General features: G+C 39.4%; 7 protein-coding genes, 1 long non-coding RNA gene and 6 other non-coding genes across 17 annotated transcripts; 5 read left to right on the plus strand and 9 right to left on the minus strand.

Moving 5' to 3' along the window:
* Nucleotides 1–10,067: 10,067 nt before the first annotated feature.
* hscb (HscB mitochondrial iron-sulfur cluster cochaperone) lies at nt 10,068–14,925 on the minus strand. Its single transcript, XM_088422005.1, has 6 exons — nt 14,322–14,925; nt 13,403–13,499; nt 11,660–11,749; nt 11,419–11,563; nt 10,450–10,497; nt 10,068–10,295 (listed from the first exon to the last, which is right to left on the minus strand). The coding sequence occupies exons 1-6, from the start codon at nt 14,687–14,689 to the stop codon at nt 10,201–10,203; spliced, it is 843 nt and encodes a 280-aa protein (XP_088278131.1). The 5' UTR covers nt 14,690–14,925; the 3' UTR covers nt 10,068–10,200.
* On the plus strand, nt 14,818–27,084 carry ppil3 (peptidylprolyl isomerase (cyclophilin)-like 3). Of its 2 annotated transcripts, XM_088422033.1 has the most exons (7): nt 14,818–14,963; nt 15,515–15,640; nt 24,608–24,682; nt 25,631–25,724; nt 25,816–25,883; nt 26,543–26,661; nt 26,819–27,084. In XM_088422033.1, the coding sequence occupies exons 2-7, from the start codon at nt 15,557–15,559 to the stop codon at nt 26,943–26,945; spliced, it is 567 nt and encodes a 188-aa protein (XP_088278159.1). In that variant the 5' UTR covers nt 14,818–14,963; nt 15,515–15,556; the 3' UTR covers nt 26,946–27,084. The 2 variants fall into 2 exon arrangements, with proteins under 2 accessions (XP_088278159.1, XP_088278167.1); XM_088422041.1 differs by lacking the exons at nt 14,818–14,963; nt 15,515–15,640 and adding an exon at nt 24,359–24,431.
* On the plus strand, nt 15,519–24,011 carry LOC148429372 (volume-regulated anion channel subunit LRRC8A). Of its 3 annotated transcripts, XM_088421988.1 has the most exons (4): nt 15,610–15,640; nt 19,294–19,358; nt 19,483–21,601; nt 22,174–24,011. In XM_088421988.1, the coding sequence occupies exons 3-4, from the start codon at nt 19,490–19,492 to the stop codon at nt 22,447–22,449; spliced, it is 2,388 nt and encodes a 795-aa protein (XP_088278114.1). In that variant the 5' UTR covers nt 15,610–15,640; nt 19,294–19,358; nt 19,483–19,489; the 3' UTR covers nt 22,450–24,011. The 3 variants fall into 3 exon arrangements, with proteins under 3 accessions (XP_088278105.1, XP_088278114.1, XP_088278121.1); XM_088421979.1 differs by lacking the exon at nt 19,294–19,358 and having other exon boundaries at nt 15,519–15,640; XM_088421995.1 differs by lacking the exons at nt 15,610–15,640; nt 19,294–19,358 and adding an exon at nt 16,207–16,235.
* Nucleotides 27,085–28,270: 1,186 nt separating the features above from the next.
* Nucleotides 28,271–31,991, plus strand: LOC148429373 (uncharacterized). The gene is made up of 8 exons (XM_088422015.1): nt 28,271–28,382; nt 29,018–29,191; nt 30,144–30,322; nt 30,399–30,492; nt 30,872–30,941; nt 31,015–31,051; nt 31,138–31,201; nt 31,627–31,991. The coding sequence occupies exons 1-8, from the start codon at nt 28,350–28,352 to the stop codon at nt 31,801–31,803; spliced, it is 828 nt and encodes a 275-aa protein (XP_088278141.1). The 5' UTR covers nt 28,271–28,349; the 3' UTR covers nt 31,804–31,991.
* Nucleotides 31,992–32,400: 409 nt separating this feature from the next.
* LOC148429374 (uncharacterized) lies at nt 32,401–37,830 on the plus strand. Its single transcript, XM_088422024.1, has 8 exons — nt 32,401–32,544; nt 34,359–34,523; nt 34,592–34,770; nt 34,836–34,929; nt 35,964–36,033; nt 36,108–36,144; nt 36,221–36,284; nt 37,524–37,830. The coding sequence occupies exons 1-8, from the start codon at nt 32,521–32,523 to the stop codon at nt 37,680–37,682; spliced, it is 792 nt and encodes a 263-aa protein (XP_088278150.1). The 5' UTR covers nt 32,401–32,520; the 3' UTR covers nt 37,683–37,830.
* On the minus strand, nt 37,813–91,689 carry LOC148429375 (uncharacterized). The gene is made up of 61 exons (XM_088424724.1): nt 91,239–91,689; nt 88,097–88,155; nt 84,190–85,454; nt 81,572–81,625; nt 78,162–78,215; nt 76,091–76,144; nt 74,787–74,840; nt 69,990–70,034; nt 68,333–68,386; nt 65,779–65,823; nt 65,295–65,348; nt 63,620–63,664; nt 62,188–62,241; nt 60,344–60,388; nt 60,212–60,265; nt 60,075–60,119; nt 58,843–58,896; nt 58,678–58,731; nt 57,585–57,638; nt 57,421–57,474; nt 57,292–57,345; nt 57,168–57,212; nt 56,374–56,427; nt 56,187–56,231; nt 56,021–56,074; nt 55,694–55,747; nt 55,419–55,472; nt 54,679–54,732; nt 53,736–53,789; nt 53,319–53,363; nt 53,041–53,085; nt 52,920–52,973; nt 52,151–52,204; nt 52,021–52,074; nt 51,633–51,686; nt 51,506–51,559; nt 49,389–49,496; nt 49,255–49,308; nt 48,964–49,071; nt 48,808–48,861; nt 47,510–47,563; nt 46,709–46,765; nt 46,010–46,063; nt 45,853–45,906; nt 45,722–45,775; nt 45,552–45,605; nt 44,171–44,278; nt 43,992–44,099; nt 43,771–43,878; nt 43,625–43,678; nt 43,389–43,451; nt 43,245–43,298; nt 43,134–43,169; nt 42,723–42,740; nt 42,595–42,630; nt 42,479–42,505; nt 42,332–42,397; nt 40,545–40,716; nt 40,355–40,464; nt 40,017–40,235; nt 37,813–38,847 (listed from the first exon to the last, which is right to left on the minus strand). Exons 1-61 carry the CDS (start codon nt 91,283–91,285, stop codon nt 38,701–38,703), a joined length of 5,049 nt encoding a protein of 1,682 aa, XP_088280850.1. The 5' UTR covers nt 91,286–91,689; the 3' UTR covers nt 37,813–38,700.
* Nucleotides 91,690–92,523: 834 nt separating this feature from the next.
* On the plus strand, nt 92,524–104,234 carry LOC148429376 (uncharacterized). Its single transcript, XR_015866457.1, has 4 exons — nt 92,524–94,176; nt 95,432–95,514; nt 96,727–96,861; nt 103,284–104,234. It is a non-coding gene; the product is annotated as an uncharacterized LOC148429376 (long non-coding RNA).
* Nucleotides 98,988–99,059, minus strand: trnag-ucc (transfer RNA glycine (anticodon UCC)). The gene has a single exon. It is a non-coding gene; the product is annotated as a tRNA-Gly (tRNA).
* On the minus strand, nt 99,321–99,392 carry trnag-ucc (transfer RNA glycine (anticodon UCC)). The gene has a single exon. It is a non-coding gene; the product is annotated as a tRNA-Gly (tRNA).
* On the minus strand, nt 99,987–100,058 carry trnag-ucc (transfer RNA glycine (anticodon UCC)). The gene has a single exon. It is a non-coding gene; the product is annotated as a tRNA-Gly (tRNA).
* Nucleotides 100,321–100,392, minus strand: trnag-ucc (transfer RNA glycine (anticodon UCC)). The gene has a single exon. It is a non-coding gene; the product is annotated as a tRNA-Gly (tRNA).
* trnag-ucc (transfer RNA glycine (anticodon UCC)) lies at nt 101,216–101,287 on the minus strand. The gene has a single exon. It is a non-coding gene; the product is annotated as a tRNA-Gly (tRNA).
* Nucleotides 101,871–101,942, minus strand: trnag-ucc (transfer RNA glycine (anticodon UCC)). The gene has a single exon. It is a non-coding gene; the product is annotated as a tRNA-Gly (tRNA).
* A 4,312-nt stretch (nt 104,235–108,546) lies between the features above and the next one.
* Nucleotides 108,547–112,576, minus strand: LOC148429383 (NACHT, LRR and PYD domains-containing protein 12). Its single transcript, XM_088429087.1, has 4 exons — nt 112,432–112,576; nt 111,953–112,146; nt 110,920–111,143; nt 108,547–109,279 (listed from the first exon to the last, which is right to left on the minus strand). Exons 1-4 carry the CDS (start codon nt 112,484–112,486, stop codon nt 108,685–108,687), a joined length of 1,068 nt encoding a protein of 355 aa, XP_088285213.1. The 5' UTR covers nt 112,487–112,576; the 3' UTR covers nt 108,547–108,684.
* Nucleotides 112,577–121,896: the final 9,320 nt, after the last annotated feature.

The following is a 121,896-nucleotide window of genomic DNA, read 5'->3' on the forward strand; positions in this document are numbered from 1 at the left end:
TTACGTCCCAAACATGGCACAACTGCAGGACATGATCTGTATGGAGGCGTCAAGCCCCCTACAGGCGGAACCACAGCACCAAAACGTGTATGCCAAAGGTGATTCTGTCAGGTAGGTTATATGGACAGTATTTGAGTACAGTATGATTTATTTTTCTTCGCAATCATGTTTTAAAAATATTTTACTTGTGTGACTGTTAGAAAATTGCTGATTTATTCATTTCTTTTAGCTTACCCTATCGTATTTTTTCAATTTGATCCCTGAGAAAATATACTGATGGTGCCTTGAATAATATCGTGTCGCTCATTTAATGTGCATGTTATGGGAATTTTTACATAAATAAAGTTGCCTGTTGAAACTTAAAAAATACAGCTTCTTAATACTGCTTTATCCATCTGATCTAATCATATAGTAATATATTTGTTAGGTTTTCAGTAGGTGCAATTAGGTCCTCTAGAGTACCTCTTTCATTTTTTTTAAATGAACAGTAGATCAGCCCATTTTTTTTCATTTGGCCCCCCTGTTGTGTGGTAACAGTTATATCCGATATCCGTGACACATTTTTAGGTCCACCGAAAATTTGATTTAAGAAGAGCAATAATCATAAAAGACGGGACACGGTGACATTGTAGTATACGTCATGTTGTGTTGCCAGTGTTGTGACCATGTCACAGCCGGATTTTATGGTGATTTCACATAGACCAATAAGAGACCAATTTTCTTGTAGTCTGATCCAGGAATTACTCAGTGTGAAATCTGCATAACAGAAAGCCATGACTAACTGTGCAGTATGAATGATAACAGGTGAACATTTGAACATAGGTTAACATAGGTTAAGGTAAGATAATATATTTGTTCTGCCTGTCACTAGCAGGTAGGCTATAGATAAAAAGATTTTCAGATGCCATTTCTACATCTAATAAAGCTCTGTGTTGCTCACTCATTACATTAAAAAAAATGGTATAAGCTCTAGAAATATACTTAAAACCACATACCAAAGGACATTTGTGATATTTAGGAGGATTCCCAAATTGTGTTTCCCCAAATCAATCAACCTTTACCTTAAAACATATCGTGATATACTTTGCAATCTTGTCATCTTAAAGAGCCAAGGTTCAAACCTGATATCAGCACCTTGGAGAGAAGCCAGATCAATCACATCCATTATCTGGATTCTGTGTTTATCTCGCTCTGAAAGTTGCAGCGGGAGCCTGGCCTGTGTTGTCATAGAAACAGCTGCGGCAGGAGCAAAAAAGAAAAAAAAAAAGGTTAGATTGTCGCTGAACTTGGGTGGGATGCACAGAGTAATGAGAGTGGTCGTGATGTGAGATATGGGCAGTGCGAGAGCGAGACAACCGTTTTTGTTTGTGAGGCAGACTCATTAGTGGAGCTTGCAGACTGCTGCAGGAAAAACACAGTGAAGGAAAAATCACAGGTAAGCGAAGTGGAAGTAATATCCGTCTATCTTTGTTGTATTTGTGTATGGTAATAAAACTCAACAAAAGGATGTTGCTTTTAGAGCAGGTTGTTAGCGGTCCTGCGATGCAACAACCTTCCATCCTGTCAGGCTCTCCTGCTGCTTCACATTAATATTCACACCGGGGCTTATTGAACATTGACAATGAGGCTTACGCGGTTTGATTGTAAGCTGAAATCCCAAGAAGCTATCAATGTAGGATCATTCCAAGTCTTGCAGTCATGCATAAAATTATATTTTGACTAACCGCAACCATTCCCTGACCTCAACCCAATAAATTTGTAAACACAATCTCAAGAGAAAGCTCTGTGAAGGTGGAGGTCAGTATGCAGTGGATATAAAAAGTATTCACCCCACGATTCCGATGGCAAGTTTTTGATAGCCTCTAAAAATGATACAAATATTAATCAATTTTGCTACCATTAAAGGCGACCTTTAAGATAATTTTAAACAATATTTGAGTAGAAAAGTAAAAGAAAAAAGTAAAAGTAAATAGGTTTCAAATCAGCTTTTGACAAATGGGAAGAAAGCCTAAGACTACATTTTGATCAAGCTTAAAAAAAAATGCATCAACAGTATGACTAATGATATTTTTTTGGATAAATTATACTTTTTAAAAAGTGTGATTGTGACAGGCCTTGGTGTGTGACCTGTTTTGTTGAAACGTGATTCAGACAAACACATTATTTATGACCAGACTGTTAATCATTTTCCAGTCCATTGACTAAAAAGACAGGCAGCAAACTTGTTAAAAAACCTCAAAAAAAATATCTGGATAGCGATGCAGTCTGAAAATTGGAGTACCAAAAAAAACAAAAAAAAAAAAAACTGAGAAAAGGGGTATTCTATTACAGCCCTGCTAAAGTCTCAGCTCCAGCAAAAAAAAAAAAAGAGCCCCCCAAAATAATACTGTACTGCCATTACCATGTTTCTTTATAGGTATGGTATTATTTTGGTGGTAAGCAGTGTGTTTGTCACAATTTTTTTTTTTGCTTTTAGAATTCTGACCAAAAAAAAGTTGGTTTTATTGGACAAGAAAAAAAAATCGCCCTAGAGCATGAGATCTTTGTGGATAAGGAGTAAGGAAATTCTCAGGCAAAAGCCATCAGTGGAACCTCAAGTGCGAGTTGTCAAAAATAAAATTTAGCCATACATGAATTTGTGCTGTAAAACTGTGATACAAATAGTGGTGTTTTGAGCTGACTGCAATGAAGGTGTTGGCGACTTCAGCATCGTAGCAACTGGCGGTGGAGGTTTTTGTTTTCCATGTCAACTGCGTCAAAGAGTTATAATGATAAAATTTCTACCAGCACCTCTTATCGTCACAACATCTGATATTGATTTGCGAGATAAGAGCATCTGCAAAAATTCAATAAATACCACATTTCAAAACACTAAAAGGCCCAAGAGTGTTGTTGTGCACTCACAGCATTGGGAACACTTGCAGAGCTACATACTGTATGTATGGTACAAATATAATAATGATCAACACAATCTCAAATATATTGTACTGTATAAATTGTAGTTTTCAGTGATGTAAAATTATAGTAATATGCAGAAAGAATACCATTTTCACACCTCTTCCAAAAAGAGTCGTAAAGTGAGTATGTGTAATTTTTTGCATGCGCCCGTGAGAGCTTTAGGGGCATTACCATAAATGCAGCAATACACACTCCTCCTCCGGCTGTCCGCAGCTAAAACAGACATGGCGACCTCTGGAAATGCCTCCCCTCATGTAATATCAATTCATGATAAGTAGGCCTACGTTTATATTTAAAACATACTGTTGGTTGTTAAGAACAGTTATTTGCATTTTTTTTAAATTAATTAGAAAAATATTTGTAATAATTTAATGTATTCATTTTTAATTAAAAAAAAACATTTAAATCTTACATATTGTCACTTTAAATGTTTCTTGACCGCCTCTCCCATGTGAAATTAACTAAAGCAACCACATATCTAATGTAAAACTAAGTCAATTTAGCTTATTTCTAAAACAAAAATGAAGACATTAATAATATTCAGCTATATATTCTTTATCATCTGCAAAGAATGACATTGTCCCTGTACAATACCGCTAAAAAGTTAGGAAAAAAAACACTGTTTTCATTCTTTTTTTTTTTTTTTATTGGAAGTGGTGAAAAAATATTATGCCCCTATCAAACTATTTTTTTCTAAATTTAGATTCTTCCAAGATAATTTCTTCTTTTGACCTGGATAGAGCTTTGGTTCACAGTCGTGCATTATCAAGAGTTAAATTTCTGGACCGTAATATTATTAAAGCTTTTTGAAATTTTTCTTTTTTGAATTTAAAAGTGTCTTATGAGTTTTGACTGGCTGTTTATATCCATATTACTGCTCGCAGGAAGCCAAGACATGTCTATCCGAAGACATCAACTGAAGCAAGAATTGTGACAGTTGAATCTTTTAATCGTGTCACTATCGAATGTTTCTATATAACAGTGCTTTCACAAGATAGGAGCCAAATCATTTCCACAACAATCCCAGGAAATCACAGTGTCCCGCCACTGGTGAGCTACTTCTGCAAGCACTATAATGGTGAGCCCTGTATTTGCCATAGTGTGCTGATTTTAACATTTTGCTAATATGTTTCTTTCATTCCTCTTGCTCTCACATTTTGGTTGGCGCTTCTCAACTCTACTAATTATATACCTCATTGATTTATTTTTTCTTTTTTTCCACTCATTACCAAAGCACTCAGTGGCCTCGCTTGCTCCAACTGACATCCATGACTCTAACCTCTCTTGTGCCAAAATGGTCACAGAGGTCTTCAGCCGGAACTGGTTATTTGTGTGTCTCAGCATGTGGGGCCTTTCTATTAAAACCCACAAACAACAGAACTGCTGGTCTTAAAAGATCTACTTTTATGTTTTATTTTTTTGTCTGTTAATGTAAGCAGGGTAGCAATCAATCCAGATCGATGTTTTGAGAGCAAGGAAAGATGGTTTCTTGTCATTATATGATGGCACTGAGTCAAGTAAAAAAAAAAAAAAAAAACAGCACAAAACTAAAGGTTTCTGAGACAACATTACAAAAATGTTTTATTTACACTGACACCTGGTGCGTGCCATCTATCTCAGCTGCTAGCCTGATAGGATTCGCTGCATAGTAAGAAATGGATAGTTTTTTTTTCCTCCAATTTCTACAGACCCAAGAAGATAGCATCCTTTTATACTCATCCTTTATAGCGCTTTTTCATCATTTTCAGTAACAAAACGGGAATTTGAATTTCAGCTTTGGCTTGTCTTTTGGTGCTGAATGTATGCTAAATAAATAATTAAAGAGTTATTGTGGGCTAATTTAGCAAAGCAAGCATTCCCATAAATGATGAATTGTCACCCTCGGAATTACATCAATTTGACAATTTCATCTGATACATTATTTAGTTTCATGGGAGGGCCGCATAATGCACACTAATCAAAAGATTTAAACTAATACCTCTCTGGCAATGTCAATAAAGACTGAGCATTATCTTTGTAAAGGCGGATTTTTATGAGAAAGCTCTTAGAATTGGATTAGATTGTGCAAGTGGTCTTAATGTTACTGCCGCGTGGCATAATAGAAAGTGATTTTAGTCAACACAATGTTACACCAGTCAAAGAAAATCGCTTTACCGACAACAAATGGCACGTTAAAATCATATCAGACACACACAAACAAAATCCAATCTCTAATTTTATCAAGAGAGGATGGATCCATCTGGATGACGTTAAATGTGCGAGAAGTACATCCGCAAGACGGCGCGATTTTGTGCCCAGAAAACCTTTGTCCGACGCTAACAATTGTGTAGTTGTCTGTTACAGTCAGACCATGCTAAGACATCTCACCAATTCTGACAGTAGATCCAGCTTTTTAAAATGAACATTAAAATATTATCCGCAACAAAAAGCACTGCGTGTTTCACAGGGATATTTCCCCGTGCTAAATATGACCTAAATACTCAACAAAGCACGAAAAATTCAAATAAAAGAACCCCAGGCTTCATCAAAGTGCATGTGCTCAGAGTAATAAATATGATAATGGATGCTTTTCAGCACTGGCTGGCAGACAGCGGATTAGTCACCCACGCAGCCTCCTCACTTCCTCGCCTTGCTTTGCACACACGAGGCCTCCAAGTCTGCCACTTGGACACGTTAGCCACTCCATTGGAGACTTGAGCACGGACCTGCTTTCGAAATCCCATATTTAAGATTCATGAAGAATATGATGTTATATTTAATGCACATTTGCATTCAGGTAAAGTTGGACACGCTAAATGTCATTCCAAGCCAAGGTGCTTGAAGTTCTCAAATAATGTATATAGGGACGCAAGCATATTATTTTCCTGACCACATCACGTTCCACTTGACATCTGTTCCAGGCAAGAATTAGAAAATATCAATTTAAACATGTTATTTACTACTCAGAACAAAATGCAAAGAGGAAGATTTGAATTTGAAATATTTGTTAAAATTGTCTTAAAGTGTCCCCTTAATGTATTAAAACTAATGCACCGTACACTTCGAACATAATGAACAATGGCATTCCCTGTTTTGTGCCACACTTTCGCACAACAAACATTAAGCACTCAATGGGTACTTGCTATCGAGAAAATAAGGATAATTTGCCTGGCCTTGAGATCTCTTGTTTGGATTTTAATGTTGAGACTTTATTTTTTCAAATTATTTTTTTCAAATTATAAAACAAGTCATAGCAGGGTAGAATGTGAATATGAAGTCAAGAGATTTTCCTTTACAATTTCGAAATGAAGACATTTTTCAACTTTGGGAAAGAGTTCCCAATACAAATTAAAGTAGAATATTTTATATGGCCCGATTGATTAATCAAATGACAGATGTCGATGACAGAACTCAGTCTTTCAAATTGTCAAAAACTGACCAACACCCCCCCCCCCCCCCCACACACACACACACACACACAAATACATTATTACATTACAAGGCAAAGATAATGACATTTATTTCACACACTGAAAAATTGGCGGAATTTGAACGTTTTCTCTCGTGTGCGCAGTTAAACACTAAAGGCCAAAATATTCCAAAACAGTCACATGATCTGCCTGTAATTAATATTTTGTTATTGTATGCATGTGTGGATACAAAATGCATAAATATAGTCATTATGCATTTTGAAAATGTAATCATCTGGCTTTTCGTTGATTGGAATTCTGCCAAATATAGAATCAGTTGGAGAAAAAAAAATAGTCCATATTGATCAGTCCATAATCTTGACTAATCTGATTGGACCCGGTGCCTTCTGCCTTTAGTACAGTCACCACTGGCTCACATTAAAAGTAAAAAAAAAAAAAAAAAAGATCATGACAAATACCCCTAAAGTGTTCATTCTCTTTTAGGAACTAGTATACTCAGCCTGATCACTCATCAAGTGGATGCTGAGTATGAGGACACACTTCTGCAAAGCCTTTCACTTTTTGGCATTTGACAGCCCATGAAGCAGATCCAATATCAAACTGTATCACAAGACCAAAAGGAGTTAAAACATTCATCGCCGTTGAGCCCCGGCTTTGAGCTGGTGCTACGGCTCCGTCGAGAGGCAAAGGCCGGGCTTTTAGGGATGAGAGGAACACAAAAAACATGGATTACGACTTGGAGGGAAACCCGATAATGGCGGATTGTACTGGCTTGAATACCTGGTGGGACATCACTGCACATAAACAGCATGCAGGCGACGTGTGTGCGTGTGTGTGTGGGGGGGCAAGGATCTTAATGACCTAATGATGTGTCGCCGAGTGCGTTGTGTCCATTGCTGAAAGTCCAGATGGAATTCTAAGCATGGGCCCATATAAAGTGGAATAACTATCATTTGCTGTCAGAAGCATTGCTGCCGTCTACGAGTGCTTCACTGCCAGGCTTAATGTTATTATATCCACATTATGGTCAGCCTGTTTGACAAAAGAACACATTAGTCTCAATATGTTAAGTCCATAATGTTCACACTACTGCTGCTGCATGCACCATTAGTAAAACTACTGGAGGCCAATCTAAGCACCTCAAAGAATGTGAACATTGTTGCAACACGATTATCAAATGCTTTGCCCCATTTAACACAAATAAGTTCATTTCCTCACTCCACTATGCATGTCCTGACTTAGTATTCATTGTAAGTTATTGCTGTTTCTTTTTTTTTTATAGCAGGCTGTAGCTTTTCAATCAATTCAATTCAAGATAATACAAGCGCGGCCCCAGTCGCCCTCGAAAATGATCAAACCAATCAGCATCCTTTCAGGAACAAATAGCCAGCAGCTACAGGATGAATGAATGTGCGCAAAACAAAATGACTGCATGCTTGTAAATATTTGCAGACCACAAATATGATTTCTTGGTGGCCTTTGTCCGATAAAGAAGCACACGAAAGATGGTTATAATTGAGTGATTATTGATCACGGAAAAGTCTGCTGATTGAATGGAACTGATTGTTGATTGTGTCTATGCATTTGAGGCAAAATGGACAATGTTACTTTGATACAACCAGAGGAGGTGCTGTTGATTCAGTCTTGACTAGCTGCTGTAAAGAAACCCAAAATGAATTCAGATAGTGGAAATTGAACTACACTAAACACAAACATGAAGCGACACGTTTGGATTTATTCTCATTGTTATTATATATTTTTTTAAATATAATATATGTGACTGTATAGCCACAGTTCTCTCGAACTCGCAAATTTTGCTAAGTTAAGCATGTATTTTTTGGTCATGTCCTTATCTATGCATTATAATAGTAATGGAGGCCACAAAAAAGGTACTTCACTTTAACTGACATTTGGCCCTGACGGCCTAATGAGTCAGTTAAATCAATGTTCTACCCATTAGAATCTACTGTAACATGCAAATAGCTTTATACATATTGAGAAAAATCAATATTTCAAGTCACCTAAGCCTTTGATTCCAAATAAACAGACCAAAAGACGAAGTAAATAGTGATTCTGAGCTGCGAATCTGCATGCTAAATACGTGTATCCGCAAGTCATTTTTTGCCAAGCTTCCCATCCAAGTCAATTTTCCATGCTGTCTATAGAGCGACTTTTCCACTTAGGTGCCTTTCAAACTCAGTTCCAAGAGTTCTTGGGAGATGGCAGCGGCCTCCGTGTTGGTCAGTCATATTTTCTCAATCATTTAAAGACGCAGGGGATGACTTTTGATTACTACATGAATAATAACGGCTCATGGTGGATGAGTATCCCTTTTAAATTCATTGTCCTTTTGTGTGTGTGTGTGTGTGTGTGTGCGCTATGGGCCAGTGGGAAGGGCTTCAAATACGTGAAATTGTTGTTGTTGCAGACTAAATCATCTAGTCGAGATGCACGATGGAATACTTGCAAAAATGAATCCAATGACAAATGCATCTAAAATGTTGTATTGTTCATGCCAGTGTATCACTAACACCACCTGATATCACGGTTCGAGTTCCTTCATCTAATTTGGCGGCACCCCAAAGATCAGCCACTTTGATGCAATTTGAGCTCCAATTTGCAAAGTAATTACGGGTTATGAACATTCTGCTGCAAAAGCATATCCGTTTTCATTATGATGCACAATTTATATGGTGGAAATCACACAGATCACAGATCTTTGGCTCATCCAGTAATCGTCATTCAGCGACTCTTCCTGATTATCATAGCGTTGATGCCACATACGAGGCCCCCATGAAATATTCAAGAGGTTGTCTGCCGCAATAAAGGACTTCCTACCGGTCTCACATCAAGCCTGCACAGTGTACAACATGTACTGATAACTGTGGCTGCACAGGTGTAATGTCTCCACCTACAGGAAACCTGAGGAACTGAATATACTCTCCTGCTGCTGAAAACCATTATGAAGATTCCAAGCAGTATTACAATAAGATTTAACACAAATGCCTTTGATATTAAATGAACTAAAGTCCATCCATTCTTTTTTTAACCGCTTTTCTCACGAGGGTCGCAGGCCTAATGCAGCTTATCCCAACTGCTCAGGCAACAGGCGGCATACACCCTGAATGGGTTGCCAGCCAATTGCAGGACATGGAATCAAGTCTTGTTAAATGCGTACTGTAAATTTAGTGACTTTTCTTAAAGGTGCTGTAGATGCCTAAATATGTTTGAAATAAATTAATACTAACAAATCTTATTCTAATAAAGTGAGTTGTATTATTTATGGGTTAAAATATTAATGTTTATCTTAGGTAATAAGTTAACTATATATTGCACTTCAAATGTGTGCATGCATAAAAAGGCAGTCCATTTCATAGAGTATATCATATTAGGGAATATGTTCTGCCTTTCTTATATTTTTCTGTTCATTTGTCTTTAAACCACTTTTTTTTTTACCTCTTTTTACTGCTCTGCTTCATTCATGTAATTCTTCATTTTTGTTTTCTTGGAGTAATGTTTGCAGCAATGATTTAATTTCAAGGTGAATTGAAATTAAACTAAGAGAAGCATCCAGAGTTTTTGTATTTGTAACAAAGTTGTGGCCGCCGAGGGACCTATCAAACTAAGGCTTCATTGATTATGAACCAAGAAGAGCAATAAAAGTGAAAACACTGATTAAACAAATTAAGCAAAGCTAAATTGAAAAGCAGCACAGTTTAATAGTGTTCCGTATTTATGAATGGTGCATGCGCAGCAATGCAAAGTCATCATGATGCCTCAGTACACAACTTTTTAAAGAATCCCAATAATACGTGTGTCAGGGGAAGTGAAATTACATGAATCCAGAAAGTTTTTCCTTGACTTTCTCTTCAATATTTGAGAAGTATTTCATATGGGCAAGCAGTACCTTGGCAGCTTGGAAGTCTCCTGCCAAGAAAAAATAAAATAAAGACAGAGCACAAAAGGAGGTTCAACCAATGACTCATTCGCGACGTAAAGCTTCAGCATAGATTACAAAACTAGCACGCAATGAGTAGGAGGAATGTGGAAGACGTTTCAAAGGGACTTCTTGATGTCGTACCTGCACGCAGGGCGCCGTCTATCTTCGCTGTCAAGCCTTTCAGTTTCCCTGCAAGCGAGGAGGATGCGACAAGTTCAACGACTGCACATGTTCATAAAAAGGACCAGCTCTTTCATTGAGAACCTAACATTGCATCAGTGGGTGTCTGTGAATGCAGAAAGTATAACAAAGTGAATTTTGAAGAAATAAGAATAAAAAAAAACTACGAGCTTCAAAAGTAAATGCAATTTGCCATGAAGCTCTGCAACCTTGTAACTCAAATTTCAACACCCGCGTAGGTCAGCGCATCACCAAATACCTATGAGGCTGTACAAAGAATTTGATTGTTCTATCGCGAAATGTGGCTGGCATTGATAGAGGAGAACGATCAAATTAGTTTAAAAAATTGTAATGATGGCCCAAAATTAAACTGGCAGATTATGGCAATTAAACATGAGCCAAAATATTCAACCAAATGGGCGATGTGTACTCGAACCTTTTCCTGCAGTTGTAACACGCGTTTTATTATACACTAAACATATATCTTTACGATAAGCTAGTCTCTTTAAATATATATAATGAAATGTGTTATTTATTAGATCTATGGACCTGTTATTCAAAACGAAGCAAATCTTAAAATTTACAGGCAATGCTAAAGTTAGCAATGCAAATTAACCTTGATGTCACTATTTTCCACAAAAGCTTAAGTCAGTGTGAAAAATAGAGTGCAATTTAAACCAAACAAGTTTTTTTGTTTAACAGTATATTTAATTGATTAATTGATGTTCTTTGAATTGCATTTGGAGGGAAAACATATTTGATGTATTATGCATATTGAATTAATCGTGCAATTGTTATGCTTTCCGCAAAAAAAAAAAAAAGAAGAATTGGTTGGGTCCTCGTTGTATTAGACCAATCCAATATTAGCAAGGCAATACAAACTGTGGATCAAAGATTACATCTGTGAGCAGACATGAAGTCATTGTTTACATTTTGTGTCTCGGCTGATCTTATCAGCTTCGTCTGGAGTCCGTGCCTGTTCCAGGGCTTCATTGATCTCCATCAGCTCCAACAGAAACTCAGCATCAGCCCCAGAATCAGTGTCGTCGTCGATGCGAATCCCCTTTAGCTCCAGCTGCAAGGCAAGACAACAAGGGCTCACCGTCATGCATGACACAGCAACATGCCGCAACTCTCCGTCAGACGTTAGAAAGAGGCAGTTTGAACTTACAATATAAAGGCCGCGACTCAAAGGCTTCAGCAGAGTCTGGTAGGCTTTGTTGACAAGCGCTGACTGATGTTCAGAATACTCTTGTTCTTCCTGAAAAAGAACATTTTCCGTAACATGTTCCTCTTTTTGTAGTCTATAGACCTCTAAATTCACAGCAGAACCTCCTATGTTGAACTTGTGGATTAACTTTGGGTTTTGTGCGGGTGTTTGTGTGTTTTTTGACCAAGTTTCTTCTGCAAAGTGCGATGATAACCATAAACGGAACCTAAGAGCATTATATAACAACACTTAGCTAAAAACCAGCTAGGGTTAGGGTTAAATATGCAGTCAAAATGAATAAATGGCAGTTGTCGAGTAGTCTAGACATAAAAAAAGTTTCCCTGAGGTATGGGCATGAGAAAAGAGTGACAAAGTCACCGTGTAGTTCTACGCCTGTTCTAATAATTCAACATTACTGACGTTACTTGTTTTTCACCTTGTTTTTAACCGCCTCTGGCTTTTAGGGTCTCTTTTTAGATGCACTGCAGCTAAGCTATGCATGTGTATTTCTGGAGATAAAATGGTAAATAGTAAAAATGTTCTTGACAGGTGTGAGTATTTTGAAGGTACTGTATATGCAGCCTGTCAGCTTTTTGTGAAAATCAATAGTCTCACCATTGAGTCAAACACTGAGCTGTGTCCGTAATAACAACCCAAGCGGAAGGTGGCTGTCTTGTTTAAGTCATGGCTTTTATATATGTGATGGAGACCCCCGAGGCTGGAAGATGTCTAATTAAAAAATAAAGGGCGGGAGGGGGTTTGAATAAAATAGCCGAAACACAGGCTCTGCTTCAAGAAATCATAACAGCCTCCTCGTCTTTACAGATTGCGACTTCAGGGTGCAAGTGTGCTATACACAAGAAAAGCAACACACCCTTCAAACACAAAGCCTATTCTGCTACAGTCAAGCAATTTCATTTTAATGTTCGACATGGGCACATTAGGTTGTCTGTTTACCATCCATCCATCCATCCATCCATCCATTTTCTTTACCGCTTATCCCCACAAGGGTTGTGGGTTGGATAGCTTGAGCCTATGCATGACCATTTTTGTCATATTGAAGTGTCGTGGATAAGCTTAGCACAGTGTCACAAGTGCAATGATCACTTCCACTAACTTACAGTAAATCTCAAAATTCGAATGCTCCGGAAAAAACAAAAAACATCTGAACTCAACCTTAAGACATCTGGAAAATATGAAGCTTTGAAACAGCCATCATGTCGCACAACTTCAGTATGTGGATTTTGCGAGCTTACCTTGACCATGAATGCATACATTACAAAGCAAAGAATGTGGTTACTTTATTACCATCTCTAAAGGGTATCATAAAAAACTACATTTCAGTACCATGAGTGTAATTTATTAAGAACAGGCTAATGTAGTATAGATTAATTTAAAAATTGTAAGGCAATGTTTTAATAATCACACTTATTTGTCTTTACTTACACATTACCTAATTTCTTTTGGCTTTGTTTCCTTTCAGGAGAAATGTTTGTTTTCTTTTTGTTTTTTTTAAAGCAAAAGGAAAAACAAAATCTTATTTAAATAATCATCATAATATTTTAGAAGAAAACGATTGTGTTCAAATGGATAAAATGATGTTTCAAAAGATGTTTACTCATATATACCGAGGTCCAAAAGTACTTTCGAAACATAAAAAGAAGAAAAGACTCACAAACCATACACTTACAAACCCCTGCCTACCGCAGATTTCTGGCTGAAGTTGTCTGGATGTAGGGAGCGTTGAAGCTGCAAGTATCTTTTCTGCAGTTTGTGCGTGTCCAGTGCAAATGTGTTTTCACTGTGGGGGAAAAGTTAATGCACATTAGCATTTAATTATATACTTAAGAGATTATTTTTAACCTGCCCTAATGAGCTGTTTAGTCATGCAGTAGGGTGGAACTGTATGCCATGTTACAGTATGAGTTGGCTATTAATGTGCATATGTTAAAAGTCAGGGAGCAAAGATTTGTTAAGGTCTGCTAAAATTCATTCAAAGATTTTTTGAAACACAGTGGTCCCAACCACTGGTACCCTGCCGCTACCCGTTTGCCGCAGGAAAACTTTTTTTTTTTTTTTAACAGAGTAATTATGTCTGCCCCGCACTCCAACCCAAGTACATTTATAGGCTTAAAAAATGACAGTCTGTGATAATAAAATGTTCTACTAATGTTAAAATGTAGTTGTGCCAATGTTTTGAAAACTGCCAATTTAAAAGGAATAATGTTAAGTCCGGGTGACAGGGTAGAAGACAGGTTAGCATGTCCGCCTCACATGCAGAGGTCTTGGGTTCAACTCCAGTCTTTCTGTATTTAGTTTGCATGCTCGGTGTGGATTTTCTCCGGGTACTCCAGCTTCCCAGACACAGTGTGAATGCTTGTTTGTCTCTGTGTGCCCTTTGATCGGCTGACAACAAGTTCAGGGTGTACCCCGCCCACTGCCCAAAAACAACTGGAATAAATACAGGGATTGAAAGTCAGAGGAAGTTTCCATCCACAAGCAATTCTGTTATGGATTCCAATTGCCGGTGGTTGACTAGTGAGAGTAGACCAGCAACAGTAACAGAAAGGCTGTAACAAAAGCTGATTGCTAATGTATGCCATGACGGTTTCAAGATGCTCACCAGTCCATAATGTTGAAGAAGGTTACTCCATCATGAGGAGGCTGAACTACTTTACAGGACGGACAGAAGAATGTAGGGCTGTTGTCAAAGGGTTCTTTACACTTCCAGCAGTTCATTTGGACATCACATGTGCAATAACTCCTGATTGACGTAACGCTCCTGAAGTAACAAGTGAACTCCTTTTCCATCCCAAAGGTTCCGAAAATCTTATTGCTCCTGCGCCATGTGTCTTTAGCTAAGTTCGCAACCATAAAGTGTGTTGGACATGTTTCAGCTTTCAAAACGGTTGATCGACTCGTCACGAGCCGGCGTGTGAACGGCAGCGTTCGTAATAAGCCTGCCGTCCGCAAAATATTCAATGACACCATTTAGGAGTTTAAAAAACTACCCAAATTGAAGCTCTTTGGCAACTCAAAACAAACACATAAGCATCTCCTGGAAGCGACGACTTCTTCTGCGTTTAGTAAAAAAGTAGCATACTGCCACCTATCTGTAGGCGGTGAAGGACGCTAGCTTGAAGCGCTACGATTGTGCTCGGGGAACAGCGGCTATTGCTCTTTAGCTTTAGCTGCCCTAGCCAAAAAAGGAAAATATACGCTTTTTTCCAGTAGTCCTGGATTTAAACACACGCCTTCAAACACAGTAAGTCAATGCTTCAGGCTGTTTACACCCAAGTTGTCGTCAAAGCGCTAACGTTTTCGGGGGCGTTTATTCCCCAATGAAGTGCAATCTCAGATGACACAAAGAGCCGGGTGGTAAACATGTAGCTAGTTAGCTAGCTGGCTAACAGCGGTTAGTGCGCTGTAGATGTTCGCGATAAGTAGAGCGCAGACGATGTGCACGTGTGCAGTTAATAAAAAAAATCAATAACCCTGTTTATTTTTTGTTCAATCTAAATTGATTATTTGTTTTCATTTATTATCCTTTAGTTTCGTATGACAGTTTTTACTGAGCCCTTCCGTGCTAATGTTACCAATGTTGGATGGCTTTTGAGTGCAACTTCTTATTAAGGTTAATCAGAAGCTGCCACTGAAACCATGTGAATTTTACTTTTTCAACATTTTCTTTACCACGTGCGCACCTATGTCACTCAAGCCAGAGCCAATGAATCACCCTGTGTGTCTCACTATTTATTTATTTATTTGTTTGTTTGTTTGTTTGTTTGTTTGTTTGTTTGTTTTAATTTAATACAGGTTTCATACATAAGCTCATGGCAATGAGAGTGGCGATGGTCCATGAACGCTCATGGACTCACAGAAAGCGGCTCATCCATCAACAACAGCAACAAGCACTGGAGCCCAGATAACACAGTGAAACTGGTAAGTTATACCATTGTAACACAGGCATGTGATGTGAGTAGACAAAAAAAAAAGAGCTCTGAAGTTGAGCCAGCATAAATTTGTTTCTTGGCCCATGATGCAGACTTGGTGTCCCCGACTTTATCGTTTCCGAACAAAGTAGACGCCTGCGATGACTGCCAGCGCCTGCCTCTTATTGTCTAAGTGTAGGTGTGTTAGGGAGGTGAGGGAAAAGGTGACAGTAGAGTATCCCGGAGAGGCAACTGGTCGGAGACAGAACTTTCTATAAGGTAAACAGGATCTCTCCTACTGAAGGTCGAGGGAGGTGCTTCTCAAGGCCCCCACAGACAATACTCTGGGTATTATTAACGGAAATGGCTAAGAATAGAGAGCTAGCGAGAGAGGTGGCTCCTCTGGCTGTCGCGTTGTTTGGGTTAAACATGCCAAAACGGAACATCATCTTTAGAGGAGTCCCTCCTTGAGCTTACAAGCTGGGCGTGCCGCACACACGCCAAGTCTGGCTGATTGAAAATACTGATGGACAACATTGGCAAAAAAACCTGACGCAGAATGTTGTTCGGTACAAACGGGTGGACTTATTGCTCTTTGCAGATGTGTAAGTAAAATACATATCTTGCTGTAGTTGTATGTTGATTTTATAACTGTTTAGATTGAATTTTGTGTTACATTTTGTGATATTTCGCACATCACACTTTAAACAAAATTGCATGCCGTGCATGACTTTGAGTGTAGCATTGAACTTTTCATATATGTTACATGATGCTGGACCACATTGAAGTTGTTTCAGACTAATGAAACTGTTAAAACCAATTTAATGTGCTCTAGAGTCTAACATCTCCAAGATAAAATCTTTGTTAACTCTGCTGTATGCAGGCAATGTTAGTACCATTTGAGCATTTTTCCACTGCCAAAGTAATAAAACACTTGTGGTCGTTTAGCCCTTAACTTTAGTGACAAAGGGCAGGTATGTACTAAAAGTCACACTATGTATCTAGATCAACTACTGTAAATTGTATAAAACTGCTTTTTTTTCAATTTATGATATGGACAGAAGTCAATAACTAGCTAAATAGCAGCTAACATTAGCAATTGACGCTGAAGTCGTTTTGTATAAGAAATGTTTGATTATTTATAAATATTAGGTTTGATCCTCAAATCGGCTGTTGTGATATCTTAAATATTTTCAACACCACAATTAACAAAGATAACATATTTTTCTGTCTAATTGATGAACACGAATGATGCATATCAGACGAATCTGAAAAAGTAGGGAAGCAGTACGATTTGACCATGAGTGAAAGATTCAAAAGATTTATTGTCAAATGTATAGTTGTACCATACAATGAAATTCTTATTCTGTTCACTTCCCCGAGCAGCAGACTACATTCCATAATTGAGCAATAAATAAAAAGCAATAAACAGAATATCATGTAGTGCAAAAAAAAAAAGTCATGCTGTAAGTTTTATGAAACAGAATAGCTTATTCTGCTGCTGTCTAAAGTACATATTTAATGGCATCTTGGGCTGTCAAGCTTGTGGTGAATAACAGCAACAATTGACTTGAACTGCATCACTACACTATAGTGTACTGTATATACACACACACACACACACATACACACACACACACACACACACACACACACACATATATATATATATATATATATATATATATATATATATATATATATATATATATATATATATATTCAATAACCCCTTTACAACCACAATATTGGCAAGTTTTAGGTTTTTAAAATGCATGTAAATGTGTGAGTAACTCAAATAAACCCCTAATTGGGTTTTTACTAAGCCAAATATGTTACCAACTTGCCTCCTTGGAACATGTCATTGATTTGTGCTTCATGCATGCTCTATCCGTGAGGAATCTGTGTCTTTTCACTAGCATCCACTGATAAGACAATTTAAACCTTGACATAGTAAGCAAACCGGAGGGAAAAAAACACATTCACCTTTGGAAGTGGTAAACGTCATCCGCGTTTCGTTTGCAAGGCTAAATCAAATATGTTGATTTCTCTGAGGAGTAAGCATGCGGGGGGAAACTCAAACGCAGCATAAAGCCACACTTTTGGAGCTTGGAGTAAAACATTTACTTTATTACTGTGGGAACTGACGTAATATAATAACTAACCTGAATATAATGTATAGACACAGGAAATTAAGAAGCAGAAATTATGTCCATTCATGTCGTGACGTTATCCATATGTCACGATTTCATTTGGGGTTAACACAATTGACATAACCCCGTTCGCTAAAGCATGCACCGTGAGATATTCTGAATGTTTCAGAATCCCAAATGTTGACCTTAGCCTGACCTTGATTTAGATACAACTGCATGTAAACATAATTAGCTTTAAATGGCTACACGACATTATACTGTAATCACGACTGTGACTAACATAATTTTGAGTAATTACCCTTCATGCATTTACTATAGCCACGTATCATCACAAGGGTCGCAGGCTTGCTTGTGCCATCCCAGCTGACTTCGGGAAGTCGGCGGGGGACAAATTGTATTTTGCTTGCAGTGGACTTGGATGATTCGTGAATGAATGTGTGTGTGTGAATGGGTGAATGTGAGCTTTTGTAAAGCACCTTGAGCACCATATGCTGTGGAAATCGCTACTGTATGTATGTCCATTTCAATTACCATTTAATATAATAATTTGGCAGATGATTTTATTTTGAAAAATGTTGAAGAAAATGCACGAATTAAAAAAAAGGCTTCCTAATCCCTCAGACTGAGAATAGTGACAACATACATATGTCTTATAATATTTGACATGTATTGCTTCAACATTACTACCTTTACTCTAATTACTACTTCCATAGTAACCGGGTACATAGCGCTGCCTTGTGGCGTCTTAAAATGTCACAGAAAGCACCAAAATGAATGGACTGTACTTTTTTTCCCAGCAAATAGCTGAGGATCGGTTCCACAAGAAATAAAAACGCACAAAGGGCTATCTGTGATGAGCAAAAGACAAATGGGTGTTCCCTTTTATGTATTTATGGACATAATATTTGCACATTTGGCTATTGAAATACAATTGGATGTAACGAATGAATGAACCATCTGACAAAGAAAAATATACATTTAAGCTTTCTTGTCTTTATCTAGCTTGATTATTACTTTGCAAATATTGTGATATTGATTCGTGTTCATAAATAGTGATTTATGCTTATAATAATGTAACCCCTTAATTGATAGTCAGTAGTCTATCAAGTTAATTTATGTAATAAATATAAGAAATTATCTTCCACTACCACAAGAGTTCTAAAATCGTCTCTCCTAATATCACAGTTCATATCAGTTGTATTTGGGTCTGTGCCATCAACCGCTCCTGTGGAACTTGGATAATTTTCTTTTGATTTATGCACATCTAAATGATGGAAAGACTATATGCAGACACGTTAAATTGCTCTTCATATTTCATTGACTGATGAGTTTTGGCTCGTCCGGTATGGCACCCCATTTCAGAGATTAATTGGACCTGCTAAAACAAAACATCATATCCATTTCAGTTAAATCCCTGAATGACCACTTTATCAAAAATGCTGGAATCTCATTTTCACAGTGGTTTGCAATTGATCACAGTTTGTGACTCATTTTTATCAAACTTTTACAGGAAAATGAACTATAGACTACAAATGCTGTTAACAAATGCACAGATCATTTCAGAAAACAGAACTTGTAAGTAACAAGTTTGATCTATTGATTCATACTTGCTGAGATCAGTACCTCGCTCTTCTTCCAAATGAGCCACATCATATTGTCATTTCTACTTGTTTGGTAAAACGTACGCTTTTTCTCACAGATAAGCCATGATCCCCATCACTGAACTGCGGTACTTTGTGGACACGCAACCGGCGTACCGCATCCTGAAACCATGGTGGGACGTTTTCACGGACTACATTTCCATCGTTATGCTCATGATCTCTGTGTTCGGTGGGACTCTGCAGGTCACCCAGGACAAGATGATCTGCTTACCCTGCAAATGGGTGGTCGATCAGACCTGCAAGAAGAACTTAAATTCCTCGTTCACAACACCTTTTGCATGGGAGCCCAAAGGAATCCAGTATGATTTGGACCGCCACCAGTATAACTATGTAGACGCTGTGTGCTATGAGACTAGATTACACTGGTTTGCCAAGTATTTTCCTTACCTGGTGTTACTCCATACGCTTATTTTCTTGGCCTGTAGCAACTTTTGGTTTAAATTTCCCCGCACCAGTTCCAAACTCGAGCACTTTGTGTCCATCTTACTGAAGTGCTTCGACTCGCCGTGGACCACCAGGGCCCTGTCTGAGACAGTGGTGGAAGAGAGCGATCCGAAACCCATGAAAATGAACGGTTCGATGGAGCACAAGGAGTCGGTCATCAGCGAAGACGTTGAAGCCAGCGTTCCCATGCTCCAGCGGACAAAGACGCGCCTCGAACAAGGCATCGTAGACCGAACCGAGACCGGGGTTTTGGATAAGAAGGAAGGCGAGCAGGCGAAAGCGCTCTTTGAAAAAGTCAAGAAGTTCCGGATCCATGTTGAAGAAGGAGACATTGTGTATCGACTGTACATCCGTCAGACTATTATCAAGGTCATCAAATTCATTTTGATTATCTGCTACACAGGGTATTACGTCAACGATATCAAGTTCAGCGTGGACTGTAACGTCGATATAGAGAGTCTTACCGGTTATAGCGTGTATCGCTGCGCTCACCCGTTGGCTACACTTTTTAAGATCTTGGCATGTTTCTACATTAGCTTAGTCGTGGTGTACGGCTTCATCTGCATGTATACTCTGTGCTGGATGTTGCGGCGCTCCCTCAAAAAGTATTCCTTCGAGTCAATCCGGGAAGAAAGTAGTTACAGCGACATACCCGACGTGAAGAACGACTTTGCGTTCATGTTGCATATGATCGATCAGTATGACCCGCTATATTCCAAGCGCTTTGCCGTGTTCCTCTCAGAAGTGAGCGAAAACAAACTTAGGCAGCTCAACCTCAACAATGAGTGGACACTCGACAAGCTTAGGCAGAGGATAACCAAGAACTCTCAAGACAAGCTGGAGCTGCACCTTTTCATGCTAAGTGGCATTCCGGACACAGTGTTTGACCTGATGGAGCTGGAGGTTCTCAAACTGGAGCTTATTCCGGATGTGACCATCCCACCGATCATCGCTCAGCTGGTCAATCTGCGAGAGATGTGGCTTTACCACACCCCGGCCAAAATTGAAGCTCCGGCCTTGGCGTTTTTGCGAGAGAATTTGAAGTCGCTTCACATCAAATTCACAGATATCAAAGAGATTCCTTTATGGATTTATAGTTTGAAGAATCTCAGTGAGCTTCACCTAACCGGCAATCTCAGCGCCGAGAACAACCGCTACATCGTCATCGACGGGCTGAGGGAGCTCAAAAGGCTCAAGGTGCTTCGTCTAAAGAGCAACCTCACCAAGCTGCCTCAGGTGGTGACCGACGTGGGCATGCACCTCCAAAAGCTGTCCGTCAACAACGAAGGCACCAAGCTGATGGTGCTCAACAGCTTGAAGAAAATGGTCAACCTGACTGAGCTGGAGCTGATCCGCTGTGATCTCGAGCGCATACCACACTCCATCTTCAGCTTGCACAATTTACAGGAGATCGATTTGAAGGACAACAACCTGAAAACCATCGAGGAGATCATCAGTTTCCAGCACCTGCATAGGCTTGTCTGCCTTAAACTTTGGTATAATCAGATTGCCTACATTCCCATTCAGATCGGCACACTGATCAATTTGGAGAAACTCTACCTGAACAGAAACAAGATTGAGAAGATCCCTGGCCAGTTGTTTTATTGTCGCAAGCTTCGCTTTCTGGACCTGAGCCATAACAATTTAACCAATATTCCAGCTGAAATCGGATGCCTGCAGAACCTTCAGTACCTTGCAGTGACTGCCAACAGAGTGAGTATATGACCTGCTTACTTCCGCTATACTGTTACCTAGGGCTGGACAATACGGCTTAACAATAAGAGCTTGATATTTTTTTTATTTAATTTCTATTTTTTTCCACCTTGTTGTTATGCACAATTACAATTTGAATTGATTAATAAACCTAGAGTCTATTTAGAAGTATGAATCTGTGCAAAATGTTTTTAAATAGGCTTTAATGATAACTTAATCCTGTGCAATAAGTTTTTAAAGAAGTTTTAACGTGTACTTAATATTCAGAGCTTGTGCAAAAAAAAAATCTATTAACTTTTGCAAACACATCTTGTAAACCACCCATCCAGCTTTCTGCCACTTCTGCAAAACTACTGACTTACGCAGCCAATCTATCAAAACAAAAACTAATTTTAAAAGAGTTTTTAAAAGCGATAATAAACTGCGAATTTCTGTAAACACATTGTCAAAGTAACATGATTTGCTCCGTCTTTCTTTTCTTACAAGCAATTAATCATACCTTTCTGGTGTTGTTATCAAATCGTAACGTTTTTCCTTTTCATCCACCCCTTGTCAACCACCTTGACATATAGATCGAGAGCTTGCCCAATGAGCTGTTCCAGTGCAAGAAACTGCGCACTTTGAACCTGGGCAACAACTGCCTGCAGTCTCTTCCGTCACGTTTCGGTGAGCTGACTGGACTGACGCAACTGGAGCTGAGAGGCAACCGTCTGGAGTGTCTGCCCGTGGAGCTGGCGGAGTGTCGTCAGCTAAAGAGAACTGGTCTCATTGTGGAGGAGGACCTCTTCAACACGCTGCCCACCGAAGTCAAAGAACAGTTGTGGAGGACGGACAAAGAGCAGATCTGAACGTAGCCACGAGTTCGTCCATACTCGCTAACTGGGAGGCCAGTAACAGAAAGCAACCGCCCCGGCCCCGGCCCCGGCCCCGGCCCCGGCCCCCGGATGATGGGATGCCCGGCATCATGTACAGCCAATAAGGAAGGGGTTGTTGTTCATCAGTTTGGCACAAGTTTTGTTCCTTTAGTGCTTAGCTTCCCGACTGATTTTTGGACATACGCTCATCAGGCCGTTTAGCAATAACACGAGAACACTTTATTGATCCCAAAGGGAATTTTGGACAAGCAGTGCCATTGTGATGTTTGTTTACATTTTATGCATCTCAATGATGGTGGAAGTTTTAAGGAAGTATGCAAAATGATAGGCCAACTATACTGAGCTTTTTTTTTTTCTTTTAAATGATCCACAAGCACTAAAGTCATGTACGTTATGTATTGTTGAACGTTGTGTCATGTCAGCAAGCCATTGAAATGCCAAGGTTGCCCCTGCATGGTCTGTTTTGTATTCCTGCACTTCATAGTATCCGAACCGGCAGACTTGCTGTCAGTGTTAGAATCAACTATTGCATTCTTTCAAAGGACTTGAAGCAGAGCAAAAATATTTGTACGTTGAGCTCATTATATCATGTTGTACGTTGCTTTTAGTGACAACCGTACAAGGTACAACAAAGTCAAGTTGACAATCATTTAAGTTTGTATCAAAAATGTGTGCCAGCTCCACGTCTCACAGATTTGTCCCTTTTTCTCCCCATACTAGTATTGAATTTCAGGCCTGTAAGCATATACCGTAAAGATATTTAGAAACTTTGTACGTGAAAGTTGTGATCCAAATTGAATTAGAAGGTTTGAGGGGAAATTGTCTAACGTCAGTGTTACAAAGTAACAGAGAAGCTTTCTTACCACAAGGTCAACCCTTATTCAACCCAGTGAGCACATTCTAGGAACTTATAGTACATGTGATGAATTATGTCATTTTTTATGTATATCTGATTGCAGGTGTCCCAGACCTTGCATCTGTTCACCTGATACGCACAATTACTTTGATAAAGTAGAGCAAATGTACTTTTTGTCAATTAAAAACTTTACCATCGATCATCTACCCGTGACACAAAGAAAAGGAAAAATGAGGTATGTTAAATCTAACAGCTGTGTGTCCAGGCCACTTGCCTTAACTCCAGTTCACTCGCTTTTCTTTTTAATTTGTTGTTGCGTTTTATTTTTTTTAAATTGCGAGTCTAATGCTTTGTACACGACCCGCTATTAAAGCTGATGTGGAAGACTACTTGGCTCCAAATAATCATGGCTGAAACAGAACATTTCTCCGTACTTTCTTGTAAATGTTTTGTAATGCATTGATCATTAATCAGGAGGGAGCTAACTGGAAAGAAATAATTGATGAATGAGAACCATTGTGATGTAGGCTATGCTCCTTATTTATGATTCAATAGCGTGAAACTGTTATCACTTTGCAAACTTATGTTTAGATATTACCTAATATAATTGTTTTGGTAATGAGTGTGTGTCATGGGTGTGTGAAATGAAAAATCAAATACAAGCTTTTTCAAATAAAAACCAACGTGACTTGTAATGATTATTTTTCAAACAATGCCAACACACAACAACAATACATTGACAGGGTTGCGTCACATTTACAAGAAAGCTAGTTAGGTTTTTTTTTTTTCCAATCTGGCCTGCAGTCAAATGAAAAACCCTGCACTAGTGACACCGAGTAATGCTAGACCACAAATAGTCGATAACATTTTTATAATGTAATTGACAATAATATGTCATTTTAGTTTATGTTAAAACCAGGGGCAAAATCAAGAATGACTATGTCCTTTTACGCTCCTTGAAATGTCCTTTGTCGGGACGAAAACCGAGGACCACATGTACACGCAGGGCTGGAGTCGTCACGGAACTTATTTTGTCTAGGTAGATGCATCCACACGGCCTTATTTCGCACACACACTGACAGTCGTAACGTTCAAAATGGTAAATTTTCCCAATTTTTCTCTTTATGTAATATAGAAGCATATAGTATGTTTTTCTGTTTTATGTGTTATACACCCACTGTTAACATTCGTTTGTTTTTAACTCACTGATCACTGACTAATTTTAAGTCTAATATTTTCGTTCTTCGGTTTTGTGCATGTGTGTGCCTTACGCAGGCTGTTACCCTTCACACTGACTTGGGAGACATCAAAATTGAAATATTTTGTGAACGCGCACCGAAAACCTGTGAGGTAAGTCAAAGAAGCAAAAGTTTTAAATCATATGTGCCGTAGCTATCTTTCTTCATCAGATAGTTATTAATTGCGCATTGTAAGTAAACCAAATGGTCTGATTCAAGATTGTCATATGCATAGTAACACTACCCAGTGAATCACTAATTACTACAAAAAACTGAAAAGCTAGCCAAGTCGATGTTCTTTCATCAATATTGCAAGTTAATGTGCGTTTTTTAAATTCATTTTTAAAGTATTACGTTAATGTGCGTTTTTTAATTACTTTTTAAAGTCTTCCGCATATTTTTAAACAAACACAAAAAAAACAATCTGTTTTACGATGATGAATGTAGGATTCATTGTGCTCTCATAAGTCAGACGTAGGCCTATGCTAAAATGAATTAATGAACCAGTCATTAAAGATGACGCTGCGTAAGACTGACCGTTTTTCATTAAAAATGTACAAATTAAATTATTATAAATTTCAAAAACTTCAATGTATTCTAAATTACCAACATTATGTTTTAAATATAGCTCTGGGTCTAGTTATTAAATTCTATTACATGGGGGTGGTACTCCTCCGGAAGTCGCAGTATCTGTTATAGCTACGGACAGCAGGAGGAGGAGTGTTTATTGCTGCATTTACTGTAATAGCCCAAAAGCTTCCACAGCTGCATGCAACAAAAGTACAGATACTCCCTTTCAGCAGTCAATGAGAACTTTACAAAAACAAATATGAGGCAAAAACGTAAAATGAATAAATCTTATTACAATAACACACCAAATCTAGGGATTCATCACTTCAATTTTTCTTTTTTAAATAAACAATGTGAACATGCAGATTGCCTTTCAAAAGCACTAGATACCAAATACAATAGTCGTTCTACTACACTGTAATGTTGGACTTTGATTCTGTGTTCAACCTGTCCAATAACCAAACTAAAACCAATGAAACTTTTAATTTAGAACTTCCTCGCCCTATGCGCCAGTGGCTTCTACAAAGGATGCATCTTCCACCGAAACATAAAAGGCTTCATGGTGCAAACCGGAGACCCGACAGGTAGCGAACCACAATAATGTGATTCTTTTTACCGGTATTGTCATGGCCTTTTTGTGATTTGTTCCTCTGTTCCGAATGCAAAATTGCCCAGGCACTGGTAAAGGAGGAACAAGCATATGGGGACGCAAGTTTGAAGATGAGTTCAGTGAACATTTAAAAGTAAGGGGCCACCGCCTTTTCAAGTTTTCTCCCGGGTCGTACATGAACTGTCAGATGCCTTGAAGCTGATGTAAAATGAAGTCCGACCCAAATGTTCACACTAACTTTCCTTGTAGCCTAGTAGACCTAATTTCAGCCCACATTAAAGGACTCACTCTGCAATTGTATTTTTGCTTTACCTTTTGACTTTGGAGTTGATTTGTCATTCTTTTGCTTGGATTTTAATCTTATGTGAATGCAATTTTGATTGAATGGAGCTGTAGACCGTTATGTTAGCGTCTTGTGATGGCTACCGCCGTTTTTAGTCCGCACATTGGTAAGCTTAAAATTACTTGGGAACTTGTGCTATAAGGCTAACGATATGTCACTTGTAAATAAAACGTAGAATGTTATCCAGTGTATTTAAGTCTACGCACCCCAAAATGTCAAGGTTAAAAAAAAAAAAAGACCAGATTTTATGTTACTTTTAGCAAAAGCTTGAATATTATGTACTAACACTGATTGTTATCGACAATTTTTCATAATTCCCTCCTCCTTGATTGAGGTTCCAATTGCACCGGAAGAAAAACAGCCTCAAAGCCTGATGCTGCCCACCACTGATTTTTACTGAATGTTTGCTGTTCTTTTGGTTGAGTAAAATCCTGTTTTGTTTGTTTCAGCATAATGTTAGAGGAGTGGTCTCCATGGCAAACAATGGCCCGAATACAAATGGCTCACAGTTTTTCTTCACCTATGCCAAGCAGCCTCATTTGGACATGAAGTATACAGTGTTTGGAAAGTGCGTACAATACATCATGGCAAAACCCCAGCTTATAAATATGTACAAATGCTGATTTTTCTGTGAAATATAGCTTGATGCAAAATGCACCATTAACAGTGTCAGTGTGTGCGTGTGTGTGTGTGTTTTGTTTTTTCTTTTTTTTCCCCCCAACTAGGATTATTGATGGCTTGGAAGCACTAGATGAGCTGGAGAAACTCCCCGTTCATGAAAAGACATTCCGACCGTTGACTGAAACTCGCATTAAAGATGTCACCATTCATGCCAACCCTTTTGCTGGTTAATAAGAATCAGGTTTTGCCCAAAAGTTTTTTTTTGTTTGTTTGTTTTTGTGAAGATTAACAGTATTGTCCCCAATTTTTAATCCATAAACTGTACATGTTTTTTTACTCAATAAAATGTAATCAAGTGATTGCTAAAACATGCTGTTGTTGTTCAATGGTAAATGAACAAACTGCAAACACTTTTGGTAACCGTTCAGGTATTTGTACTCGATAGTTTATTTACTTTTCTCTATTTACTTTTCAAAACAAACATGTATCTGCACTTTTTTAGTAATTCTCTTTGAAAATCAGTTGGACTTTTCTGACCTTCCAGTAAGGAGAAGTAAAGTAAACAGCAGTTAGGATGTTGATTGAAATTTTTAAATCTTATTAGGTGCTGGGAAAAAGTACTTTGTTATTTTTTTTATTTAAATGTAGCAAACTTGTGTTCTGTGTCAAACTAAAAACAACCAGCATTTGACATTCAAATAGTATGAATGTAGATGTGGTTAATTTTTTTTTTACAATTTTTAGTTCTTTAATTATTTACTTATTTTATTTTACTTAGTTCACATCAATAAAGACTATATAGAAAATGTTTTGATGGCATAAAAACACTTAGTTTTTATCCATTTGCCATTTAACTTTATTTGTTCCATTTCCCTCAGTTCAAACACTATGTAAAGGTGTGAGGGTGGACAATGGCCACCCCTGGTCACCACGTAGCTCTGCCCCTGCTACTTGTGCAGAAACAGACCAACAAAACATTCAAGCCATTCCGGATGTAAGACATCCATCCGTTTTAATTCGAATCACTGGTGAGCTGGAGCCAAACAATACAGAGGACACACCCGATGATGTGCTACAGTCTTAACAACTTCACTGGAAAGTCGATGTATCATTTTAGTTTTAAAGTTGGGCAGTTTTGAGTTTTATTATCGGTTTGTTTATGGATCACACAATGCCAAAGGTGTCTTTTACGAAGATATACTGTATAAATAAAAGGTGTCATCATCAAAGGTGAAGACTGCGCTCCAGACGGAGGCTCTGCAAGGTCTACCTCAGGTTTCACAATTCCTTCGACTGTTCACCGTCACTTTTTACACAATTTATGAAGCCTGGTTTAAAAGATGCTTACAAATATCGTTGATATAAATATTGTACATACGTTTTTTATATATACAGTACGTGGATGTAAGTTTCCTAAATTTCCTGCTCAATTTGAATTGTCATTAGTTGAAATTTGATGATCTTTGTGACATACAGCAAGAATGAGTGTTAAACCTTCCCGTTTAATTATGTTTTCCATGAAAAAAAAGAAAGGAACTAAAGCTCCACCCAATCTGTGCTAGGTGTGTTTATCGCTCTACCTCTGACCATTTGTCAAGGCTGACTGCGTGACAGGCAGACACGTGGTGCAAGTTTATGGAAATGTTAGCCTCACGTGACGCTTTAAAAGTAAGTTTCTTCAATTAATTCAATTTTAAATTTATTTTTCTGATATTCACTCCACTTTGACCGTTTTTTTTCTCCGCCTGAAAATAGCATGATAGCGGGCACCCGCAGAATGGAGGCTGAAAGCGGCAGTACGTGTTTTGCATTGAACATAGTATGTGTATATGTTAATTATCGAGCTGCAACGTGAACTTTGTTCAAAGCACGATGTGGCATTCTATTAATATTCTTGTATATGCGTTAATCTTCACAGGAATTTCCTTAGATTTATAGACTCTGCATACTCATCTGTAATTAAACATGACATACAACATGTACAGTATTTACAAATTAAACACGGGCTTATCTGAAATAATTATTTATTATGAATGCAGCTCGGGATTGCCCCGCAGGGGATGTGTGTTCAGTTTTGATGTTGTATTATAAACAAACATCTTTCAAAATTACACACATTGGACTTACATTTTCTTTTAAATCTCAAAATTATCACAAAGCATTCCACAGTCTAAAAAACTGTGGACCATATTGATGACCACCGGATGAGAAGTTCCGTTTTGTCCGGGTGTCGCTTTGATGGGTGAAAAGGTCATTTCATAGTTTGAAAGTGACCTATTTCTTGGACGATTCGTCTTTTTCAGGTGACTTCCCTGAAGGGAAAAGTGACCCTGATCACAGGTGCCAGCTCAGGTATCGGTGCAGGTACAGCTGTCCTGTTTGCTAAACTGGGAGCAGTTCTAGCTCTTAATGGCAGAAATGTGGATAATCTGAAGAAAGTGGCCAAGGAGTGTGCTGAGTGTGATGGAGGAAGTGAGGTATGGATGTTTACCTCTCTGATTTTAATTTTAATGAAACTTTGTGAACTTATTAATAGTTATGGTTCAACACATGTCAAATTTGAAATCAATCAAAGCAGAGGTTTGGTAGGCGCGGCCTGCCAAATTTGAACATTTTTGGCAAAAAGTGTTGCGGCCACCTTCTTTGAACCCTTATATATCAGGAACTACTTGGCCAATGTTCACAAACATGTTGTGTCAGAAAGAATACAACAAATTGGTAATCATTTATATATATTAGGACTTAGGTGGGAAACTCAACGCCATTTCACACTGGTAAAAATTATATTAGGCTGGGAAAGCATTGGCTTTTGTCATGCAAACATGTGCGAAACAATGTAGTTGGATGATAAGTAGTTGGATGACAAAGTGCTTGATTTGACATACAGGTACAAACGGTAGCTGGCTTTTTAGCCACACTTTGTTCCAATTGCACACGCTTGGCATTCTCTAGTCTCCTAAAAAGGTTTTCACTTGCTTAGTGTGCCTTATCATGATTTATTAGTGGAACTTCTTGCTTTATCAATGCGCTTGGAGCCATCAGTTGTGCTTTGCTAAAGTCAGCGTGATACACAGGCCATTGGACAACTGTTAACATTCATTTTATGGACAACAGTTAAAGTTCATTTTATGGCAAGAGCAAAGAGAATCGAAGGAGTGGCCATCATCATCAATCGAAAGAGAAGATGTCTCCAACAATCTGCACTGTATGTACCAGTCTTTTAAACAATTATAGATTTGTAATCTTCATTGCATTCTCTTTCCAACAATAGTGGTTTTGTGAGGGTTGGCCCAATGGTTCCTGAGATGTAACTGTTAAAATAAAGATGGTCATATCTCTTCTAAACCCCTGCTCCAAATGACCTAAAACTTGAGATGGAATGACCAATTTATTAAAGCCTTTAAGTTTAGCTACTGACGTTTTGCGCAGCCCTTGCTCATACCCGGCGACCTGACAGAGGAGGACACAGTGAAAAGGACGGTGGAGGAAATCATCTTGCGTTTCGGTCGACTGGACGTCCTGGTGAACAACGCCGGCATTCTAGAATTGGGCGGCATTGAGACATCAGACCAAGCAGCGTACGACAGAGTCATGAACGTTAATGTCAGGTGGGCGTTGTTATGGAGACCTATTCGTACTGGTGACAGTGCTGGAGGTAGTTATAGGTTAATATTTTCTTTCTAGAGCTGTGTACCAACTGACCCAACTCTGTGTGCCTCACTTGATCAAGACCAAAGGCTGCATTGTCAACGTATCAAGCATCGCTGGACAGCGACCGGTATGGATATTATCGGTGGTGGGAATCTCAATCCACATCATGATTGGACATTGGATGATAAAAAAAAAAAAAAAAAAGTTATTAATTATTTAATAATTATCAACTGAATGCACTTTTTTTACCGCTGGGAAATGTCTTAATACGTTTAGTGTCACTCAACAAAGATTTTCTTTTTGCATCCAACACTGTCAAGAAATTGCTTGCACCCCAAAATGACTGCAAAAAACAACTAAATAACTACATATTAGCCTTAGCATATACTGGCTACATATGCACAAGGTATTATGATTTCATGACCAGCTGAAGGCCACAAATAATCCCCAAATTGCTCTGCAGATACATCTACTTGAGAACTTGTTTTGGTCTGTTGTCATTACAGTCTTCCACTGCCCTATCATATTGTATGTCTAAGGCTGCCATTGACCATTTCACACGATGTGTTGCTCTGGGTGAGTCAGTAGCTTTATCTAAACATACCTAAAAAAAAAAGACATGTTTTAATATATATGCTTTTGATTTCAGAGCTGGCACCAAAGCAAGTTAGAGTCAACTCTGTGTGGTATGTTTAATGTTTAAGCTTGTGTCCACTGGAATTTCTGCAAAGGACACTTTTAGATCCCTTGGCTGTATGTGTTGATTCCACAGTCCTGGCATTATTCCCACCGAGGTTTTCAAGAGAGCAGGAATGGACGAGAAGCGGAATGCTGAGGTAAAGACAGTGGCACTTGTTGCTTTTTAAACTGCAATTGAACTAATCACGTTATAATGAGGATAACAATTTGTTTTGAGTGACCCGAGGAACCTCCATGGTCCAACAATTTGGATTGGAACCAAAATTTGCGAAAAGTGTGCTTAAGAAATATACCAATATAAGCAATATATAATTGTACAGGTATTGGTGAATATACTTGTACAAATGCTCCGATACTACACATGAATACCGCTTCACCAACCGGACAGACTCTGTACTTTACTTACATCTTGTACCACTATATTAATTATGTTATGTTATTAGATGCATTGATCAGTCTATAACAGTTGTTTTGATATTATCACAGGTTGTAAGTCACCCAGCTTGTCATATATTGTTGAATAAATAGTTTTTTTCAATTGTCTCTTCTTTTCTGCCTTCAGTTACTTGAAGAGTCCAAGCAGATTCACGCACTCGGCCGACCGGGTGAAGTGGACGAAGTGGCCCACGGCATTGCCTTCCTGGCATCGGACGCCGCCAGTTTCATTACTGGAGTCAACCTTCCCATCGATGGGGGCCTCCATGCAATGGGCCCAAGGAAAACTTCAACACTAAAATAATATCTTAACAGTGTGTGTTCATAACTTTTCAGCGCAACCAATTTAATAACAAAGTACAAGCAGCATGGCTTCGGTAAAATGTCAGACACTTCTCTGACAATGTCATGGAATATCTTTGAATTTTTTAAATGAATATGTTCTATTGGAATCCATGCCAATAAAATAAACTCTGCAGGTACCTACCTATACTTTCTGTTTTGGCCAATGAATGTGGGGGCAGGCAAATTGGTTAAAGGGACTCTTTTAATTGGCTGAATATCTGTGCTTGTGTTATAATTTTGTACTTAAAATTAATGTCAGCAGTATAAATAACCCACAAAATGACTAATGGCTAATTTCACAGGGTTGTTTTAGACAGCTATTGAGCCGTCATAGAAACAGCCAGTATGGTTCAAGCTTGCGTAATAGTTAGCTAACACTTATTTGTACATTTTAATTTATTTTAAAAATGTTAATAAAAATGTTCTGTGGATATATTTTTATAATGTTTTAATAACTATTTTTTAAGATGGAACATTTTCATTATTTTTATTAGCACAAAATTATCCGCAATATTTGCTCTATGAAGTACAAGTTGGCCCTTTGGTGACATAATCCTGTTAAACCAATCGTAGCTCGAGTCTGAGCTCTACCCGGAAGTCGCTGCGCGTGGCTCTGCTCGTGAGATTCACGTCAGTAAATTGTCCAAGTTGATTTTTCCACTGCCTCGGAAGCCAAATGGCCTCAAGCGACGAATATAAGGTAAGTTACTCTGCATCTACGCCTTGTATCCACGGGACATGGAGTTACTGTTATCTTATGATGTATAACAGAATGAATACGGTCAGCGATGCATAAAAAAAAAATGCAACTGTTAATTCACGTATAAAGCGAGTGAAAGTTTAACTGAATATGACTAGAAAATAAATATATAGAATATATAGAGAACTTTTTCACATCATGTATTAAAGCCATCTATCTTACTGTTCTTAGTTGGTGTACAAATAAGTTCGATCACTATTACTGAAATGGGTTTTTGGTGTTGCCTTTAAGGTCACCCAAAACTTTAGAATTCTCAACTGTAAGTTAGATTAATAGTGTATTTTCTATGTATTGTTTTTCATTATTTTATGACTAAAAGGTTAATTTAATAAAAAAAAACATCCATGACAATAATGACAAAATAATTGTCATCGAAATAAATGTTTATTTGTTTTGGTTGTATTTTGAGTTCATTTTATTCCAAATTAACTTTTTTTTTTTTTTTTTTTTTTTACAGTACAACTCTAAATTGTGCTTAGGTGTGATTGGGTGCATGAAAGCTTATTTGTCGCTGTGTGCCCTGCAAATGCTTGGCAACCAGTTCAGGGTGTCTCCTGCTTACTGCCCGTAGACCATAGATGTCAAACTCTAGTCCTCGAGGGCTGGTATCCTCCCATGTTTTCTGGTTTTCTCTCCCCAACACACCTGATGTAAACAATTAGCTTATTAGCAAGCTCCACGGGAACTTGGAATTGATCCGAATCATTTGAATCATGCATGTTTGAGAGAGCAGGTTCGAAAACATGCAGGATAACAGCCCTCGAGGACTGGAGTATGACACCTTGACAGTGGATGGAATACAGCAATGGCCATTTTTCATAGACAGTACAGAATATAAATGTGTCTAAATGTGTTGCAGCACTTTTTTCTTCAATGATTTGCTTGAAAGTATCAAAGCACCGCAACGTAGATTTTACCACTTAAGTTAGCGGATGATGTGGCTCTATACAGCTCTTTTAAGGGACACTGAAGTAAATAAAATCACACGTTCATTGCTTCAATTGTATTTATGTCTGTTTCAGAATGTTTTCCCTGAAAAGAGAAAAAGTAATATCATAGTTCTTGAGAGAAATTGTAATTAGTGATGCTTCCCATAGCCGTTGAAACCCCAAATATATTGTGCAACCATGGTTATATAAGCTGTTTTTCACTAACTTGTTTTTGGTCAGGGCGATTTGACTGTTTTGCTATCTTGTTTCCATAACAAAGAAGAACATTGTTGTGGGAAGTTGACAGGTATTATTGTAAAAGATGTTTTCATGAAAGGAGAACACTATTGAGCAAGATGTTTCTCAGAGCCTGAAGGACACACTTAAGTGTCAATATCAAATCGGGAAACAGGTGCTGCGGCGCCAGGGCGGACGGGTAGGCCACCTGCCCTTCCTCGTGCACGCAACTAAAAAATACAAAAGAGATATGCAGAGTACAAACAAGTAGAGTCTGCTGCGGGTTGCGTACGGACGCCCAGCCGGTTGACAAGCGGAGCTCTGCTTGGGTGTTGGCTCTCCACCTTCTCTGCATAGGTAAGAGGCTCATATGATGATTTCACGCAATGTCAACTGTATTTGAGAACTTGCATTTGGTCAAAATAAATATGCCAGTTATTTGGGCTAAATAGCATTTGGGAACGTTGGTCTTTTGTTGAGTGTTGTCTTTGTCTCCTGAGCGCCGACCGGCACCGATCCTTTCAACAAAACAGTTCTGAAGCTATCCATTGAATGTTATGTATTGCTTGAAAGTTCTGTCTTTTTCAGGTGACTTCCCTGAAAGGAAAAGTGACCCTGATCACAGGTGCCAGCTCAGGTATTGGTGCAGGTACGGCTGTCCTGTTTGCTAAACTGGGAGCTGTTTTAGCTCTCAATGGCAGAGATGTAGAGAGTCTAAAGAAAGTGGCCAAGGAGTGTGGGGGTGGATCTGAGGTATAGATGCACACATTTACGATGCCTGTTCTAAAATCTTTAAGCATAGCTACTCATGTTTTGTGCAGCCCTTGCTTGTGCCCGGAGACCTGACGGACGAGGACACGGTGAAGAGGACGGTGGAGGAAGTTATCGCGCGCTTCGGCCGACTGGACGTCCTGATAAACAGCGCCGGCATCTTGGCCATGGGCGGTATCGAGACGTCAGACCTAGCAACCTACGATAGGGTCATGAACATCAACGTCAGGTGGGTGTCGTTGTGGAAACGTACTCATGCCTTTCATTTAGTTCTTATTGATACTTGCTTTCTAGATCTCTGTACCACCTGACCCAACTCTGTGTTCCTCACCTGATCAAGTCCAAAGGATCCATCGTCAATGTATCCAGCGTCAATGGACAAAGATCGGTAGATATAGGCTTAAAACCGCCGTCTTTATGAACTCACTGGCCACTTCATTAGTTCTAGAAACCCTTGCACTTGTGGTGGCAGCACTTCAACGTACACCACGTGTCATGAACTGCGCGAATCTGTGCACGTGGCACATATAGCATCCATGCTAAATGAAGAAATCAACAAACGCAACCCCCATCCCCACCACCTTTGACGGTCATAGATGTCCAAGGCCCATTTTACCTGTGATTGAGATATATATATATATATATATATATAGATAGATAGATAGATAGATAGATAGATACTTTATTCATCCCCGTAGGGAAATTCACATTTCCAGCAGTATCCTCAAGTCGAGATATAAAATATGAGAAATAAAATACACAAGATACACATAAGTCCAGTACAGAAGTATACTTAAGGTGCTTGTTAACAGTGTAAACAGAATAGTGTGAATCGTTGGAGTCTAGTGCAAGTATAATTAAGGTGCTTGTATAAAGTGAATAGTGCAGTGCAGAGTATGAGGTTTTGAGTTTAATGTGAGCTTTTACTGCCCCGGGTGGAGTTGAAGAGCCTCATGGCATGGGGGAGGAATGATCTCCTCAGCCTGTCCGTGGAGCAGGACAGTGACAGCAATCTGTCACTGAAGCAGCTCCTCTGTCTGTGGATGATGCTGTGTAGTGGATGCGTTGGATTGTCCATGATTGATAGCAGCTTGTTTAGCGCTCGTCGCTCAGCCACAGTTGTCAGACTGTCCAGCTCTGTGCCCACAACCGAGCCCGCCTTCCTCACCAGTTTATCCAGACGCGAGGCGTATATATATATATATATATATATATATATATATATATATATATATATATATATATACACACACACACACGCACATATTTGTGTGTGTATGTATGAATGTATGCGCGTGTCAGTGTGTATTGTAAGTACAGAATTGTTTGATACAAGCTTGTAGTGTTCAGTAAGAAGTGTCCAGTGAGCATGAAAATAACTATCTATACAATGGTTGCAGTCCATTGTTATTGTCATTGTAGTTCCCCGGCGTCCTGGCCTATTGTATGTCCAAGTCGGCCGTGGACCAATTCACTCGATGTGTCGCTCTGGGTGAGTCAGCAGTTTTATCTAACAATGCTCTATGAAAGAAAGTAGAGGAATCAGAGAAGTGCTTTTCATTTCAGAACTGGCGTCCAAGCAAGTTCGAGTAAACTCCGTGTGGTATGTTAATGACCTTGTGGTCTCCCAAATTGCTGAATGGGACATTTTTTGATCCGTTTGTGTTTTAATTCCACAGTCCTGGTGTGATTGTTACAGAAGTGCACAAGAGGGCAGGACTGGATGAGGAGCAGTATGTAAAGGTAAAGACGGGCATGTGTATGTTACATTTAAAAGCACTCATGATCTACAGTCGCACTGTGTCAAATACACATGTAGACCAAATACAGTAAAGTATTAGAGCCTTTGCCTTTAAATATGCTTCTCACTCTCCCAACTTTCTCCTCACGTTCTCGGGTCCATGTTTAGCGTGTCACCAAACAGCACAGTGGCTTCTTGTCACCCGTTAAATGGCGTTTGAACACAACTTGGTTCAGCATGTTCCAACGGTCAAATTATTTTCAATCTCTTCTGTTCATTTTTCGGGGGTTCTAGACTGTTTTATGAGTGTTTTTCAAAAAATAATTTGGCTTAAGCAAATCGCATGTTATCGTTACATGTTTACTTTGTCTATAACTGACTTTTTTGCCTGTTGTTTAATAGAGAAAAATTGCACTGTATGTAATCTATAGCGTTTGCCCACCAGTCAACATGAACTCTTATGCGCCCTCTAGTGGTACATGAAAGAGTCATTATACAGTTCAGTTACATTTAACTTGGTAAGTTTAAAACAGTAGCATATCATTTTATCATAAAGGATGTTTGTTAAATAAAATAATTAATTGTAATTAAATACCAAAAATTGTAATTGAATAATAAAAGAATCAGTTTTTGTCATTGTCCTATTTAGTCACTGTGGCTTGTAATTATATCAAACAAATTTTTTACATTGTTTATAAACACTTAGATTACCTGCAGTTGTCGGTCATCTAATATTTGTTTTCATGGTGTTACATGGAGAGAGCAGGTTTTTTTTTCCTTTTTTTTTAGTTGATAACATGGTATAAAACGAGAAACAACAGTTTATATTCAACAAGCAACCCATTGTGAAACTTTTTTTTTTCAACCAGGTACCACCTAACCAGCGCAAAGCACATTTTACAGTATATCCCTAGGCATATTTTATTCAGCAGTGTGACAATGTGTAACATTAGCATCACATCCATATACAATAAAATTTAACGTAATTAAGGCTTTCAAAGTTTTGCAAAGTAGTCACTTTAACACGAGCTATAAGTTGCTTCATGTTTCTATTAATTTGCTCTTATTTTGAAAAAAGTCTAGTGAATTCTATTTGCTTAGCCTGATACTTGTAGAAACCCTGTTAGAATCTCGCAGTGCTTTTTGTGCTCCCCAAGATACCCGTATCCCAATTCGAGCACCAGTGTGATATCGTACGGTTGAAGTAAACAATAGCTTTTCAGACTTTTTCTTTCTTTCAGTTCCTAGAAAAGTGCAAGCAGACTCACGCACTTGGGCGGGCAGGCGAAGTGGACGAGGTGGCCCACAGCATCGCCTTCCTGGCATCCGATGCCGCTACCTTCATTACCGGAGTCAACCTCCCCATTGACGGAGGCCGCCATGCTATGTGTCCACGTTAAAATTTCACAGAATCGTTAAAACTAAGTTTAAGATTTGTTTTTCCGAGTTCAAATCTTTGTCTTGGTCCAAATGTAAATGAACAGTTAAATGGTGCTAAAAATAAAATTGAAAACGGTAGCTTTAAAAAATACAATTTATTGAAACGAATGTGGCCAGCGTGCATATTTTATGTCGTATTCCCATGGAGTACAGAACTCTTACTGCACCAGGTTAGGTACACTTGCACAATGTCATGTAAAAGAAGTCATTCTCGTTTTTTGTTGCATTATTTCAAACATGTATTTGATTGTAATTCAATTAAAGACAATTATTTAATGAGCGAAATGAATGAAGATTGATCACAATTAGCATTACCATCTTGTCAACGTTACAAATTATACAGGACCCTAAACATGACCTTACAAAGATACTCTATCGTTCAGTTAGGTTTAGATTCACAACAATTGGCTTTGTAAATTGCGGTTGTATTTTTGCAGTGTCGTATAAGTCCACAGAATTGAGTGAGAGCAGTTTTTATAGGCAGAATTTTCATCATCTTTAACTGTGCAAGTGTCCCTAATTTTGTGGCCAGTGTGAGTACCCTAATGAGGACCTCTCAGAGGCACCGTACGAGGTAGTATCTTCACACCTGATTGTGAGAAGACATCTGAATGAGTGATGCACACAATAACAACTATTGCACTTTATATTACAACATACAGTACATACACAGTTATAAATAATACATTATCACATTTATAAATGCACCTTCATTATTTCTGTACAACCAGAGATTGGTCGAGCCAAAACGATGAAATGTTCTGTTCGTTTCCTTCCGTCCAGGTAATTCGAAGCTTGTGGCAAGTCAATGGAGAGGAAGCATAGTCACTTTATTCCAAAGGCGGATCAGTGCCAGAAGTCTTAAATGTTCCCGCCTCTGTTCCTGCAGTCCAAGCATATTTTCTGGAGAGTGATTGGTGTTCCTTGCAGTCCACAAGCGACCTCGCTCAGAAGGTCAGGGCTCCCCTTTACCGAGTTTCATAGGAAGCAAACAGGTCCAACCTCGAGGTAATAACGTGATCCAGGTTCTGTGGCGGGAAGATTGGATACGTCCACTATGGGGAGTAAATTAGGCTCCTGAGTCTGAAACACAAAGTGGGTCTGACGCCAGCGCCCGTCCTTGATCTGGGAACATTGTGGCAAAAAATAGATACTGTCACAGTACAGTAAAAGGCATCCTCAGTTTGATCTAAAAACATTGTTTTCCACCCTCATTGGAAGTTGTGCATCGAAACATAGGGGGCAAGTTTGACTTGAGCTAATGTCTGGAATAAGAGCTGGCCAATATGTATTCATTAATTCTCCGTTTTAAAAATCTACATTTTGAAAATAGCTCATTCTTGAAATCCTGATTTCACAAAAGGAGGAAAATGTTGGGTGGGTGGTTTACAAAACGTGTTTACAATGGGCACTAATTATTCAATTGTGGGATTTATAGGAATAACCCACTTATGTAGCCTTTTTTTTAGCATTAAAAAGTTAATATTTTGTCTAGGACAAACTGTCTTAGCATCAGCCATTTTAGATACTCCTTTAACCTAACACTTGATAACATTTGAAAAAATATATATAAATAAGTACATGGAATTGAATGTCTGGACTCTTAAAAACATAAAAGAAAAATTTTGGAATGAAATGAGTTCACTTAATAGCCAAAATATTTTTCCACGAACATCAAATCTTTTCATTTCTTTCTTTTTTTACACTTGCTATCGACCGAAAATCACATCACATCGCATCGCATCACATGCTACTGAGGTCTGTGGTTACAACCAATCAATCGTGGTTCAGCATATGAACGTCACATAACCAGCAGGTGAGCCATGATTGGTCATTACCTGAGCCTTGAGCACAGGTGATGTCAGTTTCTGTAGACATCAAGTACAAAAATGTGTTTTTTAAAAGTATTAATTGTACATGGATCATTTTAAGGTATGGATAATCTTTATGGAAAAAATGATCTTTTTACCGCTAAAATGTAAAAATAAATGGATTATCCCATTTAGCAAGTTAAGTGTTAAATTAGTTCTTTTTTGTGTGTGTGCATGATTTAGTATAAAACTAAATTAAACGTTTAAAGAAATGTTTTCGGAGTAGATTTTCTTCCATTAAAATTGTTATAGTTCCGAATGATTGATGAAATTTGATTTTTTTTGTTGGGAGTGACGGCAATATTGCCCAACCCAATTTGGATTGATGGTATACTCCCCTCCAGTCACAAAATGTATCATCATTTTTACTTTATATTTGAATTAAAGTGGTGCCATTAGGACAGCGACCCTGTGTGCGCATACCCAGCAGTCGTCTCTGGGAACGAGTGGTTCCAGAAGATCGCCTGCTCGGATCCTTTCCCCTGTCCAGGTCCTGAAGCTCACAGCTTGGCTGTGGTACTGCAAGGAGGGCCCCGCTGCCCAAATAGGCGTATTAAGGCAGTGGACCGTGATGTGCTGCACGGCCTCAGTGCTCAAAAGGTGTATGAAGTTCATCTGGATGCGACTGACCCCAATCTCCACCTGGAAGGTAAATCAGCATTCTCCTGATTGTATTCCCATATTCTGCATCCGTGTCAGTTTGAGCCAGGAAAAAACCTGCTATGCATTGACTTGCAGGTGCACATTGTTGTCCATCCAACCTTGGAGACGGTGACTGGTTTCAAGCATGTCTGTCCCCCAGCTGTGAAGTTGCACGTGACCTCGACGGTATCAGCATCACAGCCCAGATTTGGGTCGATCCAGTAAGTGCCTGGAAAAGCAAGCAACGGGAGATTATTAATCTGAAAATGATGCATCGATGTTACACTGTTTCGGTGGCTGTGACCCTACCGTCATACATCTTTCGGTCACAGTTGTAGAGGTCTCGACAGATGCGGGCTGGATTGTTGCGCTTCCCCAGTGGGTTTTTTAGACTGTGGATTAGCGAGCTAAGGTGCTCCAAAGTCCGGAAGATTTCCGTTCCCTGATCCAGCATGGGAAGTTCCACATTGTGGTGATTTAGCTTTGAACAGACGGCAACATTAGTATTTGAGTTAATGTTTTTAGAAACTGAAGAATTTGCAATTTCAGTTCAAACCCAGAACCCAGATTTGATTTGTGAACAAAATATGGTGGCTCGAACCATAGCCCAGTGGTTCACCTAACCACATTTATTCACATAATAGAACAGTAAACAAGAGCATCAAACTGAAATGAATGATTGCACTCATGTGAAACTATGATTTCTATTTTATATTCTTTATTCTTTATTCATATATTGTTTCTATTTATTGTTCATATTGCACCAAGTAGAGCAGCGCTCACCATTTCAAGACTCAAGAGTTTTATTGTCATTTGCATAGTAATACCACACAATGAAATTCTTATTCTGTTCACTTCCTCGAGCAGACTATGATACATTCCATAATCGAGCAAATAATAAGATAGACAATTAAAAAAAAAACTGTAATAGAGAAATAAGAGCAGTAATAATGAACCACTAATAAATGAATAGTTGTCTACAATGATTATGATGATATTCTATTCTATTCAATATCACATCCTTGATTCGAGATTTTAGTGCTGGCTAAACCAAGTGTTTCCAGATTGTCACAGATTTGTGTTTCATTATGGAGCTAGGAATACATTATATTTGGCCATTTAGTTGAAGGTAACCTTGAAGTTAGCTGACAAAATCAAATCTGAGCCATGATGCACATTTGTTAATCACCTTGGAAAAATAATTACCAGACAAAATTTTACAATTGTAACATAAAATTAAAAATTGATAGATTATGAGTTTAGTTAACGTTTACAACTGTATAGTGCTAATATGCTAAATTGACACGCTCTGCAAAAGTGGCGGTTTGCAGAAGTGAGTGTGCCCGAGTCCCATCTTTCATAACTTCACACTGAAGAGCCGTTCAGAAGACTCATTTTATACTCGATCGTCACATTACTAATTAAAACTGTTGAGTCAAGGCTACAACATGCTGGCAGTCGTCATTACTTCAATTAAACAACATGACAGTGTAGCTACAGTGAACAAACAAAAATTGTACAAAACCTTTCTTAACTGTTTGCCGCTAATTAGTTATTTCAGTGCCGAGACTTTCGTAATAAACGTAATGTGTGGTTGTTACAGTTGCAGTTGTTAAATAAAAATGTAAAAGAGAAAGTAATAAGAGTTGCGCTTGTAGGAGCCTACACAGTATGTACACGAAGAAGGGACTGTGCCGTTTCATTTTTTGAGCAAACATGGCACTGGCGATTCCGAATTCAATTTTCTGCGTAATACAGCTATATGCTTTCAGCAAGCCTGCCTGCTTACATTATTTCTCTCATTACATTTGCTGCAGATTGTGACCATGTACACTTTTTTGAGTAGCTGTAGAACTACTCCTGCATTTGGGGTAAACACAATACGATATAATGTTGTTGAAACATGTAATTAATATCAGGCAGTCAGTGAAGAAAAGTAATGATTATATTAAAAGCTTTTAAACATTTTATGTAGAGTGTATTATTAATTAATGCATTAATGCATTGTAATTAATGCATTGTACACTACATTTTCAACTTAAATGTCAAATTCTCATTTATGTCACTTGCCCTTTAAAAAGTTGCTCATAACTCACCTCTGGTCTGAGCGACGCTTGTGAATCAATGATGATTTGAAAAGTAGCACCAAGTGCCTCATTTTTCTACAAATATAAAAGAGAGACCTCAGCAACACACACATTTGGAGCGTGACTTGAATTCATTACGACAATGAATATACATACAAGAGAAAGGGTAGAGCTGGTGCCACCCTAATGAAAACAAAAAAGGATTTTTAACCACTCAATTGAATAACATCCGGTAATTTATGTACGTGAACCATGGAAAGTCAAGAACTTACTGGAGGTCCCGGTGGGCCACGTGGACCGGGAGAGCCCTGAAAAATCCCATTTCACATGAGGTTTTCAAATATTATTTTTTATTCAAGACTTGCTTAGACTAACACTTAGAAGATTTATTACTACTTACCCTTGGTCCTGGCAAGCCCTGTTAAAAACGAAATCGATCAATACTGTACTTGAAAGGCAGACAAGTTCAGAATAATCAAATAAGGATGAAGGTTGAACCTTTTTGTGTGCTGCCTGTTTAAAAAAATATCTGCTCTAACTTTTTGCTAACCGGTTCAGCGATATTACTCACTTCTCATCTTAATCTAACGTTCATGTATAAACAGCATAACTAGTATGTCAAGAAAGCTCCTAAATGGAGTGGAATGAGCACAAGAATTTCATTGGCATCAAGTGTCACTGTGGATATTGCAACGATAGGAAAGTGCCAAAGGGCATCGGAGACTTGTGTGTGTGGAGGCTCCACACTAAGCATGCTATCCAGCACTGACAGTTCAGACAGAAAGGGATTTGTCAAAAGTTTGTCACGCACCACGTCCCCCCGACTTCCTTTGTCACCTTGAAGTCCCTGACGAGAGAGAAATCAGGGGTCACTCCAAGCACCATAAAACTGTTAGAAAATACATGTTATACAGGTACGTACAGGATGGCCCTTGGGTCCGATGACGCCGACGGGGCCCAGAACGCCGTCCGTACCCTGGAAAGTAAGGACATGCTTAAGTGATTTAGAGCAGTGGCCCCCTACCACTGCTGGCCAGTGCAAAAAAAATGATCCTGGTTTACTTACCATCAGTCCCCTTGGTCCTTTTGGTCCCTGTATCCCCACTGGGCCCATGTCACCTTGGGGTCCCTGCAGAGAGACCATTTCTTTTACGTCCATGTAGTAATTATTAATAAATACAAGCAAAAGGCCAACATGACTTGCTGGTAACACAGCAAAACATCTCAGGACTAATACAAGCTTATCAGAGGCAAAGTTTAAAAACATTTAAAATCACTGCACGCATCTTAGTGGAATCCTACCTTGGGTCCAAACAGACCTAGTACCCCTGCCAATCCGCGCTCGCCAATGTCACCCTGAAATATTACAGGGTGAATTGTACAATTATTCAAACTGTATTCCAAAATGTGTTATATTGTGAAATGACAAATAAAGTATTTTTGTTTACTGGTTGCCCCTGGGAGCCTTTCACGCCTTGGGTTCCCATCAATCCCGCTGCACCGAGGGTCCCTCTCATTCCTGCGGGTCCAGTTTGGCCCGGGAGACCCCTTTCGCCCTGAAGGAAAAACAACATACTGTAAATATATGCAGTAAATGTGCCCTAAAAGCCATCAAATAAGACACAAAAACACACTGGTACCAGATCCTAGCCAACAAAACCAATCTTACTTTTAATCCAAAAGAACCTTGGGATCCAGGGAGACCAATCTCACCACTTTGACCCTGAGGTCCAGGTTTCCCTATGGGGCCCAATTCTCCATCTGCTCCCTGCTCTCCCTAAATATAAATATATAATTGGTGGCATATTGTCAAAGTCAACAGGTGATTGAGCCAAAAACATGCCTTACCTTGGTGCCTTTGCTTCCATCTTTACCAGGCAGTCCATCCATTCCAAGAGGCCCCTCGAGACCCTCCCTTCCTGTCACACCTCGTTGGCCAGGGGGGCCCTCTGGACCCTTGGCAAAAGTAAATACTCAAGTAAGTTACAAGGAATTAAGCAAGTGCACTTTTTAAGTCCAAACGTTTTTATATATATCAAGTACCGTATTTCTCTGAGTACAAGTCAACCTTGCTTATAAGTCGACCCCCCCTTTTTACTTTCATTTGGATGAATTAAAAATGTGTACTCCTAACTTTACTGCTTGCATAGATCATGGCTGTCCAATTATCCACGTCCAATTGTCCATGGCGTGTGTTATTAAAATGACAAAATTATGGTACTTTTAGACACATTTCTTCATCCTATTTTGAATAACATACTGTTGCGATTATGGTGGGGCAAGACTGTGAGGTAATGTACGCATGTGCGTAGATGCAAATGCTGAAACTAAAGTCGCAACAATAAAATTATTAGAATTTTCAATGCTTTATTTTTTTTGAGACAGCTGAATATTAATTTGATGAAAAGCCCTAAAAGTCATCACTATCTGAGACGCCAAATAGCTCCTCCCATTTAACTCCTGGACGTTCTCTCCTCGTCAATTGTTCAAACATCTGTGTTACTCTTCCATGGGTAGTCATCTTTAGACCCATTCAGTTTGTTTGAAAAGGATGTCTTTGAAGATGATTTGCTGATCATCTTACTTGGGATGTTCTTTACCCAAGTGACGATTCTTGTGAGATCAGAGCATGGAAGGTTGCCCTTCGCTGCCCCCCCGCGTTAGGCGGCGCTTGACAAAAGTGCATTTTTGCGATGTTATGTGCAACACTCTAAAATGGATACATAAAAAACTCAACTTGTACTCAGAGAAGTACAGTAGTTTAGTTTCATGACATAAATACTGTCTCCTGTCTTCCTACGCCTTTTTAGCCCACATTCCTTTTGACTTGCCTGAAACATTATCTGAGTGATGCTTTTTGAGTACCGGTCTGTTTTTTTCAGTTTTTTGTTTTTTTTTGCTTGACAAGAGAATTGAGTAAAGTTCTAGAATGCTACATTAGCTTATCACGCTAGCCACTGGCCCATATACTTATTATTATTATTGTTATACTTATTTTATTTACTTACTTATTATTATTTATTTCCTATCCTCTTGTGAAGTTTCTCTAAAGATTGTAAGGGTCTTATAATGTTGCCAGTTTTAGCCGTAGAACAAATTACTGTAAATATAACAGCTAGCAAAAAGACGTTTTGAAATGACCAAATCACAGTTCGACGAACATCATGGGATACATTGTGGTGGATGTTGACAATACCACTGTAAATTGATGCGCATCCTTTTAACTCACTGGAGGTCCTGTGATCCCAGAAGGTCCTCTCAGCCCAGACTTTCCTTTCTGACCCTGTAGTAGAGAGTTAATGGTGTATAACTCAAAAGTGAGTGCATGTTAAACTTGTCAAATAGAGGACCGCACTGCCTGCAGTTTTCTTCCAACATTAGATTGAGTTAAGTCCTTACTTGTTCACCTTTGGATCCTTTCGGTCCTTGTTGTCCTCTGGGCCCTGGATGTCCCTGAAATGACCATTACGGTTTGAGACGGTAATGTCAAAGCTCGGTGTGGCTTTAAATCAACCCAATGGGGTACTTACCGGTAGTCCTTGGGCGCCGGCTTTACCTCTCTCGCCATCAACACCTACTGGACCCTGCAAAATGTCGTTCCCTACATTACACTATGCGGAATTTTGCTCAAAATCAGTGGCTCTGTAACTGCAAAAGAACACAGGTAGGAAATGTGAGTTCACTTACAACGTTTCCGGGGTCACCTGCTTCTCCTCTCTCACCTCTGTTACCAGGAGGCCCCTGCCATGGAGCGCATAGAGATAAAACTACATAAAATGTGGTGTAGAGATCTCCCCCTCAAAGAACATAAAACAGATGTGGCCTCCACTATACTCCCCAAACAAACCACCAACATATCACAGCGGGTCTGACACTAAAATATTCATCGCTGCACACGGTCTCGAAATTGCATCATTTCATATAAGCCCACTTTAACAACGCAATTGTCTGAAATGTTCTGCTCGCCTTCACTCACCGTGAGTGCTGAAAATGTATATTTAATTTGACATGTGGACAATGACCCTAGTTGCAAGTTCATTCTATACATCCATCCATTTTTGATACATCTTAACCTCACTTGAATGGCTTTTAGCCAACGGCGGATCAACCCTGCAATGGTTGCCAGGCAATCACAGGGCACACATGGAAAAATATGAGTTCAAAACCCTACCTATGCACAATTTGGAGTCTTCTAACAATGTAACTTGGATATTTTTGGGAATGTGAGATGCAGCCAAAATACCGAAAGAAAAACTACACTGGAAAGCTGGAACCAAGATTCAACCCCCCAACAACATAACTGAGACAGACGTTTATATAAACAGAACACCGTATGAATTCACCCTCAAATCACTGAGCAGCAATAACCAAAGAATAAAAACTCACTCTGTCACCTTGGCGACCTGGGGGGCCTTCAATCTTGCTGTCCTCCCCTTGTTCACCCTAAAAGCAACATCAAAACAATTGAGAAAAAGATGTCAAGAATGACCCCTTAATCTTACGTTGCAAAAAATGTACTGTTTTTCAAAATTCTGCCATATTGATCGTCTATTTCATGGGGCAGGTGGTTTGATCCTTACAAGCGCATTTTAGCATGTTGATGAGCCAATGTCTCTTTTTCTGGGACACTAATTGAATAACAGATGCATGAACAAATTTATCAGGCATGTGTTCCACATGTGGCTAATGAAAGGATTCAAAAATGACTAGGACATGTCCAGAAAATCGAGAAAATAATTAGCAATTGTGAAAGGCCATGGAAGTGACAAATGCAAAGATTAAATGTGACAAATAATATCATCAGTATGTTGGTATCAGATCAGTTGCACGTTTTTGTATGGAGGGTCAATCGGTTCACATATGCACCAGAATGATTTTGAAGAGTAAACAAGCATCGCTATTATTTTCTAACAACAATACAACTATGCAAATCCAGATGACTCAAACCCAGGATAAAAAGATTCTTTTTATTTGCCATATTGTCTTGTGCGGCATTCTGTCCAATAAACAGCAATGTTTGTATTTGCTCAGTCGTGACTAAGAGAGTTCAGTTCCTCGGCTGATTGCACAGTTAAACAGTACAAAGTGAATTAGATGTGCCCTAGTTCCTACCAACCGTCTCGATTATCCTTAATGGACAACAGTTGGAAACTGTAATGACTGCAGAGCGAATGGTTCCCATTTTACCTTTTCACCTTTTGGTCCTGGTGGTCCTTGTGAGCCTTGTAGTCCTTTGTGACCCTATGACAAGAGTAGCACCTCATTACTCAGACAACGCTAACCCCTGCCTTCTTGTTGTCATGAAATCAATTAACGATAGCTATTCTGTGTCCTGGCAAAGGACAATTGCTCACGAATAATTTTAAATGAATTTCTGAAAAATATCAAAGGTAAATAGGGTTTTTATCTTTGAGTTTAGTTCGGGAAAAATGGGAGCAAAAAGTGTTTCATTTACGGTATGTTTTTTGTTCATCACAGTAATCCAGATGGTAAATTTCCAGTCAAATTCAAATTGTGCAAAGCAAAGTTCAACCTAACCAGAACATTGGAAAAATAGCCCAGTGAATTATATTACACTGTCCATTATATAAACCATTTCAATGTAATTGCTGACACCTAACTCAAAAAGTCAGTCCAATAATGTGATATCTTCCACACAAGCAGCAAAAATACATTAAGAAAATAAAATTACATTCAGTTGGTGAATTCTGATAACACAAAAAGAGAGTTTTGGGGCATTCTAATTGGGCACTCTATAAAACGTTAATACTGTTTTTTTTCTAGTTCTATTTTAAACAGTCTAGATGAGATTAAATTGAATTTAATTTTTATTATAAACAGACTTATTTGATCTGCAGGGTCTAAATAGTTTTTAAAATGATTGAATCAGAGTTCCCAAAAGACATGAGGTCGTATATTCTTAAAAAAAAGACGCATAGTCTGTAAACATGTCATTCAAGCATCTTAAAAATGTCAATGACATAATAACATTACAATATAATGATGCATTTCTTTTAAATACAGTAATTAGTGATATTACTTGAAAACATCACTGTAACACAAATATGATCCAAGTGATCATATTTCTAAATGATACCTTTAAATTGGATATTTGAGTCCGTAGATACTCTGTATAAATTTCAACCATTGTAAACAACGTGAAATATTGTTAAGATTTTCCTGACTTTTTTTTTTTTTTTTACAACCATTAGAATAACTGCCGAAAAGCTCCTTGAGGGTATGATGATAACGATTTCATGGGCAAACGGATCAGGTAAATCTGTACGATCACAAAGTGAAAGCCTGGAACGATTCATCCAGCCATAGTGTTGCAACCGTGACATCCACGAAGCAGAACAAAGTTTTCTCAATAGCTACCAGCAATAATAGAAATCTAACGAAATCCCAGTCTCCAGTGATTGTTTTATCGTCATACTCGAGGGGATTTCCTTAAAAAAAAAAAAAAAAAAGTGATTATTCCACACCTCATAGCCTGGTATTCCTGGGTTTCCCAGCTGGCCCATTCTTCCAGGAGCACCCTGGGGAAATAAATCCACACTGGGGAAATAAGGCCACGTTTACCAAAATCCAATTAAGTCTGTCAGTCCAAAAGAGGCTTTAAAAGCAAACAGATGTTTTACCAGTGGGCCTATCGTTCCTCTTGCTCCCTTCAGGCCAACAAATCCTGGCGCTCCCTGCTCGCCCGTTGGCCCGCTCTCACCCAGGTGACCTTGGAGTCCTTTGGTCCCCTGGCGAGAGGCAGTCAATAAGCAGGTATGTAGCGGGGCTGCAAACTGTAATGACTTCAGGGGCAATTTCCAATTCAGTGTTGGCCAGAATCTCCGGCAAGCAACCTCTTTATTTAGAAGTGTTCAATCACTCGCACGGGGACAGCAAATTGACTTTAATGGAAAAGTGACGGGTGGACAAACCTTGGCTCCTGCTTTTCCTCTTTCGCCAAATTTGCCGGGCTTACCCTCTTGACCCTTTTTAAAGTAGAATGATTTTAAGTGGACGAAAACAAGACATCTTATTTTATCAAGAAAAAAGCCCAAAAGACACTTACCCTCATCCCTGACAGTCCAGGAGGCCCACAGGGTCCATCTTCTCCTTTCTGTCCAATTTCACCCTTGTCTCCCGTGGCACCCTCTGAGCCAGCATCACCCTTCTCACCCTGTAAAAAAAGAATCATTTGTGTGGATTTATATGAGGAATGAGGATAATAATACTTGATCAAATCAGAACAAACAGAGTCGATGAAAATGCACATAAATACTCCAAGAGAAATGTCAATAAACAGCAAATAGCCTTAACAACTAAGCTTTATTAAAAACTGGACAGTACATTCTCCTGGGTATAATTGTTTACCTTCTTTTAACTTACCTATATGTTTAGTTAGTTAGTTAGTTAGTTAGTTAGTAGTAAAAAGAAATTAACTATGAAGACTAATATCCCTCGAAGGTAGTTAGCATGGTAGTTTGTAAGTTAATTATATACAGTAATTTCCCACTAATTTTAGTTTGCTGAACTTTTTGTTTCCTATTTACTGAGGTAGTGCTCACTTTTTCAGTACAGACTAAAGGAGTGAAAAAACTAAACCTAGTAACAAAACTAGTTAATTTGTTGGTTTACTATTTTACCTATTTGGTAATTATCTAGAGAGCTATCAAGCTTGGTATTTAGTCTAAAGCAAGGGGCCCCAACCTTTTTATAACCACAGACTGGTCAACGCTTGAGATTATTTATCTATTTATTTTTTGGGTGGTGGTGGGAGGTAATAATGCAATTTGAAAGTCGACAACAGGGGGGCTGAATATGAAGTGCACATGAAATATAAGCCCACCATTAATGACAAACTTACTCGAAGAATTACCACTGTAAGTCATTCTTTAAAGTAGGCCTCCTGGTAGGACTCCTGATATTGCCTGTTAAAAGCTTTCTTTTTCTTCGAAGTTGTAGACTCGTCACCTGTCTCTTGACTGGGCCGTTTACCCTTCCCAAAGACGTCTGTTTCTTACTCATTTAACTTCATTGTGAGTGACATTTTGGTGCACAATTGACCGAAACGAATCCATTACAATCCGGACGGTTTTCAAAACAAAAGTTTTCAAAATAAAATAATTTTCAGACTCCAATAATACATGAAATGGAAATAGATCATTTTTTCGGGTGCAGCCCATGCGGTCCAGCACCAGTTGATCCATGGACCTGTATTGGGCCTTGAACCTGCGGTTGGGGACCTTTGGTCTAAGGTTCTTGCTACATTTGTCTCTAAATACTCGCAATACTGTGGTAAGTGGTTAAACAACTAATTCATTATTTTCTTAATTTACTTGTTCAGTTAGTAGGCTACCGAGTTCCTTAGTTGGTTGTGAGTTTGTTGAATTTGGTTCTACTCCCTTTTTTGTTTTTTAATCAATGAGGGGGGCAGCAGAAAAATCACTAAATATTACTACAATTGGTTACCTTCAGAAATTCACAGAACATTTTTCATGAAAATCCTTTAATACATTTTGAAGGCATTGATAGAGCTTCTCACGGCTGTGAAAGGACATTCAAAACTTGCTGATTTTCTTTTTGTCTTTCACCCAGATGGAACAATGAAGTGATACAATATGCTGATTTTATTTCTCTCAATGGTGAACAGCTAATACTGCAAAGCCCTTGGTTAGCTGCTGTTTTCTTTCCAAAAGCAACACAGTGGATTTAATGTACACTGTTTAACATGCTTGGTTGACAAAAATATCTTGTTTGTACCATGGAGCCAAAATGAATCTCCTCATACTGTCAGTTTGCCTTGGTTTCATTTGGCAACCATGTATTCTTATTTTCTTTAGTTTTTCCATCATCTTTCTTTTTATTATTTTTTTTTTTTTTTGCTGCAGTGTTTTCCAGCCACGATAACTTTAAAACAGCATTTTGTTCAGTTTTGCCAGTGAATTTCCAAGAGCTCCCATTTATTGTAAGTCTCTCTCTCTCTCTCTCTCTCTCTCTCTCTCTCTCTCTCTCTCTCTCTCTCTCTCTCTCTCACTCTCTTTCTCTGAACCTGCAAGATTCAACTGGATTTGTGTTCATCTTTGAAATTGTTGTTCTCTGAAATTGTTTAGTTAGCTTTAGGGATTAATATAAACATCTAGAGGAAACTTTTTTATGCTGTCATTCATTATTCCTTTTAAGCTTTACCTTAACTCCATCAGGTCCATTTGGTCCAGCCTCACCATCGATGCCTTGCTCACCCTTATGGGTAGAATATTTATGATTGAAACAAGTTATATTTATATTTTTACTTAGCTGTATAGACTTTACTCACTCTCTGTCCAATCAAGCCTTGCTCCCCTATGTTGCCAGGTGAGCCAATGTCGCCCTGCAAATGAATGGAAAACATCTTATGAACACATTTGAGTGAGGTTTGGAAATAGTTTGTGATACCTTACTCCAATATTAATATGTCGATGACACAAATTAGTATTGAACTGTTTCACCAGCAAAACCAATGAAGATGGAAACATAATTGGTGCTGTACAGAGTACTCGAGTAGTTGAATTCGGTATTCCACAACGACGTAGCCAAAGTGATGTCAACTAGTAGCTAATCGCGTTTTTTTTTTTTGCTTTATTATTGTCATGTTCATAACTCCTGAAAACATTTGTACTATAATGTGAAGGCGGACATAATGAAGCGGCCTATACAGTATGTACCTTGCATCCAGGCTCACCAGGCAATCCTCCATCACCGGCTTTTCCCTTTGGACCCTATACAGAAACACAGACCCACTCATCAGTCATCAGTACTCTGTCGGTGTGAAACCAGTTGTTGGATCAGACTCACTAAGGGTCCCATCTCTCCCGTCGGTCCAACCGTTCCTGAAGGCCCCGTTGTTCCCTATAGACACAAAGGTAGGCCATTAATATGAGCTCATAACAAAGTGGGAAATAAATGTGAAAATAAACAAGATGACGTGTGTGGGCAAGAGGAGCCAAATTAATCTGCAATGGAAAAGGCTTTCAAAATCATGCACCAGAGCCTTTGTAGGTGATGGTAATGAGACTGTCGCTATGGCAACACAGTCAGGCTTAGAGTAAAGTTTCCTCTCCAGGTATAAGATGATGTGAATCATCATCTCGCAACTCGTCAAATTGTGTCTGTGAGACTCAGGAGGAAGAAAAGGATATTTTTGCTCTGTGTTTTTCAAAATACTTCACTGTTCGGTTCCAAAGCAGAGGAATAGGAATCATTTCGAGATTTTAAGTCAAAAACAAGTAGTCAAACGTTTGGAAAAACTAGTTTTGTCGATAAGACAAACAATTCCGTATTCCAGAAACGTACTTGAGGAGAATTACGTGTTTTATTGTTAAGTGGTATTATTATCGGTAAGTATTTCTACAATTGTGTGCTGTTTAGATGTCAGTACTGTTAAGTACTGTACTAACCAACTACAATAAATCAGATGGTGCAGTAGGATATAATTAGAAAGCAATACAATTAAGGAGTGTAGAAAAAAAAAAAAACCCTGGAGAACCCACGGGGTCGGTTGCTAATGCTATTTTGTTAGGAGAAAAGAGTTCTTAGGTTCTCCAGGGTTTTAAATAAGACTCACAGTATCTCCGGCAAGTCCTTTGTCCCCTGGAGGGCCAGAGTGGCCTTGTACCCCCTAAAACAAGGCACCATATTATGAACCAATTAAAAAAAAAAAATCGACACGAAGAAATGTTACCTACCGGAAATCCATTTGGCCCAGCTTCACCAGGATCACCAAGCTTTCCCTGCAACATCATGTCGAAAATAAGTGCGCTTAGTACTGATCTTTTAAATCATGATATATGATTTCTTGCACTGTATGCACTGTATTTAAACAACAATTGTTAAGTTGGAAAATTGTTGAAATTCATGTATCATATCTCAGGCTGAAAATAGCCATGCCATTTGTGTCAATTCCTCCTCTTTGAATAGGAACACAAAAAAGTATGAACAGATACTTTATCTTTTTATGATATACCTCATCACCAGGGAGGCCTGTCTTTCCTGGCGGACCATCAGGGCCCTGTAAATAATATATTCAAGTGAGTTTCCCAAAATCCAAACCCTTGCCAACAGCCAAGCGCTAACTTGCATTTCATTTCTCCGACAAAGAGCGTCCCTGAATAAAGTTCTTCAGATGGTAAAAATAATCACTGACAGAAAAAGAAAAACTTATGAAAGGAGCTATTCATTACTACTTTTTCAGGATTGCCTTTATCGGCAAGATGTTTATCCAAGCTTTCCACAGCAGGGCAGATCTGATGTGTCCAATTAGAGCTGCACTCTCCAAATGGGAGTTTGAAATGCAAACTGCACGGCATCAGCAAAGGACCAAACACTTGAATGGCCATAGGAGAGCATTTTAAGAACATCTGACCATTTCTAAGGTGATCACCTTTAGTCCAGCAGAACCATCTTCCCCAACCGTCCCATCTGGACCCCTCGGACCCTCAAGAAAAATGAAAAACAACATAAATCAAGCTTCCTCTGACAAATACTGATGAAAACGAGGGATTTTACGTTCCCTGAATGATGTGGTTTCAAGCATTAAGTCATCGAGTGAGAGCAATTTATCTTCATTTTACACATTAAGTCGAGCCTGGAAGACAGTCCCTAGTTTTATTTATTACAATTTATTCCACATTGAAGACACTCAAATGAAGAATGTGGTTATTTCGGAATAATATACAGCATGCTATATAACGCCATCTTTCCGTGTTGGCGATGGTTGCACGTTGGAACCTCCGAAGTTCATCTCATTTCATTCCAGGAAATTGCTGAAATGACAATGTCGCTACACATAGTATAAGTGCTTAAGAACAACAGCTCAGCTTTTTATAGGCTTTTTATATCACCGAAAAATTCTTAGGGTGTTTAAACCGTTAATGAGGATTTTCATCAGGCAGCGTGTTAAAGATATGGGTGTTTTAATTCTATTTTCCAAGGACGGGATGTAATTTTCAGCTGTTATGGTTATCAGTTATTACATTTGCGATATCATGGGAGGATTGTTAAACTCATTTCCAAAATGAAATGTCTTCATTATTCGCGCTTGTACTCAATTGTTCATTCAGTCCGTCTTTGTGCAGCATCTCATTAGATCAGTTGAATTATGGCAAAGTCAATAAACTCTGCTCTCAACTGGCTCTCCTTTCCACACCACATGTTTCTGGCAGTATTTCACTGACACGGTTCATTAAGGGATGTTCATTATTGTTTTTGCAGGGACACAATTTCCATGGAAATGCATAGATTTCAAAATGTATTGGGCATTTACATTTTAATCTGTAAAAACAACAGAATTGTTTGTTTTTTTCAAACCAATTTAAGTAACTTACCTCCACACCTTTGGGTCCTCTGGTGCCACCCAATCCACTTAAGCCAGCGAGTCCCTGAAAACACCACACACAAGTATTGTATTTTATGAACTTTTCGGCATAGTGGATTATAAGGCACGGTCTCAATGGACAATATCTATATTTTGGAAACATTCCTTAAATAGGACACATTGGTTATAAGGTGCACTACTGCACATTAAGTGAAGCAACCCAGAGGAGCAAATGTCATTTAATTTTTCAAATTCATTTTATATATATACATAAGTAGCACCGAATTACAAGGTGCTCTGTCAACTTTTGAGAAAATTTGAGGATTTTAACCATTGTGCAGTATTTTGATCATTTTTTGGGTCATTTCCTTCCACATTATTCAGCATTTGATGCACACTCCAGGTAGTGTGATAACTAAGTGGTCGTGCCAAGTTAAACTTTTGATATATCGGCATCGTCTGTGTGATATTTCTGCCCCTTAGTGTCTTTCACTGCTTTCCCTTTAATATGAAATGTCTTTGAGGAAAGATCAATGTATAGGACAAAAATGTCACACAAGGGTTTTAATGTGCTGTCCAAGCTTAAAAATAAAGTGGATATATATACTGTAAATGTGGAAATTGACTGGGAACCAGGCCAGGGTATACCCTAAATGGGACAAGTTCCAACTCTTAATTTAAGCATCGCATCACATGCACGCCACAAGATGTGCTATCAGTGAGTTTGTGGATTAAGCTACATCAACTTACTCGGATTCCTTCTGGCCCAGGCGGACCCGACTCGCCAGGTATCCCAATGTGACCCTGAAAGAACAAACGAAACTGCAGTGACGCCCTAACAACATGTACGTGGAAATCAGTATGAAAGTGGCTCTGTTCGCCTTTTTGAATGAACATCATTGAATTCTCTTGAACGCATTCATTGCCAGATCATTAAACGAGATCTTTGACGTCAATAGCAGTCAATGAGTTGATTTGCACTCGTGCTCTCAAGACAAGAGGCGGGCTCCAGACCTACTACTTACCATTGGCCCCGATTCCCCTGGAGGTCCAGGTGTGCCCGTTTTCCCACGATCACCCTGTGAAACGGTATGTCATAAATACAACATATTACTTGATATAATTAAAATAAGAAATTACAATAATGTCACTGATTCAATAATTTCAGCTAATTTTTTTTTAGCAATAACTGAGCTCTTCATATTAATTAATCAGAAGTAAGACTTTCTTTTATTTAAACAATCCACAATAATCACAGATTTTTTTTAGGTCCCAAATCCTGGACAGCAAAGTGATCAAATTCAACACTAGGCCAAAATGCCTCATTAAAAAACAAAAGCAAACAAACAAACCGTTTCTCCTGCAAGTCCCATCGCCCCAGTAGTCCCGATGAAGCCAGGCAAACCCTGACAGAATTAAAGAAAAACGCTCTATATTACTTTTTCGTTCCTCAGAAGAACATCATTGCAAACTAAACAAAAGACGTGCTGAGATTCACAAGGAGAAAAGCATTTTTACCCTCTCGCCAAGATTTCCGACCTCTCCGGTTATTCCAGTCTCACCCTACAGAGAATGAAATATGTCTCATTTGCGAGTTTGATAGAAGACAATTACCTTCTAATTTATACATAAGCTGATCTTGAGACATTCTAGTAAAAGATCACAGGTTATAATGTCAGGGTTGCGTGCGCTCTGCTCCTCTGACCTTGAGTCCATCCAGGCCTGTAAGTCCAGGGAATCCTTGCCTCCCCAGCCTGCCCTGAACACAAAGTCAAAGTGACACAGAGAATGTGCTGCGGAATGAGAAACATTATGTTCTAGTTCAAAGTGGCGTTGTAGGTCAACCTGATTAGCATTGAGTGGTCAAATAAATCCGAATCGTGAATTGAAAACAGAACCTCAGAGCCTTAGGCATTTGTTGTATTTGCGAAGCCCGTGTTTGTACGGTAAGTTATTTTATCCCTGCGACGCTTAACACTTTATAGTCCTTGTCTTGCATGCCTTGTTGAAACTATAAAGGCAGCACAGCTAGTTTGCATTGCAAGTCTGTGTTGAGATGTTCAGATCTCATATTTTAGCGTCAGCTTGTCAACAAATGTTGTTTTGTGGTGTCAAGTACGTCACAGTTCACGATATAATAAACAATGGCTTGGCAAGGTTCTTTTCAAATAAACAATAAAATAAAAAAAGACACCAGCCCAACAAGGATCTGCCCTTTATGTTAGGTGGCCAGTTCAGCCCTGATTGAGAAAGAATAGCCTGTGGTATACGACAACGGAATGGAGAGTAAAATGTGAAGAAACCAGAAAGAGCCTTTTACAATATATAATAATAACTTCTGAAGAATTTACACAGTTCTGTATCACTTTTTTCAAGATGTCATTACTACTACCCCTTTGTGCCAACGTAAGCCTGAATAGGGTTTACAAGATCCTTAAAAGGATCAGTGTTATAACAAGTGGGTCAGTGAATTGTTGTTTTCTTCCAGTGAACACTCACCTCAATTCCCGCTGGCCCAGCTGGGCCAATTGGCCCCTCGTCACCCTGTTGAGAATAAAGAATCAATACTAAGTGTGACTCGTCCAATCATCCATTCTTGATCAACAGAAATGATGTTTCTCACATCGAGTCCAAGTGATCCTTGTGGACCCGGAAGACCTCGTTTGCCATGCCGCCCCTACGAACGACAACACTGAAAATAAACTTCAGCCACATTTTAACATCATTTCTTTACAATTGACGCTCTACTAACCTTTGGACCCTCAGGACCGTTTTGACCTGGTATACCAATGTCACCTGGGAAACCCTATAATGGTCCAGTGAAGCAAAAGCTGCACCATTATACTGCCATTCATGATTTTATTACATAATACATTCATGTTACTTTGTTGAAAACATAATGGGAACATGTCCTACCTCTAAGCCAGGAGGGCCGGTCAAACCATCAGGGCCTTTGTCGCCAGGTTGACCCTAAAAAGTATGATGATTACTACAATATTGCAAAAGTCAAATGTATCACAAACAACAAAATCTCGCTCATACACATTATCTATCATCGCGTGATCTACTATACCAAAGTGTGGAACTGCCTATGTGCTGTAAACATTTTTGACTGGCAAACCTGTTGGATAGTACTTGCAAGTACACTCAAATGTATTTGTAGGCAAACACTAAAAACATTGCATTTTTCCCACAATGCAAAGGTATACACACTTGGACCTGCAAGTGCAAAGCCGTTTTTTTAGCATTTGGCCTACATTCTACCAATATGTTCCACAATGAATTAAGTAAACATGCTATGTTGCTCTTATGCTTTTATTATTATAACCCTTAAAATATTTTCCAATAATCCCACGGGGTATCCATGCATGTGCAGGTCAATGCCCCGTGGCATTATGGGTAAAATGCTGATTTTAGTACATAAGGTATGAGTATGTTTGAATGTACTTTTAAATGTTTTCAAATGTATTTGTAAGTGGGTTTGAACATATGTTCAAATACTTTCAAACGTATTTGCAAGTACGTTCCAATGAGTTTGCCAATCAAAAATTTTTGCTCCACATTGGCAGCGCCAAGTTTTTTTCCTACTTTCGACAAAATGGACAGTGTGATAGATTTGTCTAGCTTAAACACCCTACCCCACTCTCAATGTTTACGTTGCACATTTGAAAATATCATGCTGTTTTAATGACATACACCAGAGCAGTGTCCAAGGTATGACTACCGTATGGTTTTTGAGCACAGAAAAGTGCCTTTGGCGGATCCAATATGGGTGTCCTTTTGTCAGCGAAATAAAACCCAGATGGACTGGATCAACAGTCATTCTTGTAGAAGGGGTTCTGTTCCATACTGTATGTAAAACGCTTTATTTCCCTAATGTGTTCTTTAATTACGACTTTGTAGCTGGCATAATTAAGCAAGTGTTCAGTGATCAAAGCAGTTAAGAATCAGTCAATTATTCCGTTCCAAAGACTTTGTAGGGGAAGTGTTACCAAATTTAGAGTTTTACCTGTGGTCCTGGAATTCCCGATGGTCCTGGTGTACCAGGCGACCCCTGAATCCCCTGTAAAAGTACATGTAAATAAGTCAACCATGAGCACAATAAAAACATGCTGACACTAAGAAAGGGATCCAGTGAATCGAATTTAGTTGAGCTTAGAATGGGCAGCATTACCTTATCCCCTTTGTAGCCCCCCTCTCCTGGTTCTCCTGGCAAACCAACATCCCCCTGAGAGCCATGACACACACAACATTGGAAAATACAAGTACAACATAAGTTTTGTATTAGTAATCCAACTCAAGATAAATGCAGGATATGATTAAGACTAAGTTTTTTAAGCCTGTTTCACGCGTGATTAGACAGCTTAGTTTTTTTTTTTTTTTTTTATAGCCCGCCAAAATAACCAATGGGAACCGTGGTTTGACTTGAGAGCTTGCCAAAGCCTGTCAATCAACTCAAAGTGACCTTAGCCTACAACTTGCCACAACTACCGCATCAAGGACAAGAATCTCACCACTTCATACCCACATAACTCCTCACTGCCAAATATATATTGCATACCATAAATTATAACCACTGTAAAAGTAGTTGCAAACAGTCAAAGTAACAGTGATTCAACAACACTTCATATACCACATGATAATTTTGTGGCTGCAAAGCAATAGGAGAACATACTGAAACTCTGTGCAAGTCATCAAAAATGTCAAAAGCAATTTATATCCATAAGTCTTGCTTTTACAAAACATTGTCATGATATCTGAAGACTGATTTCTTTAAGTATTTTATTTCGCATAGAAATATTAGTTATTGCATGGTATAATGTTGTGGTTGCCTTTCAGGTCAAACTGCTAATATGGGAACTGTTTTTTTATATAGAAGATATCGTGGCTTTGTTCATTTCTACAAACTGCAATATTAATAATTAAGTGACTGGTGTTCATCATCTCCCTATGAAACTTTGATAGTCTAGACTGGAATGGTGTTTGACTAAGGCTATGTTCACACAATAGTCTAAAGTGACCCTATTCAAATTCCGTTGCCCCCATTCAATCATATTTTCTTTTTCAATCAATCCAGGCCACTTGAGTGTGTGGTTCTAAAACCGATCCATAAACCAATCTTTTGACATGCAATTTGGTCTGAACGACCACTGCTGCCACTGATTCACAGACTGCCATGGCCAAAAATCTCACTCTTTCTCTCCTCAGTTTTCCCCACTAAATATAACAGAATGAAAATATTCTGGGCCCGGTATGATAGTCATTTGAATATTCGGCCATCCAAAGTGGTATCCCCTAAACCTTCTCAGTGTGCATGTGGGAGTTTTTGGAAATTCTATGAATTGAGCATTAAACCCTACTGGGTGAACGTAGCCTAATAGTCTGAGAAATACATGTGCAGATCACCTGATCACCTTTCAGTCCGGGTTCACCAGTGTTTCCTGGCACTCCCTTGGAAGCAAAAAGACAAATGCCTAAGAAAGATAGGCCGAAGTGCAATCTTTTCACATTGTGTCGCCATGGAGACTGGTTACAGTGTTTACCTTGAGTCCTGGAGGTCCTGGTAACCCCATAATGCCAGGAGGACCCATCTCACCCTTTGTGGACAATGTACACAAATGACAAATAAAGAAATCATGCGGTCCTAATATTAAGTGGTGAATTGCAATACTTACAAGAAGACCAGGAACTCCATACGGACCCGGAACTCCGAGGTCACCCTTAGGTAGAAAAGGAAGGGAAGAAATGAGATCCTAAAAACGCAAGTTAATCCAAAGACTTTCTGCGCAGGATTTTTGTTTCAGTTCAGCCTGCTGACTGAGCACTTGGCACACAACACACTGAGACTTCTGTTGTCCAGGTTATGAACCGGCGCCCGCATGCTATGTCCACATCCTCTCCCAGCTATACAGCAGAGAGGTGGATGACAAAGCAGCTCAGCGTGGCCTTCCTGTCATCTCCTCTGGTTCTTCAAAGAACGACATGAGAGGAACGCAGTCAGATGTGACATACTTCCTCCACTGGGAAGGAAATTAACTCTCAGGGGAAGATGTCAGACGTCAGACAATGACACAGTGTTGTTGCATCTACGCTACATGAGACTGACCGTTCATCGCGAATTTGGTTCCAGGTCGGATCCATGACGTTCGATACCAATTTCGGAAATCCATAATAACGCCGTCAACCCCGGTCTCTTGGGTCGGAAATTCATAGCATTGACCAGAGTGCTTATCGACGATTTTGCCAACTAATTCCTACACTGGTGCCCCATTACTCATCTCTGGGATCGGCAAGGGTCAATTCCACCCAAACAAAGCTCAACCAGTGTTTGTTTTAACCATTGACCACAACAAAGATTCACAAGAACCAGATCACAAATGCAACCAAAGTGACATCATACCACTGCACCAAGTCGACGACGAAGGTCATTGGTGTTATATTTACAATTCTTCTGATTAGTTCCCTACATTTTCACTGCCCTGAGCTAGAACCCTGTCTGTTGGGAATATCACCAACTCAATTGTGTTGTGCTTCCAAACTTTCAAAGATTATTGCTTGATGTCAAAAAAAGGACACTGTTTTTTCAAGTACACTAGAACCTCTGAGGAAGAACTCCCCTGCGGTTGTACAATATTCCTCTTAACTTGCACAGAACTTCCAACATTTGTCAACACACCTGGGAAGAGCTAAGGTTTGCAAGAATGTTTGAAAAGACTGATGAAAACAGAATGAAAAGGATTAATTTAGCTGTTTTTCTTCAGCAATTTATGATATTATTGCAAAATCCATTCCAAAAATTAAACAACCATAGCTAGGAGTTTCAAAAGAAAACAAAAAGAGCAACATTTACTGGCTTTGTAAGCTTTCAGAGCAAGACATTGCATTGAATGTGCTTTTTTTGTTAAAACAGTTTTGCATAGTAAATATTTTATAATGACAAGTTGGAGAAAGGTTGATTTGCTTTTCTTCTCTGCCCTTGACTGCAATACACATGAAAATCCATTTCTATGGGCTGGCATGTTGGCATGAATGTGTAAAATGTTTGTTGCTAATAATGATGGGACTTTTGATTCTTAATAGAAGACATGCTTTCACAAACCATTCACTAAAAAGAGCCGTTCAAAAGACTGGCACTTTTATCTTTTTAAGTTTGCTTGAAAACATCAGTGTTTTACTCATTAAAAATAAACTTGGATTGATCATACATCCCAATTCCTGTCATACATTACATCTTCAAATGATGGGGCGATAAATATTGTTTTCTTCTATACATAATGTTGTAATTAGTGGGTATGTGTTGGGAATGAAGCCAAACATTGCTTCGTGTAGAGATAAGGAAAAGTCTAAAATACATTCAATAAATGTTTATTCTTTCAAATACATAGGGAAATATTGTGCAAACATGTAGAATGCTTCGTATGTTTGCTCTGTTGGTAGGCTAGCCCATCTGCTATACAGTCCAAAAGATCTTGGATGTTCTCCCTGTTTTATGCATGAAGCATTGTCTTCATCTACTTACAGGATTGCCATCAGGGCCAGGGGGTCCTCTTTCTCCAAAGTCGCCAGGAAATCCCTAAGCAGACAGAAAATGCAGTTATGCAAGTGAAGGGGAACTGAGTGGCTTTCTCACTTTTACTCTTATGGTTTTGTTCAATTGCACATTAAGTGTTAAGGAGCTTCCAAATGAAGTCTGAGCAGATCCCATCAATTGCGCTTCTCACGCCTCATTTCTGGTAGACTGGCAGGAAATTCCAATAGCATGCGTGGTGAACCCACCAGGTCTTGCTCACATGGTTGAATTTAGCTGCTTGGCCCATGGACCCATGAAATGCTTACAGCAGCAATTTTTTAATTGTGACTGGTGCTGCCGATTCCATTTTGAAGATTGAGCAAAAACGTAATGCATGCTTGTCGCAGCTTGCCAAGGTCACCATGCACGTCACAAGGAAAAGGCCCGTCGAAGATGAGAATGATTACTAAAAATTATTAAAATTAAATACTGACTGGGGTGCTATTCATCTAATAGTGCCAAATGGTCCTTTTTTTCAAAGATTTTCTTTGTATATCTGATCTGGAACATTTGGCTGATGTGGCTAAAGCAATAAGCAGTAATTGGTGCAACATGAAGCCCACAGGAAATGTGGAAAATGTTGCCACTTTCCAGAAATGCCAATAAATGTCTTGATTTGATCAGAAACACGTGCAAGTCTTTAACAAATTGGCGAGACTTTTTTCATGAGAGGATCCATCTGAGAAACAGCCAATCTCTTATTTGTGCAGTTAATTTCATTAACGGCAACGATTTGAGCATGAAGCAACTGATTGTTTTAGAATGGCACGGCTGCATAGAGACCGACTTGAGTCATATGTGGAGGTCGTTCACTTCTGCTGACTCAGAAAATAAAAAGAAGTACATTACGCAATGCATATGTGGTCTTTGAGAGCGAAAAAAAAAACTCCTGACAAGGCGAGGATAAGGCCTACTTCTGGCCGCCGTGTTCATGTCGAAACGTACGACCCGACTCGCCCGCTGGGACCCATCACATTGACACGAGCGCTCATGAGCGGTATCACCATTTTCCATGTAAGCCCTCGTGGATGGAAGGCTGACTTCCAGGCGCCATTGACGACAGACTTTGCCTGGTGTGTGGCTTTGCTGTGCCGAAGGGCCAAAACCACAACTGACATTTTGTATTAGTAAAATATGCTAATGAAAAACAAGCGCAACGTCCTGCGTTTCCTTAAGTGTCTTTAAACTGCAAGAAAGCATGTTTATATTGCACTTATAAACATAACGTCACAATGAAGCGGACAAAGAAAAAAAAAAGGGGTTTTAATCTCTTCATGAATGAGATGCTTAACGTTTTTGCATGAGATCTGCACAAGCTTAAATAAATGGCTTTTAAAAAATACATATGAGTGATGAAAGATGTGTTGAGAAAAAACTTTACCGGCCTACCCATCTCGCCCTTCTTGCCATGAACACCTGGAATTCCCTGAAAAGGGGGAAAAAAACAAAACAATAAAAGTGAGAAAATGGACTCCCTCTAGTGGGATACAAGAGAATCACAGAATTAAAGTGTACCTCCAGTGCTCAGAGGGAATAATAATAAATATGGTTTATCAAACACTGCATCCGAACACCATTTAAGTTTTGCCATTGTGTTAAAGTATGTAAGAAAAAAAAATCATGAGACAACATGCATGCGGCCATACTTGCCTGCAGGGGGTGGAGGCCTTACGTTGCGAAGTTAACGGGTATTCTTCCCTTTTTTTTTCCCCTCATGTGAATATATTAAGGTCCACCCAGTCAGTAAAAATAAAATCACTGGATAGCAAATTGCGGGTTCAATTGATGACCTAATCAACGACTTGACATCACACCCAGTCCTATCAATGCGGACTTATCAGCCATTTTTTAAAGACCTTTTCTATTGTGGTGCTTGCTAGGGTCACCTAGCAAGAAAAAAAACAAAAAAAAAACAACATCTCTTAATAGCAACCAGCAAGTTCAAGGGATGACCTAATCGATGACTTGATGTCACATCTTGTCTTATGGTGCAACATTGGCCACAAATTTTGCCTTTTTTTTTTTCAACCTTATAATAACAGCAACTGGAGGTTTCAAGGGATGGCTGAATCAATGATTTGTCACATTCAATCCTAACATGGCACAATGCATTACAATTAACTAAAAGTATTGCTTTGACGAATACAAGACTACACAAAAATGGGACAAAATTGATACAATATTGCTCCGTTAACCCTAACAATACCTCAAAGTGGATACTGGAGGAACGCTTTAATTCAAACTGTGCATATGGTAAAGTTACAGCAACTTCCTTTTTTTTTTTTTTTTTTTAATCCAGGACAGAACATTATTGAAGTGTAGTTCAGTTGTATTTAACTTTTCAATGCATTTGCATTTAAACATTTAGAAAGATTTTTTTTTTATGTTTATGTACATTTAGTTTTAAATAAGCAATGCTTTTAAACTGAATAAAATATCCAATACGAGAAATGTAAGCAGCTTTTTATTGTTTTTAAGTGCCACATTAAAATTGCATAATGTTACAGTGGCTAACAGTACCGTCCCTGTAAAGTCCAGATAAAATGTTTGCAAACAAGCCAAATTTAAGGGTATAAAATAGTTGCCAAGTATACATAATGATGCTTCAAAATTGCATTTGGGCATGTCTATTTAATAAGATGAAACTATGCCATGCTTAAACAGCAACTGTCAAATATGTTTTCATGACCAGAAATTTTCTTATACCTTCATATTCTGTGAAAAAAGATCTTAAATAGGTTCTAGTGTTGCTGGAAAAAAAATATGGAAGCAAACTGTGGCACACACTTTATAGTTTATGAAGTATTAATTATTCGAATTATTTAATACATACAACACATTTTGTTACAACACTGAAACAACTGGCCCATGGTCCTGATTCATTCATACAAATTGATTGAGAAGGCTTTTAAAAGGTTTAGATCACACTCAGTCCAATTTTCCACCAGAGACTCTGCTAATTTGCACCTCCTCACCTTGCCTCTACAATTGAATGAATTTAAAATGTGTGAATTTAAGGGCTTGGTTCATTGAGAGCAAACGGCACTGACACTCACCCTCTCGCCATCAGGACCAGGAAGGCCAAAGAGCCCGGGGATGCCGATGTGCCCCTAAAGAGATTAGCAGAGGAAGGTGGAAGAAGGGAGCCAACATCACAAGTAAGCAAACACATCTTTGAAGACATAAGCACTGCATTTTAAACGCCCAAGAGAAGCCAGGCCTTGAGGCCAGTGTATATGCCCATGGACTGCATGGTGCTGGCTTCCACGATGTAGTCCAAGGGCACATACCCTGGCATCAAGAATCTCTGAAGACCGTTGTGCTCGACCTGCTCGGTGGAGAAACACTTGTTAAACTCCGTCTGAGATGAATAGTAAAGCTCAACTTGTTCACTGCCAGCCGTTTGAAAATAGCTCTTTGACTTGTATAGCCGTCAATGGCAGTGAATGATACAGAGGTAACATCAGTCACAAATTCCTTTCCGAGCTAATTGATATGCTGTATGAGTCTTAATCTAATACATTTTGACATTTTACTTACTTTCATTCCCTTTGGTCCCATCTCACCTATAGGCCCAGGTAAGCCCTGAATGTTAACGACAAAACAGAGAATATGTGTTAGCAAAATGTCTCCCACCTGACATATTCTGACTTTTCTCAAGCGAGCCAGCATTTCAGTAGATGAAAGCACTTCAATGGGGTAATTGTGTAACCTTGTGTGTTTAGAAATCCTATTTTCAGCTCTTGTGAGTTATGATGATATTTGGTTTTGTTTAAATGACGCCTTGGTCTTTGGAGGTCTCACCTTGGAATTAGTTGTCTATTGAAATGGTATTTATCCCAGTGGAAATATTGAGGGAAAATCTGTGATATAGCAAGAGCATAAATTAAAAAAAAAATCATGAGGGTTTAAATAACAAGCTATGATGATATAGTGGGAAATTGTTTTGTACTTGTACTTGGTAATACATTCATCATGGATGATGCTTTTTGCTTGTATAACCAACAGTGGTTCTGAACCTTTTTACAATGTTGTACCCCTAGTGAAGTATTATTTTAGCCATGTACCCATAACAAGCACAACACATTTTTGCCCTTGAAGTACCTCCAGGTAACCACTAGGGTATTCTACCTCTATTCTAGACCCGAGAACTGCAAAAGAAAGTTCTTTGAAGAATCCACTGAATATTTGGTCTGGATAGCTTCGACTAACGATTCTCAAATGGGGTAGATGTACCCTTGGAGGTACATGAAGGCTCTTTAGAGGGTATGTCAGATTTTAACAAGGTTCCTGCCGATATCAGAAAATCTAAATTTTTGTTTTTTTAATGCCTTGACAGAAGCCACACATTTTTTCTTTTCAATTTGAGAGCAAATTAATTGAAACATCAACTTGAGTTATAGTCACTCCCTTGCAAAACATTGTAGGACTTTCATTTGTGGCGTTTAAACAAATGCATATTGTCATTAATGGTGCCATTTTCACATAATCAAACAAATGATGTGTTATGATCTATTTTTTGTAGTTCCTAAATAAAATAATCTGAGATGGCAGTATACAACTAGTTAAAAATTTTATTTGCTTTGGTTAAGGGTTACTTGGAGAACAAAAAAAATCACAGGGGGCGTACATAATTGAAAAAAGGTTGAGAAACACTGATACTCGTCACTGCTGGTCATGCAGCTAAGACACGCTCATACTTTGACAGTTATGTCATAAATGTGTCAAACTCAAGGAAGCCAACGACACTGATTCTGGCATGTTATGATGTCCAATACTTATGGCACATATAATGTGCATGTGACCTGTATTCCTCACGTAAAAATATCTTACAGATGTGGCAGATTGTAAATCCGACGCATTCCGTTGGGATACGTTAAGCAGCTTGATGAAATTGTATGAGTATTTTGGCTGGCGTTCAGCAGCATTTGCGTTCAACTCTCAGACTCCGTGCCAGTGAACGCATCGCTGCGGCAATAAAGCTCATCTGCCAGTTTTGAAGACGTGGCCACTTTATTCTGACGTGTGGCCCATTCCCAGCCTGCATGTGGTAGGGAGGGGGTGCTAAGACCTCATCCATCAGCACACAGTAAGCAACCACCCGTAGACGTCAGACTTTTGACATAATAAGTCCTCTTCAGGAGGCAAATGGCGAGACCTGTGCGTGAACCCAAAGATATCGCAAACATAAGGATGGGAGAAACGGTTGTGTGATTAGGAGGTTAAGTAAAGTTGAACAGGCGAGACACACTTAAACATCTTTGATGTTTGGCTCAGTCTGGGCTTTTTGACCTATAAATTTTTAAATTCCTCATGAGACAAATGCCATCTCAGCTGTTTTGCCTCCTCAGCCATTTTCTTTTATTCAGCTTTTGCCAAAACTGTGTTCATTGTATGTTTTTCATTATGCATTAAGCATGAAAGACATAAGTAAATCACTTTTTTAGAGCACTAAATGTCCATCATTGCTGTCTTATTGTTATTTTGGCCAAAGAGAGAGAAAGATGTACAAATCAGTACAAGCTTTATTGTTTCATCAGTCACAAGCTCATGTGCATAAATTCCACATAGTCAAAAGCATATTATTAAATAAAATATAAGAACTGCAATACATGCATGCATCAAAAAAATGTAACTAAAAAAAAAATCCAGTTTATTTATAAGAATAGTAAATCACGATGATTAAAGTGAGAAAACGTTAATGTGATAGTGAGCACATTCTTTCATTCATTGCCGACTAAAAAGATCTGTTTTAACTTGGCTGGCAGTCAATGAGTGTAAAAAGTAATACACAATGTACATTCAAATGAATGTCAAATAAATGCAAAAAAATATCTGCAAGCCATATTTGGGCAGAGTTAAATAAAATATGACTTTAGAGTTCATTTTAATTTCAAGTTTTGTCATGCAGGTTCAGGAATAGTCCCCACCCCCATTTTCTTGTTGTTTCTTGGTGTGTGTGTGTGTGTGTGTGTGTGTGTGTTTTTAAGCTTAAAAAGCTGCACATTTCTATTTTTTAAGAGCAAAATGCACAAGGATGATGTCGCGTGTGTGGCCGTGCTCAACCAACACTGCAAGACTAGATTTACTGCACCTGCCTGCCAGGATAACCTTTGACCCCAGCGCTTCCGTCTGGTCCCCGTTTGCCCTTTGGAGAAAAAAAAATAAAACAAAGATCAGCACAAAATCCCACAAAAGAACCACAAGGAAGGAGGTAAACGCGAGGAAGGAAGTACCCACTTATTTACCACACGTGTTTTTAGTTGGAATAATTGGATGGAAAAAGTCTTACAATAATAAAACAAATGCGGCGGTTATGGATAAACACGCAAGTAGCATCATAAAAGGAGTGTTGTTTAGTCGAGCTAGTGTCACTTGTAGCCAGCAAGTGGCATCACACCTTAAACACTCACTGGAGAGCAACTGTATTAAAATTTGACATTTCAAAAGAACAAAGGCTGTTATAATGCTTCTGTGTATCGGAATTTAAAGACATGCGCTCACCTTATGCTTCATGAATTACACAACAAGAAATCTTTATTTTTGTATCTTCCTCTCAGTGCTTTTTGGAGATGACTTTATTTTCAAGATTCATTTAGATTCATTTAGATACAGATTCATTTAGCATTCAGTCAAATTGTTGGATATTTTAGATGTAAGATAATATGGAATTCATCCTTGCTACATTTGTAACAGACTATTTGTGACTTAAACATTTGCAATATGATTTAAAGGGTCATTTAAATTAGCCAAGAGCAGCTCGGCGACGCGGTGGTTAGCACGTCCTCCACGTTACAGTTAAGCCCTATAAATTTATTATATAAACACGCTACCACTAAATGATGATTTAGATTTTAGTAGTGCTTGGGGAGGGCCAGAATGTTATTTCGTCTCTAACAAGATTTTTCTTAATTATTTAATGAGGAAACTAAAATAAGCATGAACTCCATTCGTTATGGCTTGTGTACTCCTGAATGGGATTTTAACTAATGCACAGCATAAACACAGAATTTGATGTCTATTATATGCAACTTGCAACATGCAATATGCATGCAATAAATATAAAGACCTCGGCATACATCCGAAGCTGAATGAGACAGGAAGTTAATTAGCCGTGAGAGTGCACAAGATTTGGGAGTGTGGGAGTGCAGCAAATCGCCTCCGGTGTCCAAAGCATTTAGCCCACTTGTGTGCTTGCCAGCAGTCTCTCGCTTTCCCGCCAAGATTCCTCAACAACCGATAGCTGATGTTTCTAGGTTAATATCCCCTCTCGCATCCTGTTGTGTATCTATAAATATCAGACATCCAGGGAAGCTCTTTTTTGTAAGTGGCACATCGAGCAGTAGGATTTTTTTTTTTAGCAAAATCCCCACGAAAAAATGAAATAATAAATAATCATTTGAATGGTGCAATCTAGCTCAGGTTTGATAAATCACATTACACATCCAAAGTAATATATTCACATATGCCCCTCTCACAACGCACCAAACGGCTCAGCATTTAATCACGTTTGGTAGATCCTGATGAGCTGATCAGTTTCCATATCTATTTGCAGGTGTAATCAAGTTTGCGACTGGTTGTTGCACAATTTAGAAAAGCAGGCCTCATGAGCACAGGAAGCTCACACGTCCTGATTTTTTTTTTTCTTTGTTACATGTGGTGCGTCTCCCACTTTGTACAATCTTTATGTATGTTTTAAATGTAAAAAATCGCATACACTGTTTATGTAACAACAACAAAAAAGTACTCACAGGTTCTCCAGGCAGACCCGCGGGGCCAGGATGACCTTTTTGCCCCTATTGACCAAGAAACAAATCAGTTAGAATTTGGTGAGAGTCTGACGATGTGTATGTGACCTACGCTCTTTGGAATCTCCCCAGTGTTGCTATTTCATGATAAAATGAGCAGAGCGCTGACAATGAAATATGCACTGATATGACTTAATAACCTTGGCTGAGCCAGCCGTCTGGGGTTGGCCCGCCTCTGAAACCAATAGGGTTCTCGCATCGAAGGCATTCCCATCATGATCAGTTTAAATTTGTTACTAGAATAGCACCGTTGTTCCAGATGTATTATATAGTTGCTTACATATATATATATATATATATATATATATATATATATATATATATATATATATATATATATATATATATATATATATATATATATATATATATATATATATATATATATATATATTTATAGTGTTTTGTTTGTTTGTTTGTTTTTGCCCCCCCCCCCCCCCCCCCCAGGAAAGACAAGCAGACAAAACAAAAAAAAAAAAAGATACATTCTTATTTTATTGCAATTACACTTCCCATGACAAAAACGAAGCCTGTCCCCTGGGGTCACCCCCCGGCATCACCTCGCGCCCCACTATTTGAGAAGCACTGCCCTAACCCCAAACTTCTTGGCCTTGCAACGCAAAACCATTGAAGAACATTTTGGATTATACTTCTGATAAAGAAAAAAAAAATCTGAAAACTCTGAATCAACATTTTAACATTCCATTCTGGTATCATTTGTTTCAAGACACTATTAATCTACAGATGCTAATACTCGTCTTAAGTTAGCGTCTCAACACTCTGTGAACGCAATAAACCAAAAATGTGTGGGGGTCAACTATTTCATCCAACATTCTTTGAACCAAGAATATTAAACACAAATGAACTGTTTCATGACTATTTTTTTTTTTTTTTTTTGCAAATGGCATACTTGTTGGCACATTTTGATTTTCAAGATTTTACCAAAATCTTATTTGATGACCTCAACAAATGGAGAAAAGTTCTCTCAGGAAAAATAAAAACACATTTGAAAAGATAAAACTTCATTAAAAACATTGCATATTATTCACTATTAAACACTCACTGTAAACTACTAAATTCAAAACAGTGAACAGTACCATACGGTATAGTAGGGCTGCCCACACTTTTTGGCCCCAAAATCGACTATTCCATGACCAAATCTGTCGCTCTTTGAAAAAATATTAGGGCACCCATGCACTACAATATATACAGTATAAGCCAATGTATCAGTATTTTGTCGACTGGCCTTACGGGCAATGCCATATTTTAACTTTAGTATTCTGAAAACTAATTGACGGTCGCATTTGTCCCCCGAGCCATAGTTTGGCCACCCTTGCCTTGCTAGTTATCGGCGCAATGTTTTTATTTGCGATACGCTTCGAAATTAAAATAAATGGCCCAAAAATCAAGAAAAGAATGACTCTTGTGAAGAAGCTAAACAACCAAAATGGAGATTAGTCAGCAGACTATAGTACACATAGAATAAGACTCTCAAAAAGGGCTTTGTTTGTCCTTTCAGCGAGTACACAGACCACATAACAAGGCCACAACAAGTAACAGTTTGTTCAGCAGGCACAGAAAAAAAATGTTTCCATGGCTTTTTCTTTCTTACGTTTCATAAGAATGTATTCCCTCTTGGTGAAGTTCCCACTTCCCATTTCACAGGGAAAGCGTACTCAGCAAATAACATTTGGGAGCATGTTATTTCACCACAAAGAAAGGAACATTAAGAGCTTCTTTTCCAGTGGTCTGCCATACTCATAGCTGGCAGGAGAAGGAAAAATCACAGAAGCCACAGAGCTGCGAAAACTCTACTCAAGTGTCACTACAGCACGGACTGTCTCCCAGGCAACCTTCACATTCTCTGGAGAGACTGAGGGGCTTTCTCTGGCACTGAAAAGGCCACTCAGCCAGAGATTAAAAAAAAAGAAAATCTACAAAAATATGTCAGGGAAACTGAGGTAGTCATCATTTTACAACGCCTTCCAAGTGATGAAGTTCAAGTGTCATTTGTGTTTTGTACAGAGTTTGGGGGATTTCCCCATTTGAAACTACAGCCTCACATCGTATTTGAGTAGTGCGATGGCATATGCAATAATGTGATTTGTACACAAACAAACACTTGATAAATATGCTACTCATATTTGATATTACAGAATATCCAGCCAAAACATTCATTGATTGTTCAGCCTTTCTAACAATAACAAAAATGCAAATTAGAGAAAATGTTATAAAACAAAACAAAAAAAAGAAAGACATAACTTGGCTGTGTGCTGTTCTGTAAAGGTGAAGTATACTCTGACTTACGAACACCACTGACGACAAAAACAAAAGCAAGATTGTTGCTAATTTGTTTGCACGTTCGTGCAATTAAGCATAAAACACTAATCTATGTAAATCTATACAAGTTGTTGAATGAGCCATATAAAGGGCAAGTAATGGAATTTTTGCTTCATTCGAATAAAAAGCGCTGAGTAAAGGTTTTTTTTTTTTCGTTTTAGGCTCCCGAGGCAAAAATACGACCCAGATGATTTGTAAAGGAGCTAGTTGATTGCAGCTGTGTGCGATGAGGTGTCTGATGGCCTTGAGGTGAGCCAAGGTGATTGCACCTATTTAATTCACTGGATGCAGAAGTGATTTTTAATATGCTATTTGCAGTTGAGGGATTATTGCGTGAAAAGGTTTAACCCAGATGTGTCCGGACTTGAGCCAGACTGTCAGACAACGCCCAGCGAGAGATTTCCATAAATGATCAGGAAGTAGATCAGAGTTTTCCCATGACTACATGTTCTATGACTCACGAGGAAAAAAAGATTTCACAGTCTGCATTATTTTATTGCATAACACATAGATGTAGATATCCACTTCTATGATTCATGTCATATGAGTGTATTTTTTTCCCCTAACCTTGCTGTGAAATTCTAATATTGATAAGGGATTTTTATCCCTCTAGAGAGCACATGCACATTTAAAAAGGAAACATTATTTTTCCTTCCACTGCTTTCTTGCAAATTTACACTAATTCAGTCATGAAACTGTGCATGTTATGGCACATCAAAGCAATTCTAATACAGTTTCCCCCATTTGCTGTAGATCTCAGAGGATACTCTTGCTCCACAAGTTTTGGGTGGGTTCCGCTAAGGAAAGCCGATACCGCCAGATGAATGTCAACAATTTTGGCATTCACAGTCTCAGTATGGTTCTCTTGCTGTTTCTAAGAATAATAAAAAAAAAAAAAAAACATCTGTGAAAAGTTTTAAATTCACATTATTTGTAGAGGACAATCATAATGTTCCACCTGGACCCAGTGGTGATCGACGAGGGACTCTTGGGGGTTTAAGGCAAAGGACACAGTTTTAACTTCTGATTAGAGGTAAGACAGAGACAATGGTAAAAGATTGGAAAAAAGATGCGAAAGATTTCGAAGTTACATTCTGAAAATCATTCGTCTTGTAAAATGGAATCTATCAAATCATTTGTAAGGCTTAATCTTTCGTATGAGTAAATTAATTAAGCTATTCAATCTGTTCGTTGGGCGAAGTTGTGAAGTATTCCTTACATTAATATCAAAACATTGCTGCAACCTTTATTAAATGTTATATTCCACCCACTGTCCCACCGTCCCTCCCTTAGCCATCTACATGATGTTTGAAATATTTGGTAGTACCTTTTTGTTTGCATGTGCGAGGATTTTTTTTCTAGGCTTGTGCTGTGCCCTCTTTTGGGGCATGGCTGAAAACTGTGTTTTTTTCCTCCTCCCTCACCCACATGTAAACTGTACTCGCTTTAAATCGGAGAGGCCCATGCCGTCTGTCTCCCCCTAATAGTCAATTATGTAGCTCTTTAAATCCGTAAAAAAAATAAGCATTGTCTATCTATCTATCTATCTATCTATCTATCTATCTATCTATCTATCTATCTATCTATCTATCTATCTATCTATCTATCTATCTATCTATCTATCTATCGTTTACAGTATGTTCCTGTTGTATGGCTGGATGCATCCTATCTATCTAAATAATTTACAGTATGCTCCTGTTGCATGGTTGAATGCTTCCAAACGTATGTTGTATATTGAGCAAAGGGGACCACAAGTATGCAAGTGCCTCAAAGCAGGTGCCAGTGTTTACAACTTCCTTTGCTTGCCATTTGGGAAACAAATCAATGGAAAACCTGTGGGAAAGGTTAGCACTGACAATTACTTGGGCTGTGCGATTCCAGAAAGCAGAATAGCAGGGTTTCAGCAAGAGGCCAAGGCTAAAATGCAGAGTAGAAGGTCTTGGGAAGAGTTCACTGCTCATCATAATCATCACAGTGATGGGTTGACATGAAGACTTACATGCATGAGCTAATGCGTGCAGGATGGCACTAAAAATGGCAGAGAACGTACGCTAATGTCACAGAGCCAAATACAATTTTAATAACACCAGCTTTACTCAGTGAGCTCGGAATCTGACTTGCAGATGTACAAACTACAGTAAATCCAGAACACAGGTGTGTTACTGGATGTCTGCATTACGTTCCAAGCAACAGTCTAACATCCAATTTTTGGCTCTGAAATATTCATTCCAGCTCAGGGCAAGGAGCAAGAGAAGGGAGAAGACTAGATATTCAGATGTCTTCTCAAAAGACACAATATCGCACATATGGCACTGAAACAAGTTACAGATGCCTTCCTGCTAGACTTAATTGTGTGCACAAAACATAAACAGGTTGTGAGGCAAAACAGATGCGTCTTACCTTTCGCCCATGTTGGCCAGGCGGTCCAGGTTGGCCTTTGACACCAGGCTCTCCCTGCAAGAAAAAAGTGGGTCACACATTCACAGTCAGCTTCTGTATCATCGCTCATTCTTTGTATAGGATAAAGAACGTATGCCTGTGCCTCCCACCCAAAGTAAGACAAAATCTTGCTCACGCATTTGAGACCCTAATTATGCCATGCACTATATGAAAAAAATATCAAAATGTTTCTCAATTTATCCCAAAGGTTTGTGAAAGTGCTGATTTACTAAGGTTTTTTTTACGTCATCATTTAGCTTCACTTTTGTCATTCTTGTCACAGGGAATGATCAAAGTGTAAAATTGTCAAAAATGTCACAGCTCAAAATATTTTCCCCCTTTGAAGACAAGGACATCCAACTCCATTGTGCTTCAACATTGAGAAGTAGACAGGGGGCGAAGTCACCGACGAACGTGTTTGCTAACATCCGCCATTGGCTGGTGCTTCCGCGTCTCCCAGCATGTTGTTTATGACAAAAAGCTATGAAAGGGACACCAACTGTTTCTGATCCAGATTGCTGGAACGTAGATTTGCTTCAGTCAGTGTTCTGTCTGTGTACTTTATTTTTAAAATAGTTTTTAAATCTTTGCTTTACAATCGTGCTCACTCATGGCGGGTGTTCTATCAGCGACTCGCCTTTTCGGGTAGTTGAAGCAAATTGTCTTTGGATGTCATCTTGCCCGTAAAATCTAAGTAGAGTCTGTTCCAGAGCACCCATCCACCTATAATGTTTCTCTCCTTCCATTATTTCAAAACATCAAACTGGCCACAGTGAAAACAAAGCGTAATGGCGGCTGCTGATACCTAAACAACACATGCCCAAGTTCAATCAACCAATCAGCGTTAGTTAGCACAACATGCCCCACTTGAGGTACGTACCCGAAGACACTAGTCGGAACTAGGCGCTTAGAAGGTTCCTGGTAAACGCTTGGGGAACCCTCCAGATCCGTAACGATTTTTGGTGTGATCGTAATAGCAAGGAATTGCATAAAATCTCAGCGGGAGCAAGTCCACAACGTGTTTAGCCACACTAGTAGCCGGCGAAGTGTGTTGTAGCTACCTGGTTGTGTTGTCTGTAACACCAAGTTTGCGCAACCTATCAGCCAATTTCTATACACGTGAACTTAGGGCATTGTGGAAATGCAAACCCACAAACTATGACCCACAAACTATGATTCAAAGTAACTTCTTTCAAGCATTGCATGTATCGGTTTGTTGAATGAAGCATCCAAGGGTTTGTTTTATCTTGGAAGGAGCTACATACTTTTTGTCCTTCCAAGGCTTGACCAGGAGATAGACCAGGATCACCTTTTTCTCCCTGTAAGACAAAAATGGAAGCATTTTATACATTGTCCTGCACTTTTGCTTCATCCCCAAAGTATTCCCTCACTCCCAAAGCCCAGAGACACTTTGTTTGCATTCACACTATCAACAAGTAATGAGATCATCCTTCTTGTTGGTTTATTTACACAAGCGTGTGGGCCATTTATGCCCTCCAGGAACTTGGTTTACACCAAGACAGCAAGGAGTGACTGCGGAACATTCTTCTCCCTTTTCAGGCAGTGGGACTATCCGGTGCATTCTGGGTCAGCGTGCGGTGTCTAATCGCACTAGCGAGAAGACAGCCTGCGCATTTCTATTACAAACGATCTTTGGGGAAAAACTGACATCACTTGTTTCGATAGAGAAAAAAATTCTTGCATTTAGTTAACTCATTTTAAAGGAGTACATGTGGCGTATTTGACCTGTCCAATCAAAGGTGGAACAAGTTGACACCAACACCGTATCACTTCCTTTACATGTTCATATCAGCCAAGACTTGGCCATGAAACGTCAGTGGGATTTTTCTCCAGCTTGATTGCTTAACAGTGCGGGTAGTGTTTCCCAAGCCAAGAGAAACAACATATTGTACATACATCATACCGTGTTTTATTCTTTCCATTGGCTCATGTAAAGATTCTAAATGCGGTGACTTCTTTTCAAACGCTCCATGCAATGGTTACCCTCCAGGCGTTATTTATCTCAATTTTCTTCTCCATGTCAAATGTAATGGTCAGACAGTTCACAGTGGTGAGTGACTGAACACCGTCTTGTCACAATTTATCATCATTACATCCAGATTAGATAACATACCCAAAACAAACCTCAGCTAGCGCATGATGTACTCTTCGGTTGCGGGGAAAGCGACCCGATTGCTCGTTGACTTATGGCGTGATGGTGAGCGTTGTTGACCACAGTGGCGTATGCGGTGGAAAACCAGTGTGTTTTAATAGATCTACCTGACAGAGACACCTCTCATTCCAGGAACGTTTAACATACACGAGCCCCCTGAGACATCAGCTTGACATATTTTTCTTAGCAAGCTGTTCTCTTAACAAATCAAAGATGGAACACATGCTGATGTCAAGCGATTGTAAATTAGTCTGGGCGCACTTGAAACTGCGAGAGTCACCCGAAATAAAACAAGAGGCTTCTTAAGAGGTAAGAAGAGTTATACAGTGTGTAGGATTTGACCTCACCAAGATGAAGTGGACTCAACAAGCAACATAAACAGTACATATGATCTAATACTTACCAAAAGTAGTCGTAGCTTCATGTCATTGTACGGCATCTTTTCGGTTCACATAGACAAAGGCTTTGCAGACTTTTAACTGAATTCAACTGATTTTGGAGTTCAGAATTATTCGGTAGGAAATTGATGTTCTAATCGTTTCTGTAATTCCGGTCTACTTATGAAGCCCTAATTAGTTACCCACCTATTGTGAAGCCATCAGCCCATTAAATGAGGCTTGGCTTTTGAACTTTTATGTTTAAGAATTAATGGTGATGACTGATGTGAGGTTCCCCAGGGTAGAAGTTCAAGTCCTCTACATTTTGTCACCAGACTGCCTTCACATGATGAGTGCATAATTATTGATGATAATACTTCACAAAATCATTTGTTGTGCTCCCAATTCTTTGCCAAATGTGCAGAAAAGTACTTACTCCTTACAATTGGTTTGAAATTCTTAAAGCCCATATCGCATTGAGGGGTGAACATTGGCAGTCTTGGAGAAGGTAGTAAATGCATGTTTATGTCATGGGTTCATCAGGGTTCATTCATTGTCACAAATATTCACCAAATGCCGCCAAACATTTGCCAACAGTTTTAATGATTGTTCTTGTACAAGTAGAACGAAATCTGACAAATTCAAGAGACCTTTACTGGCACTCATAGAGCTTCGTCCTACATCCGGATAAGGACTTGATTGCAATTGTTATTACCTGATGTTCTACCCACCCAATCTATACCATTTCTTTGTTCTGAGTTAAGTGTTGACTTATCGATGCCATACCTTCAACCCAGGCGGTCCGGGTCGTCCGGGGTTTCCATGTGGGCCAACAGGACCCTGAAAACAGAAAAGCTATTAGAAAAGGAACTTTCTGATGCTATATATCTTTTATGTGTATGTCTTGTATGTGTGTGTGTGGGTGTAAAAGATACATGGAGTCAGAAACTCTTCTTTTTTTACTATTGTATGACATGTATGTCAAAAATTGCATAATACATTATCTGTACAGTTAAAGGTTTTGTGATCAAGACTGGCTATTTCTATTATTGTTTCCATTATTTCCCATGTGAAAAATGTTTACAATAAATCAGAGGTCGTGTAGTATCCCAGAAGGGCCTTTTAAGTTCCACTATATGACTGCTTACACATGTGCATACATATTCTTCCCTTTCCAGCGGCTGTGTTGAGGTCCGGGGCACGGCCCCTGGGTCCTTTTGTTTGTGCGTGGGTGCTCTGCGGGCCCTCATGTGTCTCCTGCATGTCTCTCCTGCCTCCGCACGTAAGGTAGGTTATTTTCCTTTCTCCTGCACTTTTCCACTGGTAAACCGGGTTCCATGATGTGAAGGCCACTCATCCATCACATCATATCGCCCCCCTCCTCCAGTGGCTTTTTGCCACAAACTGTAGGCATGTGATTTAAAACCTGCACAGTTGTAATTCTTTGAGCAAATCAACGGCAACTGTTTTAACAAAAGAGATTCAGTCCAGGTGGGTAGAAGTGAAAATACATTTTACTGTCGATGGGATCGTAAATTCATGCAAACTACAAAGAGGGGCCGGTTGGAAAAATAAAGCACCATAAGGGATCCTAGTGTTCAAAAAGTGCTGAGAAGGCAAAACGTTACCATTAAAATATATTCAAAGGCATGAACAGGAAGCCACTGTATCTTCTGCTCGTTCTTTGACTTATTCAAGCCTTCGAGAGGATGTGAAGCGCTCTGCACTGGAGGTGAAAGAATAGGATCAGATTCCACCTGGGTGATCCTTTCTACATCTCTGTTTTTTATCTGACTTCACTTGTCTGCTTGTGGGGGAGAAGTCAAAGAAGTCAAAAGAACCTCCTGCCTCTTTTCCCCTCTCTCTCAAAAAAAAAAAGGCCCAGACCCTACTTCCCCCTTCCAGGCGCTGGACATATGGAGACACTTAACAGAAGCTCATCCACAGATTTTCTTCTTCTTTTGTTTTAGTGAATTCCCCCCTTTTTGCTCCAGATTAAAATGTATGGAAGTCATTATTGGCAGATAAGGAGCAGAGAAAGGGAGGTACAAATTGTCGTTTGTACAGCAGCCTCCTCAGATGACATTATCTCAAGCTGGCAATGGATAGACATTAAACACACAAACGCTCACACCTGACACCTTGAGACGGAGGGCTGTTGAAAGTTAAAATTGTAAGTACATTTACTATGTGTGCCAATTACTTTTTTTAGGAGACATTACTGTTTCCATGGAGCCTTAGGGCGCAATGGAGCCACTAAAACCTAGATCGGGCTTTTCCTCTGATTATTATAATTTATGTAAAATGTATAGCCTGCTATTTCCACAGATGAGTCAGTTACAAATTTGTTCTGGCTCTAAAACACCATATGTATACTTTATGACATGAATATTTTTCCATCATCAATCATGATCTTTCTGTAGAGATGTTCACTCAAACCCATTTAAGCCCGTTGGTAAATATGTTTCCTTTGCAGTGAGCCAATAGAACGAGACAATTACAAGTATTCAAGGCAAGCTATCAAAAGATATAAGTTAATTCAGTTCAGATAAACAACAAATCACCATTCATACCTGGTGTACTGATCTCAAACAAGACAATTCACTGCCTAGCGTGTTCCAAGGTACATTTTAAACGGTTCGTTTCGGTTTGATCAAAACTGAATTTCTGCTTGAAATCGGTTTTCATTATACCCCAAGTAAAGAAATATAATTGAATGCAATTGGAATGAAGTTATGTTGATGTGAAACTTGTGGCCATTCACAATTTGGATATGTAATTTAGCTTTGGTTTTGAAAAAGATAGGTGACCTTTTGTCTAAATCCTGAACAAAACCGTCGACATAGCAATGAATTTTCAAGCTTTTTCATTCTATTTAACATCATCCATCCATCCATCCATCCGTTCATTTTGTTTGCTGCACATCCTTCCGAGGGTCGCATAACAGTTTTCATTTGAATGAATGTGTCACTTGTGTAATGTATAAGCATTCTTTAATCATAGCAAATTTGAATTAAATTGACTTTTTTGTAACGTTGAGGTAATTGTTTCTATTGATCCCCATGTCTTTCTAATCAGGCAAACTAGCCGAGGAAATGTCTGCTGGTTCATGAATACGGTCAGTAATACACAGAGTGTCAGTGGCCTACATTTGTGTCACCAGTGCTGACTGATGAATGAACCTCAAAGTGGTTGGTGTGCAACTGCAAAGTCCTGCTGATCTCCACATAGGGTTTTAAATGCTTTAATATGATGGGGACAAAGACTTCTTTCTTTGCTGTTTTATGGGATTGGGCTGCACCAGCCGAGCTCCACTGAAGTCTCAGCACAGGACAAAGTCTCATGGGCAGGTGGTGTTCTTACGCCCCCTCATCCAATACCACAAGCAGGAATCAAAAGTCGCGCAACAGCTCTACAAAAAAACACCGCACAATCTTCTCTGGCAAAATGTGGTCATAATTCATTACTTGTTTGCCCATCAGTTTGGAAGTAGGCTGTGTACAGACAGCTGCTGCCATTTGATATTCTGGATGCCATGTGTACTTCCATTTTAACAACATAGTGAATCAAACCACAACAATAAATTCATTGTACCAACACTGCTCTCAGATCCCATGAGGAAACACTATGTTCTTCCTTGACCATTTTGACCTTGATGCAGGAAATCTCTCAGCATCCCCAGATATAACAGAGTACATACAAACACATGGAGGTTTCTGCCCACCACAATTCAATAAGTTCTTCCTTTGCCAACATGCACAAAATAAGTCACTTGGCTTGCCTGAACAACGCAGGGTCTGCGTACAAGTGAATTGAGGCAATACATACGGAAATTCAATGAGTTTATCCTTGGTACACGGGTTAGCCATAGACAAACGAGATCCCTCAGCATACCTGGACTTTTTAGAGAGTATATACAGCCTCATAAAGAAAATAATATACATGTTCTTCCGGTGAAACCCTTAGAAAAGGAAATTCCGCAGCCTACCCAGACATTATATAGAGTGCATATAGATCAGCCTGGGATCCAATGTCTGCTTTGATTATGACTATGGCACCAAATACAGTCTTTAATATGCTAATAATGTTGTACATTAATAACAAACGACCCTATAGAACAAAAATCACGTATTTTTGAATGGAATATTTCATCGTCAAAATCGTACGTGTGTGATTGACGGTCACCCTTCACTCACCCGTGGACCCCGCTTCCCCGGCTTTCCCGGCAATCCTGGGAGTCCTTGAAAGCCCTGGAAAGAGTGATGTCAAATTAGTTATAGTTCATCTTTATGAGTCTATAAATGTATAGTTAAAATGATGTAACAACAGGTGTATTCACGTTGGATTTTTAATGAATGCCACATAAGCTATTAACAGTTATTTAAATGCTATTAAGCACCAGAAGGTAAAACTGTAGCAGAGTGAAATACTGGCAGGCCAGAAAATTTCTTATTAAGGGTGCAAGTGACCCTTACAAAGCCAATATTCCTCAAGCAAGTAAAGCCACTTGTGACATATAGAACAAGCAAGGCAACTCACTTTAATGAAGGCCATTGGCCAGCTTTAAAACAATTTCATACATGGATTAGCAAGGCTTGGAAAGGTCAAAACTAATGAGGGATCCAAGGAACATGAGCTCGCTTGAGAAGTTAGCGGTGTTGGTTAGTTTCCCCATGGCCCCAGCAATAACAAGAGCAAGCTTCTCAGAAGGATAAAGTAGTTGTACAAAATGAAACACACATTACAAAAACTCTGAAATTGTGTTATTTAAAAGAAGAAGGTAGATATCATCAACACCTTTCTTCATTTTAGTCGCACTATGTGACATGCTCACTTCATGGACTTGACTTTTCACTCAAGGGATGAATCAAAGATGAGTTTGATGTGATCGTAAATTCATGTTCCATCACGAGTGACATCACTAAACTTAACTTAAATCATCTAAGTAATGGCATGTTTTACAAATGAGTTCACGATTGGAGATGTCCACATCCTGATTACATGGTCAGAAATCGGGCTTGATCACATAATTTCCAGCTGGTTGGAATCAAGAGGGAAAAAAAATCAGGGGGTAGGGGGTTCCACTCATTTTATTTTATTGTTATATATATATATATATATATATATATATATATATATATATATATATATATATATATATATATATATATATATATATATATATATATATATATTGGTGATGAAATCATGGTAAATATGTTATGTTGTCTTACATGTCACTGGTTCTTTTTTTTAACTATTTATGAAGGGTGAAGTTTGGGGTACGTATACCCACTTCTCAAAGGATAACTACACCACTGGTTTTAATTATATTAAATATTGAAAAACCAACAGAAATGAATTATAGCCTCGTCCTGCTACTTCATCAAGAATAGTGAAAAAAAATGTAGAATTTGTGGAAAAGTTGAAACTCAGTATTGACATAACACATCTACATTATTTTCTTTTTGTTAAATTTACAACTGTAGTAATTGAAACCGTGGACTTGCGGGACTAATTGGACAGTTACCATGGAAATCTGTGTAAACTACCTAAAAGCAGGCATCATCGAGTTACATAGTCATGCGATGTATCAGGAAGATGACCTTCACCACCTAAGTGATTGGCAGCAAGTTCTGCTGTCATAGAAATAGTCTGAGTGGCTCACAGAGCTGTGGTTTCCTTCACCACCACAGCAGGAAAGATTTATTTCAAACCTTTTTTTGGTTGGATCAAACATGTGCTAATGCATGGAAGTTCTCTGCAACAATGGAAAATGTGTGTAATCATTTTGTGTTTAGCAGAGAGTTAGCGAACAAGACTGCAATGAACGTCATGACAAAAGGAAAAATGCTGACACAGCTAAGTCCAATACTATTGCTTAATATCAAATCTATGGCTAAATAATGTTCACAGAAGGTGTGCACCAGAGGCTACGTCAATGCACAACATACTATAATGTTAAAGCTAGTTGAGTAATGAATCAGGGTGGCACCCAAGAACTAAAAATACACAGGCTATTTTGGGGTGTAAAATCAACACAAAAACATCCCGATTCTTTTTGTGTGTGTACTTGGCCTGAGGCATAGCCCATCTTTTGCACTAAAACAGATCCTATAGGCACTATAAGCAGCATAAAAAGTGGAAAGATGGATCAACTCGTATCTGTACACATTTATTTCACCATATAAAAGCTCAGGTTTTTCTGTTCAAAATTCAACTTCTTGGTATTTCTGGAGTGCACCAACTGGCATACTTAAAGCAATGCCGCCAGTGTGCTTAAAGCAGATTCTCCCTAGGCAGCCTAAATGAAAAAAGTGAGTTGTTTTTTTCAGTTGAACTAGTTAATTGTGTCTCCATTGTAATTGTAGCATTTCATCATGCAGTCAATCAGAGGAATTTAACACTTCGGCGCCAGGTACAAACATAAGGACAGACCAAGACTGTGTATAAGACTGTCTATTTCTAGCACAGCTAACATGGAGATTTGCTCTGGTTTGAAAACTTTAGATATAATGAAAAAAACTGATGTCAAGGAAATCAAAAGTTATAATTTGGACAGGTTTACAAATCCTCAAACCCTAGAGACATATTTCATATCCACGTCAGCAGAATTACGGCCAGGAAGTCAGTCTTGCATGCGAATGAGAAACAAAGTCATATTAGGGATTAGCCCACATGCATATGGCAGCCAAGAGTTATGAAATGCGATAATTAATCATAATCATTTGTAAAATAAACATTATGATGACAGAACTGTACCAGGAACTATTGCACAAAGGTTTGAAATCAATATATACTTGGTTACACTCACCGGAGGTCCTGGTTCCCCTTTAAGACCAGGTGGTCCTGCCAAAAGTGAGATGAGGGTCGGGTCCAGGTCAAATGTTTGAAGGTCATCTACGGCTGCTGGAGTGACAGGAATAACTGGCGTAGTTTTGACATCTTGCACACTGGTTACTTGGGGATCAGGGTTTGTTGAAGTAACTGTCTGTAGTTGCCCATTTTGGACAAAGTAGGATCTTGAGGAAGATGCTTGTGCGGGCTCAGTCGTGGTCAGACGTTGGGTCCCCGGTAGTCTCGTAGAGGTTGGTAAATCCATGGATGCTTGCCCAACAAGGGAGTGGCCCGATATTTGCTTTGTGTCTGCACCTGTTTTCAAAGGTAATTCCTGCGTTGGTGGTGTGGGAGTGGTCCAGAGAGATGTGGTCGCGGCTTGAGTGGCTCTCTCCAACCCTGGACGGTCCACTTGACTGATAGCAACAGCAGGTTTAGGAGTCCAATACAAAGACGTGCCATTCCCAATTGGCAAACGATCACTTGGACCAAAAATGGATCCCTCAGCTGAGAAGGAAATGGATTCTGGTGTGTTTTGCGATAAGTCTGTCAATGCCAGTGCTGTTGTATGAGTTATGTTTGGATCTATAGGAATTAGAGGTAAAAGCGGTGCGAAGACAGACCGGTACGTGTCAGCTTCTCTGCAATGTTTTTTAATGTAATCACAATAGTGATGAGCTGCCTCTGCTGATGGATAGATGTCAAACTGGCAGAGGGCGCCTTCAAACGGCACCGCATTGTGGTTCGTTTTCCCGAGTAGAAACGAGCCCTCCATATCAAGAGTTTCTACTTTATTGTCTTGAAAATCCGCATAGAGGCTTTTGTTCCCACAAGATGTGTGCAGGGACGCCCGATGGCCTCTGACTTCGAAGGCCAGACTGTGCCACCGGCCATCGTGAACGTCATAGTCGAATGCGACAGAGTTTCTGTGGCCCGCGTAAACAAGCACCTTACCCGGTATGAACTGCACACCGAGCTGCACTTTTCCTCTCTTGGACACAACGGAGAATAGAAAGGCACTGTTGATGCGGTGAACAGACAGACTGAGAATCAAGGAGAGATTGGTGGTGGCGTAGGAAGCTGGGATGACGGTGTGCAGAGGCACCTGGATGCGCGCCCCCGGGGTGAGAATAACACCTGACTTGAAGGGGATGACTCCGTTCGGGACGGATCGAGCGCTCCAAGATGTCGACCCGCCTGCCCTTTGCCCAGAGAGATGCAGCTGCTGTAGAATATCTACATCTTCAAAACACACAGAGAGGAGGTCAGTGACTTCACACCAGAGATATCAAAGTGAAAAACCGAAAGGGGAGAACCGTTTTTTTGTTGTTACGTGCACTGAATTCATTCAGGACTCAAAAACAGAAAACATTTTGAATTTAGAGCAATGCAGACAACTTTATAAATTGCGGTGGGTTGTTCATTTGGATCATCAGTGTCCAGCAACTGAGTTTCATTAACAAAAATAGATGTCAGCAGATACTAAAAGTCACACTGCATCTAACCAAGACAAAAAAAAAAAATGTTCTCTATCTGTAATGTTTTTTTCTTCTTACCGGGTTGTTTTTTGGGTAAAAGCATTTCACTTCAGTCTAAATGTTCTTTAAGAATATGTATCGTTTATAGCCAAGACAGGCTCTCAAGAAACTGTATCCTGCATGGTTTCAAGGATTTTCCCTGCATTTTAGCTTATTCAAATTAATAGCTTATCAGCAAGTTATGAAAGGAGCTTCATAAAGATCCTGATCATTTGAATGAGGAGACTTGAAGAGATACCTGCCCTCAAGGACTGGAGTTTGACGCGTTATGGGCATTTATGAGTTAAAAGCTATTTGACCTTTTTTTTTAAACTTTATACTGCATATTTTTTTAAGATACTGTATTTGTACGTCTTACAGCCCATTAAGAAACACAAATCAGTACAGCAAATAAGTGGAATTTTATTCCCCACTTTCAAGTGGACATCCATACATAATGTGCACCTGAATCTTAAGCGCAATGCTGATTTTTGATAAAATGATTGGATTTTAGGTGTGCCTTAAAGCCCAGAAAATATTGTAGAGCCATTAATGCTAGAGTATGGTGCTTTCTGACATATTTCGGACTTAAATAGCAATGTGGTTTACTTTGCTGTCGTAAAAATGGAACTCGGTCGTAAAGAGACAAACCTCTACACTCTGTATGACCTCAACCATTCAACTGTAATGTCATTTGTGCAGTAAAATTCTTTCCTATGCATCATTATAAACAGCACACTTTTCAGTTTCACAAACATCATAAGTGGACAAATGAAACAGCCACGAGCCAAATGGATACATGAGATTTCCTGTGCAGGGCTACAAATCAGATCCATTTGTAGTTTTCACATTAGCTCCCATTAAAACCATCACTTAAAATGAAGGCTGAGCAGGTCCCCAGTGAGGACAGCAGTGATATTTTAGGAGATGCATTAGTGTAGCAATAAATAAAGATGACAGGCGCAAAAAGAATCTCATGAAGAGTGCGGACAATTTTAAGACTTTACTCTCATGAGAAGGAGATATGGGTCATGTTGACATACGGTATTTGAGCATTTTATTACACTGCATTCTGCTACCAAGCATTATGGAATTTGATCAAATTCATATTTCATCATCTAGAGACATGTTGAGTAAATTACTTTGTTGAGTCCCAACTGAATGATTCCCTCGTGAATTTCATTTCCAGTGTCTCAATATTCACTTGTAAAATCAAGCAAGAATTTCAAGGCTTATTTGTTATAAATACTGGGGGAAATTAAGTCAACCCATGATTTCTTAACTGCTAGGCATCATAATTGGAAAAGCTGAAAATCTTATTTTCATTTCAAAGCCGAAGCATCGATCACTACTGTATTCAAGAGACTTAAAAAGAAAAAAAAATTTGGAGAGTCTCTACCATGGAACTTGCAGCCTCTGGTGCGGCGCAGTCAAACAAAGGCGCTGTGTTTAGCTTCAAGAGGTCGGAAAATCATCCAGGGCCAATCAGCTCATCTTGGATACTGTATGCTAATCCACTCAGTATGTGCGGTGGCGAAACTCCCAGCTTATTATAAAGATCTAAAATATGCATTGGTTTTCTCTTCGGAAAATGCAAGGGGAAAGCTGCTTTAAAAAATACATTAAGACCTGAGCAAATGAGAAGTACATGTAGGCGCAAGCGGAGCAAGGAAAACCCTGCACAGTCCCTGTGATTAGACAGCAGGTGGGTCAGTTTCCCTTACAAAGAATCACACCCGCATTAAAAATGCATCTTCTAAAAGAAACTGAGAAGAAAAAGAGTCTTGCATATTTCTGGCAAATTTTATTTGTTAATATTCAAGTAAATTAGGTCTTTTATCTGACGATTCCTGAACTCTTCTCAAAGCATCGCCTGCATACTAAGGAAGGGAAGGAAGCAGACTCCCTGAGGCTTCCTCCCACCTCCTGCTGAAGCACAAGAAATGGAAATGTCTGCAAAAACCAGGCAACAATCCAATTTTACTAAAACGATTGACTCTTATGGTCTTGTAGCCCTTGCCTTACAATTATAATGTGTATTAATATTTTAACCTCGGCTGTCTAATTTATACTGCGGTGAATTTTTGATATACATTTTACTGCTATAGACGCTAGATGATTAACAAAGCTGAGTGGAATGGTGGCAGGCCGGTTGGCACATCCACCTCACATGCGGGATATTATTTACTTCCACATTCACACCGTCATTTAGTGGAAATGGAACCAGGGTGCCTGAACCGTAAATTGTTTAATCTTTTGTGCTGAAATAAAGTAGTAGCTGATGATGTTTTGCCGCCACATCAGTCTGGTTGTTCATATTCAAAAGCAAAATCAAACCACACTTGCGTTTGTTCAGGAAACACTCACTTTGGGCCAGTGTGAGAGAGCAGGTACAACAGAGAATAGTCCAAAGAATCAGGACTCTCCTAGGACACATAAAAAAAACAGATGTTAATACAGAACATCCATTCATTTAGGTCTAGGCGACGGACAGTCTGCAGTCTTCAATGTATCAATTACGCATGTTTTGTAGCGGTGGAAGGAAGGTAGAATCCTAGCAAGAGATTCTGCAGAAACTTCATCCTGTAAGGTCTGATCTGACACAGTTTCAAACTCATAATGCATTTGCTCTGAGGCAATGGTACCGGTCGTTATAGTTAAGTCTTAATAGTTCAAGTCAAGTTTAATTATGCAAGTTTAGCCTTTAATCACAAAATAGTCTCAGAGGGCTTCACAAGTGAAAGAGTCACAGAGAACATCATAAATTCATAACGACATCCCCCGAACCAAGCTGCCAAAAAGGCAAGGAAAAACTCAGAACCCCATCTGGAGAAAAATAAGAAACCTTGAGTAGCTGTAAATTGCATAGCGGCGCATTAATCAAATGTGATTGTGATTGACTGATGACTGGGCCAGAATGTCATCTGCCCAATGTCCCCCAGGATAGGCTCCATCCCTCAACAGAATTACTTCTCCAGAAAATTGATGATGGTTTATCGAATGCTCTCCTCAGCTTTTCAATATTCTAAGTCATTGATTCTCAAATGGGGGTATTAGTACCTCTGGGCGTACTTGAAGGAAGTTCAGGGGGTACTCGAGAGTTTAAAAAAAATAAACAAACATGCAAAAATCCTTTCAAAATAATTATTGAAGTTCTTAGTCCACCTCTCGTTACCTGTCAAGTTAATCATTTATTTTTTGTGAACACACCTCTTCTATGATCCCAAAAGAGGAAGCTTTGGGTTGAATATTTTTCTGTGCACAAATATTTAATTATAATTATTTATTTTTGAGAACAGGTATGACACTTTATGTTGATTATTTTTGTGGACAACTACTATAACTCCAAAACGGGATGCTTTATGTTGAATATTTTTCTGTGGACATCCATCCAGGCGTGCCCCCCTTGAGGCTTGGTAAACTTACAACATCTGGTATTCTCAGTTGATCTCCCATGCGACTGCTAGTCAGTCAGACCCTGTTTGGTGATATCAATCTAATCACCAAAAGACTTGGCCAGAGCACCATGTGGTATCGTAGTTAAAGTTTCTCATTTTCACCCATATGGCCTCTGTTTGACTCCCAAAATGGGATTCTACCTTGGGTGGCGGTGGCCTGTGACAAGAGGATTGTGGCTTCACAGTTTTTGTGGAGTGAAAATTCTTTTTGTGGGTATTTTTTTTGTATGGACACTTACAGGGGTGTAGCAACCCTTCTCTCTTCTTGGCCACTTTTCCAGCTCACTTAGGGAATCATTAGGCAACCCTTACCAGGAGACATAGTTTCTCCAGCGTGTCCTGGGTCTCCTCCAGGAGTCACCTTAACTGGATGCCCATGCTACCTCATCTGACCTCTCTACAGTATGTGAAGCACCATCAGTTCACCCACTTGTGTTTAGTGACATTGTCGTTTCAGTCACTGAATATACAGCATCATGGTGAAAGGGTGCTATACATTACAAGTAAGTTGTACTTTTGGCCTAACCTATAGTAGGCCATGAACATGTGGGTCCTGAACCGCATAGTAGGTCATGAACCGTGAGTCCACCATCCACCGTGAGTCAAGTCCACAAACAAAGAACGATGTATTCCAATTCTCTGGCTGTGTTCACACTTGACTGGTTAGCTCTTCAATGCAATTCTTTTGAATGCTATCACTCAAATCCCATGTGCGCACCAAACAACCGGAGCGTAACCACTTGAAGGTGTGGGATGGATTCTGGGAGTAGATCTGGTTCATCCAAATGAAGTTCTTTTCAAAAACGAAATACACAGACCAGCTGTAAAATAAAAACAAAAAAACATGGGGGATTCCTGAACATTCAAGCATCAGAATAGCCAGTTCCTTATGGACCATCTCCACCCTTGTCAAGAACAGAGGATCTTCTGCTCTTTTTTACAAATACAAGCTCTTGGTTACAGTGGGCAGAAGTTTCAAAAACACTGTTCTACGGGTGTTCTAAGAAAACCACTTTTTGATAGAGTAAATGCCTTGATAACACAATGATCTGCATGAATGAAAAAAAAATGGCACTCATGTGCTTTGCATGGGCCATTTTTTAGTTCAGTATAACAGACGCCAATGTTAATTGAACAGGTTGTTGGTTTTTATTCCAGCCTGCTGAGTTTGAGAGAGAACTGATTTCATGGAGACTGCATTAAATACAGTTATGTCAGCCACGACACTACGACACCTGTATTAATCAATTTTCCAGCATAGTCTGGGCAAGAGAATTCATTTTTTAAAAGCTGAACACAAACATTTTGCTTATTCCAGTCAGTTTACCCTCTTCGACAGACGCCAAATTCCAAATTAACTTTTGTAATTTAATCATCTTTTACTACTTGTATTATAAGACCAAACAGTAGTATGCTGTTTCGTTAAATTATTTCTCATGTTAGGTGATAACGGCAGTGTTGGCTTCACACAGATTTTTTTTTTACACTCCTTTAGCTGATAATGCGGTTGTGTGCGGCTAGCTTATGGGGCTTGTAACACAGGAAATTTATTACAGTTGTGGTTTTTCCCAGAGAGCTGCTGCAAACCAGCGGTCAAACCACTCAAATGATATTAAATCTGTTTCAGCACACACACATTCTCTTAGATATTAAAACAAAAAGTGGGTGTGCACTCCACTCACACTGTATGTACAGTAGTTTACACTACCGATGAGGGGATATGATGCAACTCTGCTTTTTGTCTCTTCCCTCCCACTTTTGGGGGATGTGGGGGGCAACCAATAAACACAAGATGATGCACAGCGTGGGAGGAGAAATGAGGAGGACTTGTCCCCTCCTCTCATACATCTTTTTTTTTAAGCACAAAATCCAAGTTCACTTATCAGAACGGGACTTCAAAAAGTGCCATGCAAACGTGACGTTTGGCGTTTATGTGAGGAATTGGTGCAGTTCCACGTGCTTAATTCATAACATGTAAAACTAATAGAGGTTTAGGTTGATTTTGTTTCATGCGAGCAGAAATAAGATGCAAAAGTAAGACAGCGACTCACCCCCCGGCTCCTCTGAGTTCGGAGTGCGGGGCATTGTCCGGCTCCATAGCGGTTACTTCATTCTTTCTTGGGGGGCTTCGCTCCTGTCCGGATGAGGCAGAAGAGCTCTTTCCATCCCGGGCTTGCAACTGTTTGTTTTGATTTGTTTTTAAGAACGAATAGAAGTTGCCATGATAAACGTAGTCTTCCACCTGCGTCTGCCCAAATCCTCTCCGTGCGCCTTTTTGGATCACGTTCACGCCGCTATTGCGCGCGTCTGTGTCTTGTGAGCGTGCAGACTTCCCGAAAATGAAAGTTTCTTGTGTGAGTAAGGGGGAGAGGAGAAAGGGGGGTGCGGGGGGAATGCCTCCCTCTGTCGCGTTGTGGAGCTGCAGCAGGGACTTGAAGGTGTGTCTTCACAAATACAGGCTGTGTGCAGCCCCCTCGAACTGCTGCTGGGGGGCTTTGTTGCTGAGCTCCTCTTGCATGTGTGACAGGAGGTTTACACTTTGGGTCCTCCCGAGTTCCTAACAAGGATTTAAAGGGTAGTGGGAAATGAATCAAAGCCCCTATAGACCATCTCGTCTGGTGGCACGTCAAGCTAAAATGATGTTCAAACCTTATGTCATTCGGTGATGGATATGTTGATCCTTTATCATTTTTTACACTGTAAAAAATGGTTAAGGGATGCTAAATTTGTTCAGCCATGCCCCCCCCCCCCCCCCCCCCCACACACACACACAAAACCGAGAAAATTAATCAACTTGAAAGGAATAACATATGATTCGTCAATAACATCAATAGTTTCTTTTAAAGCAAATGCATTGTTTGAGATATCCTAATGTAGTTTTTTTTATTAAACTTTTTGGATTAAAGTTTTGTGTTTTACATTTTAAATTATTATTATAAATTATTATTATATTTCTGCCAAGAGAATTTAGAGCTGAAGTTCTGTATTTTCCGGGAAACAAAGCACATTACAAATTAAAAGTAACGTTAAAGGTTTTTACTTGTTAAAATGACTAAAAATGTTTAGCATGACTTTAAATTTTTCTGACTTGAAAATTAACATTGTCATTTTTTGAGGAATAAAATATTGTTTTAGCTATGAAGTTGTATACGTTTTGCATAAAATTCTTCATTTATTTTCTCGATAACTATTTCAATCATATTTTCTGGATACGAATTAGGTCATAAATTTTTAAGACACAAATATAAATATTTTCTAGAATAAAATTCTGTATTTAAAAAGTACATTTTCATGGAAAAATCATACAACCATTAAAAGATTAAGTTCTATTTTGCCCATATTTTAAGTAAATTTTTAAATATTTAATCCATCCCACACAAGCTGACCTACAGAAGTTTATTATTTTAATTGATATTCATTTGATTTTGATTCACTAAAATTGCAAGTAGATGTTTTTTTTCATATTTTCTCTTTTCTGATATCGTTCTTTAAATTCAACTGAAAGACAAACTAATATTTTCAAATTAGACTGACATCTGTCCTTTTTTTTCTTTTTATTATTATAATGGACATTAACACAAAGATCATGGGCTTTTTGAAAGAAATAAAGAAAGAAAAAGAAAGAAAGAAAGAAAGAAAGAAAGAAAAAGAAAGGAAGTAAAAATGAATACACTAAAAGAAAGGAAGTAAAAATGAATACACTAAAGGAACTTTTTTTTAAACTTTCAAAACACAAGGACATCAAATTTCATTCTTCATGGCACATGCTGCAATTGTCCGTTAAGTGAGCCAAAGAGCCAGACACACATATTACAGCATATATTGCACTTGGCATATGTTTTCTTAACGTTTTCCGAATAATGTTAGTGGTTGAGGTTAAGAGCAATTCTTACAACTTTGGACTGAGTTGACCGCAGCTCTCTGAACTGCACTAACACCCTTACATATGCTGCATCCTACACCACAAAACCACAATTTCCTCGACATGTCCAGCTAAAATGTTATTTATTGAATTTGTTTCATTTAAAGGCCCATCGAATATAACACAATAAAACATACTACTGTAAATTGCTTTTATTAGTCCTGTAGTGTTGGAACTCAGGTTGGATAGCTGCAAAGTGGACAGGTGCAGAAAACAGGATTAAATAAGGGGAAAAAAATGAATTTACAGTATTTAAATTTGTACATATAATAATTGTTGACAGCACCAAGCAATCGCTTACATAGAGCGAGTGCAGCAGTGTGTGTGGCAACTGCACAGCGCATGCAAAGGAAATTTATGCAACAGGTGAATGGCAAACTAAAACAGGTATCTTTTGTATTTGTCCAAATGTCCTAATGTAAAGAATTTTCTATTACAATATGTTCTATAGTCTAAATGCGGTATTGTCAAGTGAATCAAGTTTATTCTATAGCATTTTACAACAACCTGTGGCATGTGGAGCAAAATCAGTGCTCTCTGGTGGGTGAAAGGGCAAATTACAGGAGACACCATAAGTGAGAGTTCATGTACATTTTGATTGCAACTCACTTTGAAGGTACTGGCCTCAACAATCTTTTTCTTGTATCTGGACACATCATTTGTAATCCTGATCTATTGGACAGACGAATGCATGTGTAAACACTTGGCTTGAGGTCAGGTCCAACTCTCATATTCATCTTTGCACCGTCGTTTCAAAAATGACATCATGAGGTGTCAACGCATGGACTGCCTATTTATGGCAACTTTCTTTCCAGAACACGTCTGACAGAGATGTGTTGCAGGCCAGCGCGGCCCCGGTCGTGTGCTGTGAAATTCCTCCGCAGGAGAAAGTCCTCATTGACCCGCCGTGACAGCGTCTGAGGGGAAACCCAACAGAGTGCCGATTCAGCTGCCTGCAACTGGATGCCGCCTCTCTACGCTGAGGGCCTGGGCCCTCCCCTTGCCGTTCACCCACTGTGACCCACGAAGGGGGACCGAGCCTGTCACCTTCAAAGAATGCTTCCCATGTGTGTCTGCTGCGATTCTCGGGATTTGTGATTGACAAAATACTTGAAAATACAATTTTCATGTGGTGGGTTTCAACAAAGTTCCCTAGAGTCCCTACAGTTTTTTTTTGGTTTTGTTTTTTCCCATAGGGACTCAAATTGCTAGTTTAATTAAACACAATGGCAGGCTGTGCATTTGATAGTTTGGGCTTTCAATGAGGACTGATCCGAATTAAACCATGTCTAAATACCACCACTTCATGCTGTAATTATAGAAACCAGCACCATACAAAAACAAAATATAACCACACACATGTGTGGCATGTATCATCTGGAGTACTTCAGAATCATTAGTTTAGAGTTTAAAGTTTACTGTTTAGAGTTCAAAATAAACATGGTGCGTCTGCATTGTTAGGCCTGGTTGATGATTCAATATCAATATCACACGTGAACAAGATCAATAAAATTACATTTAGTGAAGGTTTGGATAAAAGAAAAGGAAAAAAAATAACACAAAAACAGCCTTTTGCAAGTTTTAGTTAGAACATTTTCTGCAAAGCCCTCCTTGGGAGTGAGAAAACATTTTGCGCCTCCTACTTGCCGTGGTGACAAAAAAATGAGATCGTTATCTATAATAATTGTATAAATACTCTTAAAATTGTCTACTTATAACATTAACAAAAAAGCAATGTAAATCAACAATATATCAACAAATGTCAACTTCATTTTTACTACTGGAGGTTAGTCCAAAAAAGAAAGAAAATAACGTGCACCAGTATCCTAAACATGTTACCCTGAAGAAAAAGGTATAAAGCATTGTGCTAAGTGTTTTCTAAATCGCATTTGTTGTTGACGGCACTTAGAAAAGTTGATGGCCGGCACAGATTATGACAACGAGAACGCCACTGCACCACCTGGTGCCGTGGATGCGCAATTACACTTCACACGGCAAAAGCAAATCCTGTTCCCAAGATTCATAAGCACCCAAGACTGTGCTAAAATATGGCATTAGAATTGTGCCACAATTACCAAAACGAACACTGAGAGGAACTGGTGTGCACAAAAATAAGTTAAGAACGCAGCCATATAAAAATAAAACTTCCTGTGGGGTTTGCATGTTATCCCCATGCTTGTGTGGGTTTTCTCCCGGCACTCCAGTCTTCTCCAACATTCTAAAAACATACATGGTCGTCTATTTGACACTCCAAATTGCCCTTTGTGCGATTGTGAGTATGAATGGTTATTTGTTTTTGTGTGCCCTGCGACTGGCAAACAGGCCAGGATGTCCCGCGCCTGCTGCCCCAAGACGGCCGGGATAGGCACCAGCAAGCCAGCGTTTCCGTTCCGAATCCAAACTATGTAAGTTGGCGAACCGAGGTTTTCAACAGTGCAAGGTCATTTTAACATTTTTTTACAGAAGACTGAATTCATAGTCGAAATGTGTAAACTATTACGAACTGAGCCCAATAGCTCATCTTTGACTTTCGATGTAGTACTTCTTCCGCAACAGGCTTGAGTTAGAGGGATGGGGCATACAAATGGGCACAGCACTCCTGTGATAAGTATTCAGGGGAAGGGTGGTTCAGAATCTTGGCCAAGGGCACCTCCATTATAGTCTGAAAATGAAGAATAGCATCAATGCAGGGAGTTGCAATTTATTTTGTTTGTGAAATCATACTGGATAAGCTGCTTGTAGAGGTCATCCAACCTGGCTGAACTGCTAAGGTGAGCACTATATCACCAAAATCTGACGAACAAAGGTGAACCTGCATGTCTCTAATCATTCTTATTATAGTCCTGTATTTTTTCTGAATATGATTCCCAAGTACTTTTATCATTGTGATCACTTAACGGAGTTATTAAACAAAACATTAATCATACAGGTCTAAGTGATTGTAGAAAATGAAAACTAAAGAACAAAAACTAAAATTCAAAAAGCATTTGTGTTAGTAAATATGAACTGTTTATACACAAAACAAAACAACTTTAAAATTTTTAGAAAAAGTATTGTACAAAATCCCTCTACGCAAATGCATCCACAGCATATCTTCGTCACTCTCAGCTCACTATATATACCACCACCCGCAGTCTCCATTCCAGGGGTTTTACTGACAATTTTGCTCCCAAAATCCACACTACTTTTGGTCCTTTTGTTTTCTGTCTCAAATGACCGGAACACTCAATTGCCTTTGATTGGAATAAGCATTCAGAGCTGCTCGGCATACATGGAAAAGTCGTTCATTCATAAATGTGGGTTGACCTCAAGTAGACAACACAAGAATATAACTCAGTCCCTCCCTATTTGACGAGCAGATTACAAAATGTGCCTAACATGTGTTTCCTGCCGTCTATGGGGGGGTTCATGCAAATCATCACACTGGTCCTTGACTTGACATCTCTTTTCATGCTTGGCCCGTGGAAAAGAAAATCCATTGACTGTAACACTTGAGAGAGATGAAAAATTAAACAGATATGTAATATGAACGCTCTTGTTTGATACAAGTTGATTTTCTCCCACATGTCACACGTGAGTGCCATCTCACTCATCCTCTTGCCCATAACTATTGACAGGTGGGGAGACGTCCTGTGGCTCTTTGGACTCCAGTTGCTGGGTAATTGAAGTCAGCTGTTAATCTATTGCAGATGGTATTATGCATTTCAGAAGTCCGGATGACCATTTCTACATGCATCATCTCAATCACTACGGTAAAGAACCATTTTCCTGTCAGTTTTGATAAAGTCCTCTGAGGGTCATACTACTGTATATTTATGATCAGATCCATTGAACAAAATTATTGTGATACTGTATATTAGCAGTCTTTGTGGGCTGTTATTTTTGAGGGGGCTGGGAGAATGCAAAGGACGCTACAAATCTGCCGTGGTTTGGATCATAGACCATACCTATAACATGCAACTTTTTCATTGTTTATGATGCGCAACATTTGGCTGCCAATTAACCAAACATTCACCAAACAATCATTCATACCAGCCAACAGTACAGAAAAGTCAAGTCACAAATTTGTTCTGTGCACCCACACGTGTCAAAACAGTGCATTTTGATTTGTCGCGTCAAGTAGTAAAACTCACCAGTTTTTATCCATTTCAGGTGACAGCCATTTTGCTACTTGCTGTCAAATAAAAGACATTACAGTTACTTTGGTAACAGCCAATCATGGCTCAGCAGAAATAGTTGATGAACACTTAGCGACAAGCTTGGACAGTGGATAATGGAGACGAAGTGAAGAGCGACACAGGTGATATTTTTTGGCACAAGATGTGAGTCATACCCAATATATTAAAGTAGACAAATGGTAAACTATATAAATAATAATTTTGGTTCTTATCAATCACAGGAAAAGTGTTGAGATATTTTCCTTGTTGAATAATCATTCTTAAGATGCATTTTCTCCAAATTTAACATTTTACTACCATAGACACATCCAAATTTTTTCTGTTCACGAAAGTGAACTGGGTTTGTCCAGCGTCATACACACAATTTCACTGTAAGATGCATTTCAATCTTTTCTTTCCCCCAAATCTTTTGTGTTGATACGCAGACCAAAGTTTTTCCATCTAGGTGGAGGTCTGCACTCGTTTTTCGCGTTTTTGTTGTTCCTGTCTGCTTTTAATCTAAAATTTGAATTAGGATCCACTGGTGTTCTGGTCTGCAGCTGATGGAAAATCTCATCTTCTAAACACACAGTCTCTTGTCTGTCTCTGAGAATTGGAGCCATCTGATTGCAGAAAGCTTCAACCCAGCCAAGAAACAGCTGGCTCCAATAAGAGCGTGCCCCCCAGTGCTGTTTACTCATTCCATACATTACAGCAGGAAATTTAACATTAGCAAGCGTACTCAGCAATGAATAAATTTAATAGGAAGCTTTGCTTAAAAGAGCTTGTCATTAGATCAGTATTGATTTGCTTTGAATGGTTGATTAACAGCAGCAAATGTCACACTGTTCAGCCCTCTAATGCAAGCACTGATAGTAGTATGTAATCGTAGTCTGATATCTTGTCAAAATTAAAGTAGGAATTTAGCGTGGTGGATAATGAAAATTGGCATAAAATTCATCATTGTCATGTTGCAGATTAGGTTTTCTCAGCCTGAAAATAACTGCATTGGCTCGGAGTTGAACCTAGGTCATCTATTTGGAAAGCAGCTATGCTACCTCTATACCACCAAGAGCTGTAAAGAGCTAAGTTCCAAGTTATGTTCTCGGGGAAACCTCCTATACAGCCACAGCGAAGAAGAATCTCCTTGCCTCGCATTGGTCACCAAACCAACCTGATGCCTTCAATGCTTAACGCTACACCACCAATGCATGAGAAGATGTGCGTTCCAATACATCTTCTTGTGTGAATATCCTACAGTCCAGGGGTGTCAAACTCATTTTTATGGTGGGCCACGTTGTAGTAATAGTTTCTGTCAGAGGGCCCGAGGGACTGTGAAGTCAAATACATTTTCAAGTTCGTCACACACTTTGCTAGTTTTAAAATCAGAGGTCAGTAAAAACTGTTCAAAAGAGAGATTGAAAAAAAAACTTGTTTTTTTTCTCCCTCAAAACATTAAAAACATAGTAGACAACTTTCAAGTTTGGTATTTTAGTCAAAAACTTGAAGTCAAATCGACATTTTGCGGGCCACATAGAATGTGGCGGGCTGATCTAATACGTTCAAAACACAGATTTTTAGGCAGCTTTCTCAGAATCATACCCAAAGGCATCGTTGCACTGCGCAGGACGTACCCAAACACTTCAAAGAAAAGAGTGACTTTCTCAGGATGACATTAATCATTTAAGGGTGCAGATTTGGTTCTCTCAGCCTCAAAATACTGCATTGGCTGGGAATCGAACCCAGGTCAACTGCTTGGAAGGCAGCTATGCTTACCACTATACCACCAATGCCTATGAAGAACCTAGCTCCTAGTTACATTCTCATGAAAACCTCCTGAATAGTCATGGAGAAAACACTGCGAGCCTCGCATTGAATCAGGGAACAAACCAATACCACCAAAGGACAGATTCTTAAGACATTTTCTCAGGATAACATCCAATGGCATTATTTCAGGAGATAACCAACCCCTCCGAGATACACATTGAGTGACTTTCTCTGGGTAACATTTAATCTTCCAGGTTGCAGATTTGGTTCTCTCAGCCTCAAAATTCTGCATTGGCTGGGAATCGAACCCAGGTCAACTGCTTGGAAGGCAGCTATGCTTACCACTATACCACCAATGCCTGTAAACAACCAAGCTCCTAGTTACATTCTCATGAAAACCTCCTGAATAGTCATGGAGAAAACCCTGCGAGCCTCGCATTGAATCAGGCAACAAACCAATACCACCAAAGGACAGATTCTTAAGACATTTTCTCAGGATAACATCCAATGGCATTATTTCAGGAGATAAACAACCCCTTCGAGATACACATTGAGTGACTTTCTCTGGGTACCATTTAATCTTCCAGGGTGCAGATTTGGTTCTCTCAGTCTCAAAATTCTGCATTGGCTGGGAATCGAACCCAGGTCAACTGCTTGGAGGACAGTTATGCTTACCGCCATACCACCAATGCCTGTGAATAATCAAGCTCCTAGTTACGTTCTCATGAAAACCTCCTGAATAGTCATGGAGAAAAACCTCCCAGCCTCTCATTGTATCAGGCAACAAAACAATACCACCAAAGGACGGATTTTTAAGACTGTTTCTCAGGATAACATCCAATGGCATTATTTCAGGAGATAACCAAGCCCTTCGATGTATACATTGAGTGACTTTCTCAGGATAACATTTAATCTTCCAGGGTGTAGATTTGGTTCTCTTAGCCTCAAAGTTCTGCATTGGCTGGGAATCGAACCCAGGTCAACTGCTTGGAAGGCAGCTATGCTTACCACTATACCACCAATGCCTGAGAAAACCTTCTTTCCAAAATACATTTTTGTAGAAACCTCCTCAATAGTCATGGAGAAAAACTCTCAGCCTTGCATCAGGCAAAAATCTAATACTTCAAAGGACAGATTTTTAGGCGAATTTCTCAGGGTAACATCCGATGGCATCATCGCACTGCAAAGAACATAAGAAACCCATTCGAAACACACGTTGAACACTTTTTCCCAAGGTAACATTTGTTATTTCAGGGTGCTGATTCGGTTCTCTCAGCCTCAAAATACTGCACTGGCTGGGAATCAAACCCAGGTCAACTGCTTGGAAGGCAGCTATGTTTACCACTATACCACCAATGCCTGTGAAGAAATGATTTCCAAATTACGTTCTGGTAGAAACCTCCTCCATAGTCATGGAGAAAAAAACTCTCAGACTTGCATCAGGCAACCACCTAATACCTTCAAAGAACACAATTTTAGTTGACTTTCTCAGGGTAGCCTCAAAGTACTGCATTGGCTGGGAATCCAACCCAGGTCAACTGCTTGGAAGGCACCTATGTTTTCCACTATACCACCAATACCTGTGAAATGCTTATTTCCAAATTATGTTCTTGTAGAAACCTCCTTAATAGCCATGGAGAAAAAAAAATTCTCAGACTTGCATCTGGCAACCACTTAATACCTTCAAAGAAGAGATTTTTTTGGCAACTTTCTCAGAGTAACATCCAATGGCATCATTGCACTGCACAGAATAGAACCAACCCTTTCCAAGTACACATTGAGTGACTTTCTCAGGGTAACATTTAACATTCCAGGGTGCAGATTTGGTTCTCTCAGCCTTAAAATATTCCATTGGCTGGGAATCAAACCCAGGTGAACCACTTGGAAGGCAACTATGCTTACCACTATACCACCAATGCCTGTGAAAACCTTCTTTCCAAATAACATTTTTGTAGAAACATCCTCAATAGTCATGGAGAAAAAAAAAAAAAAAAGTCTCAGCCTTGCAACCTAATACCTTCAAAGGACAGATTTTTAGGCGGCTTTCTCAGGGTAACAGCCGATGGTATCGTTGCAGTGCACAGGACATAACCAAACCCTTTGAAGCACACGTTGAGTGACTTTTTCAAGGTAACATTTATCAATAGAGGGTGCACATTTGTTTCTCTCAGCCTCAAAACACTGCATTGGCTGGGAATCAAACCCAGGTCAACTGCTCGGAAGGCAGCTATGATTACCACTATACCACCAATGCCTGTCACAAGCTTTTTTCCAAATTACATTTTTGTAGAAACCTCCTCAATAGTCATGGAGAAAAACTCTCAGCCTTGCAAAAATCTAATGCTTCAAAGGAAAGATTTTAGGCGACTTTCTCGGGGCAACATCCGATGGCATCATTGCATTGCACAGGACATACCCAAACCCTTGGAAGTAGACATTGAGTGACTTTCTCAGAGTAACAGTTACCGTTTCATGGAGTAGATTCGTTTCTCTGGCCTCAAGACACAGCATTGGCTGGGACTCGAATCCAGGTCAACTGCTTGGAAGGTAGCTATGCTTAGCACTATAACACCAATGCCTATGAAAACCTTCTTTCCAAATTACATTTTTGTAGAAACCTCCTCAATAGTCATGGAGAAAAACTCTGTCTTGCATCAGGCAAAAATCTAATACTTCAAAGGACAGATCTTTAGGCGAATTTCTCAGGGTAACATCCGATGGCAGCATTGCAGTGCACAGGATGTAAGCAAACCCTTTGGAGGACATGTTGAGAGACTGTCTCAGGGTAACTTTTATCATTCCAGAGTGCACATTCGGTTCTCTCAGCCCCAAATTATTGCATTGGCTGGGAATCGAACCCAGGTCAACTGCTTGGAAGGCAGCTATGCTTACCACTATACCACCAATGCATGTAAAAACCTCAGCTCCTAATTATGTTCTCAGGGAAACATCCTTTATAGTCTAATGTCTCAGCCACGCATTGGACACCAAGTCAAGTGCATTTGTACAGCCCTGAGTCACCAAGCCAAGCCGATAACTTCAAGGTACAGATTTTTTTAAGCGATTTTGTCAGGGTAAGATCCAACCTCCTAGGTCAGGTTGGGTCCTATCAACCTTAAAATGCTTAGGAATCAAACGTAGGTCAACTCCTTGGAACACAGCTATGCTTGCCACTATAAAACCTACGCCAGTGAAGAGCTGAATTAGGTTTTCTAGACTCAAAATGCTTACATTGGCCGCGAACTGAACCCTTTGACTCAAAATGCTTACACTGGCCGCGAACTGAACCCTTTCCCTTTGCTTGAATGGCAGACAATTGATGCTTACCACTAAACCACTTTAGCAATGATGTGAGTGTAGGTCTGATTTCTAGTTACTTGCTCAAGGGGTTCTCTGTCATAGCTATGCAGATACAGTACGTACCTCTCAGCCTCACATTGCCTGCATTGGCGAGGAATCCAACCTTGGTCAGTTGCCAGGTATTGAGTTGCAGTTACTTTCTTCAGAGAACCTCTGTTGTTGTCGCGATGCATACAAGCATCTCTCACCATTAAAATGGCTGTTGGCCAGCAATCAACTCAGGGAATTCTTGGAAGGCAGCTACAGTATACTTACCACTATACCACCCATGCCTGTGAAGAGCATAGTTTCAGGTTACCCTCAAGGTACCCTCCAATTTCATGTGCATAATTTTGGGAAATTTGTTTGTTGTGCTTTTACAATTTTTTTCTTTAATTTGCCCATAATGGTCACTAAAATCTTGAAACAATTGATACCCTTATTAAAGAACCCTTTTGGGAATCCTGAAATACATTTGGTAAACAGCTATCAGTGAGCAAGATAACTGCTGAATCATGTTGCTAAGTGAAGATCGACCACAATATGCTCATTAAATTCTGACAGTAGCCAAAAATGTCCACCTGGTCATCAAGCTAGCAAACAGTTTGTCATTTGCCTTTACATTGTCTGCTTGCAATGTGAGCTTGACAGTTAAAGTACATATTTCAAACTGCATAACACCTACCTAACACAATAAATATGAGGTTCATTGGAAAATCTCAACTTTTGAGGCTGACATAGGAGCGCCTCAATCACCCTTTTTGGTATTGCAGACATACTCATTTTGAAGACAAGTTTTAGATTCAACAATCGTTCTTGTAAACTCTTGCCCTTGATATTCAGTTCATTGTGATGAAGAAATAACAGGCTCTTTTTTGTTATTGACATGTTTGCTTTTGCATTGGTCTTAGATTAGGTTGGGCACTTAAACTTTATTTATTGGCCTGTTCGAGCCATCAGCAGAGACTCCATACTCACGTTTCCTGCAGTGGGCTAATGTGAGTTACGCTTCAATTACTTTATCAACTATCCAACTGGTAGCAATGATGCTCCGTTATAAATAAATTGGAAAACATCGGTCATTATAGTCAAACGTTTACACCCCCGTCGAGCTGCGGGGAGGGAGACTGAAGCTGTTGCCAAGTCAGAAGCATTGTTGCTCTGACAATTGCGCGGAGGATCAAACCGCTGATGAATAATCCATATTGAAAAGCTCGCCGTCTTGCCAAATGTCAAACGGCAGCGGGGGCCAGTGTTAGCCGAGCCAACTCTCAAGTCTGCATTCACCGTCATCACAATGACGAGTAAATACTGTATGTGGCCAGGCCGCTCGCACTCAACCCGACGGTATTTCATAAGCCCTACAGTTGTTCTGAGCAGTACAAACAGCTAATCCAATGCCGCTTAAACCTTATGTAACATTTTGAACTGAATATCGTCTTTCATTCTACATTTACACCCACCAAGGGCTTTGCTAATTTGCTTTTTTTTTTTTTTTTTTTTACATCTAGGATGCGACGAGGCCCAAATTCTACGAGACGAGATCTTTGCTAAATTTGCACAATAAATAATGCCTAACAAAAATGTTCCATTTTTTCTAAATGTATTTTATTGAGCAGTCTGTAACAAAATTACCATCTATTGTGCAAATGTATAAAAGATAAGCAAAGCTAATTTTTCAGCTCCATTTGAGATTTGGTCTTTTTTTTTTTTTTTTTTTTGCAGTCTACATGTACAACCCCAATTCCAATGAAGTTGGGACATACTGTATGAATGTAGGCATGTATTTACACATGTATGTACATTTTTGCAAGTATTTATGTATGTATGTATGGATGCCAATGTAAAGTGTGTGAATAAACAACTAAACTAAAACTTTGTTGCAAATAATTCAATGCTTAAACTAATCTTCATCTCACTTTCCTTCATTCTTAATTGTGCATGGAATGCTCTTTTCCTCTCAAGCCCACAACATATTAAGGGATCTTACCCTTTTATGAACACTGTGACTGAGCCCAATAGACTAACCCTAGCTCCGCCATAAATTACTTGCCGTTGACACGTCAACGTTCACAGACCGCACGTTTGGATACAACGGGGGATCGAAACAACGTACTGCGTTGCTTTTGTGAGCGCTCTGCAGGTGACAAGCGTCTGCTTCGAGCGTAACGTCACTCTCAGCTGCTGTCCCTTCTCAATGTTTCTTATTTTCCCCAGGTGGGGTTTGGAGTTTTTCCCTTGCCCTTCGGGGAACTTTTTTTCATGGGGTGCTGATGTGAATTTGTGATGTTCTATCTAAGTTTTTTTTTCCTTTCTCTCTTATGAAGCCCTTTGAGACCCTGTGGTGATTAAGGGCTATTGTGGCAAGACAAAGAAAACACTTGCTGCTGTTCAAGTATACGTCTTCACTCTACTATACATCATTGTCCAAGTCAAGTCACAAGGGTCAAAGGTTGGTTGCAACTTGCCTGCTGGGTGAGAGAAATGGTCCTTATGCCCGCCAGGCTGTTAAAATCAATTTGACTTGACTTGCAGAGGCAGTTGATCATGGAAACTAAAATTAACATTCCATATTTAGAAAATAAATCGGCTTTGTTGATTTAGGTGTGTGTTAAGTGAGAGTATGACACCCTCAAATCAAAAACGTGTGTAATAATTGTAGGTTTTGATCATCAAGACTCTTGCGTCTGATCTCATCTATATATTGCTCTCGTGCTCGGGCATAGAAAAGTGGATCTGTTATGTTGGCATCCCAGGGCAGTGCTACATCTCTCACATCTGGAAGGCCAAAATTCGTGTGGCGCCAGGCTTTTCCACCCTCGCATTTGTTGCTGTTTACTGATCCAAATCTCACAACAAAGGCTTCAAATTCAACCCGATAAGCTTTTTCCCCTTCAAAGCCGCACATGGTAATTCTAATTATACACTGCAAAACTCATCCCAATCAACACCCGGAGACATTTTACATAAATAGGCTTTGTCGGTTGTGGTGCACAGCATACTGGATGTCTTTAATAAGAAGGGAAGCAAAAAGCGCACCTGGCAATGAACCCAACAGTGGGTACGCAGTTCCCACCTGGCAAAAATATCCGAGCATCTATTTGCGTGTTTCAAGCTGACCAGGCCTCTGATCACATCCTCAGTCTCAGCTTTCTTTGGTGCTAATTTAAGGAACGCACTCCACACTCTCCTGTGGGAGCTTCTGAAGTTGTGTTTGGCGTGGGATGCGTTTGTGGTTTAAAGAACCATATGTTCGATCCTTTTTTTCTTGTTTTGTCCTGTTAAGTTGCATGGTCATGTAGGATGAATTACTCCCCCTTGTTTATTTTGTGATATTTGGGGGTGGGACAAAAAAACGACCATTCGTGGGGGGACAAAGGCGAACAAAAAAAAGTCACTTAAATCTTTAAAACAGAAGTTTGTCAACTCTTTGGGCTCTCTTTTAGTGAAAGTCATTTTGCACATATAACAAGTGCAGGGGTGTCAAACTCATTTTTGTAGTTGTAGTTATATTTTCTGTCAGAGGGCCAGTATGACACCGAAGTCAACTAAATTTAAAGTGTGTTTGGGGGTAAAAACTGTTCAAAAGAGATTGGGAATAAAAAAAAAAAAATGCTTGTTTTCTTACCCCAAATGTTTTAGAAGCTGAAAGAAACTATGCAAGTTTAGTAGTTTAGCCAGAAACTTGAACTCAAATCAGCATTTTGCAGGCCACATAAAATGATGAGGTGGAATGGCTCTGGCCCCCGGGGCTTTGAGTTTGACACCTCGTGATCTAGTGGGTAATTAGACAGGTTGTTTGCAAATTCACAGACGTGATAGCACTACTTTCATTTTCACTGAACTTAGTGGAGCTAGTTGTGCGCTAAGGCCTTGACATGGCAGCAGTAAATCTGCACTGAATGTACTTGGACCACACTCCCAATTCAATGAATGTAATACATTAAACATTACAATCAAATTCATCAAAGTCCCGCTACACTAGCTGCACCGGTATTTAAGTTTGGTCTTAGCCGACATTTGGCGTCTTTCTCCCACCACGGTTCATGTGTACTGTCCACAAAATTAGAGCCCTAGCTAAGCTTTCACATCAGCTTCACCCAGTTGCATCAAAAATTCAACTTTTACACTTTTTGATTGGCGCTGTCCATAATATGTTCAATTGAGAATATAACTCCCGACAAAAATCTGTGAGGTTGACCGCAGACCTCCTATTGTTTATATCGTAAAGCAATTTCATATCTGAAATAATGTGTTCAAAATGGGCTCAAAATGTCCAATCATTGAACCTTTTTTTACACCGTTTAATAGTTTTAATCAATCTATGTTAACAGTAAAAGTCGGTCTTAAAAGAACAGATGAGATGCAACAAAGCAGCCTCCAAGGTATGAAAGGTGAAACTCTCCGGCAAATCTGTAAATTCCTCTCAAATTGAGCTCCACACTGAAGGCCTTGTTGTTTGGACCTAAACAGGCTGGAAGCAGGGGAGTGGGATTTGTTTCCTGCCAGCTAAAGATTATACTAGTGGGCGGACAATGGGGGTCACTGATCCTGATGTATTTATATGTAACAGAGACAGCGTTATCAGAGGAGAATGTGAATTAGAGCTCAGCTACCGCTTTGTCAGGGACAAATGGACTTGTTGAGATCCTCATAGATCAACAGTCAACGAGGCAGTAAACACCTCACGGCATCGCGCTGATGGCTAAAAGCACTTAACAAAATGTAAGCATCTGCGTGGAGTTTGAAACGTTGGTCTAAAAGTGCTAGGTGAGGACAACTCCTCCAGATGTTATCTTCAGGTGAGCCAGCTTCATTTACCTGTCATCCTCAGAGAACATTTTTATCAACATTCCACAGCAAGCACCCTCAAGAGAGCATCAGATCAAATCTAAATATTGATTTGAACAGACTTAGGAGATAATTACAACCTTGACGAGCTTTGATCACACTCTTCTTCTCACGCGGTTGAAAGAACAATAAATCGCCAGCCCCAAGGATGTTGACATTTTCCCTCCATTCTGGATCAGATTCACTGTCATGAATCTTCTCACTGTAGCTGTCCAAAACGGGGCTCTGATTACTGCTACTGTGAGGGGAAGGAGGAGCAAAGTTGTTAGTTAGTCATCCATGATTTTTGTGATTGCAGTGGGTGGAATGAGTCACTGTGGTTGTGGTCTCTTTTTTTGGAGTCACAAGGAAGAACAAGAGAGGGGAAATAAGTGGGAATATAAACTAGGTGATTTCTTTGCAACATTCAGTAACTCCTACGATTTCTCTTTGAGGCAACATTTGCTAAAAGGTCCATCCAGTTATATGGAGGAGGTGACCTTTGTGTGCGTCTTTTGAAGGTCAAATGAGTCATTTTCCAACTGACCTCTAAAGGTGAACAGGTCTGCGAACAGAAGTAATGGCTTCGTGCTTACTGTATAGAGAGATGCTGAGGAATTTAGATGATGACAAGCCTTAGAGTTGTTACATACTGAACACTTTGACTGCAATCATTTAAGCATTCATGACAACTTTCTCAGAATTCTATTAAACAACTAGAATGTAACTATAAGTTAGTCATAACATATAAGTAAATCAACAGAATTTTTTTTCATTTGACTTTTTACATGAAATAAAAAATATATAAATGTATATATTCCCATGTAAAGCAAAAAATCAAAAACAGAGAAAAACCTATGTTTATTTGCTTTGACTTTAGACTTTGACTTTTTTTTTTCCTACTGGAAAAAAAAAAAAAACTTGGCCCACTTTGCAAAGCCAAATTAAAGCACTGTATTAATTGCACATTTTTGGCATACCATCTTAATAAAAAAAAATTAATAATAAGAAATTGCTCAAATTACCACCACAGGGCCTCAAATGTTGCAGTTTGGTGCTGATTAGCAGAACCTGTCCTAAGAATTGTTTCTACAAGAATTCTACAGGAAAAAATGCCTGTAACAATCAGTCTCATTTGGTAGTTTTGTTGTTTGTATATTTTACAGAAAAATCATCAAATTAAAGGATCAACCAAAATAATTACAACAGTCTTTGAAGCAAAATATTTTTTATTTCATTATTTTCCATAAATCCTAAGCCTTCACTCAAGTAACAAGCAGTTACAACCCAAAACGTAATTGCTCAACCCTGTCAAACATCTGTACCATATATTGAATTGTAATCCCATGGAATCGAACCAAATTGAGTCGCCCCACTTTCGAATCAAGCTTCACTCAAAAATGCCTATCTTTACTGTACATACATCCACATTCATTAAACGATGTTGCTTTGTATTGGATTCATTCTTTACCCTTAATTCGATCATTTGCATATGACTTCTTCCTGTATTCTACTCATGAGTCCACTGCTGATATTGTTCTCGGCAAGACTCAGGTGCTTCATCGGAAGCTGGCCCCTGCAAAGCAAAGCCGCCATGAGGTCATTCCCTCCCACGTCACTAATGTTGTTGGCGTCCAGATCAACCATCCGCAAACAAGCGTTTGATTTCAACACGTCAGCCAGCAGCCTAACCCCGGGGTCGCCCAGGTTATTCTCATCTAAAATGATCTGAGTCAGCGAGCTGTTTCCTTTGAGGCTGTCGAAAAGTTCTTTCCATGCTGCCAGATCCGCGCCAACCGTCTTAGCCAGACCTAAATACTGCAGGTGTGAGTGGTGCCTCATGTAGGACGCTAGCACCTTCAGCCCCACGCCGCTCAGGTTGTTGCCCCCTATGTCCAGTTCCGAAAGAAAAAACACTTTAAAAGAGCTGCAGCCAGCTGTGAGGTTACCCATCGCCTGCTGTTGGAGCAACTGCTGCTGTTGAACGGCGGCGGCTCTTGACGTTTGCTCCTGTAGCTCAGCTACGCCACTCAGAAGGGCCAGTGCTCCATGGTCACGTAGTCTGTTTCCAAACAAGCTACAGAAGAGAAAATAAATTGAGATCTCACATAGCACATAGAGATGTAGCTGAGGTTAAATGGTATTTTCACCAATGAGAGACAGCGCAATAACTATACGACGGTCTTGCTGTAATAACATCTTCACTATGAAAACCCTGTTGACATTCCTGGTGAAGTTTGAAGAAATCCATCTGTCCATTTTCTACTGCTCGTCTAGGGTTGGGTTGCGGGGCCAGCACCTTTAGCAGGCAAGCTGAGACCTTCCTCTAAAGAGCCACTTTGTCCAGCTCTTCCGGGAGGAATCCTCAGGTGTTTCCAGGCAGCTGAGAGACATAATCTCTCCGGTTTGTCCGAGGCCCCCTCCCAGTGGGACAACACCTCACCATGGAGCCGTCCAGGAGGCATCCTAACCAGATGCCCGAAGTGCAGTTGAGGGGCGGCAACCGTCCCGCCTTCACTCGTGAATAAGACCCCGAGACATTTAAACTGCTCCACTTGAGGCAAATCGCCCATCCCCGTGCAGTCCGCCCTTTTCCAACAGAGGACCACAGTCTCAGATTTGGAGGTGCTAATTGTCATCCTGACCCCTTCACACCCGGCTGTGAACTGCCCCAGTGGGAGTTGCATATCTCAGCCTGAAGAATCCGACAGCACCACATCATCTGCACAAAGCAGAGGTGCAATGCTAAGACCAGCAAATCGGACCACTTCACCATTTCAGCTGCACCTAAATATTTTATGCATGAAGGTACTGAACAAGGTGCTGACGAAGGGCAGCCTTGGTGTAGTTCAAAACTCACTGACATGATGCGATAATGCGGACCAACATCTGACTTTGGTGATACAGGGACTTAACAACTTGAATCAGGGGCTTGGTACCCCATACTCCCATAGCAGACCCTGCAGAACTCCCTGTGAGACACTTTTGAACGCCTTCTCCAAGTCCATAAAACACATGTAGACTGGTTGGGCGAGCTCCAATGACCGTCAAGGATCTTGCCAAGAGTGTAGAGGTGTAGAGTTGGTCCACTGTTCCATGGCCACAACGAAAACCACACTGCTCCTCCTGACCGACCCTCCGGCACCCCTGAATAGACCTTACCTTACTGGGGAGGCATGATCCCTCTATAGTTGGAACACACCCTCCAATCCTTCTTCTTTAACAGGGGTACCCCCACCCTGGTCTGCCAATCAATGCCCCTCCCCATCACCCGAGGGACATGGGAGGAATTCTGCCGGGGATGGGAGTTTTAACTGCCTCTGAAATGGGACTCACAATACATTTGGGTCTGCCAGGTCTGTCTCGTATCCTCCCCCACCATCGGGGCCAACACATCATCCAAAGGTGGAGGAAGGCTACCCTCTCGTCCATCGGGGTGAACCCCAATATACATGCACCAAGCTGTTTAATTATGCCCTATAGGATCAATGTCTTTCAGTATTTTAGCTCTAGGTTCTCAGTGATGAATTGTCAGAATATCAAATCAAGCTTCGGAGCTGTCATGTCAGTTCTCTAAATCCAGTCTCATCTAAGTCTGTGTTGTCAACTCAATGATACTCAATGATGTGAACAAAATGGACCCAAACCATCTAATCGTGCAAATCTATGGCTCGGGTCATCTTCATATTTAATTTAACTTGGAGTGTCAGAACTTACTGTAAACCTTTGACCTGAGGCTTCACTCTCAAGACATCCAGCAGAATGTGAGCGCCATACGGGCCAATGAGGTTGAGGTTAAGGTTGAGCAGAGCGACCTCAGAAGGGCTGCTCTTTAAGGCGTCTGCCACAGTCAGCAGCAGGTCGTCCGTCAGGTCGGTGTTCCTGAGAACCAGCTGCTCCACCTCATCCGATGTGCTCAGCACTGCGATCATGGCTTCCAGCTATGGAAACAAATAAACGGGGAGAAAGTCACGGGAACATATGAACGGGTGTCATGTTTTCATATGGTCTGGACAGGAAGCAGTATATATGATGGGTACTGAGCCGGTTAATGATTTTTAAGGCCATGATGGAACTAAAAGTGAGAGAGAGCAATTTCAAAATGCAGGTCATAGTTCTTTGTGAAAATGCGGGAAGACGAGTTATGTAATCTAAATCTGACTTCCGATCAATTAACCGCAGGGTGAAAAATCATTATCTGTCTTATAGAAATGCATTTGCAATTACAGTTTGGGGTTTCTCATTAATTTTCCATCCAACAAATGAATAACCCATAAGCACATAATTCTCTTTCCAAATGCATAATAAACAATTAAATAACCAAAAACTGTCAAAGGCGTTTTGCTCTAAATGTAAACGCTGCATTGACTAAAGTTTCTGGTCATTCTTTTCCTATTGATATACTGCCCCCTACTGACACAGGAAATGAGTTCAGGCGTATCGCTTTAAAATGGAACACTGCAATCTGTTTCATACAGAATCCCCGCGACAGAAATCTATGAACACATACTAATATTCTATTTATGAGTAATGTGAAAACCTGAATTGTGAAACCCATTTTCTGTAGCAACAGGATGGGATTGGTTCTATAATTACAAGCTTAGGTTGCAATCTGTGAGGCTCAAATAACCTCGAGATTGATTCAAACAAAGAAAAAAAAATCTGTCGCTTGCACCACTAATCGTACTTTTAAATGGATCTGAAGTGAAGGAAGCAAAAAGAATATTGTGGGTCATGTTTGTAAACACACCTGAGCTTGCATGTCTTGTTTGTGAACCATCTCTTCTTCACCTGTCTTCTCCTCTTCTCCCTTGACCTCCTCGTCTTTGTGAGGCTCTCCGTCCTGTTGTAAAACAGTGTCACTCTCTTCGCTGTGCTCCACATCTGAACTTTGATTTTCAGGGTCCGCCGCCAGTCTCTTCCGGAGACGACACCTCTGTAACACTGCACAAAAATCACAGCTCTCTTATTATTATCATCACCTTTGTCATACTCTGTCATCTGGTGCAGCTTAGTTAACCAAATTTCTAAATATCCACAAATGACATGACTGTACATTACCAGTCAAAAGTTTGGAGACAGTGTCTGTCTCATTCAGAAAGTGTCTCCAAATATTTCACTGTCATTTATAGTGTTTTGTTACGCTTTTAACCTTCTCTGCCTATTATGTGAATCACATTGGTGTTATGTTCCAGCCCTTGGCCACTTGGCTGCAGTTTCCTTGCTCACTGTTTGCTTGGAACCAGTTGTGCTTGCTTGGGCTCTTCTCCAGCTCGGCGCTCATCTGCACACATTGTTCATAGAAGTCCGTCTGTCCATCCCCATCTCTGCTTTTCCCATTCGACTCCCTCGGCTTCGCCCGCTTCTGCTTAGTCAGTACTTCCTCATCCTGTAACCGGTCTTGAAAAACAAAACCACTGTTGATCTTAGCTATATTATCCCTACAAAGACAGTTAAATGCAGAAAGCATGTACGGATGCAGCAAGGATTCATCAAGTCAGGGCTCACAAAGCACATCGCCTGTCTTGTTGATGTTCAGCTTATGTGTCGGCTGCGCTTCAGCAGTGCCAGTCGTTTGTTGGCGGCCCGGCTCCTTTCTGGCAGATGAAGCCCGGGCCTCGATTTTTTGGGACAAGGTCGACCCCCGGGAGCCCTCGCGGTCCCGTCTGCTGCTTGTGGCTGTCTTGTCTTTGCTTGTGCTCTGATTAGTTTGACCCTTGTGCCTCCTCTTTTTGAAGGTCTCTTTATTGGCAGCAGCCGGGGGGTCCTCGCTGTCTGTCTCGCTGGATCCACCGGCCTTGTCTTTGACGCGTCTTCTTGTCCCCGTTGCAGAATTATACTCGGGTTTGGTTGGGATAAACAGAGGGGATGATGGACATGACTCCACCGTGGCAGCATTAGAGCCTTGGAGGAAACATCAAAAGAAAATAATGCTTTGCTGCACATTTTGTATTAGCTTTCAACTATAAATTAATGAGAGCAGCGGATGAATAAGATTGTGGAAGAAATGACGTGTACATCTCCAGCTTACCATTGCCAGAGTGGTACACTAGAGGGAGAACTAAGCTCTCCTTTGTGCCGTTCAATTGTTGGCAAGAGCTGTATTTGCGACGGAGACTTGTGCATCTGAAAATTTAAAAAAAAGGCCCTCATCTCTCATACATTAGCTCCTTATGTAAGCTAACCTGCATCCAATTACACCCTTCACAATGTATTACAGAGTGGAGGTTTTGCCAAACATATTTGTCTCTGGACTGTGTTTGTGTCATACCTGTGACAAGGTATCCCACCAGCGAGCCAGGACAACCGAAAGCAGCTCCTCTTGCCCTGTTGGAAGCCAGGTGCGTAGCGGTACTCACAGCAGGCGCTGATTCGGGTCACCTTGATGCCGTTCACATACAAGGAAGCACTGAAGGGGAAGCCTCTATGTCGTTGAGAGATGAAGTTGAACTGATCTGAAAGTTGGAATTGAGAAGACAGGCAGGTATTCTAAGCATCGTGTCTAGCATGAGATGTGTTCTGCAAATTACAAGTGGATGATACAAAATGGCTTTTTCCATCTTGTCCAGTCAGATCAAATTCCGTTCTCACTTCAAATTTACAGATTGGGCATGAGGTCATCTATAGTAGTGGTTCTCAAAGTAGGGTCCACGGCCTGACTGTAGGAGTCCGTGAAATCATTTGGGCGTTTTGGAAGTGATTTAGTTGATCTTTTAAGTTACAGATTTGTGCCTTGTTTGACTTAGTCTTTGTTTTTAGCGCCGTCTCTGGCCGCTGTCTACCCAGAATGGATAGAAGCCATTGTAACATCTAGGAAGAAAAAAATATTATATTATATTATTTTAAATATTATATAAAATATTATTATAAAAATATTCAGATAGTAAAGCAGCCAATTCAACCAGGTCAATATATATTTTAAAATGTAATAATTTTTAACTTGTCAAAATGTGTTTTGTATCTACAATTGCTTGCTAATGAGAGTTGATGAAATCAACAAAGCTAATGCTGTTTTTGACTAAATAATTGGCGGCTTTTGGGTGGGAATTGACCCAGCTTGCTCCAAGGAGGTGTGCAATTAGCATTTTTTATTTTCTAAACTTCAGTAAAGCTGAAAAGTAACAAATATACTTGTCAAATTGAATATGTTGCTGAATAAAAAGGACACTTATGTTTGGCTCTTTTTTTTCTGTATTGTTCCCGCAAACATTTGCAATGGGGGTCCTTGGAAAATTTGATTTCTAAATGGGGTCCCTGACTCCAAAAGGTTTGAAAACCCCTGAGTACCTCCTGGAGTCACAAAGCCCTTGAAGACGCAGATGTTCTCCCCCCCGTTGACTTGTTGAAGCACTTTAAGTTCATCTTGACTTGACCGCGCCCACGAACCCCGGTGGCCTTGTCCCAGGTACGTCATGGTCACAGTGACGTTGGACTTCTTTGCCTCTTTTTGCGCATTGAGGTTGCTCTAAAAGCAAAGTGGAAGTTAGACGTGGGGTCTTCATATTTACTGGCTTCTACAAAGACTACCTGTTTATCACTGTGACCTCTAGTCTTCTGGGAGCTGACTGAAGAGAAGGATCCTCTTCTTTTGTTGTTGAGAGAAGGGCAGGACTGACTCAGATTTCCTCTGATTGAGGCGAGGCTTGAGGTTTTCCTGGTGATGGCTGCCAGGTACACGTCCTTGTTCGCGCGGAATGAGCGAACTGTTAAATCGCCGAGCTGTGGGTAGCACCCACTAAAAATTAGGGTTTTTCCATGCTGATGTGATCTCGTCAACGAAGGGGGTTTTTTTATGTTGTTGTTTTAACATCGTGTTAAACTTGACTTCACTTTAGAGGTTCCATGGATAAACATGTTTGTTTGAAGAAATAACTTAAGCAAATGTATCCATTGCCGAGAGGGTTCCAAGAGATTTATGCTTCATAGGTTAAATAAATAACGTGCTAGAAATGAAAATATATTACATCATTGACCCTCGGGAATCTTCAATATGAACAAGAGTGTTAGATCTCTTCAGCATTGCTAAAATAGTCCTCACCATAATGTGTGATGAAACTGCTGTCTTTGCACATCCCCTTTGTGTCATGAGGAGTTTGCCTTTTGCTCTGAGCAAACTGGTTGTTTTAGCATCTTGACCTGACTCAACTGAGATTTGATGAACATATCAAAAGTAGTTTCAGGTTTTTGTTGTTTTTCCAGAGAGCTGACAACTGACAGCATGTGAAGAACACTTACTGGAGTTTCTCTGCCTCCTCTGTGGACTGAAAAGACATCCTGCAGGAGCATTTGGCTGTTTCGCCTGATTCTTCTCAGTGATTCCTTCTGGTACGACTCCATTACATCAGGCCAACTAATACAAGCAGACGTGATAAGTTGAAGGGTGTCAGAAGGAAAGCATTTTGCAAAAACCTGCTGCCAAACACCGACTTTTGACTATCCATGATCCGCAATGACATTCGCTAAGTAGCTGTATCCGGTATGCTGTATGACATACGATATTATTAAGTTGCGTTACATGAGGAGCAGAACTTGGATCCAGATGCAGACAGGACTCGCACGTGGAAGTTAAAGTCTTTGTACACGCAATTGAAGAAAAACTAGACCTGGAAAATTTGACCTGGAAAGAAACTACTAGCTCAGCGTAACAATTTCATAGATTAAGCGCTTGCGAGTTTGTGTGCTTCGGACAATGGTAAATGCTGCAACTGCAGCTCCTCCTGCTGTCCGTAATGAAAAACGGTCTAAATCTTACACATTGTCCCTTTAAAGCATTGACTGTGGAGATTAACTTAAGTTTCATAAAGCATTAACGTTTTTTTACCTTGGTTAACTCAGTTCTATTGACTTCCTTTGGCAAACTGAGCTGCTAACTTTGCAGCCAAATTTAGAGGAGTGCCATCGCCACAAAGACACACAAAAATGCTCATGACACAATTGAAAAATAAAAACTGCACTTTGCAAAGCCAAGTTCAAATACTTTATGAGTTGTACATTTTCAGTGTACCGTCTTAAAAGAAAATGCCCTGCTCGAGTTAATTTTACACGACCCTGAGTAAGATGTTGGAATGTAGCGCTCATGGGCACAGCTAAACAAATAACAAGTATGGTAATTTAAAAAAAAAAAAAAAAAAGAGTCAGATTTAGTAGTTTTGTTCAACTTTTGAACTGGAATACAATCGTTTCAAAAGATCAAGGAAAGATATCAAAAGTCTGAAACAAAATACTAATTTCTATTTGATTATATTACTCAAGTAAATAGTTCTTACAAGCTACATATGATAAATAATAGAAAATTTTCCAATTAATTATTTTAATCGCATGACAGCACTACTTTAAAAAAAAAACATAATGTAACAAATCATTTACCACCAGTAACAGCATTTAATATAGGACTCTATATGATGAGAAAGATGAATAAAAATCAATAGATAAAATGACAAAGGTGTGACGAATACTGTAAGTGACCATTATGACGACATCATATCACCGTAGCAACTACATCGCAACTAATATCACATCGCAGCTGACAATTGATTTAAATGGTGATTAGCCCAACTAGTGTCATGGATATAACTTTGGTTTGTTGTAAATATTGCATTATTAATCTGAAGATGAGATAGACATAATAGGAAAATACCAGTGTTTAATGATATATATATAAAAAAAAAAAACCTGGAACTACTATTTGTCTACTTCTACGTATTTAACAATGTTTGTGCATCACTATGAGAACATGTAGCTTTTGTTTTTTTCTGCTTTGCTACCATTATTGGTAGACGATCAAATTTGTGGAAGCATCTTAATATCTGATCAGCAACAAGAAACTTTACAAAAACTCCACACTGTAATTCAACGAATAAGCATGCGAGGAAACTGCACTGTGACGTCAAATGTGCACCTCAATAAAGAGAGACTGCGCCACTCACTAAAACGAAATACAAAAAGGAAACTAAAGCAAGATGACAATGATCTTTGATTCTCCCCATTGCACGCCCACACGCCTCCATTGTTTTCTCCAGAGGCCCGGTTGGTAAATTACAGTGTGTAACACAATCGCTGAGATCTGCTTGGCTGATTGCCTTTACTAGACGAGTCAGTTTACAGATTAGTGTCCACTGAATGCATGAGTGCACTTCAACTTGCCAAAAGATGGCAGAAAAAACCTATAAATCATAATCTCCAAAAGACTCACTTAAGGCTGTTGTCATTACCGAGAACTCATTTTCTTCCCACACATTTCGGTGAGTGGGTAAAATCGAGACGTATTTACATGTTTTAGAGCAGATGCGACGCTGTAATGAAAGCAGCTCGACATATGCAACACTTTAGTACATCTGTCTTATTCAAATGTTCCTCTTCTTTCAAATTTTAGAACGCATTGTGGTCCACAAGTAAAAATGTTGCCCACCCCTGATCTATAATCATTATTTTTGTCTGTGGGTACAAGTACATCACATTAACTTAATACCACATCTCATTATTTCTACATCTTAATACTACGTGGGGGGGTGGAATCAACTTTTTTACAAGACTCATTAAAAGTAGACACTGAACAGAGATCCTACCTGTTGTCTTGTCGGATCGTGATGCGATACTGACACTTCTTGAGTTTTCCGTCAAGTGACACCTGAGAAGCTGTCAGCCTGTCACTTCCTCAAATGATCATCCCTGACCTTGAACCTTTACGTGATGCTTATGTGTTTGTATATTGTTGCAAAATTCCCATCATAGGCAACTGCATAAAAATGTATTTTATTTCATTTTAAGGCTCTAACTATAAATTATTTCAACAGTTGATTAATCTTTTCATATTTTTTTACTCACTGAGTCAAATTCTTTAAAATGTTTTTAATATTGATCCCTTTATCCAAAAACAGGACATTTTTTTCCATATTGACTGCAGAAAATGCTCGTATCTTATGTTTCTTTTTCTGGTTTATGGTAAATGTGTGTTTGTGTGATGTTTGAAAAAATGTAAAACAGACTGAAATCACACTTCATATCTAATCTGTTGACTTTAAACTTTTACCAATAGAATGCCCAGAGAAGATCCATTTGCCTTTGCTACCTATAAAGACCACCAAAGAGCCAGTCGGCAGGAAGGAATTTAGCACAAACTTTAGGCTATGTGTAGCTGTTCGCGGGTGATTCAGAGCAAAAATCTTTCCTGCCCTTCAGCTCTCCGGTGGTCTTCATAGGTAGAAAAGCCAAATGCTGGCCATTCCAATCTACAGGAGTTTCCGTCCATAGTGACGTCTCTGACTTGGACACTCTTCCACTCTGGCCTTGCCCAAGAGGATCTGAGCAAACCTTTGAGCACACAAATTGCCCCACAACTCGGTGCCTTTAGATTTGGGTTTACCCCAACGGTTGCTGTTGCTGTTGCTAATGCCCTGGCACTGAGTACACAGCTTTTTTGGAGTCCTATGAGGGGCCGCAGGATTCACTCCCGATGGGGATGTTGTCGCTGCTATGTTGGCTCTGCAAAGCTGAGTTTCGGCACTAGAGGGGGCAAGAAGACTGAGCATTTTCCACATCAAGACACTACAATGCAATGTCATGTTGATGTATTGTAAACTGTACCACAGAGCTGGAATATCATGATTTACTACTTTATCAGATGCAAAACAAAACACTATCGGTAAAACAGTGATACTGCAAATATATTGATACCACTCACTGTATAAATGTTCATTTTGTAGCAATTTAGACCAAACTGAGATGCAAGGAGGCACTATTCGCAGATATTACCTTCCATTTCATGGTTAAATTAATTTACTACTAACATGGGAGCATCAATGTACATTTTCTGAGAGCTGGAAAGTGACAGTTGGCAAAGCAATGCTTATTTCACATTGATTTTTCACACTTAAGTAATTCATCACTGGCGAGTGCGCACACACAGACACACACTCACAAGGACTGCATTTGCTGTGTGACACTATGTCACATTTCATTTTCATCACATTAAGAGAGATTTTGTTGACAGCCGACCTCTACCCTTCTACCCCTGGTGGCCATGAAACTAATATACTGTGACAATGCAAGATTACACATCTAGAAATCCATCATAATATTAATAATGCAATAATAATAACCCTTATTGCACCAAAATAGTAAAGGTTTCGTATTCAGCAGTAAATCCAAAGGACTCCAAAGGTCATGACATTGAATTTCCTAAAATATATTTAAAAAATATTTCAATTAAGCTTTGCAACAAAGTGCAACTCATCCTGACTTAACAAAAGAAACCGTAACAAAGTGCTGCACCCTACTTAAGTGCAAAGTTCAAGAAATAAAATGTTTTTGCTAAACCCGTTCCAAAAATGGTGTCAGGATGAGGAGTGGAATTTTGATGCAGACAGGACAACAATGTGGACATGGAGCAAGTCTTTAAATGCAAAACCCCAACATAACCACAACTCAGAAAACTAGAAACAGCATAGAAACTAGAACTAGACTTGGAGACTAGACTCATAAAGAAACTAGGAGGATAGCTTGACAGATGGTTTGAGAGCTTAGCGTTTTGTCAGCATGTTACTGAGAAGTTTGCGCTTAAATACTGTCAGGCATCAATCCTGTATGAAGCAACTCATACATCAAGGAACAAATCAGCCACAACAGTAAACAGGACACTACATAAATGACAAAAGTGATAAAACATAACAATGACAAAAAGTACCTTTACACTAACATTCTTGGAATATTAGATTTACAAAAAAAAAAAATAAAAATCACGTGAATAGGCCATGCATATTGGCCGGTTCAGTTTGTTTTTGTTGCATAATTAAAAACACATTCCCAAACATGACGGAAGTTTGATGAACACGCCTCAGATCCTTGCTTGATTAAACATATTATTATCCTATGAATTTGCAGAGATCATTGATCACAGACAAAATGTGATATTCTGTGATTGGAAAAACAATAAATTAAGTAAAGTCAACATGAGAAGAGGTATTCAAATTATGTCGTCAAGGGCATGCCAGATTACTGCTTGCTCCAACCCCAACAAGCCGATTCAGCGTCAACAAGTTGAGAGGAACGTCAAATATCTGAGATTACAAACAAGAACTGTAGTAAAAATTCATTATGGAAGTCCTCATTCTTTTATATCTTGTTGTATCATATTGATATCTCTTCCAATATTTTGCCGTGGCAGATTAAAAAATCATGTACAGGAAGCGAGATCACTCTGATGCTGTCCATGTTTGTGCTCATTTTAGCCACAGAGACAGCCAAGGTAGAGAACTACCAAAGTTTTTAACCGGCAGCAACCAGTGTATCATCCGGGACGCCAACAGAGATGTTAGATCGAAGGGATCTCATGTAAGGACAAAATATGATTCCACAAGAAGGAGGCATATCCAGATAGATTGCGAACCAGGATGCTGCAAAAAAAAGGTAATGCATTCGAATGCCAATTGTTACTATGTATTTAATTGTAATATCCTTCCAACAATTGTCATGTAGGAGTGATGTATGGCAATATTCAAGCTATAGGTTCTCAGTGACACGTCAGATTGTCAGGCTGTCAACATGTCTTCCAAGTTTCTTTCAGAGGTCTAATTTTCCCCACCTGGTTTTTGATGTCTAGTTTTCCAGGTCATCATAGTTTTACAGTACTTTGATTTTGTTTATTAAGACATTTACGCCTCCGTTTCCGTGCCCTCTCTGCTTCTATGTCCAAATTCTGCTCCTCTGTGATTTAGTGGCCACCAGTCCAGGGTGGAGATAGACATAAATCAAATGGCTTAGCTTCTGCCTATACTGTTACTCAGACCAGAATAAGCAGAGGGGAAAAAATGGATGGAGACACATTTGAGACTCATCCTGTCATTGAATCCAATTGACCTACATTATGGAGAGTTTCTGCACCTTCACGAACATTATGTGTGTATTTCAGCTTTTATTTTCAGGTGAAATATGAAGCAGGACTAAATCACAATGTAAGCCTAACCCCTACATTACTATTCAAACTCTTTCTGGATCATCTGTTCAAATTATTTTGGATTCAGAGCTGACAATATAATAGTGCTTGGGTTTCTTTTTCTTTAGCTTGACCTTAATTTCAATTTATCCCCCAATTGGCTTCGGTGTCAACGACAGCACTTCTCTTTTACTACAGCATCGATCATGTGACAGCTGAGCACCTGTAAAAGCTCTCACTTGCAATATGTTTCGCACAGCCATAAAGCTATTCTCAGCTAACTCAAAACCATCAAAGTATGACATTCCAGGCCTTTTCTAATGAAAATGTTATTACTAACATTGAAATATCAGATTCACTTCCCCTTCCTCTAGTTATTCAATATATTTTTAAATACAGCACTATATCCAAGGGCACCGCACTATTGTGCCGTTGGTGTACCGCATGCCCCATTTTTGCACATAATAGACCCTTATGAATTCTGCCCAGCAACACATGTTCATGACATGAAGATATGAAGTTTCCAATTGAATCTCAAAGAATTTATGCCGTCTGCCGGATTTATAACACTGGAATATTGCAGACATTTTAAAGCAACTTGTCATATCTCTGTTTGAGATCCATTGGCATTTTCTCTACCTTTCAAATGAGCAGCACATGGTGTGTGGGTGTCATAAAAGGTTGTTGAAGGCCATCCACATTTATATCTTCGATTTGCACACGGGATCTCCCGATGAAGCGACGCTGTAATATAGACAGACGTA

Source organism: Hippichthys cyanospilos, chromosome 1, assembly GCF_059441005.1.
Source record: "Hippichthys cyanospilos isolate Australia breed blue-spotted pipefish chromosome 1, RoL_Hcya_1.0, whole genome shotgun sequence".
NCBI lineage: Eukaryota > Metazoa > Chordata > Actinopteri > Syngnathiformes > Syngnathidae > Hippichthys > Hippichthys cyanospilos.

Coding starts and splice junctions, on each gene's coding strand:
- LOC148429375 (XM_088424724.1), bottom strand. CDS start 91,285: ATGGAGCCGGACAATGCCCCGCACTCCGAACTCAGAGGAGCCGGGGG. Junction 53,364..53,735: donor ATGGTTCTGCTGGACTAAAG/GTGATCACCTTA, acceptor TATTATTTACAG/GGCCCTGATGGTCCGCCAGG. Junction 38,848..40,016: donor TTCCCAGAGACGACTGCTGG/GTATGCGCACAC, acceptor CAATGTTCCCAG/ATCAAGGACGGGCGCTGGCG.
- LOC148429373 (XM_088422015.1), top strand. CDS start 28,350: ATGGAAATGTTAGCCTCACGTGACGCTTTAAAA. Junction 28,383..29,017: donor CCTCACGTGACGCTTTAAAA/GTAAGTTTCTTC, acceptor CGTCTTTTTCAG/GTGACTTCCCTGAAGGGAAA. Junction 31,202..31,626: donor ACGAGAAGCGGAATGCTGAG/GTAAAGACAGTG, acceptor TTCTGCCTTCAG/TTACTTGAAGAGTCCAAGCA.
- LOC148429374 (XM_088422024.1), top strand. CDS start 32,521: ATGGCCTCAAGCGACGAATATAAG. Junction 32,545..34,358: donor CCTCAAGCGACGAATATAAG/GTAAGTTACTCT, acceptor TGTCTTTTTCAG/GTGACTTCCCTGAAAGGAAA. Junction 36,145..36,220: donor GTTCGAGTAAACTCCGTGTG/GTATGTTAATGA, acceptor TTAATTCCACAG/TCCTGGTGTGATTGTTACAG.
- LOC148429372 (XM_088421979.1), top strand. CDS start 19,490: ATGATCCCCATCACTGAACTGCGGTACTTTGTGGACACGCAACCGGCG. Junction 21,602..22,173: donor TTGCAGTGACTGCCAACAGA/GTGAGTATATGA, acceptor CTTGACATATAG/ATCGAGAGCTTGCCCAATGA.
- ppil3 (XM_088422033.1), top strand. CDS start 15,557: ATGAACGCTCATGGACTCACAGAAAGCGGCTCATCCATCAACAACAGC. Junction 24,683..25,630: donor GCGCACCGAAAACCTGTGAG/GTAAGTCAAAGA, acceptor CTTTTAATTTAG/AACTTCCTCGCCCTATGCGC. Junction 26,662..26,818: donor AAGTATACAGTGTTTGGAAA/GTGCGTACAATA, acceptor CCCCCCAACTAG/GATTATTGATGGCTTGGAAG.
- hscb (XM_088422005.1), bottom strand. CDS start 14,689: ATGGTGTCATTGAATATTTTGCGGACGGCAGGCTTATTACGAACGCTG. Junction 10,498..11,418: donor GATCAGCCGAGACACAAAAT/GTAAACAATGAC, acceptor CCTCGCTTGCAG/GGAAACTGAAAGGCTTGACA. Junction 10,296..10,449: donor AGACGGCGCCCTGCGTGCAG/GTACGACATCAA, acceptor TTTTCTTGGCAG/GAGACTTCCAAGCTGCCAAG.
- LOC148429383 (XM_088429087.1), bottom strand. CDS start 112,486: ATGAGCGCCGAGCTGGAGAAGAGCCCAAGCAAGCACAACTGGTTCCAA. Junction 112,147..112,431: donor CAACTGGTTCCAAGCAAACA/GTGAGCAAGGAA, acceptor ATTTTTGTGCAG/TGTTACAGAGGTGTCGTCTC. Junction 111,144..111,952: donor AACAAGACATGCAAGCTCAG/GTGTGTTTACAA, acceptor TTGTTTCCATAG/CTGGAAGCCATGATCGCAGT.